Here is a 144,179-nt window from a genome sequence, read left to right on the forward strand (position 1 = left end):
GCAGAGCATCATTCAGTTTTTGCTGGGGAACATGATTTCCTCTGCAAAACTCCCACCATTCATAAGCCAGGGCTGGGGAATTCACAATTATTTTTTGTCAAAAGCAATTTTTAAAAATTGTCAGAATCATTCTGTCTTCATCTGGCAGATTTCCACAGAGGGCTATCCACTGTTGTGGTTAAAGACACAGGTCTTTCATACTTTGCAAAGACCTCTGTATGGTCTGTCTTTCACGAGCACACACACACATATACCTCCACAGTCCCTTTTTCCTCATTGTTACAGGTAGTACAGATGATGCAAGTGGCAGTTTCCTAAAAGCTTTCTGGCTAGCAGACAGGGGCACACCACTACATTGATCTATTCGAGTTCTTTAAGGGTCTCACCAGAACCATACCTGAACCACTTGCCGACTTTAACTGGTTCTGTTTTACAATGCCCCTGTGTTATAGGGAAATGCCATCCCTACCTTACAGACAGGGAACTGAAGCACAGCAAATATCAGATGTTGAAAATCACAGCTGCAGCAGAGTTACGAGCAAAAGCAAAGTACATCCTAGGTGAGTGTCCTATTCATTCAACTAGCCTATTAACAGTTATATATTTGGAGAGGAAAATGAGGGTAAAATAATGAGGGAAGGAGACATTAATCGAAAGAAAGGAGCCATGGGAAAGAAAGATTTATCATGAACTGATTTTACAGGGTAATTGGGCAATTGCTCTCCATTTTGACTGCCTGAGAATGTCCCCTGTTGCATAACTAAAACGGCATTTGGGGCAAAATTTCATATTTCATTAACTGCTGCTGCGAGTGTGGGATGTATGGGAACAAGAAGGGACACTGGATGAGAGAGCAATATCTGCTTTGACCCAGGACCCCAGGGGAAAGCAGAAAAGAGAAAAGCAGGACAGTGAGAAGAAAATGTCTGGTTAGTGGTTTGAGAACACATCCTCTAAATAGGTTAAATGCCAATCACTGGCCAGCTGCTTCTAAATACTGCAAGCATATGCAGCTCCGGGTACTGCTTACTCGAACTGAGGCACTTGGAGTCAGATCTTTGTTCTGAGGAAACGGCTCAGAGCTTCAGGCACTCGAGTTTCAGAAACTCAGGCCAAACCCAATTTGAACATAAAAAACAAAAAACAACCCAGCAAAATAAGAAAAGGAAAACCAGCCATTGTGCAAAGTGAGCTAGAGCCACTGTCCCCTGGGTATCTCACAAATAGGCTTATCAACAGATACGCCCCTTTGGGAAGCTGTTTGGAACTCAAATAAAGGCGGTATTTAAATAATTATATCAACTATACTTTTCTAGATTATTTCTGCTCCCATTTTAATCAAGTTTTCTTTTGCAATAAACCCAAAAATCTAGACATTTAACTACCATCTCCCAAGACAACACTATTATTATAAAAGAAAAGCAGATTTAGAGAGTTAATAATAAAGTATAGATTATGTTTTCTTGAGCAAAAAGAATCACTTCATAATATATTGCTTGCAATAAAGAGTAAGCCTCGGATTTCGTGCAGCAATATTAATTACTTAGGAGACAGAATGAAAGAAATCACATCAGATTAAGATTCTTCTGAATCACAGCAGTGAAGATAGAGTGCATCTTCTGAATAAACAGATTATGTTACAGGGAGTAAAATTAGCAGGCAATCTTCAGCAATGCCTGCCTCTAACAGTTCTCCATATGACTTCTTGTGGGCAGGCCCAGGGGAGAACAACTGATGGCAGAATGATTATTTCAGCTTTCCGTGTTATTATTCTGCAGCCTTTCTCAGAGCGAGGGGATATTAACTATTCCACCTCTTCTCTGTGCTGCGGGGAAATTAGACTTCACATCAGCGTGTAATGTACATGTAACAAATAATTGCTTATCTCAAAAGCTTTTTGATCTGAAACTATGAGAAATGGCATGCAGAAGAGAAAGGACTTCGTGTATTACTGCTGGAGGAATGATACATTTCAAATAATTGATATAAAATAAGATTGCCATCAAGAAAGCAATGTAATAACCACAGGTTCTCATACATGAAAAACCAAGGTACATGCTTTAGATGTTGCAGTGAGAGTATTTCCACTGATTTTGGGGGACTCAGCCATTCTCCCGTGCAGACCAGGACAGAGCCCTTGATAGCGCAGCCCCTCCAGGGCAACACAAGCCAGTGTTACCGGGGCTGGGCTCTTCTCCTGCTTTTCAGCTAACACTGCCTTTTAGGAGCTGGTTCTTTAATTAACATATACACATTTCATCCCTGATGGAAACAAGGTTTGTGAAGGCCCTGGGCTCTGGAGGAATTTGTTGCAGGCTGCCTCTGAAGAAAGCTCCATTTTCTTCTGAGGTGGCAAGAAAACTATTTAATAATGTCCATGGTGTGGGAGCCTGCCAGACTGCACATGTCTTCCCAAGCGCCTCCTGAAGTCACCAGCAACCCAGTAGTTGCTCCAGCTTCATGCCTTTGAATGCCTCAACCTTGATGTAATAGTCTTCTCCAGCCTGCTGAGGAGAGCAAGGTACAGCTCAGAAATCCTCAGAGGAGTACATGTCGCTTCAGACACATCCTGCGTAGGCTGGAGCACCTGAAGGACTGCTGGTGTTGGGGCAATAGTCCAGTGCCGGGGCGGTGGGAGGCAGGAGAGATGAAGGACCCCTCTGCAGGCTGCTCTCGGAAGATGGGGTGCTGCATGGGGAGCAGGGGCACCAGCAGAAGCATGAGCAGGCAGGCAGCCCCAGTTGTAATGCCAGTTCTATGTCAGGGAGCAGAAAGGTTGGCCCCAGAGCTATCATGTATCAGAGTCGGGGAGATGAGTACCACACCCCCAGCCTACCCTGGATGCCAAAAACTCTTGCCCAGGTGTACCTAGTCAAGGAAAGCTGTCATTAGCAGGTCATTTGTAGGAATTCTCTCCTATCCTAGAAACCCTGTGGGGAATCTATATGAAAAAAAAAAAAGAAAAAATAAGATTCTTAAATACTTTCTCCTTAAAATGCAGGGAGGTTACACCACCTCATGCCTATGTGGCATTCATGGAAACGTCTCTTCTTTTCGTCAGCTGAAAAATTCCTTCCTTTGCCAAGCTCTGCAGAGATCCTGAAATGCACCGTTGTTATTTGGTGACAAGAATGGGGTCAAGCATCAGAGAAACTCTTTATCCTCTAACCTTTACAGGTGTTTTTTTAAAGTCATGGAGTTAACTGTCCTTCCTAGAAAGATGACTAAAATAAATGTACTAGGGTTTTATTCAGAGCTGGTGGGTAGACAATGCCGTACACTGTCTGCAAAAGGCACCCATTCATTGCCCTTACAGTGGGCAAGGCTTGCCCATGGTCATTCATGACACACTGTTTCTGTTAAGAACTCCTACTCAGCCTAGGTGTATCTCTGAAGTTTCATACAACAGCGAAACAGCAGCTGCCAGGAGATAATGACATAACATCTTGTCCTTGGGGAAATACCACCTAATAAGAATTTACCCACCCTTTGAAAAATGGGTAAGATATTTAAAATATGGGTAACAAGGTTTTTTTTTTTTAAATGTGTAAAATATTTTTCTTTTTGCTTAAAAAAATATTTATGTTTAAATTCTCATTAAGGAAGCAACTGGCGTATATTGTACTTGTAGTGGTGCCCTACCTTGTATTCGCGGGCAAGTTCTCATCTGGCACATACAACCCAAAGCCACTAGAGACTGATCTGGCTCTGGAAGAAGAGATAACTATGTGAATTTGAACTCCAAACAAGGCAAGCACCTCTCTGGAGGAACAGAGGGATTCTGCCTACTCCACTACTCACCTTGTCCCCCAGCACCACTGTTCCTCAACAAACTCCTCTCACAGCACTCTCTGGGAATGGGGAGCTTACAGAAAAATCCCCACAATAAATTGCTATTAGTGATAACAAATAAGGTCCTTTATTTCTGAAATTCTGTGATCATTCCTAGTTATTTATTCACTGTTTTCACTAGAAGAATCAAACAACCTTTAAGGCAATGAGACGGCTTTTGTGGTAGCTTGGGGTTTTTTAGGTTTGTGTCTGCAAGGTCCCCAAAAGGGGAAAGGGCTCTGCCTTGGAGAGTAACATAGGAGGGATGTACAGAGTTTCCTTGCCTTTCTGAGAAGCATTTACAACTAAATGGTTGACAGTACATGTGAAGCAGTACAACTTTCCTTTGTTGTAACTATGGTATAAGGTACTTAATTCCCATACAGTTACTCCCACCTAGGAAGAAGAGTGCGATGTAGCCAAATGAGGCATCCTCATGCCAACAGAAACTCTAACTATATGTTGGGAAGTGGAGAAAACAGGAAAAAAAATCCCAGTTACTAAAATAAAATAGGAATGTTTCAGCTCAAGGTAAGCATGGAGTCAGAAAGAAGATATTTGATGGCATGGAGAACTGAATGCTGGGTGATGGGTAGCCCCCAAATCATAGACCAGTGGTCCCTGCTCTGTTGGAGAGGAGAGCTCTTTGCCAGAGCAAATGTGTTGGCTGTCATTTCTTCTGGGGATTGCCATGATTTAGGCTTGGGCACTCATGAGCCGACTGCCCAGTAAGAACAAATGAGCACAAGTTTTACTGTATAATATTTCCAACAGCAAGGGGTTTTTTCGGTACTTGTGCTTGCTTTGATGTGACACAATGAAGGACCGTATCTGTGGATGATCCAGTCATCTTGTGTGGGGATTTCACCTGCCAGTGCATTCACCATCCTCTCTCAAAAAGAGAAACAAAGGCCTCAAAGCCGCTCACCCTACTGAGAGGAAGAATTAAACTCATACCAGAAGAGTTGGGGCCAAGGACTTTTACTCATGTACTCATCCTTTTGCTCAACAGGCAGCTTTTCAGAGGAAAGGGAGAGGGAACTGATGTGTGAAAATCAACTACAGACGTAAAAAGATAATTTGCCAAACTACCTGCTGTCTTCAGTCTCATTAAACTCACATTTCCGGCAATGTTTCCTGAAGAAGCTGGCATATCCCAGCTGGATAGGAGATGCCAGCCACCAGGGATGGAGGCAGTCCAAGGAGAGGGGCTGGTGGGGCCACCCAGCCTGTCCCATGGCTGTGCGACGGCAGTGAAGACCAGCTCCACTATCTCCTCCTGCCCCACTACATGGGGTCCCCACCAAACGCAGATGCCAACGGCACCATCACAGAGCGTGAGGCACTGTGGTGCTGTGCCTTGTTGCAACAGGGCAGCCATCAGGATCCATCCCGTTTGGTGCATCAAAATTGAACTTAACAGCTTCGGTTCAGGTTTAAATGGGAAGGGATCTCTTCCTTTCTTCAGCTCAGCTGAGATTTTTAAAAGACTGTATCTTCGCTATGTGAAAGATGGGTATTTGCCTATTTTTTGAAGCTGTGAGCTAGCTAATTATCTTACTGAATAACTGGGGGGTGGTGGGGGGTGGTGGAGTGACTCCTGTTGTTTGCAGAGTGTGGTTGAGGAAAATTGCTGTCAATATTAAAACAAACAACCCCAACTTTTATTTCCACTTGATTTTGCAATAGGATAACTAGGACTCGTTATTAGCTTATCCTGTGGTAAAACATCTTTTCTTTCTTCCTTCTTTTCAGCAACCTTTATTTAAGTCTGGAGATTTCCTGGACAGAAATATGAGTGCATGCACAATAAATCTGATTTTTCTGGAAAGCTCTGCAAATATGCAGTAAATCTTTTTCAAAGATAAAATTAATTTACCACAAGGAGCAGGCAATCATCATCATTTTTGCTGAAGACCTCTCTGCCTCTCCTCAGACCCATCAGGCCTGCGGGGTGTGTAGGCAGCCATGTGACAGGTGGCAGCCTTCCTGCCTGTGACTCTTGCGTGGTAGCCTCAATGGGTCTGCTGTGTATTCCCAGCAAAACCCCAGAAAGTCCTCAAAATCTGCCAAGAAAAACCCTCTGGGTGGATAAGGAAGACAGAAAAAACCCATGAAAACTTGGAGGCGAGGTCATCTTGGCCCAAGCAGGTTACAAACCCAGAGCAGGTGGAAAGCTTTCCTCTATTTCACTGATGTCATTGTTTTTGTCTCCAGGCCTTGAAAGTTTATTCAGCATTCAACAATGATGGAAAACAAAGTGGGGGAATAACACTCCCCAAAACCACAGGCCATCTGCTCATTAATTTAGTAAACAAACCAAATTAAACTGTCCTATCCAACTGGTATTCACCCTTCATTTATCAAAAGACAACCTTCTCGTAGGCTCTCTGTTGTATAACCTACAACATCAGGCACAAAGTTTAAAAAAGGGATGCCTCCACCCCACTTAGATGGTTTTAAACTCCTTCTGGTCTTGATGACACCCCTGCAGTGTGTACGAAGGTAATGATGCTTTCTTCCACAATGGGGCTTAGGGCAGGTTTGGTGGCCTGCAGTCATCACAAGAACTGATGTCAGTGGCATGGTCTCAGCAAAAGGTTTAGATAGTTAAGTCTCTGTAACACACTCCAGCCCAGGAAAAATTAAATTTCAAGATCAATGACAGAGTCAATGGTGAGCCTTAGCCAAGATCAGAAATATCACACAGGTAAACAGGTAACATGCTAATTGCCAGTGAAGCCCAATACACCACAGGAGCTTCATCTTCCATGTGAATGGATGCCCAAACCAAAAGGTTTCTTTAAAAGGCATTATCTCTCATACCATACTCTGTTCTCATGCTGCCTTTGGTGGGCTAGCAAACCTCACTCAACTCAATACACCCAACTCAAATTTACCAGTCACAACATGAGTAACAGCAGCAGCAAAGACACGGGGGCAAGGGGCTTACAGCAGGTGTCTTGGAGTGCGGTGCAGTCTCTCCAGAGCCTCTGTGTATCTGCCCAGTGCAGGTCCAACTGTCATGTTCTCTCTGCTGCCCTCCCAGGTGTACAATGTGTGAAAATCACACTTCCACATTGACACACAGACCTATCCTGAAGTCTTGTTGGCACATTTCAATGAACGATGCTAGCAAGACACTTTAACTGTCGACCTGGTATTCAATATTTCTGTGGGCAAAACCAAATATTCTGTCATGCCCGATTACATTTCTAAGTTCAAGTCTTCACTCAGACCCTAACTAGACGTTGAGTAATTTTATTCCTGAATTACATAGACTAGCAAATCATACCTAACGGAAACCATTAAAAACCCCCACTATTTTGTGATTGTGTTGTCTCTAATAAATAGAGACTGTGAAAAGGTATTATGTTCAGTATCAATTATTTATATTTCCAACAAGTAACTGACACATCCTCAAGTTACAACTTCCATCCACACTGGCTATAAAATACCATTTTCACTATGACTGGAATGGCTGTTACTGGCTGTCAATTAAAATATATATCATTTACCAGGCAATAGAAGCTGACAACACCAGGAAGAAATAACACTTGACAGCCACTTGGGAAATATATAGGCAAGAAAAGACTGAAAATTGCTGAAGATCTTTATCCACAGCTTCTTACTTTTAAACACTGACCTCCAAGATATGAAGAACAGAAAGATTTATGTGCACTTGAAAATTTCCCTTACCTCCTGTTGTTCTGTTTCCTTTTCATAACCAGGATAAATGAAAAATTTCTAATTAACAGATTGCATTATGCATATTTTAAAGAAGCAGCTCCAAAGTCACTTCCACTGCCCAGCATGAGAAATTCCCCTTAGCAGAAATCCTTGGCTGTCATTTTCCAGCCCTTGTACCCAGGGTGGACTGGAGCTAATTATCTAAAGTGAGGAAGTCTTCAGGTGAAGCCCAGGGAAGATTTATCACTTTGTTTGTTTAGCCCTTAGATCCGCTGGAATTGGCCTTTCATAGCAATATATCATTCATACAGGAAGGAAGATTTTTTTTTTTCAGAAGCTGGGAAGTCAAACAAAATATTCTCAACTCTGGGGTAGGCACCCAGATATGGACAGCTTACACAAAGTGACTATACTGTCTCAAAAATTATGGTCTAGAGATCGCAGAGTTGGCCAGATAACAGTTCCCAAGGCTGGATGCAGATGCTCAGAGCCGTGTCCATTCCCTCTGTCTGCACTGTCACCAGGCTCTGCAGGAGGGCAAGGGTAGGCAGAGCTACTGCCAGAGGTCAGCCTCTACTCCGCTTTCTTGTTCCTGAGGCATGGAAGAAGTGAATGGCAGAGACTTAATTGCCCTTTTCAATTGCAAAGGTTGAAAATACCAGCTCATCAATCGATATAAAATGAGTAAGTGTATTTCTGGATGTAGATCCCACTTTGCTTAATCCAACTTCATCATGCATGAGAGTCTTATGTGAGGATCATGGTGAACAGGGCACCGGGAAACCAGACACTTTGGTCTGCCTAGACCAGAATTATTCTTCTGTCGCAGACAGAACCAATCACTGTTGTTGTACTTCATTTATGAAAACTCTCAGGTACCTTGACTATCATGATCAGAGTAAGTCTACTATCCATGGATGGAGAAGTGCTTTAAAACTTCAGTGAATCTTGAGCTCCAACTAGTGGGATGCTCTGTTTTCCCTCACTTCTCATAACCCAAGATCTAAGATCTGCATCATTCCCTTTTGTTATCCTTATTCATGTCAGAAGGATCACTGTCCAAGCTTACCACTGAGCAGATTAGGCTTTAAAAGGAACTTCTCTGCACTCAGCAGCTAGAGAAAGAACATATGTTGGGCTCTTGATCTTTTTTAAAATTAATATGACAGGTGTGGAAGGGATAGGAAGGAACATCAGGATGCTACTCTTCTGGCTTTGAAGAGAAGCATCAATAAACCTACATGTTTACATTGTGGCTTTTCCCAGGCTTCTTGATTATCAGGTCAACCTTACCTTTCCAGAGAACTCCAATCCTTAAGATATAGAGCATCCCCTCTCTACACCACATCATTAGTCACAACTTGTCCTCAAATTCACTAACAGAAGCTGACCAGAAATTATCATCAGCAACAAACACAGCAACCAAAAGGAAATGTGGATTTTAGTGATAGATTTTCCAATGAAAGCAAGTATTGGCTCTTGCCCAGCTGACTTACTGCCATCTCCCCCATTGGTTTTGCCACCCTGCAGCACCAGGGAGCAGCCGCTGGTACAGTGGGGTGTGAGGACTCATGGCTGGGTAGAAGGAGCCCTCCCCATTAGGGAAGGCTCACTAAATTGCCCTAGTCTGATCGTAGTGAGAGTTCGTGGAAATGTCACATCTAAGCGACTCTACCAGTTGCTCAGATGTGTCAGGGACCATTTATACCTCACTATAGTCTCTTGCAGATTATGAAGATGGGCATAGCTGTGGCAGACCTCTTAAATACAGGTTCACAGTTTGTCGCTAAGGAGCCCCAATCTATCACCTAACTGGGATAGTTTGTCTCCAAGTTTATCACTATGTGCTCACATTCCCAATCCTGTATCAGATGGCTGATTCCACACCTTCCACCTCAGAGAAAGAGCACCACCACATGAGGAACATCAATGCAGCACGTATGCATTTATTTTCTTTCCTAATCTCAAGAATTTGCTGATGAGGTCTCAGCTGAGGCACAGTAGTGGAGACTGTGCTACCACAGCACTTCTTTGATGAATGCCCACAAGAACTCTGCCTTGTTTTTTAAACACAGAAATAATGATGATGATGATAATAGACAAATGCAGCCTCAGATGATTTCATAAATTCTTGTTATGTGAGGTAGCAGGTTCAGAAACAACCTTGTCTCTTAGCTACCCTGGTATCCCTTTTTGCCTTGGCAAGTAATCAACTACCCCAAGCCCATTCCCATAACAAAGCGGCTCACTGCTATGATACTCAGCCTCTAACAAGGGCCAGTCGCCAGTATACAGATTTATTCCACGTGTATGTTCCGCATATCCCACCATACAATCTATATAATCTGTAGCTGTTGAGTTATTGTTCAAGTTTCAGGGTATAATGAAAGAGTTTTGAGTCCCACTACATGGGTTCACTGGATTCCCAGCCATAGACTAACATTTTGTTAATTAAGCACAGTCTAGTCACCAACAAGTTACTGTCTGTATAAGACCAAGGGACACACCTAAAAATTAAGCCAGGAAGTGTATCATACTTCAACAAAAAGGGTAAAAACAATTTCCCAGTTCAGCAATTGTTCATAAAGGTCCAGATGCAAAGCAGGGGGCTATAGGTACTGAAATCACAAAGCAGCCCCAGGGAATATTTGGGCTTTACAGTTGCACAGATGCTCGTAACACACCCTCCCCTCCTGTTAAAGATGCTCTATGGCAAAGGAGAACAGAAACATTCAGAAAAGAGGAGACATGCTATCAACTTGATAGCTGGCAATACACAGGGAGCAAGACAACCCTCAGAGCTGAGCTAAACCAGAAAGCAGATGTGGGCATGACTTCTTTTTCCATTTCCCTTTCCTCTTTCTAAACATACTGATCACATTTGGATTTTTGGAAACAGCGACAGAGAGTGGTGTTTCATCACAAGCAAAGCTTGGGCTGAGGGTGATCTCAGGATAGCTGCCGAACAGCTGGCCTTCCTCCCCTGCAGAGAAGGCGATGTTTAAAACCAGGGTACAGATGACTCTTGCAGAGCCCAACCTCCCCAGGCAGCTCCTAGCCACGGTGATGCAGGGGGCAGGGGAAGGGGTCTGCTTGGAAATGTTTCCCTGTGATCAGCGCTCTTTGGAAAAGCTCTTTGGCAAGCAGCAGTAAAATAAGGACACAGACCTGAGCGATCTTGAGGGAGCATATACAATAAGAGCAATGAGATGAGTCACTGGTAAATATGCTAGAATATAAAAAAGACAGGGCAATTTGGATAAACTGGCGAAAGGTGGTACTGGTCTCTAGATTAGTTCCTGTAATGGAGGACTTCCCATCAATACAACATGGGATCTATTGAGAGAAATCTGGGGATTGCTTACTGGCCATGAAAAAATGGTTTCGCTCGTGTTCCTGAAAATGAACATATCCTAGATGTGTTGCAATGGGCTAAGATGGCCAGCTTGGCATTAAAGTAGAAAAGGAGGATTGCCTTGAAGTCTCCCCCCAGCAGGTTTCCTGCAAGTGAGCAGAGGGGTCAGGCGAAGTCTCAGGCCTGGGGAAAACCAGCCCCTCTCCTGCAGGCTTCAGCTGTTTAAAATCAGCTGCCTTTGCTGGCAGCAGGCCAGCTCGCCTCCATGAAGGAACCAGCTCCATATGCTAGGCTGACAAAAAAAATCTACTTTCTTCAGAAACACCTAAGTCTTTGGCTTTCCTTTTGTTTCTGTTAGTTTTAGTCCATTCTTAGTCATCATTGTGATAGCAATGGCATCCAAAGCCTGCCCTTTCCTACTCTCCACGAAGGATGTAAAATACTAATGGTGCATAGCATAACAAAAATAATGAACATTTTCCATTTCCAGTGCTGTGTAAATATTCACCATCTAATCTTCACAGCAAACTGGACAGACAAATGTTTCTGCTCTAGTTATTGCCTCCAGCACCTTGAGTTACATGATCCCTGAGTCGGAGCCCCTGGATCCTTCTCTGGGCTGTTCTCCTGACTGCGTGGCAGCTCTTCAGCACGCTCCGTGCTCATTGCTTTTGCTCTTCCTATAGTGACAGTCACCAGCAACAGCACCAGAAAAGTCTTGATCCTCTTTCCCTTTTGTAAAGTGTGGGACCACCACCTCTCCTTTCTTTAGTCCTCTGCTTGTTCATCTCTTTCGGCGGCACACCAAAATCAAGACAGAACTGGAGGGGTGTTTTTACTGGGGGTGCACTACAATCCCAGCTTGGATCCGGGCTCTGCTTTTTGGACCTCAGACATGGCTGCAATATAAAAACCACCACTAGACTGGGTGTACCCATTAGAAAGTATTAATAGGGACCACTTGATAAAAGGTCCTGGTCATTATTTTCTCAAGGTGTTTTGTCCAAGCACCGACTTTTTAGTGAAACTGAAGAAATAGATTCAATTTCCCTTAATTCTTTTGTGCAATTTCTGCCTTGGTGTTCCATACTATTATTTTGTGCTGTTAAATACCTGTTGTGTTTTATTACAAAGTAACTAAAATAATTATTTTTCTAGTTACTAAAGCATCTGGAGAGCTTCCAGGATGAAAGTGAATACAGAAATGCTAAACATTTACTATTCTAACAGATAGCCATCAGTGAACATTTATGAACTATCCCATTACATCCAAAAAATATCATTGTGATTTCACAAAGGGTCTTGAGAACATTTGCTTTAAATTGAAAGACTCTATTTATACTATACCAAGAACACTGTTAATATCGATCCAGGTGCTCTATGGAGCAATCTCATTTTTTCATTGTGGCACTACTGAAAATCTGGTTCATACACTGGCAAAACTGCGTCTTTCAAAGTTACCAACATTAAAGAAGCAAATCGTTACATTTTTCATTAATTAAAAAAGGCTTATAATACCATTAATGATCCTTTCATCAGAGTGAGTCATTTAGGTAATGGCAGCCTAGCACATTAACTTCCTTTGGCTTTGCCTTGGCCTTTTAACTCCTCCAACTGATTATTACCTAATTTGTAAAGTCTCCCAAATGGGTCATTAGCTCTTAAATAGATTTCTCCTGCTGTTTGGTATATACCCTAGAAACAGTGGGCTGTCAGAGAGATAACTGGTTTCGAAGTAGCTCTTTCTGGGGAAAAAAAAAGTTAAGGAAATGCCAGATTAAATTAAGTTTGTGAAATGAATCATGGCTTGAAATATCCCTGATACATGATTAACTAAGACATCACACAGAATTATTTTCTTTCCACAAAAGAGGACTGGCATCAGAGCGTATGCAAGCATATGTGTCCTTGTAAGCACCTGCAACTCCTGCTGCTTCCAATCCGTAACGGCAATCGTGCAACCAGGCAGTCATCTAATGTGCTAAACTAGGAAACCAAGGAAAAAGGCTCATGGGACCAGGTCCTGTACTCCTGACATGGTGACCTTCCCTCTCTGCCTCCCCAATTGACTCTAGAAATCATGAACCAAGGGCAGAGCTACCTGAGAGCACAACAAAATCAGTAGCATTTGGTCCAAGTATATGAACTGCCCAGGGCAACGCTACATTCACCGACCAAATTAGTGATAATGTCCACTGCCAAGTGAGAAAAGCAAAAGATCATTTAGTCTTTCTCAGACATAGACTGCATTTTCCTATTTTGTTTCTTTACAAAATAATGTACGGCGTGAGACTGAAATAAGTCAGTGTGACTAAGTAAAAACTCTTTGTACTAACCCACTCATCTGCAAGCTATTCTTGTGAAATAGAATAAATGACTACTGGTCAGCAATATGTGCACTGCAGGAACTTTGAATATGGAGGTGTTGAACAAATTACATGTTTCCACACAAAGAAAGTAATACTTAAGATATAAGAACATTTCAACTTTTTCAACTAAACTCAACTAATATAACTTTAGGATTAGCAAATGCTTCCATTTGTTTATGCAGCAACTTCTTTGTTCTATTCTACTTTTATAAATCTCTCAGACTCCTCCATCCTCTCTGGCTCTCTCTGTTTTAGTATTTTCAATGCAATCATCACCTCTTTCTGAAATAGGCTACTCTGTACTAGTTTTCTGTGGTTTGCTAAAAGGGCAACAGCTTTATGTTTTATGCCCTTAGCAAGGACAAGACATGTGGTGTCCTTTGAGAATAAAATCATTGTCTGATATGGCCCAATATACGTGGATCTGCAGAACATTAATTAATATACTAAAATCACCATCTTCACTAGTGTCTTCATAGCAAACAAATAGCTCCCTATCACTATGAAATTTTCAATTTCCCATTTCCATAATTTTTCCCTGGAATAAGTCATGTATACATTGTAGGTACTTTGGTTACTATGACCTTCATGCAGTATTATCAGAGGCAACATACAATCACAAAGCTGAAAAGCAGAGTACTCTGTGATCAAAGGCTTTTTGTTATTTTCCAGAAATGCCTTTTTATTTCAGAAATCTGCTTTATATCTTGTTCTGACAAATGTCACTGCTGGAGAAATTCTTCCTCTAAGGGAAGATTTATGATCTATAGGATAGTTTTCTTTCTCTGTATTTTTCAGGAGACTGGATTCATCAAATACAAACTGCTCTTTGATTTGTGTGTCTGCATGTTCAGCACAAAGAAATGAAATACAAGAACGGGAAAAATGACAATACTCTTTATCTATAGGTAACTTTTTGGCACACAAATATCATCCAGTGTGATCAGCTGGAAAGTGCTGAGGTATTAGCATAGAATGATGTGGTAGGAACAGGACTTCCCGCAGAGAAAACTATGCTTATTCTGTTCTTCACACTGGCCACCATGTTGGCAGGCACATCAATACCCCAGCAGATGGTTTTGAGAAGGGACTGCCAAAACACCACGTGCAGAAGGTTGCCCTTCATGGGAGGGTTTCAACTGAGGAACATCCACCTCTTGAGAGGTCAGGGTATCAGCTGAAATGTCGCAGGGCAGAAGTAATTGTAAGGATAACCTAGTTCAGGACTTGTCACCTCTGAGCAGCAAAACAGAACTGAGAATGTAACTCTCCTTCCTTGGAGAAGACTACAAGGAAACAGCAGCAACCAAAACCTGTGACGCAGCTCGGTTTTCCTCTGAGTGGGTTACAAATGCCTAGGCAGCTAATGGGCCTGTGACTCAAGACTCAGTTTGGCCAAGGGCCACAACACAGATCTTCTGAACTTACACTGGTGAGGACTGAGGCCATCTGTGCTTTCAAGTGGAGTTTCAAGAGAAGTTTAGCCAGCCTGGAAAGGACAAATACAACTACAAAATCTCAGCAAGAACAGTCAATAAGGTCTTGTTTACAAGAAAGCCTCTGAATAACTTTTGTGCTCGAAGTCAAAAGATTGCTTGAGTTCTTCCCTCAATCAAGACTGAATGCCAAAAGTATCAGACTTAGGGGGTGGTAAGAATTTGTCAGTTGACTTCATTGAGATATGGTATCACCTTTTGCAAACTGGTTTTTTATACATTAATACATTGATACACCTGAAAAGAAGATGAGGGTTACACTGGAAAATGTTTAAATGTGTTCTGATCTCTGGGAATTAGCGGTAATGTGCAGCCTCTCCCTCTGAAATGGGCCCAATGCCACAGCTCTTCCTGAACTCCAGGTGCTGTATTTTTGTCACCTTCCACTATTTTGGCTGTAGCATTCTCAAATAGCCCAGCCACCCCACTTAAACTAAGGGCATTCAGCACTTTTAAATCCCTGGACGAGAATCACTGTCTTTGTGGTTCGCATATAAAACTGAGAAAAACACGAGTCTTACCACTGAAAGATGATGCTTTAGGTAATGGGATACTCTGTTCTGAAGTCAAATAGCTGCTGCTGAATTACAGTTAGCCCCATAAGTATACGTAACATTTTAAATCATAAAGGTCTGTACTTTATAGAGTAGAGATTAAGTAATTCTAAACAATATGTGTGACAAATCCAGTAAGTATTACTTGGTGACTTACAGTTTTAAAATGTCCAAGACAACATTCAAAAGTAACCTGGTGCTCACAGTCTTTATGCTCATCTCTTTGGTTAGGCTGAATATCACTATTACTGGTAAAGAATACGATTTTTATTTTAAAAAATAGTCTTTACGCAATTCAATTGAAGACAAATCTATGATGTTTTAATATTTGGTTTGTATTTCCTCTCCCACTTGTGAGTTTTCCTGATTCAGTATTTTTTAAAAAAAATCAAAGTATCATTTGCTGATAAAAAAGGCATTGTAGCATATTTCCAATGTATACTGTATTTAAGTCCAGGTAAAAGTAAATCAGCTATAAATTACTGTATTTCACATATAAAAATGCTCTTTATGTCTACATTTTAGGCCACAAACTATATTCACAAACTGTTCAAAAGCAGGCACTTAAAACAACCTGCACTTGGCCAAAAATAATATCCATCATTTTTTGGTTACTGAGTAACTCCCAACAGCACTTCTCTCTGCAATACGCATATCAGACCAACATGCACAGCTGGTATGGAGCATTATCAGCCTGAAGTAGAAATGGAAAATAGCTTCAGTCTTCCTTGTTCTTCCTTATTCCCCTTGTTTCAAGAAAAGGTGTAACACATACTTCAAGATAACAGTTGGATTCTTCCCCCAGAATAAGCCCCAGCAGCTGACTCTTGTGCTTTGGAAACAGCTTGTTGAACCATTTGCACCACTTGCATGTTCTTACATGGGAAGACCCCTACTCCCACGTGCTGTAATGGGCTGCAGCTGAAGCTAGGCACTGATGCTACTCATCAGGCACTAAGTTACAGGAACCGTTTCTTTGGTCACACATTGTTTAATCGTGAAACATGATGGTCCAGAGTCGACAGTATTTTTCTTCATCCTGGGCCGTGACAACCTTCCCAGGTTATTTCAACACCTGGCCATATGTGTTGATACAGACCCCATCCTACTTGTCCCTGAGCTGGTAATATTTGTCCCAACGGTGCTGGCTGTTTCAACAGGCAGTTAATATCCATGTGAAGCCATGTAATTATTTCCCTGAATATCCAGGGTATGGAGGGGGTGGGGGATACTGTATTGAAGTCTGTGGAGTTGGAGTATAAGGTGGAGGTAGGTCAGCTGGGTACTCCATTTCGTATTCATAACTGTATGGTGGTGGAGCCACTGCAATGGGAGAAAACAGAAGACATAGTAAAAAATCTTTTTTTCAGATGCAGGCCCCCAAGTATTTTCTAGTTGACAATCAGACTTCCATACAACAGACGTAAATGGCAATGCGCTCACTTTTTTTTCAGGCTGTCATTATACAGTCACTTTATGTCAGTGCACATCCTTGCTTATTGCCCTTTCCTCCACTGCTTAGCTGTGTGCCCACCGACATGTTGTGCTGGTAACAGTGTTTGAGTGGCCATATGATAGCAGATGATACCACGGTGATGTGGCAGAGCTGAACTTTTTCAGGGGAGGAAGGTTGGGTTATCAGATCCATTCCCTTCCACCCCCTTCAGCAGCAACATGGATTTATGTTGTCTCAAAATGATGGGGTAGCCAGGGCTTTCACTGATCTCCACAGACCTCTCAAACACCCTCTGGATCACCAGAAGATGTGTGACACACCATGCCACACACGGCAGCATCACACCTCCCAGGGCGAACGTCAGCCATCTTCCCAGGGCTGAGGTTGAGGAAGAACAAAGCTTTCACCTTGTTCACCCCAACAGAGACATCTGAGGAGAGCCCATCATTTGTAAACTGGGTCAGGCATTTAGGAAACAATAAAAATATTCACAAACAGCTGAAAACATTTTCTCAACTACTTCTACTAACCTTAGAGAAGAAAGATTAATTCAGTGATCAAAAAGACAGTAAATGCTGCAGTAAATGCTGCAGAATGATAGCATGGTAGGAACTGAAGGCTCCATATCAAGACCTTATAAGAGTAGTCTCTACAAATTTTAAGGTCAAGAGCTGTTCATGTCACCATGTCACTGTCAAGGTCTAGTCTGCTCATGTCTCTGTTTATGTCACCATGGATGCTTTCCTATCCCCTCCCTAGATGTCTCAAGCAGACTGGCAGTGAAATAGCACTTGAATAGAAAGGAAACAGAAACCTAGGATGTTTGTGATGGGGGGAAGAGACTCAAATCCCAGTATGCCATGAAAGGCGCTCCCTGCTCTCCGAAAACCTGGCTGTTGCTGTGGCTGAGGCCAAAGGAGGGGCATCCTCTTGCTTGCGGCTCCTGTCCAAAACAGGTAATGGCAGGGAGGAGGGTTGGTCACAAACCCCACAGCCAAAGTCAGGTCAGTCATTACTCCAGAAGTGTTCATGACAGTGGGAAACACAGAAATCATTTGAGAGCTTCCCCCTCCTCCAAAAACTGCTGCTGCTGAGAGGCAGAACTGCTCAAACTAATGTTTGCACCAGGAACCAGGAGCGTGCAGAGTCAGACTGCCTGGAGGTGGAGTGACAGGGGTGAGTCATTCCAGGAGCAGACTTGGGGAGGAAAAGGCTACAGCCCCGGAGTCTTCATTTTGCTCTTGTTTTTACAGCTTGCAGCGTCTGACTATTAGATTCTGAAGTAGCTCCTCAGCAATTCATGGTTGAGAATATTGCAGTTTTCTTTCATTACTCATCTCTCTATGCAAAACAATGTTGCAGTGATAAGGATGATTACAGATGGTTTTAGTTTAACTGGAAAGTAAGAGCATGAGGGAGAAAACAGACACCGAGAGCAGTGAATGTGTAAAGGAACACATAATAAATATTGCATAGCTTGCCTGCAAGTATACATAATGCACCTAGGGTTTGCTGCAACCTTTGCAGCAGGAGGGAATATAAAGGCAGAGGATCTCTTAAGAGTGGGATGAAAGGAGTTCATCCATGAAACACCACTGCCTTTTATTATAGTGCACTCCCAAGTCATCCCAAGGCAATCACTCCTGGATTTGCAATTAACAGTGCAACTGAAGGAAAGACATAGCTGCATTGCATAAACACCGTTATGCTGCTTCCAGGGTCAGCTCTGCTTTTCAACAGTGTGGCCACTTTCACGTGGCGTGGAGTCCAGACAAATGAGCCTTGCAGACTAGCTGGCTCGGTGCAGATCCACCTCTGGTGCTCCTGTACCCCAATCCTAGACTGGCGTGAATTGATGAGTGCGGTGCAGTGAGTGTCTCTGCACAGAGCTACCTTGGATATAGCCTCATGTACCAGTTCCCAATCACTGTGGGCACAACTGCAACTGAAGCAGTTGTCCCTACTGTACCCTGGGGTGCCCCAGAACCTGTGCCAGATCCGACTCAGGCTCTGTGCCTCCCCTGGTGCTGCCCTGCACCTAGAAAAACCATTACACCAAAACAATGTTAACCCACAGAGAAGCCTGCACTGAGCACGTTCAACACACAGCTAACTTTGACCAAGGCACAACGGGCATCTCTGCACCGTGCTCCAAGTTCTTATCAATTCAGGCATGGTGCCAGGTGGATGCAGAGAGCTAGCTCAGATCCAGCACCGCCTGGCAGCCAGCAGTCCTGCCTGGGACACAGAGCAGAGAACACCCTGCAAAGACGCCCATGTGCCTCTGTAGAAGTCATCTGGGATTCTGCAGCACCCAGCAGGGCTTGTGAGCTCTGGCTGAGTACCAGCCAGCTCGGGCTGCATTAGACTCCACATGGCACCACTCGAAGCCTTTGCGCTATGATCCACAGACTTTATTGTCCAGGTTTTCCCCTCTCTGCGGTATGCCGGGCCCCCATTATACTGGACAATGAAAGAGAGCTGACTGCATGTGAACAAGAGCAAATAGAAGAACCTGAACACAAAAGAAGCACAACTGATCTTGTCGCCAGACAGCCTCTGGCACAGGGAGAAGGTCTATCCTGCACAATGCAGCACCGCCCTGAGCGAGGTCTCAACATGCTACTGCAGGCACCGCAAGCCATACAGCTGCGTGAATGTGGCACCTGGCCAGATCTCATTAGCCCACTGAGTAGCTGAATAAATAAGCCCAGGCAGAGGCAGAGTGCTGCACTGACGAACACTGCGCACACTGAGCTGCCTTGCGTTTCTCAGCAGGGAGTTGTGCTGTTCCCCTCCGGACTGAGAAGAGCCTCCTGCTGTATTCACATTCCCCATTTACTGCGGAGCCGTAACTATCCAAAGATACACTCCTACCATGAACACAGGCACTCTTGCAGGGGTGTCATTTCGCTTCCTTACCTGGGTACGTGCTGATAGTGTTGATGTGCGTAGTTCGGATGACCCCTACTCGAGTCCCACGGTTGTTCTTCATGCACATGCAGATACAGATGGCAATCCCAGCAATCACTCCCATTATAAAAACTATACCAAAAACAATTCCAGCTATCGCCGTGCCTCTGTGAGGGGAATGGAAACATGCAGTCAGTCTCAGCCAAATAATGTTTAGAAAACAAAAATTATTTTCTCAGGAGTGGCCCCCATTTGAGAAGAAAAGTGCATATTGATTACTGAAAATGCTGCAACTTTTGATCCATCAGGGCATCTGAATGGAAGAAATGAAAGATCTCCGAGACCAAAATAAGAAACTCTCTCAAAGTCGTCTTTACAATCATGCCAGATCACTCTGCTGATTTACCATATATTAAGTCCTCCCATTCCAGGGCCATCTGAATTTAACAACTTCTAAATATTACCAAGAATAATTTCTTCCCTTTCTCATCACACAAGACTTTTTTTTTTTTTTTTTCCTAAAGGCATTGGTATTATTTTCTTTTGAAAAGAAAGAGTAAGTTATCCCCAGTAATATATTCCAGAAGCGTCCCGAAATGCCTGCATGCTCTACTTCCACAGGAATGGTTTTGTCATTGTTTTATCTTAGGTCAAAAAGTCCTTCTGCTGTGCTTCTGAGCCCACAGATTAAGGAGAACCTCCTCTTCTTGAGGATGAGCAGCAATAAGCAAAGCGAAAGCCCACTCTTTCACACATCTGCTGCTGCAGCCAGCACAAGTATTTGAGGCTTAAACGATTTCTTTTAAAACGGTCCAGAGGAAAAAATTCAGCTCAGCCCCTGAAGTAATGAATCAGACTTTCCCTGAAACTATATAGAAAAAGGAAAGGAAGCCTTATTGCACTGACACATGGGACAAAAACCTCACCAAGAGGCACTGAAGAGCTCCCAATAATATTGAGGGCAAAATCAGCCTTTCTGATGAACCCTAGCTCACTGAGGTTTGTTGTCAGGCACAGGCAGTGAAACATATGTTATATGAAAGATGGTATTTATAGCCTATCCTTTCATGAAAAAAGCCCAGTGACTTGCAGAAATATTCTTACTCTGTGCATCTCTTCATCTTCCAGCAAAGATTTCAAAGAGCAACCTTGCTGGCAACTTTTTTACTGCACATTTTAATCAATCCAGACTGACAGTTTGTCAACGTGAATAAACTCCACTAGGAATTATTGCAATGTAGAGAATAAAACAGGCACTGCAATACTACAAAGACAAGTATCAAAAGGAGTCTAAATCATAGTTTAGCTTCCCCATACAAGTGTGGGAACACATAGCAGGCCTGATTTTCAAAATGCTGATAGCCTACTGGCTTCCAAAGAGTCAGCAAGAGTCAGGATGAACTCAATATTTGTAAAATCAGACCTTCTATTTAGGAACCTAAATATGAGTTTAAGAGCTTGTTTTTAGGCCCCAACTATTCAGAAACTTGGCCAAGATCTGCAGCACAATTATGGAACCATATAGCATAAGTAAATACAGACAATTTGCTGTCTTACTAAAATACACTGCCAGAGAGCTGAATTGCTCTCTGCTGTTATGTAGCAATGAATGAAGAGTGTGCAGGGAGAGTAAACCTGTTAATATTTTGCAGAATATACAAAGGCCTAATTTACAAAACCCTAACTCATGGCAGCAAGCACCTGGCAGTAAAACCAGTAGCTCAAAACACTGATGTGATCAAGTGCTTTGGTATTAGCCACGATGACTAACTGAGAAACACCTCCCCACCCCCTCCACATTCTCTATAGTTTGCATCTAACAAAAAGAAAGTCCAATGCTCTTGGAAGATGTGACTAAGAGACCTCTAGTTTTCCTGTCCTGCTCTCTCTGGGAACTTTACCACTACCTTGAGAGAAACTGCTGTATGAGAACACAGCTTGATTCAGGAGACACTTTTAACACAATACTCTCTTCATTCCAGAAAGTTTTCTTATAATATCACAATTAAAAAATCAGGCATAATGCATGGTACCCCTATTACAAACAACACTGAATTGCTACTGCTTTAGTTACATCCTCTTAGTGGATGAACTGCTGTGCCCTTTGCTGGGAGCACTGCACCACAGAGTTGCAGGGAACTCAGTTATGCTGAAATAATCCCTCTCCCAGCTGGATGAAACAGAACCAGCCACTGCTGACCACTGGCCTCAGGTCCTACGCATTGCATTTCTGCTTTGTACACGGTCCACTGCTGCCCAGCTCCTGCATCCCAGGTAGGCTCTGCCTGTCTAATTGGCTCAAATCCCAGAAACCACAACAGTTTCTTGCACTCCTAACCAGCTGCACCCTGAGGAAAAGCCAACCTCCACCCTAAAGGCTGACAGAAGTGGGTAACACACAGCACACATTACCTTCCCACTACCAAATTAAAAGTTCTATATTAATAAAGCCCATTTGAAACACAGTTTAAATAGTTTGTCTCAGCTGTCTCCAAAGGCAAAGGTGTCCCATTTGTTCCAGAAGTGGTCAGCCAGATGCCATTCGGTCATCTGCCATGAGTGATGGGTTGCATTCTTCAGTAACCAGTGCCTACCGGACACCCCAGCCTCACACCCAAAGCCCACTCTCCTCTTCTGCATGAACAGCAACTGCTCCAAAGCAGTATCACTCCACTAATTTAAATGATGCTTCTATGATACTTTACGTAAGAAGTATTCATAAGGAAAGAAAAAAAGATGACAAAAGGTCTGATAACATCTTCAAAAGGAGCTTCCACCTTTCCTGAGATATTAAGGAATACACCTGCCAGCTTGCTTCGGGTGACCCGAGGACCCACTTGCAGTCCTATAGCTTTTCCTAGTGACCCTTTGGTGGTGTTGGCTGCCTGGGACTATCTTGACACTGCAAAGAAACAGCAGCAGGGCAAGACATAGCTGTAGAAAGCCCCTCTGTATCTCCCTCCATCTGAAATTCAAAAAGGGCTGAAGTCCACCAGCAAAACTTCCAAGTCGGAAAAGATGGAATGCAAAAACCACTTCTGCCAGCCTAGCAAACCCAGGTCAGTAAGCAAAATACAGAATATCCACTAAAGCATTCTTCTGCTGGTCCCCACTGTAGCTCCTGCTGGTATAGCCATGAAGCAGAAACAAAAACGGTCACCAAAGAAAATATTCACCAGTTTAGCTTTGCTGACAAAACTACTACATCCAAGTCTTTGCGGTTTAAATAGCTAGACCCACCACTGCTTGTGGATTCAGGTTTTCACACTGCAGTGGTAAATTTAGACCACCTATGGATGGTTACCCAAAGAGAGCCTGAGATATGGAGCAAAAGATCTAGGTCACTTTTTACATCTGGTTACAGCCTGAGTACCAGCAGAAAGGTGATTGCTGGCCTTGGTGGGCTTCAGATCAGACTCAGTGCCACGCACATGAAACTGTTCCAGGAATCAAGTGTTTGAGTTGAAAAGGATCTGTACTCTCCCAAATATATATAAGAGAATATATATAACGCTGTATCCCTCACTGATGGTGAATCAAAGTGTAAACCCATCCTGATTCAGACACATGCAGTCCCTGCCACTCAAAATGGCCCCCAGTAAAACTAGGAGCACTCTGTCTCTAAACATCAGGCTGCACCTTCTGAACACCAAATCCTGGCAGGACGACAGTTGTGCAGTAGCTGTTCTGGGCACACAGCACAAAAATAAATGCTTGTTCTTTTTGTGGAAAGCTTATGGTATGACTAGAACGTATGAAGAAAAATAAGCATCTATTTTTTATTAAATGGTGAAGTTTCTCCTTGTGCTTTTAGGGAATTTCTGAACATAAATATTCTATAATAAATAACCCTCATTTTATATTTAAAATGCCTGCTTTGTCTCTCTTTCTCTCACTGATATGTTAGACTTCTGTATAGAGACACAGAGGGATACAGTGATTTTTCATGCTATCACCACTGTAAAGCTGTTCAAGGGAAAGTGCCTAAGAGAAAAAGGACACTGTAAAGCAAAAGAAGATCTAGAAGTCACACAGCAGAGTCACATAGCAACTAGGAAGTTTGAAATAAAGGGAAAACTTTGAAATGGAACAATTTGAAGGAAAACATGCAAAGTCCTTTACACACTGCCACAGAAAAATAATACACAGAAAAGTAAAGATGGAAAGGGGCATAAGTAATTTTAAAGCTGTAGCAATGTCAAGCGACATTGTCAGGGTAAAAATCAGTTATTCAAAGAAGCAGCTTTCCACCTTCTTTTAACAGCATTGTGCTGAAAAGAATACAAATCTCATTCACAGGGGATCAGGCCTTCTGCTGGGTTGCACCAAGGCCATGGCAATGCCGGAGCCAGGCAGGGCTCTCACCACGCTTGCAGTTGGTGCAGCTGAGGTGCCCGGCGTCAGAGAACCTGTCCCTCGGGGAACCGGTAAGTTGGGTGTTTTACACCAGCGGCAAGAGGCATCACCAGTGGTTGCTCCAGCCTGCGACAGCTAGGGTGGAGATGACTGGAGAAAAGGAGAGACACTGAAGAGCAGCCCTGCTCCTTCAGTCTTAAAGAGTGGGAATGGAGTTCATTTAGTGCCCCTTAACGCTCCAGAAGGCTACTACTTCGGGAATTAGGCAAGCAAAGTGGATGTAAACTTGCTCAGGATGAATACCCCCTCCGTGGTCATATCCACTTTGGGGACATTGGATCTTGGGAGGCCGAAAAATCTTATGGCTCAATAGGCCAGTGTTTCCTGAATGAAAAATGATTACTGAATAGGCATCAATTTTTAAATGCATTGCCAAAGTTTGGGAGCCAGGTATACATGGCCTGCACTGCTGTACAGCAGGGACTTTGTAGTCTGTTGGCCTCTGCTCTTCCTTCTTGGGTTCTGCCCTAATTTCACAGGCGGTATGGTGTGGAGCATTAAACTTTGCTGGGGAGGGGGCCTGGTGTTTATTAGTACAAAACTGCAAAGAGAAAACCTTTCAGTCAGCTCTTCCAGAAAGCCCACAGACTGTAATGCAAAATGTTTTAATCCCACTGCCACCAAGACAGTCCCTCATGAGCCTGCCCACCAAGGGATCCCCAGCAAAGTGCATGTCCCAAAAACTCCCCACATCACTGCAGCTGAGGGATGCTGCACAGCATGTCCCCCTGGCCTCCTCCTGACTCTGAGGTGTCCTCAGCACAAGGGCACGCACAGGTCTGGCGCCAGTTATGGATCAGGGCAAAGCAGGCGAGGCACAGGGGGACAGATGTCTGCCAGCCTGGCCTCACCACACCAGAGACGTCCAGCTATGTCCTTGCATCTCAGCGTTGTTTCAGCCTCTCCCCCAAAAGCCTCCTGCTGAGGATTGGGTTGCCCTTCCTCCCCTTATGTTTGTACTCATGCCTCCACACCTGCACATCCTCAGTGTGCCAGGACAGCCCCAGCTGCTGGCACCATTCTCCTCCAAGGATGCCGTGGGTACAGTTTTCATTTGTATGTCCTCCCGCGCCCCCACCCGGCAGCGCCCCTTTCCCCCTGGGTGCCTTGGGGGGAGCGGGTGCTGCCCAACACTCTGCTGGCTGACCCCGTGCCCCCAACTCTTCAGCTTTAGGTTGTGCGACCCTCACACCCCTGCCCTTTTTGCATTTGTTGCCCTTCACGAGCAGATGATTCCTCTGGATTCCTGTTCTCCTTCAGTCCTTCCCCTCCCTGGAACACCTTTAAAGGCTTTCTTAAACTGGAGAAGCCACTAGGGGCAAGTAGCCAAAAAGATACCTTGGGGAGGTCATAAGGAAAGGGAGAAAACTTTCTCTCCTGTCCTTCTTCAATGATTTGCAGCTCAGCAACTTTCTGACCCAGACAGGTTGGTTTGTTTTTTAACTGTATCGCTCAGTGGATTTCTCCCCTGAAAACCTGCCCAGCCTCATCTTGAGCTTCTGTAAATTTTAGCATCCACAGTCTCATGTGGAAATTAGCTCCCCAGCTTAATTATGTATCTGAAGAACTGTCTCCTCTGGTCTATTCAGAACTGAATGCCCAGTAATTTTACCCATGGCTCCCAGCTCTCAGCTCGTCAGCTGCCAGCTACCCTTCCTGCACTGCCCATGATTTTACAGACCGTTAGCATCACGCTGGGCAGCCAACTCTTCCCCACCCCGCAGGAGCCCCATCCTACTTGGCTGTTCTGCATACAGGGACTGCTTCATGTCTCTGATCACCCCAGTCACCCCTCCTTGCACTTTTTCTCATTTTCTTCCGTTGTTTTCTGAGAGCTGCAACAGAAGCCTGTACAACACAGAGGCACAATAACATCCGCTGGTTTCTTCTCTATTTTCTTCTTAAATCATCCACAGTGTTAGATCTGTTTTTTCTTGACTGTCAAATAGTCGGGAACTAAGGTTTTATGGCACTATTTACCGTAACACCAAGTGTCATTTCTGAGAGGTAATGTCAGCCCAGAGCCCATCAATTCATGTGGGAGTTTCAGTTGTTTTTCCCTGTATGCATCACGTAGTGTTTGTAGGCCCTGGATTCCCTGCCATGGTGCCTGGACTCATGTCCTCTACTGGAGGACACAGGCTAAAGCTAGCACAGATGAACTTAAACCACCAGTTTTTCCAAAGCCCAGCTCACTCTGTAATACTGTATCAATTTAGAAACTATCATTGCAGAAGCAACAGAGCTCCACACCAGAAATGCATTTATATTGGCATAAAGGTCTTTTCATCCTGTAATAGCTCATGTTAGCAATTTTGCAGCAATTTGACTGAGTATGGCAAGAAGTTGTTAGAAGCATGTGAAGATCAGTATTCCCACTCTGCCTTTGCTGTATTTCATTACCATATTAGTGCAAGAAAGACGTGCCATTCTCAATCTTCACTTTGCTCAGCTGATCTCTTCCATCTCATCATCTTTCCTAATTTCCAGTACTTTTTTAGTTCTCCAATTAATTTATTGCTAACTCTCTGTATCTATGATTTGCTGGCACTGCATCTCCAGAATAATATTAATAATAATGCATGCAATACATTTTAGAATACTACTGATAATACTAATAAATAGCCTTTATATTTTTCCCCTTTCAGGCATTCAAAAAGAAGCTGATAAGGGATTTTTAAAAACTCATTCTCTGAGATAAAATAAATAAAAAAAAAAAATCAATGATCTTTGATCTTCTGATCCAGCCACGGATGTTTTGAAAAAAGTACTCTCTGGACTCTTCATCAGACTTCATGGTACTTGAGGGGAGGAGGTGTTGGGTTATTTATTTAACTTGGTTGGCAAACCCTGGTTTACTCAAACCGACAGCAAAAGTGCAGTGGGGTTGCGCGCTGCTTTCTCCTGCCTCTGCTGGAGCAGGCAAACCTCTTCTACGGGGTTTGCCCTTTTATCTTCTTAAGGACAAAACCACTTAGTGAGTGATCCTCTGCAAGACTAGCTTTGCTGTACAGGGCATTTTGGCTTTACGGACGGGGTACCCTGAGAACCCCATGGCAAAGCTGATGGAGGAGCAACTGAATTAGCCAGCGTACCCCGTGGCTGACCCAGTAGGCTTCTCACCACAGAATTTTACAGCCCTGGAACACAGACACCAGGGTAGAATGGACTGAAAAGCCATCCAGCTTGGGAATCAATTAAACAGTCAGCTAGCTGCTGCCTCCTCTTTTAAATTAAATAGTTTACAGAGTAGCAACTAAAATGGAACAGGCTTGCCTTTGAGGCTTTACTTTCCAAGTTGTACTTAAGACAAAATTCTGACTAGTACTTCCTTTAAATACATGTTTTACCACAGGGAGGAAGGAGATGATTGTCTGCTTCCGTAAACAAATCCCGCCTGCCTGTTAAAACTGGGTACAGACTGTACTTGGACAGTACTTCCTTTCTTCTGCTCCTACTCGGTTGCATTTAAGGTGTGTTGTTAATGATTGATTCCTTCTAAATAGTTTACTCAGTGCCATTCCCTCTCTACCTTGTTATATTTTCAAGGTTATTAACTCAAGCACCAAAATATCCTGAGTAGCAGCTGCATCATTAAGCTACATAATCTTGCAAAGGGTTAAAGGATAGCACATTCTGTCTTTTAGTATTGCCAGTGCCTGAGCAATAGGGTACCTTCTGCAGCTTGTTAAAAGGCTGCTGAGCCACTGAAGTGTAACTGTGGCACACTTGCAAAACCAGAGAGAAAATCATATAAACTGCAAATGAAAAGGATATGTAATTACAGCTTGTTCTGGTTTGGGCTATCATCGAACAGACTTTTCAGACAATTTGCTTTTTGAGAAATATGTAGACATTTTATGCTTACTTTCTTTATGTGCTTTTCTCCCCACCACATCGCCAGAGGTACTGCTTGGCCAGTAGTGCTGTAAAGTGCTTCAAATAAGAGATCCTGGAAAGGCCAACATAGCTGCTACAGTAAAAGGAGAGTAGAAAAAGCAAGCTCTTCCTCTAGCTGGCTCCCAAACTGCTTCCCCTGTCTGTGTACGACAGGCCTGAGACCCTCCTGCTGCCCTAGACATTGGGGGCGGAGGGAGGGATGGCATCCCTTCCACTCTGCTTAAGACTCAGTGCAGGGCTGGCTCAGAAATAATTTTATGGACAGAGGGAATGATGCATGAAGTATAGCTGGGAGGTGCACGCCACAATATAGCAAGCACAATACTTAATATACCGTTGTGTTATTAACTGATCATGGCTAAGCAAATGCATTTTGAACAGTCCCAGCCTGTCCAGCATTTTCATCAGACTAATACGTGCGTGCATACATGCAGATGCTGGTTTTGAAACACTGTCTGGCAGTTCAAAAATTCCACAACGTTGCCAGAATGTGAAAAAAAACCCCAACAACGCATATTTAAATTACAAAAAGAGATTAAAAAAAGTCAGAAATACAGAAGTAATTGGTGGAGGAGGGAAACTTTTTTTTGACCTTTTACATGAAAGAATTCTGATTAAGATATTATAAGGTTTCCAGTTACCACTTTTCACCCTCATGCTCTCCTGCTGCTTCTCTGTCCTTGTTTTGCAGCAGCTTTTCTCGCCCCACCTTTCCCTCTCAGACATCCTGTGCTGCTCCCTGCAGTCATGACCTTCCCTCACTCTGTAATGTGCTTCACATGCTTGCCTGGAAAGGAAACAGAAGCCATAATGCAATTTCCACTTTCCAAAATGTTCCTCAATATGCTCATGAACCCAAGGCCCAACCTGATGTTGACTTAAATAGAAAATTATGGCATAACTGTACCTAATGTAGCCTTTGCTTTAATTTGGGGATTTTTATTCTTTTTATGCCTGCAGTTTGCATTGATGGCTGAGCCTGCCATTTAAAACAATTTCTAAATCAACAGCAACGGGAGAGGCTGAAATTGTTGCCCAACTTCCAGCCCTTTGAGCATCAAAGCGCAAGAGGTCAGGATGATACGGTGAGCTTCCAAGAAGACCACAAAGTTAGTAACCCCCACTAATAGCTCACTTTTGGCAGCTGGGTTACTGGGTATAAACACTTAGAGGAGAATGACTGGAATATTATCTTTCTGGTAATTCTTAACATATTCTTTCTGACAGTGATTTTATTTATACAAGCTTCTGCAAACGCTTGACTTTGCACACTGCATGAGCTCAGCACAGGAGAATCCTGCAGCTCCGCCCCGGGAAGCTCTTGCCGTAGGAGCCTGATTTACCATTGTGACTTCTGGACCTATTGCCTGTCAGATCCTGAAATCTCTGAGCTACAGTCAAACCTGTCTAGTTTTACTGAGGCATGCATCTAGAGTGCATTTTTACCCAGCCTGAAGCCAAGCTGTCAAGTCATGGTTGCCATGATAGTTCGGCACCTTTTAGCATGCCTGCTGCCTGTTTTGTGCCTGTAACAAACCCTGAAGCCAGCCACGTGTGATGTAATTTTGATGTGCCGGGAACATCCTGCACAGGGCTGGTTTTTGGCCAGTGAAACAAGTGAGCAGACACTAAGGAAAAGGGCCAAAAGACCGGGCTCTTAACTCCTGCTCTGTGAGGCAGAGGAGCACCAAGGTAGGATGAAAGTGACCCACAGATTAATTAATTTTAAAAGAGAAAGAACCGTAATGGCTGTAATTAAAAAGAGCAGTTCCTCATGATTTCCAAGGCCATGGGCCAAACAGAGAAGTAAATGCTAGATATGGAAACCAAAGGAGAGCTCTGCCATGCTCCAGGACATCTTCTGTGTCCTCCCTTCATTTTCTTGCTGTTGGCCTTGAGGTCTGTCTTCACAGTTTCACACCACCCTGCCCATTCTGATCAAATTCACTTGCACAACAAGTTTTACACAGTGAAGGCTGGTCCTTACTGTATTTAATTTTCTCCACATAAGACTGTCTCCTTTTCAACAGCCTTTTGTGTGACATCTAGCCACGAGCCCAAGCACTGCAGCACGAGCTGTAGTTGCTGGCAGAGCTGTGAGCTAACCATCCTCAGCTGCCACATTTCCTTTAGCTGGAACAAGGAAACCAATGAAAGTGGATGAACTGGTTCTTGGCAGAAAACTCCCTACTTCTTAACATGAGAACCACACCTTTTTACTGCCGTTTCTGAAAAATAACAACAAAAACAACAACAAAAATAGTAGTAGCACTCTCCTCTCTGTGTTTCATTTGGGTGGCAGGGTGAAAGAGGACAGGATGAGGGTGACTTTCCTCAGCTGTTAAGAGCTGGGACGTGATTCCTGGACAAGGCATCCTCCAGGCATTTCACAGAAATGCTCGCACTGGCACAGCAGAGACCAGGGCCAGGTGGCTCAGGAGGTCAGTGCTGGAAAAGACTTCCTCAGCTTGTTCCTGGTGGCAGCACAAACTCATACCAATCTCAGCTGGCCAGGTATCTCTGCCTGAAACTCCGTGAGTGAGTGAATCAAGGTAAAACCACGTTATTTTCCTTCCAGTTAAATCCTTTCCATGACAGAGTTGTCTTTGAGAAGTAAAACGCCACTGAATATAAGTCTAAAACAATATTAATATTTGGTTTACTAATGAAAAACCTATTTGTATTATGTAAACGTGGCTCTTTTAGACTGCAACCCTGGACTTTCTAGGTTCCCCTCAGGAGCTCCCAAAGAAGGCCATGGTGCAAGCCTTCAGTCTCAAAATACTCTAATGGATGCAAAAGCCCAAACTTGGTATCTTGCATTCAGTCCACGCTTCATAGAAAATTGCATGCTGCTGACTTAAGATCTCCTTCCCAATTATGGAAAAGTTGAGACCAACAGAAACATTTTTTTCCTTCTTGGTGGTCAGCTCTGAAGACAAAAGATGCCAGTCTAATAGCTTATGTAAATTACTAAGTAAGACATATTTTTAATATTGAAAGATTTCTGCCTAGATGCAATGTAGCCCCTAAATAAACACTTGGTGAATCATTGCAAAGAAGTGCACTATCAGCTCCTGTCAGAGGCAGCAGAAGCCAATACGAGCTTTCAGAGGAATGAAGACCACAGAGTGCAGAGGGAGAAGCCACCAAGCAAGTGCCACAAACCAGATACTACAAAACCGACTGCAGCTCTTCCTTGTGCGAGCTGAACTGGAAGAGCCTCATAGAGACCCTCATCCCTGAAATGCTCCCTGCTCATTCTGCCCATTTTTCAGGAGTCCATCCTAGGATATATCCTCATCACCTATTTAAAAATTGCATGGGACCTCAGATTATCCAGAGTAACTTCTTTTCAGGAACACACTGTTTCTTCATAAATTGCCTCTCTCTGAAATAAGTACTGTCTTGGGAGAGCTCAGCAGACACCTGAACGCAGCAACACCAGGAGTGCAAACTGTATTTATCCACATCATCACTGGAAAAGCATCTGAAGAGTAAAGAAACAGTTGGGAGGCTTTGGCTCCCTCCTGCACCTTCTGGAAAGATCAGCAATGCTCCTGCTCCCTTTAATGGAATGACTTTTAATGTGGACACCAGCACCATGAGGGAGGGAGCACAGTGTCAGGGCTGGTGCCAGTTACCTAGTTACTACATCTGCAACTAGAAAACAGCTTTGATGGCGAAAAGCCAAGCTCCTTCCAGTTCCTGCAAAGCTCAGTGCACGTGACATGCAATTCATGGTATTTTCCTAGCTAATAGCATTGTTTCAGTTGTACTCTTTCACTGACATTAGTGAGCTATAAATTACTCCTGGAGCGGAAGCTTATTAACTCTTCTTTTTTTTTTTTTTTTTTAATTCTTGGAGATTGAGGGAGGAGGAAGGAGAGATTTTTGCCATTTTATGCAACAAAGAGGAGGAAGATTGTAACCAAAAATCCTTTTTGACAACAACAACAAAGTGAAAATAACATAGAATAAGACAAAGCAACAAAATATCTGAAAATGAACAGATGCCTGCAAACAACACTACTTTATGGACCTGAAAAAAAGGGTTTTGACCTTTTCAGAAATCTGATTCTCAGAACATAAACTGTGGCCCCAAAATGCATTTCTGATTTATTAAATTCCAACTCAAATTGGAAGATTTCACTGCATTTAGAATTCTATCTGTTTGACAGACAAATTAAAAAGATGTAGGATTTTTTTCAATATTGAATAATCTGAAGTGGTTCCTGGAAGATCTGGGAGAAAAACCCTGGATTAAAAGACTAAAAACCCAGCATCATAAATTATTTGATTCCATTTTAAAAAGAAAACCATAAATTATGTGCACTGCCTGAGTAACAGTGCAATAGCTTTTTAAAAAGGCAGTGCTAGCTAGTACTGTACTTTTTGAGTCTAAATAAATCTATCTGGGCTTTGAATTATCCAGCATAGGGATTTTTCCCTCATATCTTCCAACAAAAATAAGACACTGAGAGTTTAATTTTAGAAATTCTGGAGCAGAGTGAAAGAAAAAAAGAATGTTTTTCATCTTCTCTTTCCATCTCCTTTTTCTAATGTACTTTAATATTCAACTCTTACCCCTGTGAAAGCAATAAAAGAGCCTCTTCTGTATTCTTTTCTGCATCAGATTTATAGCATCAATTCCATTTTTCTTTCTCATTCTCTCTTCCCAGGTGCTGTGTCAGAACTTATGAGGACCACAAAGACCCACTGAGTCTAAGCCAGTGGACATTCTGGCTCTAAGTTACCATTTTCAAAAACCTACAATGAACTTGAAAGTATTTACAGAAGTCTTTGCAGGACTCAAACCTTATTATGTAGCATAAGCAAATTATGGTTTTAGTGGTTTGGAATACCCTCATTAAGCATGCATGAAGTGCCATTTACAAATGTAAAAGGAGTTAAGTGCTTGGGTATATGAATCATTTTATGTTTCTGGAGAAAAGGACTATGAGTCAGAAAACTAAAAAAACCTGAAAATTAAACTGTAGTTACAAAAACATTCTGTGGCTCTTACAGATTCCATAAAATGATGAAAGTCGCTTTATCTGAAGGCAGCTATGCTGAGGATGCAGAAGTCACCGCACGATAAAAATGTGTGCACACGCTACATTAAGTAATGTTGAGCTAGATTTGACCGCTTCCACCTCAGGAGCTGTTTGGGGGCTGGAGAAGAGCCAGTTACTGATGAATCAGCAATAACTTCCCTTGCAAGTGCACAAAATCCTTGCTCATCTGCCTGCGTGGCCCGGACAAAGGACAGGGAAGCCCCACTGAGCAATGAGGGAGAGCAGACTGAGGACCTACTCCCTTCCTCGCCTTTCCCAGGAGATGGGATGTCGCTTATTCCTGTAGAGCTGTGCAGAAGAGACACCCCTTCGCCCTGGTCCCTTCCTCATAGTTTCAGTGTCACTTTACCTTGCTTTTTACACTAATGAGATGTAGCAAATAAAGTGCCCTGATTTCTTTAGGCACAGAGCCCAATGCCTTTTCCCCTCTCATGCAGGGAAGGTGAGAAGCGCTTTCCCCAAGGGCCTCACTTGGAAACCTCAGGAATGAACTTAAACATATGCTTAGGTTTAAATATCACACTCCCAATGAAGTCAACAGACTTCATGTGCTTTGCTGAATAAAAGCCTAAATCCACTGTCTGTCAGACAATTAAAATGTTATCCTTCCATTTTAGTTTTGCCTAAGGTAACAGCTTTGACACTCGCTTGACTATTTGAAAAGAAACGCTCAGCTCCCTCCTCTCGGAAACGCGAGGAAGCCTGGCAGAAGGCTCTCCCATGCTGTGATTATCACATTTGACAGTAGTTAAACACAACCGGGAACACCAAAGCGCAGCCAACCTTCAGGTGTCCTTTGCCATACTGCACGCTCTAGTAAGTTCATGCTCTTTCACAGGGCTGAGTGTTCATCATGGCTCTGTGAAACAACGGCATCCACAAGCCAGAAGGGCTCATATCCATGCAAATATCCTTGGCAGCAAAAATAGAGATATAGTGACAATCTGAGTTATTTTGACAGAACAATCTGTAAACATAATGTTTTGCAAAGTTTTCCTTGAGGCTTTAAGTACTGCTGTTATGTCATGACCTGTTACTAATCTAAACTTTACACCGTTTTGCAACAGTGTGAAGAAAGTGACTGAATGCGGTTATATGGCTTGCAAAATATTCAACATCAAAAGCATCCACGACCACTAAACCACATATTAATAACTGTTTACATTAAGATATATGCTCATGGAGTCTTTTTTTTTCCCAAGTGTCACAGTCCATTACAGTCATTTCAGACATACATGCAACTGTTAGAAAGAGCAGGTCAGTCAACAGCACCATGACACAGAAAAATGTTTCCCGAGGAAATGGACTGAATTCTGTCCCTTGGAGTAAGTGAACCATGTACTCCACTGATTAAACAAGAATTACTCTCTTGAATGAAGAAATGTACTTTAGCCTACACAGTTAACTAATATACTGAACAGGAACACTGTGATATGTGCAAGGACATATACTCTGCCACAGAGCAGCTTCCCGAAACAGCTCCAGTCTGGAAACACCATCACTTAAGAAGGGATCAGAAAAGCTATTTGACAGTTCTATATCAAAATGGCATATGCAGGGTCACTGTAGAGATACATTACTAGAATTAACACACTTGTAGGGGAAGCTTGCAAAAGATAAGATTTTCAATGATCAGGAGAGTATGATCTGGAACAGCCTTCCAGTAGATGCAGCAGGGGTTAGCTACTTGAGAGGTGTGAATATTGAGTTTGGCGCATTTAGGAAAGCAATCATGTTGGTGGGTTGCCTGTGATAGCGGGGAGCCTGGTCACAGTGACCCGGGAGTGCCACGCAAGCAAAAGTTCTGAATTCAGAGCTAAGCTGCAGTAGGTATGAAAAAAAAATACGCAAAGACATCAAAAGGACTCACGTCTCTCTGAGTCCGTGCTAAGTCACCAAAGCTCTGGGCAAGCTCTGGGCTCAGAGATTGAGAGAGGGATCTAATTAGCAGCCTCCATTCCAAACTTCTCTAAATTATCAATTCTTTTCTTTCTGAAGCAGCTGCATGCATCAACTGTTCCCATACAAAACACAGGAACACTCTTGTATTAACCAAACAGTTACTCCAGCACAGATATTTTTATCCCGTCAGGACAAACGGAGGTGAGATAGGACCCCCGGACAGGTCTCGTGGTATGGGAGTGGCATTCTTGGTCCCCTGCCTGATGGTACCAGAAGCATGTCACAGACCAGCCAATCTGAACTGCCCACTCAATTAAACTAATTGTAATGTAAAGCGAATTTTCTGGGTACAAAGTAGAATTATGCTTCCCCAACTCTGGGGAAGACAAGTGGTAACTGAAAGAAGAACAGAGTGATATGAAGCAAAAAGGCAGATGGTACAATACAGCAAAGAAAGTAAAAAATGGGAATCTAAGAGCAACTACATCGAAGGACCAAAGAGACTAATAAAAGAAAGAATTAATTGGTTCTCTCTGTGCCACTGAGCATCTCTCCTTGTGCCTTTCAAACTTCAAAGGCTACTTGCACTCAAACAGGCTGAGCTGAATGCAAAGGTCCTGACTCAACAAAACACTTCATCACTTAGAGTAGAACATATGTTTAAATGCTTTGCGGCACTGGGACTTCAGTGCTTAAGGGGAACGAGGAAAGCAGGAACAGGAAAATAAGTGGCAGTATGTTGGACTTGGCAGAAGCAGCAGAACGCACTGCGTCTAATACGTGACATGAGCTGAAAAGGAAGGAGGCTGGGAACAGAGTTAAGAATTAACAGGGTTTTAAGTACCAACAGCCCAGTTGACATAATGGCTGAGGTGGTCTAATCCTGAAGTTAAATGAAGCTAATGAGGCACACTGATTTCTCTAAAATGGATTGGAGTTTTATGAGCGGCGGTGCTCTACCTTTGGATTGCCCCTCGCTTTTCAGACAGTGGCCTTGCTGCTTCTCACCCTTTATGTCAATAGCGAACATTTCAACCAGACTGAAAGTTTGGGACAGGCACACTTTAGGAACAGGACAGCAATGGCACATGCGTTGTGGGAGTGGGTGAGGGTGAGGGCGAAGAGAGTGTCCAAATTCCAGTTGCCTGACACAAGGGCATCCAGAACTATGAGAAATGCAGCAGAAACCCACAGCTGTATCACCTGGAACACACATACTCCCATCACAGAATGAGATCCTGTTGTGGGAAGCCACTACGTTCTGGCCACACGATGAAGATTCATCCAAGCACAAACTGCAAAAAGGGCAATGGAGAACAAGAACAGCAGTTGTGTAAGGTGTCAGCTGCATTAATTATCAAACCAGCCACTCTTGTATTTGAGGAAATTTAATCACTGCACAAAAGCAAAGCACCACCAGAAGCACTAAAGAAAAATTTTAAGCCTTCAAAAAAAGGACAAAAGCAAAACATGACTGTATAATGAAGAAACTAGAGAAAACAGGGAAAAATACAAAGGTCTTTTATCATACAGTTTGCATTTTCAGGCTTTTGCAATAGACAGCTTACACTTTTTTTCAATTTCACTATTTCATACTTTAGCTATGTATGTCTGCCTGAACAAAAAACATGACTTAACAATCAGGTAAATGCATTTTTATCTGCCTGTCTTTAACGCTACCCTCTTGTCTACAGCACTGAATAGAAGGTAAAGTCGATACGAAAGCCATAAAGCAAGAGAATACAATGACCAGTGTATATGACTTAATGGTGTAATTTAAAGGATGTATTTCCTGCCATAAAAATGCACTTGTGCCTTCCTTATGACCTGCCAGCTTGTAAGTAATGAAGTGTGTGATCTTCTAGCTATTTGATTATTGTAATGTTTCTGTAGTTTGGTTTTGCTTAGGGATTATTTAATAATCCTTTTTTCCACATTGTGTTTCTACCCTGCTTTATCACATAGATAGTTAGAAAGAGAGATTTACAGCTTTTTTGTGATCAGAGAACTCATGTGGATGAAGTAACATACATGCTCACATGTTTTATAAGACCTTAATTTCAAACATTGGGATATTTCAGCCTTTATCTCCTGTACTCACCAAAGATGACAAAGCTTCTAACAGGACTGTGTCAATGGCAAACCATCATTACTTTTAAGAAGCAATTTGCATTTTTAAAAAGTGACTATAAGAAAGTAAAAAGTAGTCTCTCTATTTCTAACTTCTAAGATATTTATTTCAGAACTACTGTACAGTACGTGCCTAATAGTACAGTCACCACAGTAAGATATAAATATTGAAGCTGCCAAAGAAGTAGCATGAAGTATCCAAGGAATCATTTCATCCCACTGTGCTTTTGCTTTCCTTTATCAGCAACTTATCTCAAAAAGTGTTTAATCTATTTCAAAATGTTTTTACAACCCCCTCATTTCTTTAATGGGCTCGGGGATTATGAACAGACCCTCCCACCACAAGGGAATCGGATAATGCTCAGATAAGCATCTGTTTAGAGACTGAAGGATGTGCTAGACCCATTACCAGATTACCGGTGGTCCGGAGACCCTGTTGTAAACACTAACTTTTGGGAAACAGAGAAAGAGATAAATTAAATCCTTCCATTTCAAAACAGCAATTTGACAAAGTGCTCTTTCCTATTTTTTCCCCCTTCAAAAACAGGGTTCAGGAGATTTCAGAGAAAAAGGTTTTCACTACTAATGAGAGGCTTAGCTGAAAGCTCATACTATTTAAACCATGGTGTTCCTTTCTTCTTATTTAATTGTCAAAAGGAACAGCTATGTTTTAATTTTGCCTTTTCCTCATTTACTAATTGCACATTTGTTTCATTTAGCTTATTTAGTTCCTTACAGAATTAAACTCTACAAAACCAAAATTTAAATCATGCTCAATCATTGACAGTTTAGACTATTGGCAGTTAGGTCTGATTTGAAGTGAGAGAGAGTTTAAATGCATATCCAATACAGAAGTCATGATCAAATACTCTGCTTTTCCTAGCCTTACAACTGTGCTGGATTTTCAGAGATGCACACCAAGACAGGGGTTTTGACTGCCTTTGCGCTTCTGGTCCCACTACTGAACCTTCAGCCTCACGTTAACAAGACACCTCAGGGTGAGGGAAAGCAGGAGGCAGGGAGAGAGAAAATGTCTTTCCCAGCTTCCTAAAGAGCCTCAACTCTTTTTAATTAATCAACACCATGCATGTGTGACAATATTCACAATATGGAAAATATCTTCTCCTTTCTTTCCAGAAGACAAAAAAGTTGTTTCAGATCCCCAGCTGGCTTGAGAGAATGTAGGTCTATGAAAGTTGACAAATACCTTCACCAGTCAAGGACTTAGCTCAGACGGTTTCAGAAAATTTCTCCTCAGTAGCATTCAGATGACCCTTACTGTACTTCCTCTGTGTAAAACTATGGTCAACAAGAGAAGAAACGGTTTCTCCAATTCCTACAGCACTGTACTGAGCAGGTACCCACACTGCAGCCCATTATAAGGAGTGCACGCTGGAGAAGGGGAAAAGTGTGAGGAGGGAGGAGCAGCAGAGACGAGCTGTTATGGACACACCACACCTCCCATTCTCCATCCCTGCTGTGCTGCTCAGGGTGGGGAGGCAGAGTAGTTGGGGATGAAGGAGTGGAGTTGAGCCTGGGATAAAGCCCGGGAGAGGAGAGGAGGTAAGGAGAAGGTGTTTCAGTTTTTGTCCTGGTTTGTCACCATACAACTCAATATTGAATTGGCAATAAACTGAATTAGTTTTCCCCTGGTCAAGTCTGTTTTGCCCATGATGGTAACTGGGAAGTGATCTCCCTGTCCTCATCTCAACCCACAGGGTTTGCTATCTTATTTTCTTTCCCTGTCATGTTCAGGAGGAGGAGTGAGAGAGTGGCTGGGTAGGCATCTGGCAGCCATCTAAGGTCAAACCACCACAAGCAGATAAATAATCTAGATCCCTAAATCTAATATTCTTCAATGATTCAGGCTCTCAGAGAGAGATGTTCCAAGATATCCAAGTACACAGCACCTATGCCAGGAGGAATCAGATTTTTAGACGATTAGAAAGAAGGATCTATCTTAGAAAGCCCCAGGACTGGCAGTTAGCTGCCCACTCCACCTCCTCTCCTGACATTCCCATCCACACTGCATGGACTGTTCAGGGTGTCTGCTAATTACTTATTCAACTGCCACAAATTACAGCCTGATGTAGTAAGAAAACACAAAACTGAAGCAAGTTTACCTTCATGAAGCTTGACTGCCATTTTAGGGCGAGGGGGGGGTTGTTTTTCGTTGAATATCTGGGCTTTTTTCTGTTTTGGTCATATTAATGTGACCTCCGAATCAAGGCAGTAGAAGGTTCTGTCTCTTCCAAAATTTTCTGCTTGGTGAGAGCCCATACAAAGCAATTCACTATAGAGATATCAGAACTGGCACAGACCAGCAAAGAATACATTATATTTAAAAATGTAACACACAGGTGCTCAGAGGTTAAACTCACCTATTCTGGTCTCAAGCTGACATGACATAAAATCAGAGGTAGAATAGCTTTTGTGCACCAAGCTGAGGGAACAGGCCATTCATTAAAATGTCATACTGAAACACTGGAGATAAGTGACAACAGTTTAACTAGAAAGCAAAAATAGAATAAGGGAGAAAAACTCCCTCTATTTAAGCAGTCCAGTAACATTCAAGAAGACTTGATAGTAGCTGGTTAAGCATCATTTCAGGAAAAAACAAAGATCTCCATGACTTGATGTGGAAAGAGAAAAATAATAACAACCCCAACACTACAAAAGAAAGGGAAGCTCTGTCTTTAAGGCTAAACTCAGCAAACACCTGTCTATCATCTAAATTTATGAAGATAAAGGTTTATCTTTATTTTTACTCTCACAAATACCAGTGCTCACCCTACTTCCACAGGGAAACCTTGGGTGCTTTTTTTAGTATGTGTGCAGCATCCTATTATGTGGAGCTGTAAAGAAATTAGTCAGTGCTAGAAGGGCAAAGCTGGAAATGCAGCCAAGAAAATCACAGCCTAGAAGTTACAGTGGTGGGAGAAAGAAAATTTGTTGCTGTCCTGGATCTAATAGGGAGAAGTGGGTGATATTTAGTCCTTTCCTGCCCTACCAGTCTCCACTCCTGGGGACAGGATTTGAGTAAGTTTGACTGAAGCAATCAAATAAAATGGAGATGTCATGCTGGAAGGGATAGCATAGCTGAACAAACTAGAGGTCACAGGCTGGATTTTGCCTCCAGTGCCTGTCTTCTCTTCGCTATCTGAAAAGACAAATGGATTTTTTATACATACACTCCTATGTAGTTGGTTTGCTTTGCCAAGATAAACACTACAAATCACATTTTTTAAGTTAGAGAAGTTGATGCTGGTGTCCCTAACTGGGTTTTACAAATCTTGTTTAGGACAGCAAATTAGCTTTATAAAAGCGCTCCTGTAAGGTAAGTAAACAACTACCCTGTTTCACGAAAGAAGAGGAGGCACAGGAGGTTGAACTGCAGCAGTTCCTGAAAAAGAACCCAGGATTTCCAATCCTCATATATATTAGCTATTTCCCACAGGCATCCATCTCCCTGTTGCAAAATAAAGCTTTATAATTTCCAAGTGTTTTTACTGGATTCATGTGGAGATACTGAAAAGCAGTGCTAGAGGCTTCCTCAACAGTCAGAGCACAAAGACCTGTACAGAAATGCAGAGTTTGATGCAAGCTATAGGATCCTATCCTTTCCCTTAGCATATGCATTCAAAGGGTCTAACACATGCTCCAGAAATTGATGCTGAGCTGAAGAGCCCTCCAGTGATTCAGTCTGACTCCAGGCTTGAATTTCCTTCACCATTTGCCAGAAGTTCTCACCCGAAGAGGCTGGCAGTCATAAATAGATGTACAGCAGTTTGTGGCTACCAGCAAATTTCCACGATCCGTTAGTTTGGATCTGGGCTAAATATTAACAGAAACTGAAGAAGTTATGGGCCAGGGCACTGATACATGAGCAAGGCTGGCAATAAATGTGAAAGTGCAGTAGTTTCAATCTGATCCAGGCATCTCTATTCAAAACTAGACTTTGGGTTTATCGGGTGCTTCTCCTCCTCAGGCACCGTGGCAAACAGGATGCTCACTGAAACACTAACTCTTGATGTGCTCAGTATATAAGCATTGAGGGCTGCAGATAAGCTGAGCGTAGCTGCTAGTAGTAGTAAACTTCAGGCATTTCCCCTCTTCTGTACAGTTAACCCTTAGAATTTTTCTTCCCCTTTGACTGGAGAATGAATGGAACAAGTGAATCCAAGGCAAAGAGTTATTCTGACGGTTTGCTTGTTGTGTAGAAGGGGGCAAAAGACCTCCAGCTTTCCTGAGGTCCACGTAATTACAGAATACTTCTTTTACTTGGCACTAAGTCATGGGCAAGAAGCTGGCTGGAATGAAGTCACTCCCCAGGAGAAAAGACATAGGTCTTCTCAACTATCTGTTAATAAACAGAAAAACCTAGTAGCACATGCCATTCTCCATAGGGTTTTGCACTTTAACATGGCCATTTACGTTCATGCGAAATGACAGTAAAAAGTTTGTAAATTAGAAGGGTAGGAGTTTACACTCACTTTGCTCCTGTATAAATGTGCAAGATAAAAAGCAGTGGAGGGGGGGAAAAAAAAGTAAATCCGGCATTCATGGTAGAAGTGGTAGGGAAAAGGAGATTGTAATGCTTCCAGGAAATCCTCATGGCAGACTGTACAAGAGCCTTTTAAGCACAACACTGAGACCTTGCTATGCTGGGACCCTGTCATCCCTTGTGGGCTATGCATGGCCCTAAACCCCTGTCAGTCTCTGTGATGCTCCTTCTTTCACATAACTGGTGTTGTAGCAGAGGTTGAGTGATTTGACAAGCAATACGCACTTCTGAGATCATTGATTACATGCTCAGACCTTAAAAACCAGTAGTGAAATGGTGGCAGAAATGTAATACAAGAAGACAGTACCCGCTCCTCTGGGAATCTAATGGCACTGCTGTGCGCTTTTGAACTGGGCAGAAAAGGCAAGAAGGTATGTAATAAAATATAAGTGAGCTTTTGTAGAACAAGTCTGATCAAAATCCCCGCCAATGTGTTTCCCCACTGCAGCGTTTCAGTGCTTTTAATCTTTGTGTCAACTTCCCCATGTTTCAAATAAACCAGGAACTATTAATGCATTTTCTTTCATTTCAGGAATCAGGCAGGTTCTTGGCTCAGGACTTGGTGATTGGAAACAGCTATTTTGCCTCAGCATTGAGTCTGCAAGAACATAAAAAGCTTTGGAAGCCACGATGGCATTGGCAACAATAATTCTTTCAATGTTATCTATGTGGTGTAAATCCAACCCTTTTTGAAATTCACTGCCTGCCAGGCAAAACTATTCATGCATAATACATATCTTGGAATTGGACACAAGATTACGTTGTATTACTCCCTATTTCCTTTGTCGTGGAAGCTCTGCATTCCTGGCAAACAGAAAAAAAAAAAATATCTTGCATCTCTCGTAAAGAAAGACCTCTCGACTATGTTTTTATTTACCATTTCTGAGCACTGACTCAAAGTTTGGCATCAGTATAAGAGTTACTCCTGTTCTTCCTTTTCATAAAGTTTTGAATTTGTTTGCATTGTTCATAAACTATCTTCAAAATGACATTAAGAGAGAGCATGCTTTACAACAAGCACAACCACAGTACAAGTAACAGCATGTGTTATAAAGAAGGTATGTATCAGTCATTCTTGGGTAATTCTAGCTCTAACAAAATAAAAAATGAAGCAACTCTGAGGTAAGCCTGTAATTTTCCTCTGAAAGCCTAAGTCTACATTCTGTTAATATTCTTCACACTTTCGTAAGGCAAGACAGTGTCACATTTGAGCTTTGCTTTGTCATCTTTTTGAACCTAAGCTTCTCATTAACCACCTTGAAAACAAATATTTGTTCCCACAAAGAAATATGGGCATACATAGTGTTTTGCATGCATGTGGTAAGGACAGTGCATCCTGGACACAACAGTGCTGCAGATATTCAGGAAAAACAATTTCAAACCATGCCAGGCTGTCTCTGTGCCTGCTCATGAGGTTTGCAGACTATGGAGATTTTGGCCTTACTGCGTACAGTTCTTCCGTCTGGGCGCAGATGATCCCCTGGGGTGTTTGCAGTGGAAATCCTCGTGGTTATGGGAAGTCCTAGGACACTGCATCACGTCTGCACGTCTGCCTGTCCCTACCCCTCAACTCCATGAGCATGACGGAAGAATGGCTAAAGATGGCTTTGACAGATCACAGAACCAGAGAATGGTTTGGGTTGGAAGGGATCTTTAAAGGTCATCTAGTCCAACCCCCCTGCCATGGGCAGGGACATCTTCAACAAGATCAGGTTGCTCAGAGCCCCCAGTCCAGCCTGATCTTGAATGTTTCCAGGGATGGGGCATCTACCACCTCTCTGCGCAACCTGTTCCCATGTTTCACCACCTTCATCATGAAAAATGTATTCCTTATACCCAGTCTGAATCTACCCTCTTTTAGTTTAAAATTATTCAGGTAATTTCTAGGGGCTAGCAGTAGAAGAAACTCAGCCTTTGAGATAAAGACAACCAGTAACCATGTTCTTCTAAGCTGTCCCACTGGCCACTTGGGAGTGTGACTATTCACCTGATCAAAGTTATTTTTAAGGTGCTTCCAAAAAGGTGTTTTTGAGGAAGTCAATATGATTTAAACTCTTGGCTTTGTACTAGATAATAGTACAGTGAGCATGATATATGCAGAACTAAATTGTGGAGCAGAAATCAAGCTGGCAACGGCTACTGGCATGGCCCTACCAAGCATTCAAGCCTCTGACCCAGGTATATCAGATTCTCCCCCCACTGTTAATCACATCCAAGTCAATATTTCTTTCAAGGATTATATGGAGTACAATGATAGTACAAGGAGTACAATGACAACATTTGTACTAGCAAATTATGCAAAATATCATGTGACAATTTCTTGGCAGTTTCAAAATAAGGAAATAGAGCTAAGAGGTCTTTAGAGTAGCTTTCCATTAGTGATAATATGTCCACTGATGGAGGGAAGTATTTGGTTTTCCCATCTCACCACTGTGATTTTTTTAAACAGAGTACCTGTCCAAGTCCAGTCTGCTTTAACTTCAGAATCTCAAATGACAGGGCTCAAAGATTCCCTTGTTGCTTTAAGTTCTCCTTTCTTTCACTACACCTCCTTTCTCCTGGGTTATATCCCTGTGCGTAGGTGTTTGCTCAGTTAAAGCCTATGACAGAAAGATGATATGGCTATTTCATGGGAGCTACTCAGTGAGGGCAATCTTGGGTCTGCATATCACAGCTGTGGAGGGTTGTATCTGCACCAGAGCAGCAGCATGTAAGGCGAGTTTGCAGGCTGCAACAGTGCTGCACGCTCTGGAAGCTCCTGTGCTCAGTTTTGTGAGGATCCTGGGGTAATGGGGTTAAACAGGACAGGAAGGCAGTCAGCATCTGAAAGCATCTGTTCCCTTATAGGGATGGGCTGCAATAACAGCCACTGCTGACTGAGGCACCTGCCACCTCTGCAAACACCTCTGAAAACGCAGTTTCAAGCAAGAGAGCCTCTGGAGCTGTTCCAGAAAGCTACTCAGTTTTTCAAAGTGCAAAAGCAGCAAAGCGAGCACTGCCACTGCTGAGCCAGTACCCCCCAGTTATGTTACCTGAGCTGTGGCTGTGCCCTCGGCTGCGGGGAGAAAACTTTTCAAAGGAAAACAGTCAAGTGCAATGGATTTGTGGAGAAAGCCAGCCATACAACCCCGAGCAACAGCTTGCATCGGTGCAGAGTGAGCACACAGTTGTAGCTATCCGGCATAGTTATGTTTTCTTCTCTCTTTGTCAGGACCTAAACAACCTGCCTTCAGGAGCAAGCATGAAGGAAAACAGTGGAGAAGATGGAGACCAGAGCAGTTTGCAGGAAGACACAAACATGATTGCCAGAAGAGGAGAAAAGAACTTTCTTTACGTGCAGAAATTATTTTCCATTCTATTCACAAGTAAATTTGGTCTTGTATCAGAAATCGCTTTAAAGACGTGACAGTCTCCCCTACTGTTTTGGCAGAAGTGACTTTTCTTTCTGAGCTGCCGTTCAGGATTATTTGTTATGCTGGTTTCTGCATTTGGCCAGGCTGATCTCCTGCCAAGGGCTGCTGCTGAGCTCCCCACCGCTCTGATCCTCACAGGACCTCTACCACTCTTTCCTCTCATCTCAGGACCAGGAGCAAGAGGGGTGGCCTGGACCATCAGCCCTGGGAGAAGCCGACCTCTAAATGCACCAGCCAAAGGGAGCCATGCCACGGCCAAGAAGGGTCAGCAAACAAATCACACTCCATTGCCTCTCACGTGTAACCATTTAAAGACTCCAGAGAAAGAAAAAAACCTCTCCTTCCTACTATGTCCAGTAAGACGTTTCTTACTGACAACCCAGGCTGAAATAAAAACCCAGGACCTATGCCAGCGCATGCAGAAGTAGAAGCAGATGTAAACCATGCACTGTTCTTCCAAGAATAAAGTGACACAAACCCCAGAAATTCAAGACCAGAATTTTCCATGTAAAAATTATGCCAGGATTTGTAAACCTGATACAACCTCAGGATTTTTACCGTTCTGATTCATAAATCAGTGATTTCCATCCCAAGGGTAAAGAAAGGATTTATATTTGAAAGCGTATTTAGGATTTATTGGCAGGATTTGTACTGTAAAGGCATGGAAGGATTTGTAAATCTAATTTCTCACTTCTAAAAGCTTTTGAGGATTTTTCTGTGGTAAATCCAATTAATGTAATTTTAATGTCATGATTAAAAATCAGGCAACCCTGCCTCCCAAATTTCGAACCACGTCACATCCTCATCAGTGAGAGCCCCTGGAATAGTAAGGGTGCCTTGCCATTGAGCAAGGTTGTCTGGAAAAGCCTCAGCTGCCTACCACGGAGGCAGGGGAGACAAGGAGCACAGCTTCCAACCAGGTGGGTGCTGGAACAGAAGAAACATTGATGACACAAAGGTCTTCAATTTTTTTTCTCAGTACCTTCTTTGCTTGCTCATCACCACCTCTCCTGAGCCACAGCAGGGAAATAGTCAGAGATCTTAGCCCTAGAGAGGCTGATGGGAGACCACCTCCTTCTTTGGATCCAGCTGTGTCCCCCCTCCCTGCTACCAGGGCAGCAGGTATAAGGGAAGGAAACGATCTGGTGGGTGATCAATGCACAGTTTGGGACACCTGCCTCCAGACCACGGCAGTCTCCAGGCTGATGAACCCAAGGCTGATGACACCTCCTGACGCTTTGACTATGGTGGACTTCTGTGTCTATCCCTGTCTGGGTCAGGGCACCCCCAAACCCACCCACAGAGTGGCAGCTCAGTTCACAGTGTTCATAGCACTGCTTCCCACCAGCACATCTTCACACTAGAGATGCCTGTCCTTCAGTAAGGAGGCTACCATCAAGTTTATTGCTATCTGAGAGACCAAGATCTGGACACTGCTAATCCTTGAAACCCAGCCTTCCCAAGCTGGAGAAGGTATGCTGCATTATCCCTGCAGGGTTTATTCTGAGGACCTAAACTAATTTAGATTCTAAATAGATTTAGGTTTTGAGACTCTATTGGACTCAGGTGCCCCGAGGCTGGCCGGGGGCTGCAGTTGGGCAGCTGTGAGGGGAGGCCGGGGCTGCCCTGTGCCGGACACAGCCGGTTCCAGCCGGCTCCAACCGACCCACCGTAGGGCACGGCTGAGCCCCGCAGACACGATGGTGGCACCTCAGGGAAAGCCTGGGTAAGGAAGGGCAAAACGCTGCCCGGCAGCCAGGGGTGAGAGGAGAAGTGTGAGAAACAGCCCTGAGAGCCCCGAGGGGAGAGGGGAGGAGGTGATCCAGGTGCCCCAGCAGGGATCCCCTGCAGCCCCTGGAGAGACCACAGTGGAGCAGGTATCCACACTGCAGCCATGGAGGACCCCATGCTGAAGCAAAATATGCCCTGAAGCAAGCTCTAGTCCATGCAAGGGACCCATGCTGGAGCAGGTTCGTCCTGAAGGACCACATCCAAGAGTCCACACTGCAGCAGGAAAAAGTGTGCGGAGAATAAGCGTCAGAGAGGAGCTGTTATGGTCCAACTGCGACTCCTCATTCCCCCAAATCCTCCTGCGGCTACTTGGAGGAGGGGGGAGGCAGAGGAGTTGGGGATGAAGAAGTGAAGTGGAGTCTGGGAAAAAGGGGGGTGGTGGGGGTAAGGTGTTTTAGCTTTTGTCCTTGTTTGTCACCATCAACTCTATTCTAAATGGCAAGAAATTAATTTTTCCCAGGTCAAGTCTGTTTTGCCCATGATGGTACTTGGTAAGTGATCTCCCTGTCCTCATGTCAACCCACAAGCTTTTTCATCTTTTCTTCTACCTGTTCACCTGTTGAAGAGAGGGAGCGAGAGCGCGGCTGGGTGGGCATTTGGCAGCCAGACAAGGTCACTCCACCACAGAACACAGGAGATGTTGGCACAACTCAGGCTGCTGAGGTAGCAGCACCTGTGCTGTCCTTTTTCCATGACTAAAGTTTCACATTTCGTAATTCTTCCTTGCCACTCTGTCTGTATTTTTACTTGTTAACCTAATTATGAGCTTTTAGTGAAAAAACATTTTAGAGAAAAACAACCACCCTGTTCCTGATGTTTGAAACAGCTAATGCAAAACAAAAGAATTCCAAGTACTTAATTATCCACCAGAAATGAGCTGATTACAGTAACCTTAAAAACAACTGGTATCACACATGCATTTGGTTTTTAACCAGTCTGTTTTCTGCATTCAAATTTGCCAATCAGTTTTGAAGTCTCTCATGTCAGCAGCTAGAATGGACTATTTCTTTCCAAACAATGAAAATCACTTTTAAAGAAACAAATTCCAACGTTAGGGCCAACTTTCTGCAGGGTAAGATCAGGGACCAAGTCCATTTGCTATGCCAGATCCTGCCAATCTGTATCTGGTAAAGACTTGCACAGAGCAAGGGACCAGATATCAGGAGAAATGGGTTGCGAGTGGTAATATAATTCCATCCTTTGCTCATTTAAAATGTGTAGACAACTCACTTCATCTCATGGTGCCTCACTGCAAACCCAGGGAGGGGGGAGAAATGATTTTCTGCTACTTCCAAAAGGAACTGTAAAGCAGTATCTGGTTCCTAGCAGCTTTGGGATTGCAGGCAATATAAAATGTGGAGGTAATTCTGATTTAATTTCACTCTTAAATTCTGTCAAAGTGCATCCAGTAAACAAGGAATATTCTTTATTATGACTAACAGTACCACAGGGTTTCAACCAAGACTATGAACCTACTCATCCAGGAAAAAACAGATAATAAAAAAGACTATACAGACACATGCTCACAGATTTGGGAACACTTGACTCCTTCAATGCATTTACAGGCCGAGCTGATGACAGGTAGCCCAAAGCTGCCCGGGATGTCAGTGCCAGAGCCAAGAATTAACCTGTGACTTTCACTAACCCAGCACTTCAACCTGAATTCCCTCCTTGATACTTTCACAAAATGAACCAAGAGGGAGGAAATCCCAGTATTAGCTGAGATAGTTCTGATGAATCACAAAAACTATAGTCTGGCTGGAACACGTGTTTCTCTCCCACGCATCAGAAACAGGGACGATGCAGACAATCCCCAACAAACCACTGGCTTGGTAAAACAATTAATTACTGACCTTATAAAGGTTTAACAGGATAAAAAATCCCCCTAACCAAACAGCACAATGTACAATTAAGTTTTATCTTTCGACGAAGAAATCTCATTTGTACTAAAATACTGGGTGATTTATATTTCTGTTTCAACAGATCGTTTAAGATTTAACAGATTGCTGAATAAATTGTTTAAATATGTAAATCATCTGGGCATTTTGTAATATTTCTCCAAGGGCTTTGTCCCAGTAGTTCTCACTAGATCATGCAAATTACTAGTGATTCAGAAAAGGAAGCATATAATATTTTAATTGACAGAGTGTTTATTTCGGCTCCAGTTCTTTTACATCTTCCCTCTCAGATAACTAGAAACACATGACCTCCAGGAATCCCCATATTCTGTGGGGCTCATGACAAAATCGAGTATTAGGAGAGATGGAGCACAGGAAATTAAGTGTTTTATGTAGATAAAATGAGCTGACTTGGGGAATACAAATAGTACTAAATTACAGTATATAGTCTGCCCTGTACACCTAATTTCTGTGATAAATGACGAGCTGTAGTGGGCATTCATGCATTCCTTGCACGGCATCCCCCTTCATTTCTCCTCTCCCCCGGTCCTGCGGAGAGGCCGGCAGCCGTCGCTTCCCAGGGGTCCGGGGCAGCTCTGTGAAGGGAGCGCTGGCCATCGGGCTCGCCACCACCTTGTTGCTTGGGGTGGGGGCAGCTCACCTGCCCGCGGTTTCCACCGCCACACACTGCTGCAGCCAAACCCCATTTCCATGAAGCACTCCCAACCCGATGCTCAGGGAATCTACCTTTCCACCCCAAAGCCACAAACAGGAAAGGAGGTTTTCTCCTTCTTTCCCATAATGGTCTCCTGAGACTAACTCTTTAATTACCCTACTTAACCACCAGCAGTCCAAAATCTGAACCTCTGGGCCAGAAAACGTAAAAATAAGAAAAAAGAAGGGGAAAGAAAGGCAGCTTTTTTCTTAATGCGCCATGCACTGATTTCACTTACCCACTACCTGGTGAAAAGGGCAATTCATTTGTTAATTGCTCTACAGAATAACATTACACACAACATTACTTTTTTTTCCTGTTTTCTTAAAGCTCAACCTCTGTACCAACCTAGAGACCGCACTCAGTCCCTGCTAGCCAAATGGCTTCCCTCATACGCTTCTGCTGAGAAGCAAACCCTGCAGTGGCAGATTTGGGTACGCTGGCTTCAGCACACGTGCAGTTCCCCAGTGATCCACTTCAATCAGAATCCAAAAAGAGCGATTCCAGCCCTGCAGCGTGGTGTGAGCTTTGCTACCTCATGCATTATTTCAGCATGAAATATTTATAAATTGGAGAACAGGGGCAGACTCCTTCTTTAAAAAGTGTAATGAATTTTTTTTAAATGTATGAGAGCAACTTGTAAGAATCTTCAAGTTGTTTGACATCCTGGATTTAATAGCCCAGTCCCTACTCCTCATCCATACAAAAGGATTTCACCTTGTAACTGATTTCTCTTTAAAAATTGAACTTGGACTAATCAGGTATTTTTATATCTTAGGGCTAATTCTGCTTTTCTTTACATTAGCTCAACACCACACCTGTACATCTTTTTGTTGAAAAGAAAAAATAACAGAATTTGTATCATAATTATCTTTCCCCTGGCAACAGTTTATATTCCGAAACTAAAATGGTGGTCACAGTCTACAGTGACACACTGTCACAAAACTGATGCTTGGAAAGCCATAAGGGACCGGTGGTGGCAAATCTGACAATTTAAGGGCCAAACCAGTACTCCCATAATACAAAGCAGTCAGTGGAATAAGCCACTGACAGGTAGATTCTCAGTCTACCAGATTACACCTGTAAAATGTAACTCCTGTTTTAGTTTGAAACCAGAAGTGGGACTTCAAAAAAGTTGCAGGTAAATTGGTCTCCTGTGGGCACCAGGGTCCTCAGTGAGTGTAGCAGTCTTACAGCTTGGAGGACTTGGGGTTGAAGAGCACAAAGCTCTGCAATTTAACCTTCCGCTTTGACGTTTTACCCTGCTAATGAATTCTGCAGCAGCAGTTACACAATTGACCTGTTCTCTATAATACTGATGAAGCTTTACTCTTTTTTTATGTACAGATTTAGAAATATTTACCAGCAGATAACTAATTGACTCTCAGGAGAACAAACCCAATTTTACTTCCTTTGAAACATCAGGAAAATAATTCCAGATGCCTAGCACCTCACAAGCAGGAATACAGCAGTTGTTACTACCTAGCATTTCTGCACTAATGTGATTACAGAATAATGAATTACTTTTATTTTTCATGAAACATGGAGTGATTTCATATATATTTTTTGTATTTCCTATTTGGCAAAACAAAGGTTAACTGACCTGCCTTCCACTCAGCCCTAAAATATGCCCTATCTTTGTCACCTGATAGTGTACGCCTTAATTTATATTTCCTTCAAGCCTGCACTATAAATAGACTTCTACGGAAGTACTGCATTTGCAGAGATGCTTGTAAATGCCAGGACCACTGTGAATCCAGCCCAGGGAGCCAAGAGACGTGCATGGAGCTGAGCAACCGAGCACGCCACGCAGCCTCTGCCAGCTAAGGGGAGTACAGCTTTCAGAGGGAATGGGAAATTCCTAAGTGTCCTGGTTTAAACAGATCACAAAAAAAGCTTAAGCCCAGTGATAGAACACTAAAAATTGGTAATAACTTGGATTATCTGTGGAATTTTGAATTCCTAGTTTGGAAACTGCACTGTTTAAACATCAGGACAGATGTACCACAGTTAAGTCAGCAGATGCAAATCCTCTGAAACAAGGCATTTGCATCCCTTTACTAAAGTGATAATAGGACAGTACTAAAGTGAGTTGCTAAAAGGATTATGCTTTAACTTTATTAAGGGTAGCTGGTCTGGTTTTAACCACTTATCTCAGTACAAAGAATCTTCCAGGAAATCAACCATTTGCTCAAGTTGATAACTCTTCTCCCACCTGGAGTCATCACTCTCCATTGTTCATTCATTCCTACAGAGCATCATCTGCTTCACTGGCAGATACTGCAGTGAAAGGTACTATGTGGGGAACAAAACTCTATACTTAATCTATTTCTGTCTTGCTGGACATATCCTTTCCACCACCAACAAAAAAGGTTCCATTTCACTCAGTGCAGCACAGGCTGTGCTAAACCTACGCCATCTGGTGCAGACGCACACAGTAAGTACCTATTTAAATTTAGAGAGCAGTTACAGCGTGACCTGCAGACCACAGCAGTAGATATTCATGTCTGAGCAACATTATGTGCTTCCATTATCACCCTGCCTTTTAAACTGAGCCGTAAAGCCAACAGCACATTAGCTATTTTTGCAGGCGTCTCTGTTACACACGGCCTTCTTCGTGGCAATGTAACTAACTCACTGGAAACTGTCAGATGTGGACTATGCATTGCAGTATCCACTGTCCTGCTTCCTGGCATTAAGTGAATAGATTCAAAATGTATCAGCTTTACATCAAAGCACCTCTCTTGGAGCCAAACTCTGTAGCCTTGTGTTTAGTATATGACTTTGCTTCAGGTTCTAAATGGAGATTACACTGATTTTTAAATGTGCTGCTTGTGAGCTTGAGACATCCAGGGGAGCCGTAATAAAATACACTTCCATGTGATCAGTTCAGAAATACTGCTGTAAGATCAGCAGCAAAATGATTTGATAGCTTCAGTCCACTTTTTGAACTGAAAGGGATCCAGCTCCCAATAACCATAACTGGCTATTAAGCCACCATAACCGATGCCAGTTGTGATGCTGACTGGTCGAGTCAGCAGTAGGACTGAAAAGCAAATGCCATTTCTGCTCAGATGGAGGAGGAGAGGATAGTATTACCACTAGGAAGGTGACAGTCCTCCAATCTCCTCCATCATAGCCCATGAAATAGTGTGAAACTTTCTGCTGATTCCCTGGGAGCTGAACTGGGACCCAGGTTACAAACCACGCAGATTTTAAAAGATGTTCATAACAAATGAAACAAACGAGAAGAAACCATCTACATGGGTTACGGCAAATCCATACACTCTCAGCACAATCACTTCTACTTACAAAATAAACAGTATTTTAAACAACACTTTGGCCCTTGTAAAATGATTCAAGAAATGTCACACACGCCTTAGCATAAAAATACTCTGGTTCCCACTAAACACGAAGGCTTTCAGAAACTTGTAAATGTTACTTAGGTTCAGGCATCACTGTATTTTGCAGTAGGTGCTCTTTCTTATGCCCTGTTCCTTGCGAGCACCCACCCAATGGGCTACCTGAAAGCACATCCCCTCCTGCCTTGCTGACCCCATTAGAGTAAAATGACGCCTTCTCCTCCCCTTCTTCCTCACTGCCCTGGTAAGGTGGGGTGGGAGACCTTGGGGATGTGTGGTCACCTCCAGGTGGGCATGGATGAGCTGAGCAAGCGGAGGAGCGAGCTGCCTTTCCACATGCCGCGCATGCAGTCAGAGTGCCAACAACCTGGCAGAAAGAGGAGGTGATTCATGAAATGGATTTGGCCAGTTTCTCACATCCTGAAAACAGGCCAGGCTTCCAGAAGGAGAGGGATTAGGTGGATGATGTTCCTCCACAACCCCTTTCAGCTCCCACACTCTGCAGGTCACTCTGCCAGACAGAAGAAACATCCCTGGGAACTGGTGCTTATATCTAGAGAATGACAACCTCTGCTACCCCTTTCCAGGCTCTCCTTGAGCATGAAGCACCCCTGGAGGCAGCAGACACACTCCACCGTCACCCCTCATTTCTCCTACCTGCCTGCTGATCCCTGCCACCACCTCTGTGAGCTCCTCCAGACAGACAGCTTACCAGGAACTAATACAGTTATGTAAAGTAAATCAAACTGATTACTCGACAGAGCTATTAAATGGCAAGATGCGGGCAACAACTGACCTGCCAGGAAATTATCAAACACTTTGAGAACTTAGAAAGAAGCAAACCAGTAAATTGACCCTGTCTTTGGGTGGGAGAGGCTTTAAATCAAGCCAATGTCTTCTTAAAGTTGCTAGATCTGTGCAGTAAACCATGGTGAAGGTAGTCCCCCTTCAGCAGACAGTCTCTGGACAAATTTCTAGAGCCCACTCACTGTACAAAGTTGGATGGTATGGCATCCTGGTTCACAAAGAGATGGAAGAATGCCACGAAGACTCTACAATGATAATGCACTGCTATGACAACTGGGCTCCAACCATCATTTCCACCTCTTTTATTTCAGAGATTAAAATGGCACACGTGAACCATGCATCAACCATCGCTGTGCACATGGACCAGAGGCATTTATTACCAGTCCAGTTCTACAGCCTCAACAAGATTCCTGTTGACTTCAAGATAAATCAACTTGGCATCTTCATGACCACTAGAAATCTGTTTTCAGACTGTAGAAATTAAGCCTGAGACAGACATATAAAGGCAGATTTTTACGTTTTTTTTTTAAAGACGGTCTCGAAAATATCTTGCTAAAAATACAACTAAAAAAATCCCATTTCATAGATTAAGTATAACACCGCTATGAAAAATATGCTAAGTAGCTTAAGAGAATGAATATATTGTTACTGAAATCTATTTAAAACAGGATAGAGCTTATTTTCACTCTATTCTTGACCCTTATTTGAGAAGATGCCCTGAAACTCTAGGTATTTTCTATAACATCTGACGGTACTAATTCAAAGGAGTTTTCAACCTATATTCAACTATCAGAAACCACAGTGCAATCCAAACCCCTCCTCCTTCCCCCATTTAATTCACCATCTTGGACAGCTTTCAAAAATAGGAATGCAGTCACATTTGCTTAAGAGTTTATTTGCTGTATTTCATGGTTTAGCAGAAATAATGTAGAGATGTTAGTGAAAGTATAGATGGATCAAAAATCAGAGTAATTGAGCAAGAAGAGAATGCAAGGGCTTTTTGAGGTGTGCATGTGTGTTCTCTTTTTTTTTCAAAAAAGGAACAGGAAAGAGCCATGGTGTCGAGACTAAAAAGTCAGGAAGTCAGTGCACTGAAGCCAGCATACACAAAGACATGCAGTTTTCCAATACAGGGGGTAAAATCTTGGTCATGGAAAGCAAGTGTTCCAAAAGCCAGGGATGACTCCACAGGAAACTACCTGCAGAAAGTCTTGAGTCTTCTGAAGCCTCCCAGAACCTTTCCTCTGGAAGTAAACCTCTGGCTGGATACATGAAAATGGGATCTGGGATCCCTAAACACTTTTGATCATAGGGGCTGGAAAGCACTTTATTATGTTTTTAATTAGGTTGCATAGATCATTTCTCATTGTATGGTCACTGAACTCCTGAAACAACACTTAATTAGTAAGCTGAAATTTTTATTGTCTTTTTTAATGTGCTAACATCACAGGAGAACACATCTTGTTTGTGTTCAGATAAGTTATGCCACAGAAAACAAGAAAAAAAGCATCCCTGCACTACCTTGCTAGTTGTTTGTCCTGGCCAGGAGGTACTGCCTCTGCAAGGAGAGAGCACACACAATTCTCTGGCCCTTGTGCCTCTGGTTTGAGCTATCCAACTAGTATTTTGCCTGGCACCAGCTGTGATGAATTTTGGTTGTAATCAGTAACAGCTGGAATGAGACCAGCAACATATTTCATGTGAGCTGCTAAAGATTTTTGGTCATCAAAGGCCCGAGCCACTTACAGGTCTGAAATATCAAGACCAGAGAGGGGCTTTTACACTACTACACGCAAGATGCATTAAGGGGCCAAGTTGCAATCTGTACAGAGATGAACATGCCCTTACACATTGAAAACATTTCCATGGAAGACATATATAAATGTTATAAACCTACTGCTCCATGAAAACCATATAATTGAAAGCTGCACCATGAAGTATTCAAAAGAGGAATAAATTAAGCTCACAGAAACCCCCTTAAATCTGTCATCTGAGAACTTCCAAAGTGCATTCATTTAAAATGTATCTTTCTCACACACACACATTTAGGACCAGGGATTTTGCATTTAAATCCTAGATCCTGATTGGCATTGGAAAATTTTTCAGTGCTAGTACTAATCCCTGAAGAACCTCACTGCAAACAACCCTCATTACACGATAATTCTTCGCTGCCTCCACTTTTTGACATGTCAGCCACTTCTTAATCCTTTTAACTTCTTAATGAAGGAGTAGTTACACAATGGCATCATCCCGTGGAAGGTCACCAATCTGTCCCTTGAGAGCGCTTCCCTGGCATGTGGCAGAGAGAAAAGGGCTGGGATCCTGCTCACAGGGACAGACAGCTCTGGGGCAAACATCTTCTGGGAGGATGGGGCTCCCAGCCTGGGAGAAGCAGCAGCAGGCATTTAGGGCTGAGGAGTAACACCACTGCAGTGCATAATCTCCTCTGAAGAGATGTCCTACTTGCAGCTCAGCTCTCTGGGCAGCAACAGCTCCCACCTGGAGGCTACAGCCCAACTTGCCCCAGGATGGCTGATCCATGCCTCCACGCATCCCTACAGCATGAGAAGCACAGCACCACCCACCCCGGGGAACAGCAGCAATGATGCTGAGCCTATGCAAAGAACAGAAAGGAGAGTTTTTTCCTCTGAACCACTACGGTCCTGTAGTTGACAAGCTGCACTTTCTAGCCCAAACTGGTTTTATTTTGGCTCCTGGGCCTGTTTGGAGCTGCCACAGCAGAAGAGCAAATGCCTGGTGAGGGTAGCTCTTCCAAGTGACGTGCTCACAGCTGAGGCTTTTGTGTTGCTGCAGTCAACATGAGGGCTTTCCAAGTTCACCGGTAGGCCAGGCAGGTGGGACAGAGACATAAGTAAAATCAGCTACTTTCTGGGGAAGCAGTAGCTAAAAACACAAGACTAGAACAGGACTGGAAACACTTGGCTACGAAACAGGGGCCAGTTCAAAGTTCAGCCTCAAGCAACTTCTTAAACAGGTCAGAACACAAAATCCAGAGCTGAAGATCTAAATTCACAGGGGCAGAAACCTCCAATCCCTGTTTTATGGCACAGGCACCTGGACAGAAAGGTTTGTGTTGCTCTTGCAAAGCCAATATGAGGATTTTGTTGACAAAACCAAGGGAGAAGGTACTTCTCACACCTGAGTGTGGCCAGTGGCGCACACGGTACCCTTACAGCGGCAGAGCTGCTGCAACACTCGTCTGAATGGACCAGAGACAGACCAAAAGATTTTGCTTGCCAGTTTTGGAGGAAAATCTCATAGCTCTTCTCATGATGGACCATATTTTCAGCCAGTGTATGTCAGTATAAATCAAGTGACTTGAGGGATTTTCAGTCTCACCTCTGTTCCCAGCAAGATCATGAAGCAGATCCTCCTGGAAACTATGCTAGGGTGCATGGAAAATAAGGAGCTGATTGGTGACAGCCAACATGGCTTCACTAAGGGCAAATCATGCCTGACAATTTGGTGGCCTTCTACGTCAGGGTTACAGCATTGGTGGATAAGGGTAAAGCAACTGATGTCATCTACCTAGACTTGTGCCAATCATATGACACTGTCCCACACAACATCCTTGTCCCAGAACTGGAGAGACACGGATTTGATGGATGGACCACTTGGTGGATAAAAAATTGGCTCAATGGTTGCACTCAAAGAGTTGTGGTCAATGGCTTGATGTCCAAGTGGAGAGCAGTAACGAGTGGTGTTCCTTGGGACCAGCGGTGTTTAACACCTTTGTTGGCGACATGGACAGTGGGACTGAGTACACCCTCAGCAAGTTTGCCAACGACACCAAGCTGAGTGATGTGGTTGACACACTGGAGGGAAAGGATGCCATCCAGAGGGACCTGGACAGCCTTGAGAGGTGTGACCCTGCAAACCTCATGAAGTTCAACAAAGCCAAGTGCATGGTCCTGTACACGGGTTGGGGCAATCCCAAGCACAAATACAGACTGACCGAAGAGTGGATTAAGATCAGACCTGCAGTGAAGGACTTGGGGGTTTTAGTGGATGGAAAACTGACTATGAGCCAGCAATGTGCACTCACAGCCCAGAAAGCCAACCATATCTTGGGCTGCAACAAGAGAAGTGTGGCCAGCAGGTCGAGGGAGGGGATTCTCCCCCTCTACTCTGCTTTCATGAGACCCCCACCTGCAGTGCTGTGCCCAGCTCTGGGGCCCCCAACATAAGAAAGACATGGTCCTGTTCGAGTGGGTCCAGAGGAGGCCACAAGGATGACGGGGGGCTGGAGCACCTCCCTTATGAGGACAGGCTGAGAGAGTTGGGGTTGTTCAGCCTGGAGAAAAGAAAGCTCTGGAAAGACCTTATAGCAGCCTTCCAGTACTTAAAGAGGGCCTACAGGAAAGATGGGGAGGGACTCTTTTAACAGGGAGTTTAGAGATAGGACGAGGGGTAACGGTTTTAAACTGAGAGAGGGTAGATTTAGATTAGATATAAGGAAGAAAATCTTTACTGTGAGGGTGGTGGGACACTGGAACAGGTTGCCCAGAGAAGCTGTGGATGTCCCCTCCCTGGAAGTGTTCAAGACCAGGTGGGACGGGGCTTTGAGCAACGTGGTCTAGTGGAAGGTGTCCCTGCCCATGGCAGGGGGGTTGGAACTAGGTGATCTTTAAGGTCCCTTCCAACCCAAACCATTTTATAATTCTATGATTTTGCCCAGTTAATTGACAGTTTGTATCTCCTGACACAAGTTGAGGAAAAAATGAGAGTGATAAAAATATAGCAACAGCTGTAGCAATACTACTGGTGGCTATGAAGGAGCTGTTAGTTCCAGCGCTTATTAAAACCATTCAACGCAAGTGACAGGTAACAGTAATAAATCAGCTGACTTGCTTCACATATCCACACATCCAGTGCTTTTTGTGAGCACAGCAAGTATTCAGCCTGGAAAAACAACAGCATCTCATTACAAAGCTCTATCAGCAACTGCAACATACATTAAATTATTGACACATAACGAAGCCAAAGTGCAAGCCCTGACTTGAGTTGTAGCTCCATCAGATTTAAACAACGGCTGCTAACTGGTAACTTGCTTTCCAGTTACCAGTCTCACAAAGAAGTAATTGCTTTCATATTAGCTAAAAGAGGTACTGCGTTTTCCCTCAATGCAAGGGTTGTAACCTGATGGGGTGGCCTTGGGACCCCACTGGGAAGGTGCAAGAGGGCACCTGTGCAGCAGGAGCACATTCTCACCACCCACAAGGCCTCCACGCCCTCCCCATCGGGGTCCCAGCCTCTCCTCGGGGGTCCCTCTGGCCACCCCCTACTTGCCAGGCAAAGGCTGAGCACCAGGCTGAACCAATGCACCTGCAACTGTGCCCTCCCCGCAGCACGGCACCATGGACAGACCATGGGCAGGACAGGGAGGACAAAATGCAGGTATCCACCTGGGACAGGCAGGGGGGTCAAGCCTCCACCAAGCACACACACTCGGGGGAAGACCTAGCTACCAAGGTACAGTCTGACCTTTTCCTTCAATTATGGAGCACAAATGCCATCAAAAATTCTTTAAACCCCAGTATACAACAAGGCATAGCAAGAGAGTACCAAGCAGCAGTTTTCCATCTTTGACACAGCTCTGCTCTTCCCCATGCAGGCCGGGCAGCTAGAAGCTGCTCAGAAAGAGTCCCCATGATTTTCTGGGTGAGCCAGCAAGCCTCCTCCCTGGTGAGCAACCTCCCCACACTTTAAGCAACAAGAACTTCCAAGTAATGCAACTTCTTCACGGAAGAGATGAGTCAACCTTTAATGAGAATCTAACCTAGTTGTTGCAAGTTCCCAGGGTTATTGGGGATTGTAAGTACCTCTGTGATGACAACAAATCTCTGGAAGGAAAATAAGCCAGAAGTATACAGAAACTTAACTGATGCTGTCTCAAAGGTACCTGACTGTACCTGTACCTGACAGATTTCAAATGACATAGACATAAGCTATAGGCGTTATTCTTCTGGACTCCTAAAAATATCTGATGGTCTAGTGGGCACTCAGAAGAGAGCCCAGGGAGAAGTCCTGGGCTGGCAATCACAACAGCCTCCCTGCAGCCACTCACCGCCCACCTGCCCAAGTGGGATGCCCCAGCAATGCTTCCCAGCCCTTCAGAGGGGATCGCAGGGCTCTTCAGATGGCTACTGGGGCATCCTTCTGGGTAGCTACTCATAGATACACAGAATAAAACCTCCCTTGTAGGAGGTAAAAAAAGACCTTCCCTCCTTTAAACAAGGATCCACGGCCCAAAAACCAAAACAAAGTTGCTTTGTAACTTGCTAAATTGGAGTGACGTAAACCAGAGCTATTTCCCTAGCAGTGCACGGGCCAGTTCACATGCAGAGGTGACTGTCCCCGCTGGATAAACAATACTGATCACCGTCTGCTGTGCAAACGCCAGCCTGGAGGTCAGCTTGTAACCAGCTGCTCTCAGCCTGTGACTGCAGAGGAATACAGGAGAGAGACCCTGTACCTATCAGCTTGCCGACAGCTTCAAAATGTCTGATCAGCCCAGGCCCAAAACAGAACAAATTCTTACTTCTGTGGCTAATGTGAAAAGACTTTCCTTCATCAAATCCATTCCCTGCTAGCACAGGCACCCACGCCATAGAGGCCATTTCATTCTCACCTACTTCAGAAGAAAGGATGCCTGGGAAGGGGTGTGAGGAGCAAGCAGGAAAAATTTCCTCTCTTGATATGGAATTTTAATGCAAAAGAAATTATGCTAGCAGACAACGGTAACGTAAGCTTACCAAATACAGACGTTAAATACCATAGCTTCCCTCCTCAGCACGTTACCTTAATGTAGCATATTATTCGAAACATACAGCAGACATGTCACTATGTTTACAGCACCTCTGTCATGTAAGTCTTTTGAAAATATTACTGTCAAGCTGGTATTTTGTTACATTTCTGGAAATATGCTAATTCAATCATTAAGTTTCGTTCAACAATCGTGAAGGCTCAGGAACAAAGATGCATTGTGCTTTACTTCAATTTTAAATGTTGTTGAAAATGGAGAATGAGGGCCATAACTTTTCATCCATCCCCCATCCCCTTGAAGCTCTATTCTTTCCCTCTCCACTGGAATTTAGTATCAAATTATCCCTGCAAGGAGCCACTGGAGGAAAGCAATGCGAGGTAAGCAGATTGGCGATCCTGTCATCCATTTTCATAATTTCAGTTTATGTAAATAGGCCATCTATTTCCAAGCCAAACACAGGGTTACCGCCGTGGACTGAACAAACAATATTAGCTTTCAGCCATGTAAATATATTAGCTATCATCGGACACAGCCGCACCAAGGTCTTTGGGGACTAGGACCACGCAGCATAGCAAGTGGTTGGCACGCTGCAGTGTGGGAGAAGCTATGCCCCAGAGCAGAGATGTCAGCAAACAGAAAGTCAGACAAAAATAACTCCTCTTAAAAGAATGCAACGTTTGCACATGGCAAAATAAGTTTGTGGGAATATTACTAAGATTAATTAACACTGAGGCTTGTCACTCACAGCTGAGCACTTTCGTGCTAGACATGGCACACAAGGACTCCTCACATGCAAGGCCATTCTCCATCCCAGGAGGTTTTCATCTGAATATGCTTATCCATGGCATATTCAATGTCTATATTCAGACATCAAACCTTGGCTCCAAGTAATTAAAATTCTGTCCATAACCCACATAATTAATCTTTATTTGTGGTAGTTTATACCGCTTTTAGAACTGAGGAACTCACCACCAGCAGGAGCACACTCTACACGGATGCCAGACAGGCAATGCCCAGACACTGTTGCCTTGCCTGACAGGATATTGTGAGCATGACTGAAACAACTGACAATCATAAGTATTTTGAAACCCTCAGAAGATAATAGCCTACACAAGTGGAAAGCAAAGATGTTTACAAAGAAGCTGTATTCTTTATACAAAATATTGAGCTAACAAAATTCTTGTTACTATTCCAGGAAAATCTCAAAGATTCCAAGAGATATACTTCAACAAGGTCTTATACAAAATACTCTTAAGAGTTGCTTTAGTCCCGACAATGAAAAATGAAGTGTTAAATTTATGCTGGCTGCTTATTTTCTCTCCTCTTGGTTTACATTTCCAAAGCAGCAGATGAGGAGAGGTCCAAAAGCTCAGGGACTTGAAGGATTTGATCCAAACAAAAGAATGAAGAGCCGCTGTCATGTACTGTTTAAACACCATCATATTACAAGTGCTACTTATACCTAAGTAATTAATTTGGGGTCTCTCCACTGCTTGTCTTCCATTTCTGAATTCTCCTCAGTCTACTATCAGAATATGCTTCTCTTTTTCTTCGCAGATCTACTGCAGAGGCACCGCGACAGAGGAACAAATGCTCTGCAGCACTTCTCCCTCCTCCCTGTTCACCTCCGCAGCTGAAGTCTCAGAGGCCGGCCAACCTGGCGCGCTTCTGGCATGGGGGTCTCACAGGCTCACAGCGCCTTGAACTCCAAAGGCCAAGTGCTGCTGACAGGCACCGCCGGTGTGGTGCTTCAACAACACAGATACCAAAGAGGATTGTAACACCAGACGCTCTCTAGATGGTTTTAGTGGTGTAGGAAAATGGCAAAGTAGAATTCCAGGAGAAAATACATTATAAGATAAAAATTGTGTGTATACATGCACACACGTATATATACACGTGTACATACATACATGCATCATGTAGGGAAGGTAATAGGCAGCAGCTGCAATCCTGTTCTCTCCAGTTTAAGTTACCTTCCCAGAGGGTTGCAAACTGCTCCTGGGGGGCTCTGACCTCTGAAGTGCAAGGCATCTGCTCGTGAAGCTGGTGCCTCCCCTTCCATGGAGACATGCCACTCTCCAAGGCTAACTGCTTCCCTCCTGTCCCAAATGATGATTTCTATCCTGTTCCTTTTACTAGGGATGAGGAGGGAGCACCAGTGGTGAGGGGAGAGAAGGGAAGGAAAGGAAGGGGCACTGCTTACATCCAGGCCCTCTCTTACCCTGATGTTGGAAGGAAAAAAATCAAATGCACAGGCACAACAGGAATAATCAGTACATAGTATCAGAGACCAAAACTGCAGTTAATGTGATAGGATAAACACACATATTTGGGACTGCATTTTACATGTTATTCCTAGTTCACTAACACTGGTGCCTTATGGGCTGCTCAGCAGCTGGAAATAGCTACAGGGCAGCAGTACCCTAATTATACCTTTATTAGGTCATCTTGACCACAGACTGTATGAAGGACTGGAGTAGAGACAGTCTGCACAGTCCCTTTACCCTTCAATTGCAGCACAGCAAGTCCACAAGGCACCTAAAAATAAGGTTTGCTGCGTGTTGGCTGATGAACAGATGTTTCGACAATAGCTGTAGGTCCTTAGTACCTCTTGTGCTTGTGCCAAACTGTACCATGGGCCTCAATAAAGAGAGAGAAGCTGGAACATTCAGCAGTAAACCAAGCCTCCCTTGTGAGCAAAAGGAATAACTCCATTTAATGACAGCAGTAAAAATCTCTTATCTGTGTGGATGAGCCAACAGAGGGAGACACAATGATGAAACATGCCTGCCCGGTTTGTGGTATTAGCGCCTCTCCATCCCATACTAAATACTTATGTATGGAGTAAGTCCCAGGAGAAATCTTGTACTTTACAAAAATAATTCATTACAGGAAAAAAAATGGTTTTTATGATAGCGGAAGTGATTCTGAAAGTAAACGTCACAACTTTTTTTCTTTTTTAAACAGGGAAAAATCATTGAGAAAACTTCACTGAATTTCTAAAGTTTATATTAACTGTGGAATTTCTATCTAGTTGTGGTTATAAATTTCGAAGGAACTTGTGGCTGCCCTGTGAATTAATAGTTCATTTCCTTTAATTTTTAATAGCTCACTCATATACATCAAACTTTGTTTCTGTCCCTTAAAGAGGCGCATTAAGATTAGAATGAGAGTTTACCTTTCCAGGACAATATTATTCAAATATTGAATTAGTGCTAAGGTTTTATTTGGATTGGCTGCAATTACACTGTGTGCAGCATCAAATGGCCCTCTTGCACAGCTTCTGACCTAGAAGTATCTTCATTAATAACCCTGCTCTGAGTTGGTGTGATATTACTTACTACAGAGCAAGCAGTTACAAAATGCAACAGACTAATCCTCTGAGAATCCCACGAGCTCAGTGAAATCTCAGAATTAGCCAATAAAACAGACATTCTCCAGCTGGGGGTAGGGGAGGCACATATGCATTGGATGTGCAGGGAGTGGATGAGTCAGATGAGGTGGGATTTGTCCTGTGTATCTCCTGACACTCCAGGAGCAATACACCTTATTAAGCAGCGCTTGAACTGGGAGCAAAGGAGAATGAAGTGGCAGTGAATGTGGAAGGTACCATGGTGATTAAAAAAAAAAAGAAGAAAAAAATGGTTTTTTCTAACACTTGGATTCAACAAGGTACTTCAGCTTACAACTTGTCCCATTAGAGCCAAGTGCATGAAACCCCCACTGAAGCAATTAGCTTATTGATTTCAACAAGACAAGGACTCTATCCATTGCATCTACTCACTGTCTTGAAGTTACAAATGCATTTAACTACTTTGCTGAACTGGTGCCTAGCAGACTACCTGAATTATCTCAAAAGCTTTGGATGTATAGATGACTGAACAAAGTTACAGGTTCTTATCAAATTCAGAGGTGGACCTCTCCCCCACTTGAAAAGGGGAAAAGTGCATGAGGGGGTATAACAGACAGAAGGTAAAATTCTTATGAAGAAAGGACAGTCCTCTTGTGATCAACATAATCCCCAGGCTCAGCCTTTACATCAGTCTTACTAAGTGTTAAGAAAACATTTATCTTTCACATGACCGAACCTTATGGGAAAATCATACAGGCTTCCAAAACAGACCACTGCAAGTGATAAACACAAAATAATCTCTCCTTTTCACTGAAAAATCTTTTCAAAATAAACAGTGCAGTATAAGCAAGCTAATTCCACTGAATTCCTTATGAATGTTTATTTCTCTCCCCCCTTAGAGCTTTCTGTAAGCCACAGAGAGCATTTCAGTGATTTATACCTTAATGCTTCCATTTTCAGGCCAAATTCTAACAATCTTCCAAATGATGAAAAACAGATGATCCACAGGGATGTCAACAACTCAAGTTTTAGCACAAAACTGTGCTAGCCTTTTTTCTTATGAACAATTGAACATGTTTACAAAGACCCAGTTTTCACTAAAGTGGCTACCTACTATAATAAAACCCCTAAACTTCCAAAAACGATCAAACAAACGAATCTGATCCCATTAGTCCCAAACATTTCAAAACTGTTAGTCAAACACCCAAAAAAACAAGAGGTGGGAGACTTGAAGCAGGAGCTACCTTGTGAGAGCCACTGTTTGGCAAGTAAAACAGTTTTTTCCCCACTTTGAGCTGCTTGTCACAACACAGGGTGAGAAATGAAAACACAAAGGGCTAAAGAAGAGGCGCCCCGTGTTTTAATTCTGGTGCTGACAAGGGTTTCCTCTGCAGCCGTCGTCAAGAGCAGATACTGCTCTGGTCATAAATCTGATCACACATTCTCTGCTAAAGGATATGAACTGGGACAATAGGCATGGAACAAAAAACAACTGGAAGTTCAAACACTTTGCAAAGGTCACATTTCGAGTACCAGTTCTCTCTCCAGTAGATGTTACAATGAAAACATGGTCCTAGATCTTTCTCTAAACTGCAGTTAATCAACCCCCTGCACAGAGAGAGTTGGATGCCTCTCTTGCAGAGGTTTTCCCAGGCTGAAGCACAAATAGCATGCTTCCACAGGTACTCCAGATGTTGAAGACCAAGGATTAAAGGCTGAACTGCTATTCACCTCTTAGACAGAATGAAAGGGAAATGGTTTTAGTCTAATTATCAGTCTTGCCCTTACCGATGTCAGGTTTATAGCCAGCCCCCAGCACTCAGCACAAGCATCCTCAGGCTCTGCTCCACATGCTCATTCAGAAAGACTCTCCTGATTAGAAGCCACAGTTCAAGCCAAATGTAAAAAATAATTATTGAACCAGCCTTTTGGCACATGTCTGGCATCGTATCAGAAGTCACAGACCCAGAAGCATGAAATGGCAACTACCAGGTAAATTGCAGTTTTACATATTGTCCCAAAGTGCTTCAATCATGGGAAATTTTGAACATTATGTTGGTGAAGAGGAACACAATTTTATTTTAAGCAGAGTACCGTACAAGTGTAGCAGACATAGAACCATCCCCAACCCATATGCTGCTTCACATATTTACTGTGGGATGCCTGAAAGCATCTAATTTTAATTATTTGGAACGTACAGCGAATGCCAAGCTTCCTGTTTTTCTTTTTTTTTTTTAATTCACTATGAACTCCAGAGGCTACGTCTCTATATTCCTAACTCTTAAAATGTTAATCCTGTCCTTTGGTGCACTCCTCCTCCATACCCACCCTCCATCTCATATTCTTATATCAAGTCAATCAGCTTAAGGGACATTCTTCCTTTCACGAACAAAAATGGCATTCTCTGAGGTCAGCTGCTTTTCTCAAAAGTACTACTGGATATGAAGTATTTCACGTCAAATGCCACAGTTAAGATACACTACACATGGCTTTTTCTTCAGTTTTGCAGGCTGAGGCACGCACAGGATTTTTATGCTAAATGTATTCTCTGCCTCTTTTCCTCCCATTCTCTCTGCCTGCCTTCCTTCCTTCCTGGCCACATTGTGCAACCTCTAGACTTAAAACAAAACAAAACAAAAAACACTCAAAAAACTCACCCCCTCCAACATACATTAAGTTCATGTAAATAACTCCTGATACTTCAGCAGTCACTGAACAGGCTGTGTTGCTTCCTCATTATCTCTGGTATTTCTGCCTACTCTCTTGCAAATCACCATCCACTACCTGTAATGAGATCACCGTTCTCTAAAGTTTTTATTTACTTTTTTCTCCAGTTACTTTTGAAGTCCTTGGAATCACATGTTGTTTTGTCTTTCTAAATAAAAGTTACCTTAGAGTAAGTCATTCTGAAGACATTTACCAAGAAACTTCGTACACTTTGCAATGTAATGTAGCATCACTGCATCTTAGCTTTCTTCTGCTGCTTAAGTCAGTATTGCAGCTTCCTACCCTTAAAGACTTACCCAGGAAAATGTGGACCAATCACCAGGGCTGAATATTTTATCAATGAGTTTTCTTAAATACTGTGGGCCAAATCTGTGTGTCAGTTCCTTCATTTCCACTGAACCCCACTGGCCCAACAGTATTCATTTGAAAGAACAGCTGGACTATTTGTCCTCTTTGCTTCATTATTTACCTAGAATCTGGGATTATTTCACATCAACTCACAGCTGCTGGCCATGAAGCGACATGAATGAGCAAAGGCAGCATCCAGAACCATCCCTGACAGCACACAACTACAGATATCTCTGCCCAGAGAGCTCCCCGCAGCTCAGAAGTCACCTGTGTGTGATGCTAAACACAAGGCACAACATGGTGGAAAAGACTAAACTGGAAATTAGCCCACAGAAATTCCAACAGCCACCAGGATAAGCACGAGAGCCAGACAATCTGGGGCCCCTCAGAAGCAAATACAAAGAGTACTGTCAGAAACACACAGTCAAATTTGGATTCTGCAGAAGAAACACCTTCCGTACCTCCCACCTCTGAGGAGCTCTGAGGCTTGAGGCTGGAGCTGAAGGTAATAACCAGATGTCTCCAACTCCTCTCAGTGACAGGAGGCAAAATGCTGCCTGTTGGTTAGTTAGGGAGATACGTTTGTGGGCAACCCTGGAGCATCTGTCACGGAGACAACACGCTGCGGTCCTCGCAGTCCCTAGCCTGGTAGCAAGCTGCAGAAGCAGACGCAGCACGGGGAAACTGATAAAAGGTCAGTCACAAATGATTCGATAGCTTAGAAACTAGCTTTTGAGGAAGAAGGCAGTTTGAGTTTCTTGAGTCAAAGGGCTAGGATGATGCTGAAGACTGGGAAGGGTGCCTCCAAGCTTTCTTGTGGTGGGGAGTGAAAAGGTGGGCAGGAAGAAGAGTCTGAGCACTCAAGCATCCCTGCACCTTCTCCTTCATCCCACAGATACAGCTCTTACGTTGCACAAGTCCAAACATAAATCTGTAATTTGTCCAAGAAAAAAAAATTTTTAGAAGGGCTAATTATTAAGCACTAGATGCTGAGCAAATAAACAGGAGGAAATGCATATGCATCAGAGGAAATAACGACAGGCTGTAGCTATTGAAAACTAGTAGGAAGGGAAATATATGGAACATTAATGCTGTAACAACTGGCTCTGAAAGGCTATCGTGGGGGGGTGGGGATGGAAGGATGTGTTATTTTACATTAGAGTTGCTCATGGGATTACAGATCACTCAGTCACAGACCTTGAATGGTTACAGATTATACCTGTAGTCCAACTAAAGATGGAGTTACTGGAATATCTCTTACAGTTCCTGAAATCCTGATACTAGAGTGAGCCGGTAACTCTGCATCTGTTCTTCATGTGGGCAAAGAAAAACAGGCTAATCACAGATGCACACAGCCTGGAGGATGTTTGCTGAAAACCTCATCTGACTAAAGAAAAAAAATTCCCTGGTGTCCTAAAAAGATGACAATTTCTTAAAACAGAAAATTCTAAAACCCTACATGGAATATCTCAATGTTGAATCTCATTTTAATGAGTGAAGAGAGTTAATTAATCACCTAAAAGCTACAAGCAACTTAAGTATCAGTGATCATGGTCTAGTCACACTGTTTTAAAATCAGTATATACATTATTGCCTGGTGTTTATAGTCTGTTTGCACAATTGCTGGCATACCGGTCTAGAAAGATAAGAGTGAGAGGGTGAAACCAAACAGAGAATTGTTTAAAAAGAACCTATTGCACGCCAAAAAGGCTTTTCCAAAACTGAAAGAGAGAGTAATGATTGTGAAAATACCCATCCCAGAGAAGATAAATAACAGAAACTTCAGAAAAACATGCAGATTTATAAATAATGGAGAGAGCAGAGAAATTAGTGGTAAACAAATGAAGAAGCATAGGCAACCTCTAAAGACGCAGAGGAGACAATACAACACTGAGGACTACTAACGATGTTTAAGAGAGTAAAAAAGGCACTTCTGAAAGCACCCTCGCAGATCCAGTCCATTGTCTGGTGCAGACAGTAAGATCAAAAATGGTGACATGGAAAAAGAAGGATATTTAAGGAACAGCATTATGTGGACACATAGTTTGTTGGATTAAAAATGGTTCTTTCAAAGGTTTCAATACACAGTTGTTAACAGACATAAGCAGGTAAATTGCTAGTGGCCACTTCCCAATTTCAGGGATTGTGTCTTCTAATGCAATTTCATCGGTTTGTCATTTGGGGGTGAGGCAAAATTAAACTTCTCTGGGAAAAGCTTGTACATAAAAAACAGACCAATATAGTGCCAAATAATGAAAAGAGGTTATTCTTGTGGACCATAGTTAAAGTCACAGTAACATCTTTTGCAATGCAACTAAATACAAGATAGTAACCCTAGCAAAGAACAGTTTGCAGGCTTAAAGCAGTAGACATGCTTTGAAGACCATGACTTAAGGACTTAAGAGAGGGAACAAATTGCTAAATCCATTTATGTCTTCTGTGATCATCACAGATAGCTGCTTCAAAATAGGTACTCAAAAGAAAGATACAGGAAAAAATAATCCTAGCAAGGCTTCTGTCAAAACCGTGTGCTCAGCCCTGCTAGCTACACTTCAAGAAGGAAGTGAAAATACTAGAGGGAGCTCAAAGGAAGGCCAAAGAATTGACCCCTGAGCAGGGCAAAGCAAAACAAAGCAAATCTTACATGTGAGGCTGACAGAGTTCACCCAGCAAGGAATAAGGTTGAGAGTTGTCATGATGACTATTTAGGGCCACATTTCAAACTTGCAGATAAGTTAAGAGCTGACAGTAGGATGTTCAACCTTCCCTTCCCAGCAAAATTTCCTAGCAATGTTAGTAAATGAACTATAGAACAGTTTACCAAGACAGATGGTCAACTCATTACTGCCTGAAGTTTTCAAAATGAGATTACACATGTTTAAAGAAGACACACTTTAAACAGCTTTTAGGGGAAAAAAAAAAAAGTATCTATGACTCAATTATGCAAAATGTCAGGTCAGAGGAGTATAATGACCGGTCTTCGAGTCTGTGAATTGGAGTGCTTAACCATAAAAAATTAGAAGAATCTAACGTCTCCTTCGAGACATGTTGTGGCAAATGGCACTTGTAAAACCCCTCCAGTATTCAAAACCATCCAGATACACCCAAACTCTTCCAATGTGTCTGAGCCACTCGCACTCAGCTCTAATTCAGTAGCTGTTTACATTTGTTAAATAAACATACAAAAGACTAGATGTCAACCTGACGCTGAATGCATGGTTTGAACATTTCAGCAGTCACTCTAATGAATCCCCTGGTCCATCCCTCCCAAAGCACAGCTCTGACATTAGGCTAGACAAATGCCAATGATGTTCACGTAGAAGTGGGAGATGAAATCCACTTGCTTTATGGGAAGCCTCCTTCTTATAATGTGATAACCTATGCTATTGTGTCCATCGTTCCTAACCACATGTTAGCTGGAATAAGGTATTCAGAAAACTGCACTTCCTTCCATGCATGTAAATGGAAAAACAATTTTGGAATAAGAAAAAAAAAAAAAATCAAAGCAGACATTCCCTAGGTGAATGGGAAAAAAAAAAATCGCTTGTCATTCTCCAACAGTAATCAATCTTAAGTACATGCTTTTTTTTTTTTTTTTCTTCCAGAGGAATGAAGGATTCTGGTGTTCTATCATCATTTTATTTACTTTAGCCCAGGAAGCGTCTGATCTGCTTTAAAAACTGTGGATCAATTCTGTATTAAAATACCATCACTCTGCCTACTCCTTCAAAGTGCTATAAAATATGCTGAAGAGAACACTGGCATGTTCCCCAGGTACCATGGCTCAAACAAAACCTGCAACAGAGGAGTCTTTTTAGAAAAACCAACTACCACCTTCCCACTCACTCCTCCCCAAGCACTGAGCAGTCCATATGACATACCTTTTTCCTTTTCTGGTTTTAGTCAAGAATATAAACCAAAAATACGTCATAGACTGCATGCTAAAGGTTAAGTAAATTACTGGTGGTGTTGACAAAACAGAAGGTAAGATGCCCTATCTTGAAGAACAACATTTTATGTCTTATTTAGGTTTGTCCTCCCATGTGAATGTAATACTTGAGGGCTGTCACTTAAATTAAGCCCAGAGCCTACTCAGGTCCACTAGCACGCAAGCTTCTCCCTCACTGATGCAGAGCATCTGTTTAAGATGCATTGGAGCCTATGTTTTTAATCAAGTTTACTCTTATATTTTTCTCTAGATAGGAAATATTCATAACCACCCCATTTCACCTGCTGTGTGGTTTTTTTAAGAACTGTGAAACGTGCTATTCATATCACAGTATTAAGGAGTCAGATTACCCTCACCTAGAATCTATCCAATAAATTCCACCAAAAGCCAAAACACCATTTAACAAAAACGAACAAGTCAATAAAAAGAAAAGGAGAAAAAAAAAAGTACTCAAAGCAAAAAGAATCTCAAATCCAAGTCATTTGAGTGGTTTTACTCAGGTATTATAACAAATAATTTCAACAAAAACTACAAGATTTCTATTCAGTCCTTTTCATCTGAAGAGCTTGAAACAAAGTTCTCACTACCTCTAAAGCTTAGTTCCACAAATTATATTATCGTACACAAGCTAAGGACATAACCCTCAATTTTAGCAAGCTTTCTGGTATGCTTCAAAAATATACGCAACATGAGACTTTAGAGGAATACCAATGTTTGTTACCAGCAAGGAAAAAACCAAACCAAACCAAACCCAGAAAACCCCAAACCCTGCCACTGTTTATTGCCAAAACACAGTTTCCCACAACCCAAGTTTACATCAAGTCCATGAACACACCACATCAGTTTTTTTTCTAAAGCGCAAATATACTTACGAAAGGACATTCCCAATGTAGGCATAATATGAACAGCAGTAGGGTGTAGTCCCATCACAGCAGTAAGCTTTGCAGTCATTATCACACTGAGCCAGACAATCTTCTGCTGAATAAAAATAACATTCATGCGGTCAAACAGCAGCAACAACAAAATGCTGTACAGCACAGCTTTAAACAAAATGCAATCTAACAGCTTTATACAATCACAAGACTTCACTCGAGGCGTGACCTGACCCTGTAATCCTAATGGCAGCCCATTCCCACTCACTTTGCATTTCTGTAGAAAGTTCAGAGTTAGGTGCTTTGTGTATGGGTATTTTGTACCTGGCCATATCAGTTCCTTCTTGTATTTAATCATTTAAAATAAAAAAGAGCATTCTGAAACATCAAGACACCACGGATCACCTTTTTCCATTCCAGCAAGGAGTCCAGAGGGAAACCTGAGGCCGGGCTGCCTGTCTTGCTGAGCTGCAGGAGAGAAGAAAGCTGTCTGGGAACTGGCTACCTGCCCCAGTCCCTGCCTAGCCCCAGCCCTGGGTGTAAATTAGAGCTGCCTGGGGCTCCCTCATCCCCTGCCAGCTGGCAGCAGGTCCCCTTGCTTTGCTTCAGCTCCAGGGCCGCGGCCAGCGTGGCATGGCGGTGCCCAGCACGGGACCAGTGGTGCCCTCTTCCCCGCTGCCAAAGACGGCCCTGCCCAGCTGGGGCCACAAACGTTTCCAGCACCAATGGTCTGCTGGACTGAGGAACAACGCAAATAGTGAAACAACAGTAAGAGAGCTATTCACAGTTAAGAAGCACGGAAGAATACCTATCCTTTTATTGCTGTGAGAAGCTATTTTAAAGGTATTGACCTCTTGTGCTGTCGTGACTCAGTGTTTTCAAAGCCCTAAGTCAGGTCCCCCCAAGTAAATAACAGTGTACAGTTTCCGGGTACTGCCACTGCACCGTAAAAACATCCTTGGGGATCCCATGCTTCCTGAATCTCATCCCGGCTCTCCTTTCCCATTGCCAGGACATCAGCTGCAGCCTGGATGAATCCAAATGGACTCCCTACCCCACACAGCATTGCCCTTGGTGACCTCTTTGGTCACACACATGCTGCCACAGCGGAGACCTGAAAACAAAGATAGCAAACTATGCTTCTGCATTCCCAATACTCTGCAGCTCCTGTTCCCCAGGCAGCAGATCATGCTAAGGGGTTCCCACTCTCCTGTTCCTGTTACTGCCCAACTTCTGGCGTGCCAGGATCCGGGTGACCCTACCCTCATCTCAGCTGCTGCTGGGTTCCCATTCCCACCGCACCTCTGGCTGCAAGTTCCCACCTCACACCTAGGCTCCTTCACACATTGACTGTGTAGTGAGAGGATCATGCTGCTTCCATCCTAAAACCTTAATCTTGCTCATTAGATTTTAGGTCAGCTCTCTGAACCTGCCCGTGCTTGGTCTCTGCTTGAACACAAGCACCAAGCGAGGGTGAGGGCCGGAGAGGGCTGTGCAGGGCAGCACATGGGTCAGCTCATGCCACTGAGTCCTAAACCTGTGCAATAACCCCTGTATTAATGAAACACACGCACAAAAAAGCAGAACACCTGACCCACCAGTCTACAGACAAGCCTCCCCAATGGCGATCTCCAGACAGAGAGGGGACGCCAGTGACTGGCATGGGCCCGGCTGTGAAGGTGCAGCAACGGGGGGCGACGACCGTGCCCACGTCTGGGACTCCCCATGCCAAGGCTTTTGCCCTGTCACCCTTGCAGGACTCCCCACGCCAGCAGCTTCGGGCTTTTGCACCGTTACCCGTTTTTGGCAGGAGCGCTCGTGTCTCCCCTTCTGCCCCCAACGGGCCCGGCAAGCACAGCTACCTGCTCCACTGGCACCGAGCGTGGCTCCCACTCCCACTTACCCACCAAACCCGCCGGTACCGAGCGGGGCCCTCGCCCTGCCCCGGGCCTCGGGGCCAGGGCACCTCCGGGGGTCCCTCCCGAGGGGCGCGGGTGAAACCTCCTGCAGCCCGCGAGTGACCTTCACGCCGCACACCCTGCCCGAGGGAGGTCAGCCGGGACATCCCGGAGACCCTCTTCCAGCTCCGGCTGCCCGCTCACCCACCGACAACACGGAGAAGCCCCTCCGTCTGCCTTAAACCGCCGGGCCCCGCCGCCCGCGGGGGGCAGCGCGGGGGCCGCCGCCGGTCCCGGCCCTCGCCGTCCTCCCGGCCCCGCTCGCACCCGCTGCCTGCGGCTTCGCGCCTCCCCCCTGCCCCACGCACCCGCTCGGCCCCGCTGACCTGCCAGGAGGAGGAGGAGGAGGAGGAGGAAAGGGGGGAGCAGCACCCCCCAGGCGGGGCGCCCCGCTGCCTCCATGCCGGCGGCGGGCGCGGAGCCGCCGACCGCCCCGTCGCAGCGCGGAGGCGGGCCGGGGAGGCGGCGGGCCGGGCCGGGCCGGGCCGGGCCGGGGTGGGGTGGGAAGGGTGGCGGTGGCGGGCGGCGCCGTCGGGGCCGGGCCGGGCCCGCTGCCCCCCGCCGCGCCGGGGCCGCCCCCGGGCCGGCCCGGCGGCGCCGTGGGTGGTGGCGGCGGGGCCGCCCCGTCGCGGCGCGGCCCCTCACGCTTCCCCGCCTCCCGCCGCCTTTGTCCGCCTCGGCCCCGCTCGGCCGGGCTCCGGCCCGCGGGGGGAGCCCCGAAGGGGCGGGAAAGGCAGCGCTCGTCCTCCTCCTCCTCCTCCTTCTCCCGCTGCCTCGGTCAGAGGCTGTATTCGAGGGGCTTTTCCGCTGGGATTACAATCGTGATTTTGTAAACCGGGATTAAAATCGTGATTTTTTTGTAATTAAAATCGTGATTTGCTTGCAAGCGCACGAACAGAATCAGTGCGAGGGACGGGGCGCGCTCTGACAAAGGTGGGGTGCCAGCCCTCATGGCAGCTGCCATGAGAGCCAGTGCGGGCTGCTGCGGCGCCGCTGCCCTGGGCCCGCCGCGCTCTGCCCGCGCTGGCTCCACAGGCCGCTGCTGTGGGCAGCCGCGGCCTGACCGCGCTGCTGGCTAGAAACCCCAAATGTGCTTGTCCGTGCTGTTCAGTATTAAAGATTTTCCATGAACAGGCCAGAACCATCCTCTCTCTGAAGTATTTTTCAAGAGTTATTTTTGATAACTGTTTAAACGGTGCCATAATTAACTCTGTGCGAGAATTCCCACAGACAGGGCCCAGAGGCCAAAATATTCACCCTGTGGTCTCACAAAACAAAAGGGTTAGCTCTGACTTTGCATGAAGAGCTGCAAGTCGAGGAATGCCCTTTGAAAGGTTGAAGTATGCACACAAAAATGAGAAACATCCACAGGTGTTTCTGCTCATAAAGGGCTTCCTGCTGCTGGCAGCTTAGAGGGGAAGGCTGACACAGAAACATATAATGAAATTTTTTTAAAGGGTTTAGCTATTCTACAGTAACGACAACAAAACCCCAAACCACCAAGCCAAATCACTTGAAAGCCGGTTGTTTTGTTTATCAGTGCACAGCTGAGTGGTTTTTTTAAATGTATGCCAGAACCTGACCGTCAACAAAGAAAACAACTTTTCATGTGTTTAACTACCCTGCCGTGTGTATCCCTTAGTTTATGCAGCAGCCTGAATTAAATGTATAAAAGGAAATTTCAGTTATATGTAAGCTGCTGAGAGTAAAACTCAGACCAGGTGGGTAACTTACTTTCAAAGGAAATTACATCTGCTCCCTGTGTCTTCATCTGGTCACAGGCCACAGTTTGTCCCTGAACAAAAGCTTGAAAAAGTAATATGCTTTTGCCAATAAATAGCATTGGTAGTAAAGGAAAAGAATTTATCAGATAGAGGAGACTCAGATCTGGTAGATAACTCCCAGAAACTCTGACACCTCCAGGTTTTTTATTTTAATTAATCATCTTCAATCACCATGCCAGCCTGTCTTAGAAAAGCCTTTTGTTGGCATTTATTTTCTGTTCTTCCATTTTTGTTGTTGATTCCTTCCCTTGCAGTCCCCTCCCCTTCATAGCTCTCAGCAAGTCACACTTCAGTATTTCCCAAAAATATTGGGTAAAATTGCCAAGTAGTTATAAGCCAGCGTAGCATGCTTGACTTGAGTACTGATTTGCACATAACAACCTTATGGACCTTCTGTAGCTGTTACTTTTTTCTGTCAGCAGGGGACAGGTCCTTTGAACCTCTCTAACACTCCCCAGCACTACTTATTACTTCCCAAGTACTGTCCTTTGGACAAATGATTGAAAGGTCCATCTGACAAAGGGGAATATATCTTCAAATTAATGTTGAAAATAATCCATGAGAAACTTTCAATCCCAGGTTTTACCTGTTTCCTCCAGTGGATTTTTCTTTTTCTTGGAAGAGAGGAGGTGTCGTGGAGGCTTACAAAATCAATTTAGGTGGGTGACAAAAGAAAATTACTTTAAGCAAAATTTATTAACAGCTGATAAACTAGAAATGAAGTCCGTTCCAATCAAAATCACCCAACATTCTGATTTAGCATCCTAAGCTTGGAATGATGACTCAAAGCACGCAATCGCTCACCTATAAGATGAGGGCTCTCAACCTCAAGGGGTTTCCTTAGGCAACGTCCCAACACAAGCGCAGAGTCCCCAACTGCTGCCCCACTGCTCCGAGGAGGACGAACACAAAATGGCTCTCCTGCAGGGCTCCATTTGTATGTGGTTGAAGCTGATCTGTGGTCATATATGGTTAACAGTCTAAAAGTTCCTTTCGACTGAAGTATTTCACTGGCGGAGCGCCCATCTCCTGACCACAGTCACCATGCAACTTCGCCCCGCTGACTGGGCAGCCTGATCCCCAAATCCCAACTGCTAGTTTTCCAACAGTTGAGAAGTTTCTAGCGTTGTCGGGGGGGGGGGGGTGGGTGGGTGTGTGCACCTGCCAGAGAAGGGGGTGTGGGGAAAATCACAAAATTCATCCTCTGGCATTGTGTTATCAGCCCCTAACCCACCCTCATGAGTAAACTGGTGTAAGACAGCCTGGGGCAGTGTGATGTGGCTCCTGTTATGGGCTGTCACGGGTCAGAAGGGTACCCAGAAGAGGGAGCGTAGCCCTGGGCCTGCTCATCATTCCAGCTCTACTGTCTGCTCTGAAAATGAAGAAATCTGCTGGAAGAAGGCGTGCTCAACTTGTCTCCTACTCTACCCTTTTTCCACTGCTCCCAGCATCACAGGAGGACATTTGTAGAAGGCTGAGAAGAGGGAGAACAACGTCAGGGTGGTATCGTCTGGTTGTGCTGGGGTGAGGTGAGGGCCTTCTGGGACCAAAAACTCTTTTGTTTTCTCAGAAAGAGATTTTAAAGGAAGACTTATTCATAGCAAAAAAACAGCAAAAGATTACAGCTAAGATCCCAGCCCCAACAGTACTCCTTATAAAACTCCATATCAGTACCACATGATGGCAAAATCATCTCTTATCAGAAATATTTTTTGAAAGATGGTTTTGAAAAGTGTGCAGGATTGATAACATTATGTTAAGTGTACAAGCCCTGAAGTGCTAATCTTCAGGCACAGTTCAAGGAGAAAATCCTGCTCCCAGAGCACTAGTGTTTTGAAACTCACTATAATCAGGCATCTCTGTCTCCAGAAGCTTAATTAGCAGTTTAGAAACAGTAATTATCACATGTAGAGCACTAGAGGAAACTTAATAGGGGGAAAGGCACATGCTTAGGACAAGCATTTAAACTTCTTTACCTCTAGACTACCTCTAGAGAAATCACTTCAAAATAATTAGCAGGATACCTTATATACATACTAAAGATGTCTGTTGTTGAACTCAGCAGCTAACTGGCTCAACATGAGGAATGACAAGTCTTCTACATGTTTTCCAGCATGTAAGAAGCTGACTAACTTCAGAGGACCTCCAAAAGAGCCTGGACACACTTTGCAGCAGCAGGGGAACTGCTGAGTTGGGCAAACCACTAATTCTGGAAAGAGGGGCGGCCGGGAGGATGCCTGTTCTGCTCTGCCCCATGTTATCCTGTAATGGCATGGAGGGATAGTCTCATCTTCTGAGCGTTAGCCACCTCCGAGCACCACCTTCTCCTCTCGGCTCTGCAAGATTCAGGTGTGTGGTTCTCAGTCAGGAGTGGTGCCTGTATCTGCTCTGGTACCTGGGAGAAGTGTAAATATCACCCTTGTTTTCCTGTAGGTTCCTTGTGTCAGCATCCAGAGGCAGGGAGTACAACGGATACACTGTACTTCCGATGACAAATGTAATTTCATTGTGCATTTCATTTAATATTTTCTCTTTTCCTGTACCATGAAAGAACAACCAGGATTAGCTGACGGAGGGCATACTCCAACCTCTGTTGAGGTTAATGAAAGGCTTCCCAATGACTCCACTTTTAGCTGGATCAGGCTTTTAATTTCTGATTCCCCTCTGTCTCACTTCACTTATCTCGCCACTAGTCAAAAAGACTTAATCTTTTCTTCTCCTTTAAAGGGAGATCTTTTTGGACTTCTAATCAGTTTCATTGCCACTTTGGGATGGTCTTTCTGCTAAATTTTTTTCTGAGGATGGCCTGAATACTAAATGCAATATTTAAAATGGATTTTCAATATCAAACTCTGTCTTCCTTTGACAGAGTGCCATGTCTATTCCTGACCACTCCATTAGCATGCATCAGGTCTATTGTAGTATTGGCATATAGTTACACATACACTATTAATGACTATAACACAAAAAAATACATGCTTGCTTTCTTTTTCAAAAATGTTGTCTGTGATTACATTGCTACTTATCTACACAGAAGCCACTTTATTATCTCCTTCAGGGTTTCTGATTTCTGCCACTATCTTTGACGCCAGAGAATTTATCACGGAGCTCCTAGAAGGCTACGAGACAGCCTCGTTCTTCTCTGCGCAGACTGCTGGTCTCTGTCACATGAGGAATGTACTCAACACTCCTGCCTGTTGCTGTGTAAAGCTCATAAAAAGCATAATGCAGGAATGCTATTATTCCTAGGCAGCAACCAACATATCTTATGGCCCCTTCATCATATCTTATGGTCCCTTCAGTTGTATCTACCATGATAAGGTAGATGCAATCTCTGCAGTATAGTGGTTATGTTCTACAGAATATAATAATTCTATAGATAGAAATACGTTATTTTTGTAAACTTGTGTGAAAGCTAGTGAAATCTTTACCTACGTTTTGCCTACGGAAAAGCTCAAGGCAACGGAGAAGAAGATAGGTAGATGTTTTTTAATTATTTGCAAGTCAGAAATTTCCCTATTCATACTATCTTCAGGCATTTGCCTACAGGAAGGGAATAGTGGAACACCTTTCCCAATATTTCTATTAAGAGCAAGGAGTGTCTCAAAACCACCATGTCCTTTCTGATAGAGCACCAGTGATTTACAAACGTATGCCGACAGTAGGCATCTGCTGAAAGGCTGAATTTCATTCAGACTTGATAAACACTATTTAAAAATACAGGCATTTGTGTGTGCTTTATTGGTTTCCTTAATGAAACATTTCTTTAATAAACTAATCAGTAGTGCTTGGTGAAGCTTAGCAAACAGTAACGACATCTGGGAAAAAGTCACTAACCACAGAAGTCTTGGGTTTAGATGTTAGCATTGATGGTTTTTCTCCTCCAAACCCCCTCCCTCCCAATCAATCAATTTTTTTCATAATTCAATATGAGAATTCAGAATCTCGAGTAATGAAATAGTCTTTCTTAAATATCTATATCGCTTCTGAGAATGTATGATTTTACTGGATCAAAATCAGAAATATAAGAACTTAATCCAAAGTAGATTTTTATTTCCTTTTGAAACTAAGCATTAGGTATTAAACAGTCATGACATAAAATCCGTGATTGAAATGAGTTAACTATCAAAGTAAAAGGTACTAAGAGAGCTAGTTTATCATCTAATAATCCTCTTTTTTTTTTTTTTTCTTTAAATTTCAGGGATTTTGGTTGGAAAATTTTATCCTGCACATAGTTTTAGGGGACGATGGTAAGTTTTTGTGAACAGCATCCCTTTTTAGAATGACAGTCAGTGAGGAAGGTATGTAAAGGGATGAGCAACAAGCTGGAGATTACCAAGCTAAAATGTGGTATCAATGTCCTGGTCACTGTTATTTTTCACATTCCTTCTATAGAGCCTTTTAAATGATCAGCCAAACCTTCAATTACGTAGGGAAGCATTGGAATAGTATGGAGAGCTCTGTACCAAATTATCTCAGTGCCAGGAAAAGTGATGTACCCTAGAAAGCAATAAATCCCTATAGTTTGTCAGGGGTTATCACCAGCAGCCAAGATTTAGCATCATTCTAATACTTAGTTTTCTGCCTTAGGAAAAATCCAGCAGCACAGGATTCAGGGAACCATGAATATGAGTTAAAGCTCTCTCTCACATTGATTCAGGGATGCTACACCTAAGAATTTGGCCTGGAATTTTAAAATTATATAAAATACTTGTAGAAAACATTTAGAAATTACTAAATATTATCTTCTCTTTAATAAAGATGCTTGTTTACTAGTATATATTACTATGTCGTAAACTTCATAGGAAGTGTTGGCCTCTGTCACATTCAATGCAAACAAAGCAAGACCTCTGTAAACGTGACAGAGGCTAACATTAAAGAACTATTTACGAGAAGGAGATGAATGACCCTCTTAAGAAACAATGATCTTAGTGAACTTCAAGTTTCTGCTCCAAACAGAATCACTCAGAGCACGGTCACAACGCCTCCACCATTCAGTGCTGAGTGGAATTTTAAAAGTTTATGTTGGGGTTAGGTAGATGAAGGTTTCACTGGATCAGCAGTTGGTGGTGAAGGATGCGTTAGAGTCCAAAGAACAGCTCTGTCTGGTATGGTACATTTTCTCTTACAAAGTCTGCTCTATCTTCTGTTTTCCCAAGACATCATGTATTATCTCAGTTTGTTAGTTAGCACCTATGATAAGAGCAGAATGAAGGAGTGGTAGGAAGGTCTTTGGGGTTTGGGATTTTTCCCCCCTCATATAATGAACCTACTGAAATGATTTTTCCTAAGAAATGTACAGTGCAAACAGCCGAATGTCACCTTTTCCTGCAGCATCCAGCAGATAGGGTGAGTGGCCTCAAGTTCCCGTATCAGTGTCCGTTGTAATTACTGATGCTTGACTGGTATTTGTGACCTTCAGAGAACTTTGTCATTGTGAAAAATACTGCTAAATTTACTTTTCTTCTTTGCTACACAGATCTGTACAGGGAAACATTTTATAGAAACAACCAGATTATAGATTATTCATTTCAGTCTCCTGGTGAAATGGATTACAAATTAATACACTTATTTTCTTGAATAAATATGAAATAGCAAGTAGCAGAAGCCAGCTAAGACTGGTGGCAAATGGAGCCAGTGGGTAGGAATTGTGGCTTGTTGTATTTAGGAGGGAGGAAATAGTTATTCTATATTTAGGAGGGAGGAAATAGTTATTCTGCCAATCCTTTAGTCCCTGGCCTACAGTTATAAGGGTTGAAACAGGTAGTCTTCTGTAGTGCTATGTTCTTGCATATTTGCCTGGGCAAAGATAGCTATTTGCTATTTTCAAAAGGCCATCTTTTGTAGAACATCCTTCTAATCCTTATGGTTACAACAAAATATACGTGGCTCCCAGTGCTTGTGAACATTGCATGACTTGACAGGAACCATTACATTGGAGAAAGCTTAAATTTTACTCTTGAGGCCTAAGGGAATATAGGCATAGGTGGTCTGAAAGGACGGCAGTCCAACATGCTGGTCATGGAAATGATGGTGGAACATCGCTACCCTGTGCGAATGGGCCTGGTCATTCCATTCAGTATCCTATTTCCTTGGATTGAAACAGGAGAGTGGTATTTGGTAACATTACTTTATTAAACTCTCATACAGGAAAGAACCCTGTCCCTGTTAGCTGGACTCAGTGCCTTGCCTTTCAAAATTCTTTTGGCCTGTATGTCTACACCTCAAGTTCTTATATATAAATTGATATAGAGGGACAGCAGTGGTAGATGAGGAGTTGGTGAGAGAGGTGGGAAAGAGAAAGAAACCCAGCTACCATAATCACAGTTCTGCAACTATGAAAGGGCTCAAAGCCACATGTCTGAAAGTGGCTACTTTTATTAGCTTCAGTGTTTGAATTACTCTAGTCAAAATGCAGTTGCTCTTCCTTGAACAACTTCAGGATGTGAAAGCAACTCTTTGGCTATTACTCTGTCTTACATAAGGATGCTTTCAGAAGTGGCAGTGTGCTTTCATTGAAAAACAAAACACAATGTTCTAAACTTTTCAATTAAAGAAGATGACAAATGTTTTGGAGCTGGGTAGAACTCATTCAAGTTGGAGGGAGAGAGAAGGGTCAAGACAGCACCATCTATATTCAGCAATGTTCCTAATCATCATGGCCAGTGGCACTGGAATTACTATTCAGACTGTACGCTCATTAGCACCTTGGCAGCTTGCTAGTTCACTAGAACTGGCAATAGAAACAAGTGATTTGTATTAATAAACGGCAGGGGAAAAACACGTCCTCACAATTATTAGATGTTTTTCAGCTTCCCAAAAAAGCTCGGCTGAACAACTTGTGTCTCCTGTTTTCAATGCTCTGTGCAAGCATCTTTGTATTGATCTCCATGAAGTAGAGGACATTAGAATAAAAATATTGTCAGTATTCTTACAGTGGTGTTCTCCTCCGTGGTCTGTAAGGAAGAGAGGCTACCTGGCTATTCTAATCCACTATGAGAAGTCAGTGACAGAAGCAAGATTTGAATCTAAATGATCCTAAGCTGCTCCTTCAAGTGAAGTCATGAGTGAAATCCCAAACACAGCAGTAGAAATTTTAGATGGACCGGTTTCATCAACAGGTTCTGATGAGAAGATTGAGGCAAAACTGCCCATATCTTGCTATCACACTCTGGCCACACACATAAATGAAAAAAGCTGCTTCAAGAACTATGGCTCTGCTCTGGTTCAAAATGCAGAGATTGTGTAAACCCATATAAAAGCTATGAACATGTTGCTTTTTTTCCTAGTAATACACTAAATGCACACATACGTGCATATATATACTTGTGTGCGTATATATAAATATTTTTACATTCATACATACACACACACATATATATAGCTGTATATGTATATATATAAATAGGAAACGAGCCTGTGTTCTGATAAACAAGCACACAGAAAAACCTAGTGATTTGGAAGTTTAGTGAAGCTGGAGGAAGGAAGCTGAGCTGCAGTGCAGAATTCATACATATCACCCATATTATAACTGAAGGGTGGTTGGATGTTGCAGAAAGAGGACAAGGGACATAGTCTAATGCTAGCTACTGTCATTCTGTTGAGTGGATGGTGGGTAATCCCAAGCCTTAACCCTCACTTCCAAGCCTTACAAGACATTAACAGCAGGATTTCAGAAGAGTGGGTAGTGGTAAGTCTCCTCGGCAGCAGACAGCATGGAAAACCAGAGCTGTTTGGTCTGGTTCTTGGCTGTCTGGCTTTTGAGTACAAGAGCAGCACAAGATACTCATCATGGAGAACCAGTGCTTCTGGCTAAGGCTAGGAGGCAATGTCTATAGGAGGCACTGGATTCAGAGGAAGAAACTGCAGTTGTCAAAGACTCTCCCCATCCTCTTCCATGGTGGCACTGTGTTCTAGCCCTTATGTGAGGCGGCCACAGGCTTCCTCCTCAAACCCTGAGATCTGACAGTCTTCAAGTCCCGAGGCTAGAGACAGAGAAAAAGCAAAGCAATTCAGAAGTAAGTGCCAAGGGCTAATAAATGGAAGATTAAAGCTCACCCTTCTGAAAAATGTCCCACAGACATCTCACAATGACTTCTTTCCATAAGAAGGATTTACTGGAATCAAGGAGCTGTTAACACAAATAAAAAATACCATTAGCAACATGGCTAAGAACTGACAAATGTACCTTCCTTATTCTTCCCAGACACTCGGGTCTTTGGAGGTCCTGCTCTTCCCTACAGAGATCAAGGCTCAGAGGCTTTTGTTTAAGGAATAATTTTTGAAGAAGAAAACATTTCTAGAGATTTCATGGCCAGCTACCATAACAGTTCAGGTGATCCATTTTCAAGCAGTTGCCCACTTTTCATGGTATGCCTTTACTTTTGGGGTGGAAGGTTTTCAATCTCTTAGCATTTTTTTAAGGTTTTTCTTTTGAATTTGGAGGCAACTGGCATGCAAGGTCACCCTTGCCAGCAGCACAACAGCTGTTAATTGTATTCTGCAGAGTTCGTCATGTGGTGACACAAGATGTGGAACTGAAAAGCAAAGGGCTGGAACAGCACAGGCGTATAATCATAAGGGGGGGCTCTTATAATCAAGCTATATACATTCCGTTTTGGAACTGAAAAAATGATCTTTTCAGAATGATGAAAGACTTGGTAAAATGGATTGTAGGAATTAAGCCAAGAGATTACTAACTTAATCAGAAGACAAGGCATCTCCATGTATATTTAGATTTAATTGCATCTATCCAGAATTATCCTGTTGTAATGGATCACACAATGGATTACCCAATATACAATTAGTAACTATTTTTTATAAGGGGTAGGGAAAAGGCAAGTTCTTCTCTCTTGTCTTAATCTACATACATAGGATGCAGTAGTGGCAATGTTTTATCAAGTACTTCAGCTCCTCCTCTTCGGGACATTTTTTCTGAAGCTATTCAGACACCAGAAAGGGTCAGCTTGTGAAAACTGTTCTAGCACAACTTTGTCCTCACCATGTCATGAAAACAACATGCTGTGCAGACTTATTTATGGTCCCAGGAAGGTGGATGATGGAGGAGGAAGGGACATAGAGAAACTCTATATCCATGTATTGATGCTGGGTGGCTAAAAATTTATTCTGTTGGAAAATTGTGTCTCTACAGCTCTTCAGCACCTACCTTGTCCATGTGCCAAATTTGATAGGTATGAGATTTTACTAAGAACACAGCAATGCAATCATGTAATTCACTTAGAGGAGAGCTGTCTAGACTCTCCTACCAACTCGGGGCAATTCCTGTGAAAACCACTGACATTATGTCAATATAGACAGCTGTAACTGAGCTCAGTCCTGCAAACACCTTGCACCACAACTTCCTCCAAAAGAAGGCACCTTGTTATGCACCCATGCTCCCACTTGGCTCCTGGTATCCCCTTCTCTTGTTCTGGCTTGGGAATCAGCAGGATTGACTGCTGAGGAGGACTGGGAAACTGCTCTGAGTTAACCATTGCTTCCTTTTTTTTAAACTTTTCTGGTTGGGTGATTTTCTGAGAGCAAAATTGGGCCAGATGTCTATGCAAGGCACAACAGATATAATGAGCATATCCTTTCCATTTTCTTTGTTCCACTTTGTTCTATATGGAGTCCCTGTCTGTCTAAGATACCAGCCTTCTACACTGTATTCATTATTTCTCTTCCTGTCAGACATTCCTGTGACAGAACACAAGTTTAAAATTCACCTGTTCACAGTGATCAGAGGTAATTAGTGTAACTGGTTGATGACCAATGAGGGTCACTTCAGGGAAATCAGCTGGAAAACTGAAGCTATGAAACGTTGTTTTTAATCAATTCCTCTCCTGAAAATCTTCGAAGGTCTCTTACTTTTGGTTGTATACTCAGCAAGTAATACAACACTGGTTAAAAAAAAGTAGCAATGAATACAAGTAATCTCAAAGATGTTTCACAGCCTGTGCCTAAGTTTACATGTTATTAGTTACAATAAAGTGGTTGTCAATGAAAATTATGATTTGCAGACAGTTATCACACAATGACTGATATTGTCTCTATTCAGAACAGAAAATATTTCTACCTAGAAAAAAAGCTGATGTCTTTATTATATTATATATATTACACCAGCTGCCCACATGCAGTTTTACTGAAACATTAAAAAAGCAGTCGACATGTATAATACATATGTGTTCATAACCACAACTCTCAAAAGGAGTACTGTTTTGGCTTCCTCAAGGCAATATTATTGGTCATTAATATCTGTGTCCATATGACAAGCAGTCAAGGAGTGACCCCTTCAGGAAACAGTGATATTCTAACTCCTGTTTGACAGAGCTATCCTTACAGGACATGATGGCACCTGGGATTATAAAAAACAAATGGAAAATACCCATAAAAAAACAGTGTTCTTGAGGATTAGGTAAATCCTGCTTTAGCATTCAGATGATAAACCCCACTAAATTCATGAAAGATATTTGAAACATGCCATTTATGTTTGGAATTCGTGACTAGAGCATCTGCTGTTGTAAAATGCCATAGAGCCGCTAAAATCTGAACAGTTACACCAGTCTACAGCAAATAAGGATCTGGCTCATGATGTTTATGCACAAAGCTTGTAGAAGGTGCAAACTTCAGGAAAGCATAAATGCAAACTCATAAACTGGGAAGATATTGAACCACAGGATCAAATCCCAATTACTTTTTGGAAGCCACAATGAGAAATAGAAAGAATAACAGGAACAGAGGGCTGAAAGCAAAAAATGAGAGCTATTCTCAGAAGCGGTACGGAATTCCTTTGTGAGCTCCCTAACCTTTGTATTCCTTGTTTATCAAACCATAAATTAAATTGGACAATAGCAGCTACCCACAGAGTGCTTACTTCACTGTTGTTTTGTGAGATACGCTGAGAAATGTCAACAGAATCTGTAATAGAAGGTAAGTTATGTCTTGTGGTTCAAATTCTACAGGTATAATAAATCAGTAAGTAATAAATCTAAATGTATAACACTTTTTGCATTGTCAACAGGACAGTAAAAGAAAGATGGATTTTTTTGATAATACAGAGATTGCTGATGAACTTGTGCTATAGTAAGAAACATCATAACCAAAATTGAGAGGAGAAATATCTTGGTTGCTTGCCAACAGAGAATGTAAAAATGAAGCTTTTAAAACTTTTCTTTTTATTGTTTGTTCCATTATTATACCGGGATAAAAGAAGTCTTTACTAATATATTGTGCAAGTGAATGCATAGATCATGGTAGCATCCACGTCTGAAGGCTGGAATGTAGCTGAATATATCCCAGGCCATTTGTTTTTTGGAGGAAAAAAGAGAATCAGCATCATCCACATTTTCCAGAACAGAGGTTATGTTACAGATTTTAATAGGCTTGGATTTTAAAGTTCTGTTTCCTACAAGAGCTGCTTTTTTATTGCCATTCTCTCTGTTGAGTAAAGAAAAAAGAAGCATTACTTTGAGCCCAGGAATTCCTGCTCAGTCCCTTCCTCAAATTCTACAACGAATTCTACACCACTACCATCGTCGTAGTTTCAAAAATGATCTTGTCTAAATTCTGTGTTCCACAAAAACCTTTAAAAAATCCCTATAAAAATGCAGTTGGTTATGCTGAGAGAAGGCAATATTAAAAATCTAAAATGGTATTTTCCTTGTTTCTCAAAAATAACTGCTTTTCTTTCTTCTGACAGTAAACAACTTGTCTAATTGTTGTAAGTCATTTACAGGTATCTAGGATATGATGAATCTGGGCATTCATCAATTTGGGCATACTCTTCTTCTGTACAAAACTGAAAAGATGAAAGAGCCTAATTTTTTATATTTCTAGGGATGGTCTCATTACTTCCACTAGTATGGGACTACCTGTTTGGTAAACTTCAGCTTGTACTTAAAAGCATTGCTGGATCAACACCTAAAAGTTGTAACTTTTACCAGATTGTTTACTTTGCAGATCTCTGCTCATTGACCAATCAATTTATAATGATGGTCCTGCATATTTTATAGAAAATTACAGTATTTAAGTGGCATTTTAAGGCATTTTAAATTGCATACAGAACACATAAAAGTCTAATAAAAACATTTTAGAAGTCTCTAGAAATTATTTAAAAGAAATCACTCTTCAGTGTTGATGTTTTCAAAATTGATATAAACTGAGAACCTGCTTAAACAGGCTGCTCAAACCCATCCTTAATGTTGGTTCACTTTAAATGAAAAAAACATGTATGTAAGTATTTGCTAAGTAAGGATGAGTTTAATTCATAAAAGCTTCCATGAAATGGTCCTGAAACCAAGCAGAAAAACTCAGTGGAAAAGCTGGGATGTTCTTTTTCCTATAGTGTAAGACTTTCACATCGAGCTGCTACTAGCTGTATTGCATGTTTAGCCTGTCATTAGTCAGGACAGGAATACCATATAAAAATATTTCATTCTCATGCTAAGGAAAATTAATTTTGTGGCAGATTTTTATAACTCTGAAAATGCTGATATATGCTTCATGGTAGGGATTTGGGAAGCTTGGTAAAGACCCAAGAGAGGCAGCAACAGACAGAGAGTATGGGATGCACCCTAGGTGCAACTTTTTATATGACTAAGACTTTCATGACATGTTGGATAACATATATTTCTTCATGCACACCTCACTAACAGTTCAAACTGTATGTTCAATTCAGTTGAATAAATGAAGCATTGTTACATAAAAAGATGAAGAAGAGTACTGTCTGTAGAAAATTTAATGGACTTGAATGACTTTCTTAAATGATAAATAAATATTTGAATAAAAGGTATAATTGCCTATTTACCAGATAGACTAGAGTAACTTCTTTATTGTCATTCTGGTCTGCTGAGTACATAATATGCTTTAAAAAAGCTTAATTACATAATTAGCTGATAGATTAATAGCTCTGGTGGGAGTAATTTTGCTCTATTAAGTATGAATAAATATGTATTTACCCAAGGTGGAGCCTTCCTAGTCTCCTGAATGAATGGTAAAAATTGTTGGTTTCTACCCAGACATGAAGAATAATAATTAAAAAAACCCAAAACCAGAAAAAGGGCAAAATAAGGTATTTTTACCTACTAAAATAACGACATAAAAATAAATACATGAAAAAGATTTCACAGACAATAAAGCATTAAAGTAACACTTTTTCAGTCTCTCTGCAGATATTGTTCCAACTATAAATAGCCACAGAGGAGAAGGAAGCTCCCCTTACATCTTTAAAATGTCACCAGCCATATAGTAGTTTCCCTCCTTGAAGGACAAATTCTGCTACAGAGAATACATGGGCGTGCCAGCTGGGAGGTATTTATGTTCTGTGAGGTGTGGTAGACATCAAGAGAGACCTTGAGGAGACAGTTCTTCCAGATGCTCTGAGCAGCTGCATAAGCTGCTTCATGTGTTCAACACATGAACAGGGGCACCCAATTCTCTTTGAATAGACTAGAGGCATGCCCAGCATCCCTCTGCATCCCAGGACAGCTAGGTACTGTACGTCTCACTCAACACCCTGCTCCAAGCAGGGATAACTTCAAAGTCAGATTAGGTTTGTCAGTCTTTACACAGTCACATTTTGAATATTTTGGAGGATGGAGGTTCTGACAATTCATTGGGCAACCTGAGCCAGTGTGTAAACACTATAATTGTGATCTTTTTACCTTATGGTTGGAATTTCCCTCGATGTGACTTGTGAATGTTGCCTCCTTGTCCCTTTGATGTGTACCTCCAACCACTCTGAACCTGTCTCTCCTATAAGCCCCAGAAGATAGCTGAAGAAGGCAATTGGTCCCCTGGACACCCTCAAGCCATCTCTTCTCCAGTCTGATAAAAACGAGTTCCCTCAGCCTCTCCTTGCACATCATGTGAACCAGCACCTTAAGTGTTCTAGCGATCTGTCCCCAGACTTGCTCCAGTGTGTTGGTGTTTCTCTTGCCAGTCCTCCAGATGGGGTCTTAAAGAGCTACATATAGAAGAAGCATCACTTCCTTCAATCTGCTGGTTACACTCTTTCTAATTTGGCCCAGCATGTGATGGGCCTGCATTGCTGCAAGGGTGCACTGCTGCTTACGTTTCACCTGGCAGCCACCAGCACCCCCAGATCCTTCTCTACAAAGCTGCCTCCTGACGGGTCAGTTCTCAGCCTGTGCTGCTTCACAGGATTGTTCAATCTCAGCTGAAAGACTGCATTTGTCTTTGTTGAACTTCAGGAGGACTTTTTCAGCCTGTTTCTCCAGCTGTTGAGGTCTCTCTGCATGCAGCTCTCCCCCCTACCTTGTCAACTGCTTACCCTTGGATTGGTCTTATCAACAAAGTTGAATTGTGTCACATCTCCCAGGTCACAGATGGAGATGTTGAACAGTTGGGCTCAGTACTCAACCCTGAAGAACACTAGCAGTAATCAGCTGCTAGCTAGATTTTGAACTGCTGAGTACTATTATTTGAGCCCAATGCTCTTGTCACCTTTTCACCCATTTTACAGTTCACCCACCCAGTCCATACTCTTGAAATTGGCTATGAGGATGAGAAATAAATGTCTTTTGCACCTTATCACTCTGAGTCCATACCATGACTTCATACAGATGCTGAATGGAAAGACAGAGGAAGAAATGATCCTTGTAGCATAATTGCAGAATGCAGCTTGCCACCCTCCCTACCTGTTCGGTACATGTCTCTATTTAAGTGCATGCCCTTGGACAGATGTCATTTTTCTGATGAAACACTACACTACTGCATGACCAAGAGCGTGAGCTCCTGCACAGAAGCTCAGATGAAAATGGCCCTCCATCATCATCAGGAAGGCATATGTTAAGATTTTTTAATTTGTCTTCTAGTCCAACCTAGATTGTGCCAAGTCTTAGTCCAATCTAGATTGTGACAAATCTAAGATACATTTAGGTAATACAAGGATTATACTTGCAGCAGGCTTTTGATTATTTTTTCCCAAGAGTTTACTATGGAATGGCATGCATAACACTGGCAGTAGCTGGTTAGAGGCAATGAATGGAGGATTGACTTCTCCACTTGCAAATGACTTGTTCAGAATATGAAGCTGAAAGGAGTTCCTCCCTTGTTTTGATCAAGAATTGCACCAAGAGCTCAGGAATATCCTTCAGTGGTCAGAAAAGAATAAGCTAGATTTGTAGCTCAAGGATCAAGACTCTTTAGGGAAGGCTAATATCCTTCAGGAGCAAGCATATACAAAACTGAGACAGAGATTGCCTGACTGTCTGTATGGGAAGCGCAGATCTATGCTACAGAGGAAAACTTGCTTCATGTGTGTATTATCCCACTTCTAATGTCGTGGAATAATGGTTTAACATGAGAATGCCTGGTCTGGGCCAAGGTGGCAATGTGCTTTGTTCAGTACTATGTCTCTGATGGTGACTAAGAAGGGATGCATAGGATGGAGCATAAGGAAGAGACAAAACCACACTGCAACGCTTCTTCAGTCTGAGACTCAGACTTGTTTTGTTTGATAATCCTTGAAGGATCTTTTTTGTATGAATGTGTCTGAATTTCTTTTTGAACCCCTGAGAAAACTTACGGCACTCAGAGCCTCCAGCAATAAGGGATTCCACACCTGAGCTATGGATTGTATAAGGTGACTCCTTTTGTTTGCTTTGAGCCTGTTGCTTTTGTGATTCATTTGATGCCCCTTTGTCCTTATACTAAGAAGCAATGAATAATCATCCTTTATTTACCTCTGAATTATCATAACTTTATAGATATCATAAAGGTCATTTATATTCCAGGCTGAAGGGTTCTAGTCTGCTTAATATCTTCTTGTATGGAAGCCCCACACCTTAACCATCTGTGTTACCTTCTGCTGCACCTTTTCTACTAGTACTGTATTCTCTTGAGAGGGGGGAGATGAAGGTTATGCATCCTACTGAGGATGCAGCTACCATCTAGATCTATACAGAAGCTTAGTGATGTTTGTTCTTTCGTTCTCTGTTCTGTTTGCTTTTTTGACCGCTGCCAAGCTTTGAGCTGACATTTTCACAGAACTATTTATTAGAATTCCAAGATCTCTTTTCTGAATGGTAATTGCTAGTTCAGAGCCCATCATTCTATATGCAAAGCAAGGGTTGTTTTTCCTCTTGTGAATCACCTCACAAACACTGAAATTCATATGCAGTTTTATTCACCCATCATTCTTCTAAGAACCTTCTGCAGCCTGACACAATTGACTTTTTTCTTTTCTTTTGACCATTGCCCTAAAAAATTCAGTATCATCTGCAAACTGACACTGCACTCTCAGCTCATTTTAAGATCATTTAGGGATATGTTAGACAGCATAGGTCCAGGCACCAATTTCTGCAATGTCTCCCCTTTTGCAAAAATGTAATCTGTTCCTACCTTTTGTTTCCTGCCTTTTTGTAAAGTACTAATCCATGAGAGGACTTCCTCCTTTTAGTCTGTAGCAACTGAGTCTCTTGAAGAGCTTTCTGCTTGGGGAGGAGGAGGAAATCTTGCTGAAAGCCTTCTGGAGATGAAGTAGACCATAAGCCTGTGATGCCTGTCTTTGCTCAGTCCACTCAATCTTCAAATGACTCATCTGGATTTGTGAGGCATGACTTGTCTCTACAAAAAAATAATGTGATCTTCCCCAAAGTCATATTTGTCTGTGCATTTGTGTATTTGGTTGTTTAGTGCAGCTTCTCTCAGTTTGTCCTACACTGATACCAGGCCTACAGGTCTTCATTTGCCTGTATGAAAAGAAGAAACAACAAAAATGATGCTGCTAAAAGCTGTTGGGGAAAGGAAGTGGCCATGTTTTGTTTTCTGCTCTGACTCACATCTGGTAAGTTATCTTTCCCAGTGGATAAACTCCCTGCTATAGTGTATGATAGGGTCCTACAGCAGCTATTCTCTCCTTACAATGATAATCTGAGATGCAGTTAATGAGAAGAATGGGGAAGCTCCTCATGCAAGGACATGGCTGACCTTGGAGTCATCATGCAGATCCTAAACAGCACTGTCATGAATAAAAGTTTTGCACATGCAAAGACTGATTAAAAAAATCCCACCAGTAAAGACCTCAGATTTGTTCTGGTTATTTATGGACACAGCTATGTATTGATGTTTACTGAAGCACACTTTAATATGCCTTTTCCCCTGTCCTTCAGTATTTTAAAAAGGTAAACAGTAGTTTCATAGGATACTTGGAGCTTTGTGCTTGCCATATGACAATAAGGTTGCCATGGAGACTTCTCATCCTTGAATACTGGTGTAATTAATGTAGAAGAATTCAGCTCCTTTTATCTGCATGAGAGTTACAAGACAGTCTCTTCTTTTTTGTCGACTTTTTTTTTTTCTAGTGAATATGCATGCTTTGTGAAACAGAGCAAGGCATGTAAATCTGCAGTTGCCTGACCTCTGAAACAATGCAGAAAATATAGAAATACAATGTTCGCTGCTGCAAGCAAAGACTGAGATTACAGACTGTGTGAAAAATGCATCAGTAACAACACAATAGCAGCTACTTGCAGTAGGATGCATACAAAGCAGGATGAAAGCTGGAAACATGATGAATCACAAAATGGCAGCTCCCCTTCAACACTTCTCTTCCTTGTAATATCAGTAATAACTTGTCGTATATGATATGGAAATGTCTGTTCAATTAATTCATTGATGGCTTAGTAGTCACCCAACATACAAAAATCTGACCTGGAAAATTTCCTTTATCTGACACGACAGAAGTAAATGTGGTGGTGTTTGGAGATTATCACCAAAAGCAACAAGTTGCATTGAGAATGTAATGCTTTGGAAAAAAACAAAAAAAACCCAAACTGCTGCATATTTAAGAGATATTGGATGAAAAAAAGGGTGTTGGGTTTAAGTCAGAGGAAAGATTCTCTTGCTTTACGTCAGAGGAAAGAATTCTGTATCATTCTTTATTTATATTTGGGATGCTCTCTAAGGCTGGACCAAAGTTAGGGTGCCTTATATCTTAAGGCTACTTAGTTTTTTCCTTCCATCCTGTCTATCATAAAGGATTCAGATCCTGCCTGTACTGGATGATTCACTGCAGAACTAATGAAACCATGACTGCACAAGAGACAAGAAAATGAGCTATTACAATGAAATAGGGTTTCAATACAATTGTTTAAAAGTAATTTTTGTTTTGCTTTTGTTAACACCTACTTAATTTCAGCACCTCATGGTCTGTATAAATCAGCAAAGTTCTGTTAAAATGTCTACACTCTTAGTGTTTCACTTAAGAATTTGAAATAAATAACCATTAGACTGTCTCCCAACCAAAAAACCCATGTTATTTCTGGTTTTATATATTCCAGGATATGCTGTCAGTAGAAAGTAATATATGTTCTCAATTTATGTTAACTCAGATGCTGAAAGGTAATCTCTAGTGCTGAACTTACTTAATGGTCTTTTTTTCCTCATGGAGACATAAACTAAGGTACAAATCAGACAATTTAAGGACAACTGTAAAAAACATAGAAAACATCACCTTTCAAACTCTTTGATTTTCCATCTGATATTCAGTAGAGCTTCCAGCAGTCACAAGATTTCTTTTTCACCTGTATACTTCCATCCTCTCTGCTAGTTTTGAAGTGGAAATATGGGAGAAATAGCTACTGATAAAAGCCATGCAACTCCGTCTCTGTAACTTTATTTTTGTGAGACTAATTGAGGTAACCAAACCTCAGCCTTCCCTTCAACACATGGTCCAGTTTTACATCTACAATGAAGCTGTCAAGGAGACTTAAAAGAAAACAGACTTCAGGAACAGCATCACTTCTAGCATACAGGTAAGAGAGGGCAGACCAAGCCGCAGCACTGCAGTGGGCAGGGCACAATCAACAGGCTATTGGTAAAAACGTACTTTCAGAGGACATACCGCTTCTGCTCCCTGTAACAGTTGGCCCTTAACCAGAAGCCATTTGAGTAGGGCCTGGACTGGAAAACACATGTGGTCTTAATTTCTGGCTCCCTCACAAGCTTCATGTACTCAAAGGGTTTTCAAGGACCTGACATCCAGTGAACAGAAGTGCCCAAAGACCTTGAGGATGCTGGGCTGGAGTTCCCTGTCCATCAGTGAGTCTGTTCTCATCCTCCTCCTTTCAACTTCTTGTTCATCCTGTCTGTTAAGACGGAAGGAGTTATCCTTTGTTCCATACCTTATAGAGCACCTTACTTAACTGAAAACCTGCTTTGATGTTATGAGTATAGTAGTGCCCACAGATGATGTGGCTGGCACACTGCTTCTTGTCTTCATAGCAGTTCTTGTGAGCCAGATGGCCCCAGAGGGGTGCCTCATGCCACCTGAGTGGGACCCTATGTCAGCTGCATCAGTGGAAAGGGAAGAGCCCAGAAAGGCTGGCAACAGACCTTTCTAGGAGATGGGAGCTGTCAGACCTCTCCACACAGGGCTGCATTAAGTGTGTCTGACCCTGATCTTATAGCTACATTCTCCGTGGAAACATTTGGTCGTAAGCAAGAGAAAGACAGAGAGAGAGGGAGAGGAGGCGTGTGTCTGCATCCTTGACTGTGTCTGTGACTGGAATGTTGTTGAGGTAAACATAATTTGACACCAGACATACAGCTTGTCTCTGCTCTTGATGCTCTTCTGGTGTAGCCATTAAGAAACATAAAACTTCAGATTCAAATTTCTGGAACCTGTCCACACCTTCTTGCAAACCAGCTATCATAGAAAATGTACATATCTTGTATTTTCATTTCACCTTTGGGTTAATTTATAAGGGTCCATCTGTCTTAATTTGCAGAATTCTCTTAAAAGTGATTACAAAATGATCCAGTAAACAACCAGAGCCAGGCACAGAGTGCCTGGTACCTCTAGTGAGATGAGTTACAATGACCCATATGGAATAAGAGATAGGACAGACTTTCCTATCTGAGGGTATTTTACTGACAACAGTTTTAAGATTTCATTTTCACTTACAGAAAAATGTTGTCAATAGAAGCAGATCTTCTTGTCATATGTTTAGACAGAAAGGTTATTAACAGCATTTGTTGTCCAAATATTGCAGGTGGTGAGCTCAATTTGGGGCACAGGGATTATTATGTGATATAATTCATTCTGTGTTATTTCTGGCTCACAGAAGTTGAATGGAAAGGAGAAACAAGAGTTTGTGCCTACCATTGCTGCATAGAAGTCATATTACTGTGCCAGTGCCCCAACTAGCCTGTTGGCAATTACACCACAAATGCCTAGGTAACACTACTGCACTTTAAAAGGAAGTCCATGTCAGCAGCCAAATTTTATTTAGTGAGCAGTGACCAAGAAACCAGAACTGCCATACAGGCTGCTGTGAGAAGTCAGTATCAGATGGGACTGCAGGAAGACCATGGCTTGCCTGAAGCACAGTTTTGTTCCTTATGAGATTCATGTTATGCGTGACACCTAACTCCACTCTGCTATCAGTCTGATCCTGAGCAAGGTTCTCCTGCAAAATTCCCTATTGTTGGCACATAGGGAAAGAAAGTCGGGAATGTTGCTAGGCATTACAAATGCCCCACAGTGGAAAATATCCACCTTTGTGTGCAGTCAACATTTGTCAGTTCTGTCCTTGGGGACACTGGTGTCCCAGCTGGGCTGGGATTGTCCCAGTGGAGCCTCTAAGACAGGACCTGTCTGGAGAAGGAGGGCACCGCACTGCCCTGGCAGCCCTGCATCCCCCTTCCCCATGCAGGAATTGACTGAGGGTATTTAAGTTACCCATTGCTTTTTCTTTTTTAAAGCTAAAAAATACCCAAGGTATTTGGCTCTCTGATTGTAAAGCCTGGCTTTTTTATTTCTAATCAGGAAGAAGCACCTCAGATTGCAGATATAAGTGATACCAAAACTGGGCATTAAAGCAAATCTCCAAAAATCAGGTGTATCTCCTACTCCTCTCTACCCCCAATGATACAGTCAAAGACTGCATTGGCTACATAGGGCGTGTGATTGCACGTTCAGCTGCCCATCTGCCACCATGGCCTCCTACTGGAGTGTGACCGCCAGTCCCCACGCCCAGATGTGTGGCTGCACTATGCCATATTGAGAGGAAGGTGGTTTTCTAGCTTGCTTCCTGCTTACCTGGATGACTCTGAATCAGCGACTTCATCCTTTCCACTGTTGGCTTCTGTCCTAACACTCGTGTTCACTGCAAACTTTTGTCAGCAAGGATTTTACAGACCCTCACAGGTCACACTTCAAATGTTAGCACAAAACCAAGACCAGCTATAGAGAGGTCTTCAGAAAGAGCCAGCAACCCCATGACTTGTCCTTTTTTACAATTATATTTTGAGATAATGTCCCTTAAGTCAGTTTAGATCCTTTAGTGAATACCAGGTTGATTTTGAATCATCTGATTTTTTGACCAAAATACAGAATAGTGTCCACTCAGGCAAACTGCACAAGCCTAAATACATTATTTCCATATGTTCCGTTTATTAACAATATTTATGATGTCCTAAAAAGTTTTTTTAAGAAATGGGTATGTGTAGGCTGGTGTGCTATGTCACAACTGCAAAGAGACACAATAGATATACCAGATTTTTCTGATATGGGTTAAAGACGGTGTTCCTACTGAAGAATTTGTATGCGTATTTTGTCCAGTATCACTTTCTGGTATATACCTGTAACAAGCTCCCAAGCATGGGGTAGTTATCTGAAATATCTGGCATATTTTGGTTTTTCTTTTCAAAAAGTATAATCCCAATTCTTCTACCTTCAGTCACACTCAGATGTTATTCCTCAAGCATTTATTTGAATTCATGGGGACTTCACAGATTAAGAGCACACTCAGTGCAAGAAAAAGTGTCAGGATCCAGTTCTAAATAGTAGAAGTATATGAATGCATATGGAAAGTATATGACAGTAATAATCCATTACCTGTCCAACAACAAGTAGAAATGACCAGTATTACCACAGGTATAACATTTTTTCCTTCTTGATAGGTCAACTCTCAAGAAACCATCAAGCTTCCTTCTAATTTTTTCTGTCCCTGCCCCCGCCCTGAATTTAAATAACTGAGGAACACTTCCGAAATGATCTGCTGAAGCTTATACACCATGCGCTTTAAAATCAGTAAGAGTGCTTATTTCCTAATGCTGCTTGATTTCTTTTACAGCATCGAAATATTTTCAAAAGACAGGAGTAAAGCACTCAACGTGGCAGAAACATTTAGGAGAAAAAAATATAATGATGAAATCAGTTTCTAATAGCTAACCATGCTGATAGGCAGACACAAATGCAATATGGATCTTATGTTTTCCCAAAGCTATGCACCGTGTTTTATGGTTTTAAAATGAAGACCTTCCACAATGAAAAATTAGATTAGTTTGCTCCTGATGTTTGCTTTTCTCACCATGAATTTCCCTGTTAACTGCTTCTTTCTGTGGCAATCAGATCTTTTTATTTTCTAGGAAGTAAGTTGTCATTTTAATAGAACAAAATGGACTGTTCACAGAGTAAATGACTTAGAAGTATGTTGAGAAAGGTGTCTGCCCCAACAGGGTTCTTCAGCTCCCTGCTCTGGTAAATACTCTCACTGAAATAAACAGGATTGTTTTCATTACAGGGGTTTTCAGAAATATGTGTAACTGATCCCATTGCTTGATCCAGTTGTGCAGTCTGTGATGCTGAGGATGAAGGAGAGTGCTGGATCCGACAAATAGCAGAGTCAAGTCCCTGTGGCATGGGAAGATCTTATTCCAAGAGTCAAGGAAGAATTTTTTTTTGTGCAGCCACTGGGTTGTGCAAAGCACTGACAATGACAAAGCAATAACAGAATAATGTTGCTAATTGAGTTTCAGTATCGTTTATTTGATTGGCTTAACCAGTGAAAACACACACTGCTAAGTACACTTTTGGCTGTTCCAAGCCATCCACAGAGCCCAAAAGGATTAGAGTTGGATTTCTAATGTTCCCAGAGAAGTCTTTTTTAAGCTCTCTTCTCCCCTTATTTCTATTAATCACAAAGATTGTACAATGCTTATTTCAAAATTACTTTTAACAGCCAGTTCAATTCTGACAGCATGCTGTTATCCTTTTCTAGCGCATTATCTTTTTGTATTTTATGGGTCACAGACTAGGATATATGAAAGCTTTCCCTCATGCTGACAGCACAGGACAGCCAGACACAAATCCCTGTATCTATCTAAATTAGGCTACCTGACCACAAAGTTTCTGTTTTGTTTTATTACAGCTGCTCAGTGCCCTGGCATAATTCAGAAGCCATCCTAATCATTTACCTCACTTGATTCTCCCATAATAGTGAAAAAGGGGGTTGGGAAGAAGAAACCACAGTTCTTACTGTAACAACATGCTGTTCTCTTGCCTCTGGGTGCTTGAAACACTAGTCTTGCATGCAGATTTGGATCTCCTATCTGGTTTTCCCCAGTTCCGGAGGCTTTGGAGACCTTACTGAACCTTCCTGTACCTTGGTTTCCCACCTGTGCAAGTAAGATACAAATATTGCCTCTCTCTTGTTGGTAGAGTGATAAGCAGAGAGAACTCCGGTTGTAGTACCAACAGCCAAATTAAGGAAATGCATCAAAGATATCTTATTTGTAACATCTGGCTCCAAATAGGTCTGAAAACATTTCAGCACCTTTCTTTAATACTAAGATGGACAGGCAGCGTATTCATAAAAGGCCATAAGTAAGTACCAGCAGACTTGAACAGGACATTAGTGTGTTCCTACAGGGGAAGAGAGCTGATGGATTTTTTTTCCCCACTTTTTCTAAAACTTGAGAATTGAGTTTTCAGTTTGAGTTAATTGCCATTCAGAGGAGCTATGACAATTTCCTCCAGCTGAGAGGTCTGCCCACTACGTCTTTAGTGTGGTGCCTGAGCTGTGTGATACATGCTGAAGAAATGCAATTTTAGGGCTAATATTAAGTTCTTTTATCACAAAGCTGTTGTCATATCAAATACAGTATCAGCATGTGTCAAAGGAGAATCGTGAGAATAACAACACTGAAAAAGCCCCGTAATTCTATTTTTAGTGAGAGTATCTCTTCGAAACGATTCCAAAGGACATGAAATGCAGAAAACTGAGTCATACTGCAATGATTAGAAAGAGACTGCTCCTTCTGATGAAAGCTTAGAAGCAACTGGGATTGCCGTGATCATGTCTGTTCATTTAAAATAGGTTGGTTACAAGAGTCTTTTGGACTAGTTTACCTAATGATTCAAAATCTTGACTGCTGCAGGCAGAAGCCATTAGCCATCCCACTCACAATTCTGCCATTTAAAACCACTCCAACTCAAATCCAGAAGAGGTATTGGATAAGCCATGTTGGTGGTCACCAAGTTTATGTGTGGGCCCTGACAGCACTAATGGTCTTGACTGTCCCTGCCTGGCCCCCCTGTGGCTCCACCACTTGCCCAGGGCCCAGGACCCCATCTCAGCCCTCCAAGTGCGGTCAGTCCCTGCCCCAGTGATGTGGCAGCAGAGCTGGTCTCCAGCTCCCCACAGCCCTGCTCTGCCCTACCATGGGTCTCCCAAGACAGGCCCACCCACAGGTCCACGCCTTGGCCCAGCCTCATCCCATCGCCAGGGAGAGGTGCCCAATGCCCAGGGCTGGGACTGCTCCACAACCCCTGTCTGCCCTGCTCCTGGCCGGGGTGGTGGGATGGGTCCTGCCATCCCAGGGGAGCCTCTGCCATTCCCAGTATGTTGGTCCCCAGGCAGAGTCAGAATCACAGAACCACAGAATCGTCTAGGTTGGAAAAGACCTTGAAGATCATCCAGTCCAACCATTAGCCTAACACTGACAGTTCCCAACTACACCATATCCCTAAGCACTATGCCAACCCGACTCTTAAATACCTCCAGGGATGGGGACTCCACCACCTCCCTGGGTAGCCTATTCCAACGCTCGCCCAGGGTCAACTTTCTGAATAAAACTTCTGTATTAAAAGCAAGTTTTGGTCAGAGTCTCAGATTTCAAAGTTAAGGAAGATTTGCAAAAATTTTTCATTGCCACTAAACTCTTAAAATCACAAATATGGAAAAAGAAGTAATCTCTCTAAGTCTTCAAATTGTCTAAGGAAACTCCAACAAGGCTGCTTTTCAGTGTCTATCCAGAATAAGCGTGGATAGATCATGCAAACATGACATATGTTAGGAGAAATCTAATGTTTCAGCTATGAAACATGTAAACATATGTTTGTGCTTCATCATTGAGATGTGTGTGCTCATGCACATGTATGGTGACAGCGGAGTGGAGCCTGGAATTGCTGCTGCAGAGCAATGAGAGAGGGATCCCATTTTCCCCAACCAAAACCAACAATGAAAAGTATTTCTCAATAAAATTATTTGACATTAAGGCAGAGACACATAAAGAAAGGAAAATCTCCTGCAGAACAGTTGTGATTATATAGACAGCAGCCTCTTATTAGAATATTAATCTTCATGAGGTCTAACCCCTTTTTGGAATAATTTCTTTCCCCACAAATTTATAGTTCCTTGGAGAGAAGGAAAAGGTTTTCATAGGGCACATTTCAATAGCTCAGCAATTTCTTACTTCATGTATTAATCTTTCCATGAATCAAGTAAGTGTATAACGGTTTAAAGGAAAGACTTTGTGTGGGCAGAGTATTGTCAGGAAGCTGATACTACAGTGGGTTTGTTAATGAAGTGACAAGCATCCATGTAGTAGAAGACCTAATAGCAAACTTGCGGTCAATGATGCATAGCTTCAGCTGGATGAAAAACACAGTGGAGCATACAAACACAGTCTGAGTGAGAAAAGCAACCACAAATGTTATAATCAAGAATATCATTAAGCAAAGTCTAAACATGTAAATGGAAGGAGAACATTTGCTACACTGAGTGCATTTCTCTATACAGGTTTGTCCTACAACCTAAAGAAATTAACTTGTGGGAACATTGCATGATTTTAGTGCGGAATCACACTCACGCTTTGTTTGTTTACTCATTGTGTGCTTGGCATGGAACATGCTGCTTCAGAGAGGGAAACGCCTAACAGAGCTTCCACATTACAAACACATATGCTGCCCTATTATTTTGAGAGCTCAGCATGGTGCTCTTTTCCCCATGGTCGATTCCTTCTGTTAGAGAAGAAACACCCACATACTGCCAGTCTTCATCACCCCCCCATCTTTTGGGGTGGTTCCAGGGAGGAAATAGATAGCAACTTTTCCACTCCACATTGGTAAGTTTCTTATTCTCTTCCTAACACACTGTGTTTCAGGAAACAAGGAATCGATTCCTCACTGATTAAAGAAAAAATTATGAAGCCATTAAATAAATTCCCATAGTTATAATAAGGAATCAGACTATTATGCCTACAAAAGGCTGTTAGGAAGAACATCAACAAGGATGACCAAGGATGGAAGAAGATCTGAAGGAAAAGAGAGAAGAAACACAAGCATGCAGGGCTATTCAGGTACAAAAGGGAAGCTGATGTTAAATTGCCAATGGGAAGAAGTTATGTTTGAACAAGGGGGATGGAGGCACAAGTTGACTTTGGGGCAGTTGGCGTAAGGACAGTCAGTCTGCCTTGTGAGCAAAAGAGAAAACCAAAAGAAATCTCACAACAATCTTATCAGAAACTTTGTGGACAAATGTGTAAACCTGTTTGTTCGTTTATTCTGTATATAGCTATGGTCTTTATTTAGACAGAATTTTCAATTTGCAAGCTAGTGCATGGTACCAGGAGCCACTGATGTATTGCAAATGACCAACATGCAGAACATGTTTTATCCTAAGCACCACCATAATATTGAATTGCAATATTAAATTATGATTTTTTTGAATAATTTTAAAATATTTTGGGGTTTTTTTTCCAGTCTTAAGTTAGGTTTTATTCTGGGTATTGAAAGTGAACATCAGAAGTCACTGTGTTAACTTGTCTTTTATATGGCTCTTGTCACTTTACATTAGACTTCATAGGTAGTGAGGTAGCAGGCACACAATAATTCTGAAAGAGTTTTTCACAGGAAACATAAACAAGAAGAAAATATTGAAATGCACATGCGAGAAGCTGCCAGATGGGCTGCGCTGGTGGAAACCAAATACTAGTCTAGTATTTTGAATCCAAATAACTCCTCCCTAGGAGGCCAGAGAGGCTTGTTTGCCTTTGAACCTGAGCACATGGACAGTAGTGTATGGACCACAGGTAGAAAATAGTATAGATGCTTTTACTCCTTTTTCTCGTTCATTACTCAGAGACTGAAACAGCAACTACACAATGGTTAATACATCCCTACAGATTCAAAAGAATTATTATGTTCCTCCACCATAACAACAGATTTTTAGACCACAAGCAGGAGTAGGCCAATGGGCCTTAACAATAGCTACAAGTTTTTCAGCACCTTCTAGGCAGGGATCTCAAAAGTACTCTAACCTGAGTTATGCATTATACTACCTGAGTTATGCATTAATATCTCAAGTAAGTATATGGAAGCACCAAGTATTACATGACTGAGATAATAAGTAAAATCAATAACAGATCTAGAAACAGAACCCAGGGTTTGTAACTTCCAACCTTGTTTTCTCAACGTGCTCTCTAAAATGGAATTGTTTGCTCAGCACTCTTTCAAACTTTGGTGCGAAAAGCAATCTAAGTGAACATCACCCCACATTAAGTCCTGATAGGTGTTTTGTACAAAAATCACCTGTTCTGGCTTTCTGTTCATAATTAGACTCAGTGCCTCACAAACATACTCCACAACACTGGGGCTAAAAAAATTTCAATAGGAAAGAAGGGAAGCTTATGTTCTCTCCTGCTCTATTATTTTTCCATGTGTTGAGTTGAAAGTTCAGAATACGTTTCAAATTTTTTCCATACCTAGAATGGCAGATTTCACAGAATTAGAACCATGCAAGCCTCAGTCCTACCAAAACACCCATACGTATGCTGTCATGGGGAAATCTGCTGATGTTCACTGACTGCTGTGAATAGAGCGCTTGTTGCTGCTGCAGGTTAAGAGATTCTCAATAGTTTTGATTAATGCTCCTTGACTAGTTGAAAACAAGAAAAAAATGACTATACATTTTGATGATCAAGTTCTCTCATGGACTATAAATCAAAACATAATAAATTTTTTGTCATAAGAAGGGAGATGAAGAGTCCAAAAGATTACTTTTATACTTATTGTCACAAATCCCTTGATGTCTAGCAAATTGCAAAAGATTTCAAGCTTTCACCAAAATGCAAGTCAGATTACAATGTGAAACCTTACAGTTTAATGGATAGAAAAGTTCATAATCCATTTTTAATAGTTTGAGATTAGTTTCAGTTATATATTTCCTATTAATCTGCTGAAGTATAGAGCTGTAATCTGGAGAGAAAATAACGGTATTTTGAATTCATTATATTAAATTGTCTTGTCTGGACTCACTGCTCTTGGTTTCAGTTCTGAAGCTCCAGGAATTATATGTAAAACATATAATTCTAGATTAATTATTTTTAGCACTTTTTTTCCCTGTAATTCTTCATTTAAAACCAACCTATTAAAAAATACAGTTTCTTACCCCACAACTTCTAAAATTCAATTGAGAAGCAAAACCCCCACCAAACAACCAAAACTCTATTCCAACTTGTATAACAAAGAATCCTATTAACTACTTTATTAACACATCCTATATCTTGTATTAAGATGGAAACCTTTTCTTGATTTTATAGATTAGGACTAAATTCTGAAAGATATAAAGAAACATAGACTTACTGTATCTGATTTTGAGATACAGAAGTCTAGCAAGGAGTTCAGATGTCAAAGGAAGTATCGATACATCAAGTTGCAGCGCAATGTTGAGATGCACTAGCTATTTTTAAACCAGAAACAATCAAACTGAAACTCATGGACCTCTATGCTACCATGATTGACTGCTGCCAGAACCTGACCTACCTTACTGGAAACTACCTGTAATATTACTGTATTAATGCTGTAAATGTAGGATACTCTTCCATTGAAAAATGCAGGGGGAGTCACACCACTTGCATTCAAAACTGTATTTCCTTGCAAATGGTAAAATAAATGATCAAGTGTTAAGTTCATACATGTTAAATGTAATGATGTTCAAAATTCAGAAGAATCCATTCAGACATGGTCTACAATAACACAGCAGGGAAAAGATGAACCAGTCTGGCCTACAAAATAAAGTAGAATTTGGGAATTTAGAAGAATTTAATATGTATATTAAAAAACCCCAAATAAAATATAACCTACTTATACCCAGTCAGTGATGCACATACAAAGGAAAAGAACTAACTACTACTAAATACCGTTTCTTTCCTTCTCAGCCAAGAATTCAAATGCTCTGCTTGAATGCATAGGAGATTCTCGGGAAGGACAACAGCCCTCTCCTTTTCAATGTATTCCTCAGAGGTCCTCAAGAGAACAGGAGAAAAATCATTAGAGCTATGAGGAGCCTCCTCTCTGTCGTACTCCCAGGGCATGGCCAGTATTATATTCCTTTAGCGATAATCCCCAGGGGCAGTGGAGGATAGTGTACAGCTCCTGTAATCCAGCCAGTCCCTCTACCTTTAGTATCACTACTGCAGCAAGGTCATCATTTATACTGGCTTAGTAGCCACGTATATATGAGGCACAGCAGCGAATATATCCAAAGCGCTGATCTTAGCTTCTCACCTTAAAAAAAAAAATATCTCAGGGTGGTAATACCGGATCTTTCTGATCTAAACCCTAGGAAACAGTTTATAACATCCGTATGAAACAGTTTATAACACTTAAACCTCTAGGAAAGATTATTAGTGATAATGGACCTTGTTCCAGTGAAAACTCTGTGTCCTTGATTCTAGCTTGCAATGCTCAAGTACTCAGCTCAGTCAACTGTATCACAGTAACGTTGATGTCATCATGTTTTACTATTTGAAGATACTGTCTGCCACTAAACATCAGCAAGACATTCAGCCTGTCGCACATGAACAGTCAATGGCTGATGACCTGTAATTCTCAAATTATAATAAATCTAAAGGAAAGAATTGTTCTGCTAAATGTTAGCTGAGTCACTCACTGCTCATTACTATAGAAGGGGTAAATGCGAGGCTGAATTTTTTTGAAGGGTCAAACACAAACCTTGATAGATCCATTACGCTTACAGTCCAATCTCTTTTGAAATCTGAATAAAGAAAACTAGAAGGCAAGAATATCCCTCATAGTCTTTGGGAGTGTTCAAATACTCAAAAAATATTGCATATTAAAACAATTTTAATCTAACCTCTTCAAAAAGCTTGGAATAAGATGATATTCCCTGCACTACATTGAGACTACTTGATCTTTGGTCATAGTGAGACTGGGCTTCTCTTAGCTGGAAAGAAACATGACTCATATACCCTCCTGCAGAGATTAAGTATTCTGGACTCAATTAATGTTCTTTCCTAATGCCTTGAACTTCAAAAATAGATCAAAACCCAAAATAAAAAAATTACTCTTTTGAGAAATAGGGTATTATTGTTCATCCAGAATATGTGCCAACCTACTGGGTCTTTTTCATCTTAGCATCTTGATTGTGCCTGAACCCTGGAGTCCTACAGACCAGCATTTTTTCCACAGTGACAATTGTGTGGGAAGGGTGGTGACTACCTTCTTGGAGCTAATCTTAAACTTCTTTTCTTGCTTTCTCACTTGCTTGGGAAAAGGTAATTTGCTTTGGCCCTGTACCAGGAGAAAGCTGTAACCACCTCCTATTGGTTCAGCCACACTAGCTTCTTCAGTGGAAGAGTGAAAAACAGGCCTCTACATCTTCTCCACACTTTCCCCTGCCAAACCGTCAAGACTGATACAGATCTTGGCTTGGGTTTATCATTACAAAAGATGTTATCAGGCTTCTTCTGGTACAGAAAGGCTGCCTCCTCCACTCTCCTCTAAAAATCTGCTTTGGGTTTTACTGTGGTTAGTTATGAGACTGAGATTCGAAGTGTTATAAGCTTGGATGAAAAGCCAGAATGTATTATAGTGCCAGTTCCAACTCCCATTTGTTAATAAAAAGCTTCCTCTGCCAGGATTTACCTTACCTCACTTCAGATACTTACACATTTGATGTCTAACTGTACCCACTGCCTAAATTCCTGCTGTGGTCAGTTGATAGAGACAGGCAGCAATCAAGGATGATTTACTCCATGTGACTGAGATGCTGGCTGCAGAGACGTAACATACTGCTAGAGGATGCCTGTCTCCCTTTTTCTCTTTTGACTAACTGAGATTCAATGCCTAACTCCTAGACAGTTGAACAGATGGATCCCACCCCAGGGAACACCAAGGGATTGGATCAGCTTCCTAAGCATTAATACTTCTTATCTGCAGAAAGACTCTGAAGTTTGTAATTAAGTAAAGAACTTGAATTCAGTGGTCCAGCTGTTGGAGGTACATAGATTTTTAAGTATAAGGTAATATTGCATCACAGTATTGGCATATTTAAACCTCCTGGGCTGAAACATGCTGTGCTGTCTACCTGTCCCCTACACCTCATCATTTAGAATCACTTAGTTATTTCTAAGGAGATAAGAACAAAGATGTTGCCTCGTTTATACTAAAAATTTCCTATAGAATGCTACATCTGACAGTTCCATTATTTTTAGAGCTACAAGCTCAAATGTGGCGAGAAGGATTCATACACTGTGGGTTGTCCCCTGCAAAGTCTTACCCAAATTTGGCGAAATTATGTGGATTTGGAAACTTCAGTTCATATTGCTCATCAGAGCATCTGGCAGTTGAAATCTTTGTTCATTCCACCTGCCCTAGTGTATTATGCCCTAGTGTAGTTCCTTCAAGAGCTGCACAGAACTCCCCGCTGCAACTTGAAGGCTACACAAATGTTTGTCCTGTGCTCTCAGTGATCCCCACCCTCGTCCCAGCAACACTTGCCTGCCTAATGACCCACAAAGAGGTAGGTTAGAACTGAGGGAGGGGAAGGACAGGCACCGAAGGAGCCTGGGACTAAAACTGAGGCAGGGCTGAGGAGAAGAGGAGAAAGGAAGAACTTGTTGATGAGGCCAGAAGTGGAGGATGTAATATTCACTAGCACAGGCTCAGTGTCTGGATGGGGCACTAGGATTCATATGGATCAATGTTAGCCACTTCTCAGGAGGTCAGTAACCCGGAAATGAAGGCTAGCACCTTTCTTAGTGGCAGCCAGGAGAGGATGGCTCATGCCTGGAGAGTCCACGTAGTTCAAGCTGGCTTTTAATTACTACCCTATATAGGACTGACAGAGAAAAAGCCTTCCAGAGAATCCTGCTCCCTACACAATTCCCCTGCATACATTTCTTTTTGAAATAACACATCGTACCACACATGTCAGGTCACAATTCAGTCCTGCAATCTTTTGTCATATAGATTATACCTGGAAAGTAGAGAGTACCTGGAAAGTCAGGCTAGAGGCAAGAGACTGGAATTCAGAATCATTGGTGTTTTCTTGCTTTTGCCAACCCAATTATTCAGGCATCATAAACATACCTTCACAAGTATGTAAGAGTTTAAAAATAAAGTAAATATAACATTATTTTCATTCACCTTCTCGTTTTCTGTTTCCACTGTCCAGACATCAAATATCACTCTGAAAAAAAGCTCTCATTTATAAAATTAAGAAAAAAAAATCTGTACATTTCACAAAGTCACACAAATTAAGGAACAGAATGGCCTTGGTGAAAAGAGAAGACTAGCTAATACTGAGCATGGACATGGGAAGGTTTAGTGGGTTTGTGTGACAAGGTTTTAGTAGCAGGGGTCTACAGGGGTGGCTTCTGTGAGAAGCTGCTAGAAGCTTCCCCTATGTCTGACAGAGCCAATGCCAGCCGGCTCCAAGATGGACCCACTGCTGGCCAAGGCCGAGCCCATCAGCAATGGTGGTAGTGCCTCTGGGATAACATATTTAAGAAGGGGGAAAAGAAAACTGCACTACTTCAGCCAGAAAGAGAAGTGAGAATATGTGAGAGAAACAGCTCCACAGACACCAAGGTCAGTGAGGAAGGAGGGGAGGAGGTGCTCCAGGTGCCAGAGCAGAGATTCCCCTGCAGCCCATGGTGCAGCCCATGGTGAGGCAGCTGTGCCCTGCACCCGTGGAGGTCCACGGTGGAGCAGATACCCACCTGCAGCCTGTGGGGGACCCCACGTCAGAGCAGATGGATGTGTCCGAAAGAGGCTGTGACCCCGTGGGAAGCCCACGCTGGAGCAGGCTCCTGGCAGGACCTGTGGCTCCGTGGAAAGAGAGGAGCCCACACTGGAGCAGGTTTTCTGACAGGACTTGTGACCATGTCGGTGACCCACACTGGAGCAGTCTGTTCCTGACGGACTGCACCCCGTGGCAGGGACCCACCTGGAGCAGTTCGTGAAGAGCTGCAGCCTGTGGGAAGGACTCACATTGGAGAAGTTCATGGAGGACTGTCTCCAGTGGGAGGCACCCCACACTGGAGCAGGGTAAGAGTGTGAGGAGTCCTCCCCTGAGGAGGAAGGAGCAGCAACATGTGATGAACTGACAGCAACCCCCATTCCCCGTCCCCCTGTGCTGCTGGCGGGGAGGAGGTAGAGAAATCGAGAGTGAAGTTGAGCCTGAGAAGAAGGGAGGGGTGGGGGGAAGGGTTTATAAGATTCAGCTTTTATTTCTCATTACCCTGCTCTGATTTGATTTTTAATAAATTAAGCTGATTTCCCCATGTCGAGTCTGTTTTGCCTATGACAGTAACTGCTGATTGATCTCTCCCTGTCCTTATCTGGACCCACGAGCCTTTTGTTATATTTTCTCTCCCCTATGCAGCTGAGGAGGGGAGTGATAGAGCAGCTTTGGTGGGCACCTGGTGTCCAGCCAGGGTCAGCTGAACAGAGAAGGAATGGCAGTACAGCACAGGCCTTCTCATTGCTTGTCACAGCAGCATTTATTCCTGTCATATGAATTATAATAGAAATTGTGTGCAGTACATTCTGCTTGAAAACCAGGGAGCAAATATAACAAAGCATAAAAAGTACATACTTTCAGTGCTAACTCTCTTATATCTAGTTCCAAGAGCAATAAAAAAAAAGTTATTAATCTCCTTTCTCTGCCTCCTCCTATCTTCTTCCTTGTTCTTCACTGAAAGAAGAAGAAGGGGAAGGAAGGTTAAAAGGTGGAATTGTTTTGTGCCTCATCTTAGAAATGAACTAATCCTCCCAGTCCCCTTCTCATAACTCCAGCTGCCAGGTGAGTCTTCTTTTCAGCTGCTACTTCCAATACAGGATTTTCTGAGGTAACATGTTGCTCTGTGGCACTTTCCAGATTCTTATTGTTCGAATTTACTATAAGAAAATAAAATACATCTTTTGATAGGCCCTGCTTGCCTTGAACCCTGCAGTAAAGAATAAAAAAGCCATAAAATGAAAGAAATCTAAAGCTTCCCGCCATTCCCCACCTTCTTTTTAACCCAAACACATTGCCTACTACTGTGCCTGAGCTTTTTTTCTCCCTTCTCCTTTGTTTGTGACTGCAAATACAAATCTGCCAAGCTGAACAGTTTATATTTTATGGAGTGAAAGAAACAAACTGTCCAACAGAAATGCCATTCTCCTGCTGAAACTGTTGACACATCGTTTGTTGTTCACAGCTGAGAACTCTGTACATTACTTGTGGTTACAAGGTCAGCGAGTGACACAAAAACATGGGAAATACTGAGTTAAAAATGTCGACCTGGGTGTAAAAAGGCCCTGTCACCCTCCTATATATGAGCTGATAAAGTGCTTATAAAATTCCACTAAATGTTAATGGTGCAAGTCCATCAAAGTTAAAACTATACTTAGTATTAAAAACCCATGTTAATAAGATACACTCAAAGAGGCCCGTTATAACATTATGCACTGCTACCCTTAAGACATGAAGAGAAGGGCATACATTAGTCATTTGATGTGTCTTTTAGGTGCCCAATGAACCTTTAGCTGAAGCAAAATGTTTAAAGCCCTGATCCATCACTGGGACTACTGGGATAAGTAAAGAATGTAGAACCCAGCCATCAGAGAAGAGTGCCAGAGCCCTGCTGGTTTGTCCCTGTAAAACGTGCCTCTGGGTGCATTCAAAGGGAAGTGATCTTCAACTAGTGCCTTGGGAGAATGAATCTGAGCTCCTGGGTCTGCCTATCCTAGGATCAAACTTGGGCTTGTTCATAACATAGCCATCTAGGACCGACTACTTAAAAAATAAAAATACTAAGGTGTCCGCCTCATTCATTTTGCTTTGCTGTGTTCAGCCTGCTTGCATCATATTTTTAACACCCCTGTCAGCATAACTTTTGAGAATTACTTTTTTCCAGTGTGGTCATGCCCCATTAACTCTCCTTTAGGAGTTGAAAGGAAATAGGTGGCATCAAAAAGACAAGGAAATGCCACTCTGCTGTAGTCAGGGAGCAATGCTGCTTGCCCAGGAGGGGCCACCTACACCTCCTACACCACCACATTTTTCCTGGGCCTCAAGGCAGAGGCTGCAGATCTCAGGCTGATGCAGAAGGAGCCACTTGCTCCTTCTGTGGGTGCTCCAAGTGGGACAGTGGACATATTGATCTAGGCGTCATCTTTGAGGACAGTTGCTGACACTGAACAGACATCACTTGCAGGCATCAGTTCATCTGAAATTATTGTGATCTTTGGGTTATATTTTAAGACTCTGTGACTGGGATTGGGAAGGTTTTGTAACAGCCATGTCAGAAAGAGTGTCCTTCATGGTCTCTTCTACATTAGGACCGTATAAAGCTCTACCAGGCCTACAAGCTTTACTTATAAACTGTTAAATCAACTAGTTTAACCAAATAAGGACAGACAGGAATAAAGTATTCTCACATTTCTTTATTGCAATGCACCCTATGGGAATCGTTCTACTGCTTCCATTGCAGAGACTTCTTCAGTTTAACTTCTTCCTCCACCTAATGAACATAATGGCATATGCCACCTAATGAACCTAAAAATCATCATAATCTATCTTTCCTAAGAAATCGCTTCACTGTACACACCCCACACAGTCCCTACTGAGTGGCTGTCATAACTGGGCAAACAGCAGGGCACTGGGGACATTACAGTCTTGTTGCTTGCATGTTTATGCTCCGTGACTAAAATAACATAATATAAACATTTAAAAATGTTTGCTTCCTTTACTTTGAAAGGCTACTTCATCATCATTTCCAGGCTATTTCTTCTCATAGGCAAATAGTGTCTTTTAAAACTCAGCTACTTTTAAGAACAGTTAGCAGCTCATATAAGCTATAAAGATATTACAGATGTACCAGCATGGTGTGAAAGAGTGATAATTAAGGCACAATGTGGCACCTTAACTGAGCCAAGCTGCAAATAAAAATGTCTGCTTAGACTTGAACTGGGTCATATTTAGTAACTTCAGGCATCATGGCCTCTTGCTCCCCTGGATGCCCAGCTCCATGGGCAGAGCCAGATCAGGTGCACTGAGAAATATGAAATACAGAAATACGAAATATAAAATATAGTGCCACTGTCAAGGTTCTGAATAGAAATTAAACTAATCCTTTCCTTACTGTACATTGAATCAGACACTAGTGTGTATACAGGATTTGATTTTCAGTATCTCAAAACGAACAACAACATGGGGATAGAGCACAGGCCAGAAGTGTTAGTGGACTCTAGCCATTTTTTGTAGGCCGTTTCACAGTTTTCATCCTAGGATCACAGGGAGATTTTCAAAGAAGCCAGAATCATCATTTTGTTAAAGTTAACTATATTCAAAAAGTTTGATTTCTTTGTTCAACTGCAATGTTCCTGCAGAATCAGAATCAGAAGTGAGGACCTTTCTTTAGCCGTATCAGTCATCCCAGGTCAGGTGAGACTCTAGGACTGGAGTACATTTGGCGGGAGAGACAGGGCCAGCTATATTTAGCAGATGGCCTTTTTTCTCTTCCTTCAGGCTGGGAATGTATCCCTAGTGTATGGAACTCTTGAGTAGGACTGGAAAACATGGCTCAGGTGTGATCATATCAGAATGCCAGAAACACTTCCAAATTGGTAGTTCAGAGTGGGTCATATACTTGTTATACATTTCTATGATATCCTGTTTTCTTAATCAGTTTGCATGCATGGCTATGCCTAACCGAAAAAAAAACCAACCCTGACACATCTTAATTGTTGAAGGAAGCAATAAAATGGCAAATGATTAAATGCAGCATTAATTTGTTGCATTTTTGCAACTGGACAGCCAGATAATACACTTTCACAGAGTTATGACACCAGAAGCCTGCAGCATTTTTGGGCATCATATTGGTATGAAATAACATGCATATTTCTTCTAGTGTAGACAAGGCTATGAATCATGCATATGTTATAAAGTTTCAGGTTCTAGTATTTCAGATTTAACAGCTTGGTAATCATACTGTTAAATGCATTTACTTATGGTAAGTTCAAAATTACTTACAACTTTCAATCTGTGAGGCTAATTACATGAAGGGCAAACGAACACATTTATTTTTAAGAGCACAGATTAAACTCTAAGTAATAAAAGCCAAATGCGGAGGATCTTACTGAGACTCGTACTGCAATCAACGACAATTTTGCTGGAGTTACAATAGGGAAGACAATAGAGAAGTTTACAAGAACATGATAAAGGAAAGAGCCCTCATATTGTTTTAGAAATACTGATGTCTGATGTGAAATAATAAAAGCTATTCATAATGTACTGTAAAAATAACATGGAGTAATTTAACTAATTAACATCTGTGGCCAGCTCCTTCTGTCTTTTTTTTTTTTTTTCAGAGCCAATGGAAAGCAACATTGGCCACAAGGGTACCTTACCTTCCAGGCAATGGTTCATTTTCTTAAGAGCAGCATGCTATTTGCTTGAATCTCTTCATTATTCAGCTTTCCCTCAGACAGTTTATAAGCAGTCTCTTGTGACTCTCTTACAATCAAAATTCAATCCGTTGTGCTGGATCTCATTACTGAAATCGCTTGGGTGAACACTTGTGGCCACAGAGACTTGAGTGCAGGATCAAGGCATACACTTCTTGGTCCAGACTGGCTGCATATCCTCAGGGACTCTTTGCTCTTTATGTGTTTGATACATGTAATTCTTTCACTTTTTAATGATATTTATGAATTCAAACATCATTTTCATGGATATCTTCTATAACTGCGTATAATTGTAATGTTGCAGTGACTGTTCCCACTTGCAAGCCCATTTGCTAGAATATTCATGTCTGCAAACATCTGAATGCAGGTAAAGCCATTCCATTTTTAAAAGGCATTTTCTCAGGTCTTCCATTCAGTAATTTGTCAATGAATAAGCACTAAAATGTTTGGCATCCCACAGACAAGAAAACTGAAGTGATCCATCAGTAACTGGCTTTGCGCTGTTAATCTACAGGAGTTTTGCATCCCTCATTTGATTTTGAATTTCCCAGCAGAGGGTGGTGAGTGAATGCCTCCTGGCCCTTCTTTTCCTTACATCCTTCTGCTGGGCAAGACTCCAGGCCTGCACCACGCTCAGATGGATATACTGCTGTTATGCAAGGAAGGGCCTCAGCTGTTAGGGAAAAGCCGATTCCTATGGATGTGGGTGATGTGAGGTAAGGAAGGGAGACAGGGGCCATATCTCCAAAGATGCTACCTCATTAAAAATATCTAAAAGCTATATTAACCAATTCAGAAGCTATGAACTCCATTCTTACTTCCATTTGCAATATCTTTTCTCTCACTTCAGAAACAGCCAACTAGACTGCTAAAATAGTAGATCTTCAGAATTATCTCTTTCTCCTGTTTGATTAATGTAAATTCCTTACTCTTGCTAGGAATCCTCATTGTCTTTTGAAGGAACAGAGCAGAATACTCTATATGAAGATTTTTACTTTTCCACATAAATAGATTATATCGCTGGTATTATTTCTTTGTGTTTCACAGTTGAATTGGCAAGAAGCAGCAACTTACAGGTTTTATAGTGTAAGGTGCCATGTACGTTTCCAGACATATAAAAGCATAATAGTAATAACAATAAATTGTAATGGTGGATGTAGAAACATCACGTAGGCAGGACTGGATAAAGCACACTCCTCTAACTAGGGACAAGTTATTATCTCTAAACATTCAGATCAGTCACACCTGACTTCATCTTTTCTCCCACAGGCTCACTTTACTGAAATTAATCTGAATATCAGTCAGGCAGTCACTGCTAGGATGACTTTTGTTTTCAAACCTATTCTCACACCCCTTGCCCCAAAATTAAAGAACTGAATCTATCCTAAGGTGTTTTGGACTGAGGAAAGTTGTAAAGTGGACTAAATTTCTTCTCTTTTTAATCATCTTTCTTTGCCAACTTTGTAGGTGAATTCCAGTTTGTCATGAACTTTATCACAGACCTTGTAACACAACAGTGTTGAGCATTGATACCTTTTCCAAAATATTTACAATGTAAATTTACAAATATATTTTTCTTTCGTTTACGTCACTGGCCTCCGTGACATTACTGATGAATCTGATAAAATCATTAAGGGCCATATCTACTTTTTAAGAATTGTGTCATGCATCTCTCACAATATTTTATTTTAATCCTACCATTTATCCTAGAAGGGCCCAGACCATTGCCATCAGCTAATCTCTTCCTATCACTGGAAAGCAGCCCTCTCTACAAAGTAAACTCTGCCAGCCACTGCACTGTGCAGCATTAGGAGAGGTGGGAGAACAGTCAGCATTCTGTACCCAAATATTAAAGTTGATGACCTCGTTTTCTCATTAACTCTGTTACAGGAACTTTAATAACTATCTAGGAAACACAAGAAAATACCTTAAAAGATCCTACTTAATAGCTTGGAACAGAACATCTCTAACCTTAGAGCAAAGCAGACACAAGCTGGTCCTGCAGCAGTGTGAAAGCATGGCTTCAAGGAGATCTTCCCTTGGGCAAGGTGGGAGGAGTGTCACTTTTTGCCCATACCTATTCTTGATGATTAACACATCTGTATTATCACCATGTCATCTCTTCTATCCCTACCCCTTAACTTTTGTTCACTTGCTGTGTCTCATCTTTATGATGGTCAAATTTCTTTGGTTCTGTGCGACCTCTTGCGTAAGTTACTTTAAAGTTAGTTTGATTATTTGGAAAAAAAGCCAATCTGAAACAGTCAACATCTCTGATGCACTCACAGCTGAGGAGGGAGGGCAAGAAGCTCTGCAGAAGCTAACAGCCCTGTCCAAGGGGGGCATTTGTGTGGGAGGGCAGATGCCTTAGCATAAAGGTGTCTGTCTGATCTCCTGTGGCAAGAAGGTCATTCAGGTACAAGGGGCTGATTATAAGAAAAGGGAACCAAAAGGTAGTGTTAATTAAGCACACTTTCATCTGCTTCTTCTGTGATCCCTGCCTGACAGGAGTCCCGGCCATTCCCGGCCAAAGGTGAGGCTGCCTCATGGCAATCTCATCCAGGAGCTTTGGCGTGTGTCCCAGCTGTGCTGAGCACAGCCAGCACAAAGTGGTCCCAAAATACCCCTGTTGTGTGAGAGACCTGACCAGAGCATCTCCAGGAAATTGTCCATGGCCAGCCACCAGGTCAATGGCGTTACAAATGTCAGAAAGTGTCATTGTGGGTACATGTGGGGGTCCTGGTTCTTTGCCACATAGTGGTGCAGAACCAGCCACAATAGGAATCCTGTTCTGTCAGCTGGGGCATCAGGCACAACTAGAAGTAATTTTAATAATTTGATTTTTTTTTTTCTTTCTTAGCTATTGGCTCGATGAGGCCTTTGTGCTGCTTTATGTGTCTGAGACAATCATAGGCTGAGTGCAGAAAGATACAGACAGACACTTTCCCTGTGTGGACTTCCCTTTGTGAGAAGTGACTGTTTTTCTCCTCTGACTGACTTTTAGCCTGTGGAGTTGGAGAATGAAGAAATTATTCTTTTGGTCATGCCTGCCTTCCACACATATTTACCAATTTCTGAATACAAATTTTAAAGAACATGCTGTGGCAAAATCTGTTTTTAACTGTTTTTTCCTTTGGTGGTTGTGAAAATTCTCAAGCTAGCTCTTTTTGACCATGGATGATGCCAAGAACTTTATTACTACCAAGTATCTGTTCCATGCTACATAAGCAAAGCACCTCACACAGCCCCCTACACAATCATGCTAACCATACCTTGAAAGTTTACAGCCATATCAGACAGAAGTAAAAAGGGGGAAGACAGCCTAGAAAAGGAAAGGTGCATGAGAGAATGTAAGGAACTGAAGAAAGTAATGCCTCAAACATTCATCGACACAGAAAACCTCAAGGACAATTTGTGGCCTTTGTGATTAGTCTAAGGAATGAATTATCTGCCTAGAGAAGCACAGGGTGTATCAAAGGGTATGTGGCTCTGCTCCCTTGCAGTTGTATAACCAAATTCCTTAGATAAGCCTTGAAGGGAGACATAGACTGAGTAAAACCATATGTTCGGTTTAAGGCCTACACTTTAATTTATGACTATAGCCTCGAAGAAGAGCTAAAAGAGTGGTAAGAAAGATAAACAACCAACACCAGATGAAGCTAATGACTGGGTAATTGCACAAGAAACAAAAACTGAGGAAAAGGTAAAGATGGTAGGGGGAGATTGCGACCACCGACCCAATTGGACAAAAGAGTTAATGTACGCCATTGCCCCCCCCAACGCATGTGCAGAACCCATGCTCCACCTTTTGCCCGTCTCTTATGGAAATGAGTTCACCGAATACCTGCCTCTCTTTGTCTAGTATGCTAATCAGCTGATAAGATGAACTTAAAAGGCGACAGAAAACTTTGCTGTGTGTGCACCCACCACCCAAGATTATCACATCTGAGACAATGCTGGATCCAGGGGTGGTGATCCGGATTTCTTTGACTCTTTCTTTCTTTTCCTTTCCTTTCTTTTCTTTTCTTTTCTTTTCTTTTCTTTTCTTTTCTTTTCTTTTCTTTTCTTTTCTTTTCTTTTCTTTTCTTTTCTTTTCTTTTCTTTTCTTTTCTTTTCTTTTCTTTTCTTTTCTTTTCTTTTCTTTTCTTTTCTTTTCTTTTCTTTTCTTTTCTTTTCTTTTCTTTTCTTTTCTTTTCTTTTCTTTTCTTTTCTTTTCTTTTCTTTTCTTTTCCTCTCCTCTCCTCTCCTCTCCTCTCCTCTCCTCTCCTCTCCTCTCCTCTCCTCTCCTCTCCTCTCCTCTCCTCTCCTCTCCTCTCCTCTCCTCTCCTCTCCTCTCCTCTCCTCTCCTCTCCTCTCCTCTCCTCTCCTCTCCTCTCCTCTCCTCTCCTCTCCTCTCCTCTCCTCTCCTCTCCTCTCCTCTCCTCTCCTCCCCTGCCCTTGCCCTTGCCCTTGCCCTTGCCCCTCTTATAGATTTATAAGAGACCACATTGCTTATTATCCTTTTCCAAGTTTACATTGTTTTCTAGTGCAAGTAAAACATTTTAACCGGTCGTTTGGTGTCGTTTCACCTTAATTTAACCTAAGGGGATCACAGAACCATTGTGACTCTCCGGGTTTCCAGTCCAGGTTGTGACAGAGAAGATGCAAAAATGATATATTATTATGGTGATTTCCTGTAAAATGAAGCCTGCTTTAAAAGCCTACTTCTACTCCTGTGTTCATAGGAAAGTTCCAGCAGCATATTAGAAATTTCCAAAGTCTCTTGTAGCTGATATGGGGCTGAACTCATCTCACACACTGTTAACAGCCTATCACTTTTACTCTTAAAGAAGTGAATGAAGTCCGACGAGAAGTGGAGAACAGATAGTTCTACACACTGGAAGTTTTTCAGTGCAAGGACTAACTTGCTAGTGTTCTTCACCTGTATTCGTGTTGTGCCCAGCACGGTAGGTCTTACTACCAATTGGAGCCCATGGGTGGCTGCTGTAAGAGAAAGGGAGAACAACAGAAAACAGTAATAGCACAGGGGTAAGGAAGGGCAGTAGGGGAAAGAAAGAAAAGTGAAAGAAATTACTTCCGAAGAAGACGTTAGAGGAACAGCAGGAGGGTGCTTAGCACTGCTTTTCCGCTGTGTCATTTTTGGTGAAGGGAATGAAATAATCATGCCTATTTATCAGTTTCTCTTTCTTGATAAGCAGACTAAATCTCTAAACAGCCAAATTATTTCTTTAGCAAAGAGTTAAAGATTTGCACAGACTTGGCATTAAGCAACTAATCTTTATTTCTCATTATGACCATATGCAAAATTTTGTCTACCCTACAGTTTGGCCTTGCATAGGCTAGATAGCTGTATGAGTATCTGCTGGTGCTATAACTTCTGGCACAGTGATTCTGAAAGAAAAAGGAAAAAAGAAGAAACACTATAATGCTGCAGCCTCAGATCTGAGTCTTTTCTTCCCTGCTTATACTCATTACCCTTCTGTTGTATTCACATAAGTCATAAAAGAACACAGTGCCTGGTACTCACTTATGCCACTGTCAGGCAGACAACTAAGCCTTAAAGCACGTTCATTTTTGAATGTGGCATGATACCGCAAATAATAATTATGGTACTAATTTCAGAAAAGATCACACAGCAAGCACTAGCCTACAGCAACATAGCATTTTATTTCCTAGTATTTTTTTCTGTACAAACAATACTAAATGACCTAAATTAAAACCTCTTGATGAAAGAAAAAGTAAAACAAGAATCCTAGACAATTCTAACAGAACACGTGAGCTGTTTAAAGGCTGGAAAAACAAAATCCAAAACAAATGGCACCATATTGAGCAATGTGAAACCAGGTTGTTTTACTTTAAATGGCACTAAACTGATCTTTCTGTTTGCTTGTTCTGGGTTTTCAAATTGCCTTAGCTGCACATGGTTTCACATTACGGTCATCAATCTCTCTTCATAAATTCCTTTTTTTATAATTTATGGCATCTGATGTGATTATTTTATCTCTTTTCTTTCTCTATTTATCGGACTGGCAGTGGGAGGAACAGAAGTTAGGCTCTATAACATCTCTTAATCATTTTTTACATGGGACAAAGACATTTCATCTTGCCCAGATGGACAGAACACAAAGATTTCTGAGTATGGGTGGAGATATAAAGAACAAAAAAACCCAACCTATGTATTTCTAATCAGATTTTATCAGCAACTCCCACAAGCCAATTGGCTTTCTTAGGAAACTGAATTGGAAGCTTCAAATCAGATTTCAGTTCTGCTTTTAAGTACTTGTTACCTGTACATTTAAAATCAATCTCTCTTTTCTCAAGCACTGATTAAGTCCACATAGTTAGGCTGTAAGGTAAAACATGATGGTTCTTCCTTGGAACTCTGCCACTTGAGAGTGCAGAATGGCAGAACTTGAAACAAAAATTTACATTTTCAACATGGCCTTGCTTTTAGGAATGGAACAATACCTAAGGAGCAAAAAAGCTGATTTTCACTGAAGTGTTATTGGACCAGCATGAAATATTCTACTTGAACAGAAGAAAAGTTTTGTCACATCAAGCCTCATCTATGAGCTAACAATGATTTATTAAGCTCTTATTAGAGATTTTTTGACCTATCTGTATCCGGTGCCTACTGACTTTCTGAAATTGTTTAAGGAGCATTTCAGGTGTATGTAAGATTTATCAGCAGATAGCATAAATTCACACAATTCTGTTTCACAAGTTTGATGATCCTATCACATGTGATCAGCAAAGCCCTTTCTGAGACAGAGAAAGGGAGAAACAGAATTATAGTGACAACCTGACCCAGCTGAGGAAAAAAGAATAATCAGATAAAAAAGTAATTTCTCTGACTGCCTTACTATTTCTGTCTGTGTTGTGGTGGCCTTGTATAGTCTTGCTTTGTGTAACTGTCCCAGTTTTGGGGCTATCTTAAAAATAATGTGAGCAAAAATTAGAAATAAAATAAGTGCTTGTTGTATAAGGAAACCAATGCAGTGAGGAGGGCACACAGCAAGCTCACTACCCTGAACTTCAGGAGAGCAAACTTTGGACTCTTCAGGGATCTGCTTGGCAGAGTAGCATGGGATAAAGCCCTGGAGGGAAGAGGGGCCCAAGAAAGCTGGCTGATATTCAAGGATCACCTCCAAGCTCAGGAGTGATGCATCCTGACAAAGAGGAAGTTGGGTAAAAACACCAGGAGGCCTGCATGGATGAACAAGGAGCTCCTGGACAAATTCAAAACACAAAAAGAAGTCTACAGAGGGTGGAAGCAAGGACAGGTATCCTGGAAGGAATACAGAGAAACTGTCTGGGTAGCCAGGCATCAGGTCAGGAAGGCCAAAGCCCTGATAGAATTAAGACTGGTCAGGGACATCAAGGGCAACAAAAAAAGATTTTACAAGTACATCTGTGATAAAAGGAAGACTAGGGAAAATGTGGGCCCTCTCTGGAAGGAAAAGGGAGACCTGGTTAGCCAGGATATGGAGAAGGTTGAGGTACTCAACGACTTTTTTGCCTCAGTCTTCACTGGCAAAACTCCAGCCACACCGCCCAAGTCACAGAAGGCAAAAGCAGGGACTGGGAGAATGAACTGCCCACTGCAGGAGAAGATCAGGTTCAAGACCATCTAAGGAACCTGAAGGTGCACAAGTCCATGGGGCCTGATGAGATGCATCTGTGGGTCCTGAGGGAACTGGCGGATGAAGTGGCTAAGCCACTATCCATCATATTTTAGAAGTCAAGGCAGTCTGGCAATGTTCCCACTAACTTGAAAAGGGGAAACATAACCTCCATTTTTAAAAAGAGAAATAAAGAAGACCCAGGGAACTACAGGCCAGAGTCTCACCTCTATGTCTGGCAAGATCATGAAGTGGATCCTCCTGGAAACTATGCTAGGGCACATGGAAAACAAAGAGTTGATTGGTGACAGCCAACACAGCTTCACTAAGGGCAAATAATGCCTCAGAAATTTGGTGGCCTTCTACAATGGGCTTACAGCACTGGTGGACAAGGAAGAGCAACTGTCATCATCTACCTGGGCTTGTACAAAGCTTTTGACACTGTCCTGCATGACATCCTTGTCTCTAAATTGGAGAGACACGGATTTGATGGATGGACCACTCAGTGGGTAAGGAACTGACTCGATGGTCACACTCAAAGAGTTGTGGTCAACGGCCTGATGTCCAAGTGGAGAACAGTGATGAGTGGCGTTCCTCAGGGGTTGGTGTTGGGACTGGTGCTGTTTAACATCTTTGTTGGAGACATGGACAGTAGGATCGAGTCAACCCTCAGCAAGTTTGCCAACAACACCAAGCTGAGTGATGTGGTTGACATGCTGGAGGGAAGGGATGCCATCCAGAGGGACCTGGACAGGCTTGAGAGGTGGGCCCATGTAAACCTGGTGAAGTTCAACAAGGCCAAGTGCAAGGTCCTGCGCATGGGTTGGGGCAATTCCATGCACAAACACAGGCTGGGTGAAGAGTGGACTGTGAGCAGCCCTGCAGAGAAGGACTTGGGAGTAGTAGTGGATGGAAAACTGGCTATTAGCCAGCAACATGTGCTCACAGCCCAGAAAGCCAACTGTGTGCTGGGCTGCATCAAGAGAAATGTGGCCAGCAGGTCGAGGGAGGGGATCATCCCCTTCTACTCTGCTCTTGTGAGACCCCACCTGGAGAACTGTGTCCAGCTCTGGGGCCCCCAAAATAAGAAGGACATGGACCTGCTTGAGTGGGTCGAGAGGAGGCCACAAAGATGATCAGGGGGCTGGAGCACCTCTCTCATAAGGACAGGATGAGAGAGTTAGGGTTGTTCAGCCTGGAGAAGAGAAGGTTCCAGGGACACGTTATAGCCACTTTCCAGTACTTAAAGGGAGCCTACAGGAAAGATAGGGAGGGACTCTTTATCAGGGAGTGCAGTGATAGGATGAGGGGTAACAGCTTTAATCTGAAAAAGGGTAGATTTGGATTAGATAAGGAAGAAATTCTTTCCTGTGAGGGTGGTGAGACACTGGAACAGGTTGCCCAGAGAAGCTGTGGATGTCCCCTCCCTGGAAGTGTTCAAGGCCAGGTGGGACGGGGCTTTGAGCAACCTGGTCTAGTGGAAGGTGTCCCTGCCCATGGCAGGGGGGTTGGAACTAGGTGATCTTTAAGGTCCCTTCCAACCCAAACCATTCTATGATTCTATGATTCCTTTTCCTTCCTGGCTCCTATCAAATAATTGTCTAGAAATGCTGTCTTTCTCTTTCCACAGCTTTTTAAAAGCTTTGGAAACTTTACATTTTCATTCATGTAAATTAGTAATAATTAAAAAATTAGTTAGGCACTCACAGGCACTCGTTTGCTGATCTGGCTTGCTGTCTTGGCAGGTTTGCTGCTGTTGGGGGCTCTGATCTGGGATGTTGTTGAGGCCTGTCCATTGCTATTACATGGTGCTCATCCACATGGACACCAATGATACTGCTGATGGAGATCAAAGGTTGCTACACAGCTCTGGGAGCTGATAAATGGGTCCATAGTTCCATTCAGAGCTTTTTATGATTTCCAGTGTGGCTCGGCACTAGAATTTGAGGAATGGGTAATAAGATGTGGACATCATTTGTTTGAAATTCCGCATCACCTCACCCATTCGAATCTTATTTTCTTTGTTTAATGGAAGTCAATCGCTCAGGGAGGAGGGCACTGGGACTGTAAGAACATAATGTCATACAAGCCTCATTCTTCCTTCTCTTCTGAACAGATCTATGAGTTTGATTGCAGTGGATTGTTAAAGAATGTTTGTCAAAACCCCCCAGACGGTGTTGAGAAAAACTCAGGAATGAAAAGTCAGCATCTGGAGTAAGTTCATATCACTACTCCATACTAGAGTAGACAGAACTGAGTGACAACTTTTAACAGTTTTGTAAATAAATCCTTTTAAATCTAATAGTTGTAAATATTTTGGGAAGGCAAATACTCCTGCAGAACAAATTACCAAGTTTTTTTGTACCAGTTACGCGTAGGTCCATTTTTATTTTTTTTTTCCTTTCTACCTCACTTTCTCTTCACTTCCATAGCAAAGTAAGAAAAAGAAAAGAGACATGGCAGAAGAAGAAGGAAGAAACGGCAGAGAAACAGCCTCTTCCTTCCCTCCAAATTTCAGAAAGTAACTGGTTGCTATCTGAAATGCAGGATGTCTGTACAGCCCTATTTAAAGAAATTGCCAAAGCCATGGTGTATGAGAACGTGAGTACCCCTTTGTTGTGCATCATTTCACAGGTGGAGTTCAGTGAAAACATAATACATCATGTTCCTGCTTTGCATTCACACAGATACTCTATTCCTTTCCTTTTCACCCTGATTATGCAAGTTGTCATAAAAAAGCAACAACAAAATTTCACTGAACTGACAAGAAGGGGGAGGTTGGATAATATCAGTTCTCTGTATTTGAAACCACATTGACTGCTGCTTGCAGAAACACTAGGGAAGATGGTTAATCCATCATTGCTTTATAATGCCAGAGAGAGTTCCCCGCAGGAAAACTATACCCTGGAAAAAGTGTACAATGCCATAAATGGCTATGTTAGAGTTAGACATCAAGAGATGATATACAGAGGCACTTCTGAAAAATCAACTAATACTTCTGATACTGTCCTACTGCAAGACTAGAGTCTGGTTTTTGCCACTAGCACTGTGCATATACTACTACAAATGTATGCTGCAAGGATTTTTTAATTGTCTATAAAACTGATTTTTTTTACATAAAAATTAAGAGACAGACCAGTGAATTCTGACATGGCTGTGACACTATTGACTTTCTCCAAAAGTTCTATTTATGCCCAGTTACAAAAAGTCTTTGGTAATCTGCACATATTTCTGCAGTTTATTATATTGCAGTGCTAGCACAATCACTTGAAAAAAATCCATATTACAGTGCTTGTAAAAAAGGATAGGATTTGAATATAGTTTGATGGACTATTTGTTATAGAGAAATCCACATACGGCTAAAAAATGAGATCATAACACCTAATTCAGTTCATTCAAGTATTTAGATTCAGTTTTGTATTCTGGAACTGTATTTCTAAGTATTTTTCTTTATGCTCTTCTGTCTGTATTTTTCTTTAATGACTGGTAAAAAAGTCATAGGAAGGAGCCTTCAAATAATAGAGTCAATTTACTTCAGACATTTTCAATACCTTAACCTAAGCCAATACAGGTAAGACCTCTCGAGAAAATACTGAAGAAGCCACAGTGAAATAGTAGTCTGGACAACTAGATATTAATCATTATTGTCTCTTTCCTTTGTTCAAGTGGTATTTTGAGGAGGTTTACGAGCATTCAATGCAATTACTTTCTGGACTGGTTATCAATCAATAGACACTGCAATGCCCTCTTTCTGTAGCCTCCTGAGGTACTTCTCTTTCCAGTCTCCTCAGATACATCTGTCACTAAAGGAAAAAAAATAATCCTATGTTTAATTCATCTTGGGCTGCCTGCATAAGACTGACATGCACTGTAAAAAATAACCAAAACAAAATCCCCTTCCATATTAGAGATTTGCACTGCCAAATATCTCACTTTCTTTTTGTCTCCTGAACAAGCAAATGAAGCCCAACACCCAGCTCTAAGAAACACCTTATTTCAGTCTTGCTAATTCTGAGTTATGAATGAGCACATTCCTATGGCCACATGTCCGTATTGCCTTCAAAAAAAAAAGGATTATTTTAGGTATATCAGTAACTTTCTGGTCTTTCTGTTTCCCTTTACACATTGAAATGTGTTCTTACTTTCCAGTTTCCTTCCAGACTCAGGAGGTTTGGAAATTTTCATTTTTATAAATGAGATTCTCATATCCACATGATCCAAGAGGTATGATAACAAAGCAAAAAGTGAAGCCATAAAACTCAGTAAAATTGGTGGAGTCAATCACTGTACTGTCAATCAAACAGCAGATACGCTTACAAAACTAAGTAGTGTGATTTCCCATATGCACTGAGGTGATCTAAAAAAGTGTGCTATAAATCTCTGGTGCTTTTAGGAATAATGTGTCTGGTCTGACTGCACTGTCAAGTGTTGCAGAACCCTCTGCCAAAATGAATAGTTAAATGAAGGGCGGCTGTACAGGATTTCCTAAGTGCACCCCTAGGGAAGGTAAAACAATGAACTCCTCAAGGAGCATTCCCTTACGTCTAACACCCCAGGTTTATAATCACAGAGAAGGCCTCGGTCTTGCCCTGTGACAGTCCTGATTTACCTGAGAGAAAGAAGATCTAAGTGATATGTTAAAAACTGGCTCTGCAGAAAAGAGGAGGTTGCAGGTATAATCCAGAAGGCTTGCAGAGGTTTTGCCAGGGGAGACAGTGGCAAGCGTGGAGGCAGAGGTGGGACAAGGCAAACCTGCCTCAGCTGTTGCTATGGAATTCGGTTTAGGAAAAAGCTTGGTCTTTCACTTTGTGCTGATTTTATTGTGCTTTGTTTTGAGGAAGCTGTCTACGCCACCTGGCCAATTGTCATAGATCCAAAGGGAGGACCTGCAGCTGAGACTGGACCAGTTGAACTCATCATGGCTTGAAGCTGCAGGTGGGGAGGCAGGAAGGTGCAGGTCCTTGGATCAGACAGTAGCAGGGGACGCTGTTCAAAGTCCACAGCCAGGGAAGATAAAGGGATGCAGTCTTGTGATGTGTGGGAGGGATGTGTTTAATGACACTCAAGCAGAAACATACAACAACCACTCCCCCTCTTACCAAATACTCAGAACTTTTGCAGATTACAATGTTTAACTTCCCTTCAAATATGAGGTTGCCAAACTAATTTTGTTGATGCTCAGGTAAAACAGAGGAAAGGGCCAGAAAAGTTGTTCTTCAATGTGGATTTAATAAAATGTTTCTTTACTCTTCAGGTATCCTAAACGGAGTCTCCTCCGCAAGGCACCCTGTAGCCAGCAGAGCCTAGCAAGCAAGCATAAATGTAGAGACTCTGTGAAGATCAACATAGACATAAGTGACCTCAAAAGAAATTGAATAGTGAAGTGGTAATATTCACTAATGATACAAAAATCAACTTCAAGGTAGTTAAGGAGCAGCAGAGGAATCTCATAACATGGTGATTTAAAAATATGGAAGATGAAATTAGATATAAATAAAGTGAAGTACATGTAAAATGAAATAACTCCAACACCACATATACAGTGATAGGTCCTCAAGAAAGAAAGAGTCATTTCATGCAGACATTATAGATGATACAGATGGTTGTCTAAGTATATCTCATTACTGCACGTTGACCAAAACATGAGCACGAAGTCAGAAAATTTTAGGAAAGAATGGAGAGCAAAACCAGAGGACATTGCTGTGCTACTGTTCACATTGTTGGAGAGAGGAAATGCAGCTTGGAGGAGAGATGGCTGGAGGGTGATACCATAAAAGTCTATAAACTCACAGGTAATACAGGCAAAGTGAACATGGAATTTAAAAAATCACAAGAAGAGCTAGGGAGCACCAGTGAAATTACAATGTAATTGCCATATAATTTCTAAAAATAACCAGTGAACTTGATGTGCAACCCAATATAGATACCCTTCTGCTCTGCAGCCTTTCTACACTTGAAGCTTACCAACCAACTATGGAAAAATAGATCACAAGGACAGGAAGCCACATCTCTCTCTGCAGGCATAGATGTGTGCCTGGCCTTAAAGTCAGCATTTTCACCAGAGGTTTGGCAGGTAACTCCAAGTAATGGGTATGGGCTCAGAATGACCATCTCCCTGGGCAATTTGCCCTGGTTCATGGGTCCTCAGACTCATGCACCTACCCTTCAGCACTCCTGGGAAGGAAGAACATGTAGAGAAAGAAAAGGACCCTGAAAAAACCTGCCAGAGATCCAGTAAACGAATAATAGTTGGGATATCTTTCTTCTAGCTGTTCTCTCCTAGCTAGAAAGGCTAGCTCTGTGCTGTCTGCCTTCTCAGGCGATGTAGCAGCAAACTGCACAAAAGTTCCTCAGGGTTTTTTTTGAGGTAGTTTCACCTTCCCAAGCAGGAGGGAGGGAAAAACTTGGCACAACGTTCCCAGTGTTTGCCAGGGCAAATTTTCAGATACTTTTAGTCTCAATGAATATCAGCATCAGATTTCTTTGTTAAGAAACAAGAACTTTCATTGTGCTTGTATAATCCATCTGATTTGTAAAAATCATTCCCTATAGGCTGAAAAACATTTTATTTTCCAACATTCAACAAAACACAAAGAAGTCTCTGACTTAAGATCCAAAGTAAGAACTTTTCAGCTGTAGTTTTGCTACAGTAGTTTTGCTACAGTTTAACTACTTCAAGAATTATATTTTCTTATTAATAACATCTACATTTAAGATGTCAGTTTTACCTGTATGTAGAAGTCATTTATCTGCTCCTTAGATTGTATAAAATCAGCAATACTGAGCAAGAAATAAAAAGTGTCTAATAATCACAATGCTAAATACAAACAAAAATCCTAAATCAGAGGTCAGAATAAAACTTGTCAGTGGGCAAATAAACCGAGGATCACAAAAATGTAGACTAATTTGGGTTGGAAGGGATCTCTGGAGAACATGTGGAGCAATACTCTGCTCAGGGCTACCTTCTTACCTGGCACTGGTTGCCAGGATTATGCTCTAGTGCCCTGACCATCTGGTTTAATATCACCAATCAATCAGGAGAACTGTACTGATATTAAGATTAATAGATTATTGAAAAAAAAAATTCAGCAGTGTAGATGACATTCAATATAAATAAAGTGAAGCAGATGGAAAATTAAATATCTCCACCAATACATACATAATGATGTGTGTATAAATATCTCAGTACAATGTCAGGTGCCAAAACCAAGTGGATCTAACTTGATTCTAGCTCATCCCCTCTCCAAAAACGAAACTTTAGAACGGTATGAGCTGTAAATGGTAGCACATGGGTCTTTTCTGACTAAGCTTTTCAAAAGCACTAAAGCCTGGACAAATTCCAATCTCTCTGAAATGTCCAGTAGCTTCCCAGTGGAGTACGATGCTGGGTAACACTGAGCATTCAGCAATATTTCAGTAGGGGGGAAGAGTGTCTTCACATTTTATGAAAGATCCATTTTGTAACTGTAAGAAGATTTTTGAATGAGTAATGTAATAAAAGTCTTTGCTATATACCAATAATTAGTATTAGCAAACTGCCATGTGCGCTTACTTTTAGGGTATAATTTACTATTAAATCTGTGTATGAGGTGACTACAAAGAAACACTCTTTTAAAGAAACAGCTGTAATGCATAGCTGCATCTTCAGAAATGATCAACAGAATGTTAAATGCTAACGTTTAATGCAGTCAATATCCAAATCCAAACATAAGTTAGTACTTGTTAATAATATCAGTCTAATGATTTCCAAATGAAATGACAATAATTTCAGGAAAGACCTTTTAAGAGAGAAACTGTAGCAATAGAAACCCTGAAAACAGAGCTCTGCCAGCTTGAATGCAGATCTCTCTTTGGCTCACAAGGCAGGAGAGAGAGAGATGGGATAAAGCTGTGTCATGCAGACTGCCTGTACAGAAATGCTAACATGGCCGAGGCAGGCAGGCATACTTTGCCACTGCTCACACAAGACCATTGGGCTATAGTCTCTGTAGTTAACCCACCCCAGAAGGAAAGGCAAACATTTACAAACATTGGAGCCTTCAAGTAATTTCCTACGTGGCTCAATGAACTGAAATGTGGGGCACCCCCACCACAACCACAGATTAGGCGTGGAAGGCAAGTGTGAAATCTGCCTGCAACATCCCTGACTCCGTTCTGAGCCATGCCCACGCTGGGCACACAGCCCAGGCACACGCTGCACACATATGCACTGCTGTACCCAGGCTCAGTGCTCAGCAAAGCTCTTCTCTCTACTCTGCTCATCTCTGATTTACCCATCATACTGTTTCCCCTGACCACTGACAGAGATCCCATAATTAAAACAGCCTCTCAGAGCAGTCATTTCATTTGAAGGCATTCAGTGGTCAATATTTACCATTTGAGGTTGCACTGGACTCATGGTATTTATTTGGCATTCACTGTAGTAAGAGGTGATATTTAATGCTCCATTGATCACTGCAGCAACAGGTCTCGTTCTGAGGAGAGGGATGGTATCCTGTTTCACCGCATTCAGCCGAGTTTGAATATTGTGGCCTTAATGCTCAAATACACGGATCCACTGGTGTGTGTAATACACTGAATATAGCAGATCAGCCTTGCTGCAGTGAAGCTGGAAAATGTATACTCTTCAGGAAGGAAAGCTGATGAAATTAAAGAGACTTCATGTTGTTTATCTCCACTGATATGGTACGAAATTTACCATATCTACCTACTAATGTGGGTTCATTTTTATTGCATTGAATGAATTTAGGGCCTCATCCAGGTATCAGTGGGAGGGTGTTCATTAGTCTCAGTGAGCACTAAATCCACAGTTCCCACTGTGCTTTTCTCTGTCAGAAGAAAGCAGTTGTAGGTATTAGACATTCTGCAAGAGAGGCCGCGGGGCTCGGCACAGCATCTCCTGTGATCAGCCGAATATGAGCGAGCAGTTCAGCTTATAAAAATAACCTTCCTGTAACACAAGGATAATTTTGTGTGTGTAAGCTTCAAGACAGCGAAGTCAATTTTCATCTGAAACCATGAGAAAGGAAGATTTTCAGAAATGAACAAGGGAGTTTTGTAGGATTTTCCATGAGAAACAGCTGTCTTTGAAAATTTACCCCCAGAAGTATATGCTGCTTTTTCCAATTTCTTTCTCTCCCTAAACTTTGCCTTTTGAACAAGTTAATCTGCCATTTTACTAACAAACAGCTGTGGAAAATATCCTTACATTCATTTTCAATATTAGTCAAATCTAATTAATTAGTTTTAACTTTCTCTCCTCCACAGCCCTATTAAATTATCTCTTAAAAGTATCTTTATCTTTAGCATCTGTCTCATGTTTAAAATTACCTGTTCTCATCCATCAGAACTTTATACTGGAAGTCTTATATGTCTACTTGTTTAAAAGTCAGTCATATAAGCAACCCTCTGAATTATTAAATGGGACTAGATGTGACCTGATCGTTTCAGGCTGCCAATTTCTTCCTTGGGCAAATGATTTTAGTTAAGCAATGAATTTACTTCTCACAATTTGGAGCAAAGCTGCCTCTTTGCACTTGCCAAGTTATAAAAACATTCGGAAGGACTTCTCTCAACTCTGCTGATGTAAACAACTGGAGTGCCAAGAAGAGGAAAGCAATTATTGTAAGAAAATTTAAAACATCTTACTGAACTGTAGAGTTGTTTCCCAAAAACAAAGAGGCAGGCACATTACCAGAGTCATCTCAGTATAGACTGGACCCAGCATTTGAGAGTATACAACAAGCACCAAACTTTCTTGATTGAATGATAAGGAAGTAGCTTCATACTTCCAAGTCTTCACTATCTGACTGTCAGTATAGTCCCATGAGAGTTATTACACAGTTTATTTCTGTAGGCACATATCCTATGTAGTAAGCTTGGAGATGGATATTTAGAAAATTATTAATATACTTAAATTCATTACACCATTTTCTTGTAACTGACAATCAACACTAGAGCTCTTGGCAGTGAAGAGAGGTAGACAGGGGAAAGGTGCCTCCCAATAGACCATTAACTCTTTCAGGTGTTTCATTGCCAACCTCCCTATTGCTAACTTTTTTTCTGAAGATTTCTGTAGCACTGCAGAAAGAATACATTAGTCCTCTGAACATTGCCGCTGCTGAGTATATACCAGGGACACCCAGCTCTGCCAACAAAGTTAGTATTGCAGCAAGGAGTTCACAGTTTCCCTTGTGTCAACACTGATAGCACCTTCATGGTGATGGTCCTGACAGCCCTTATGTAGATTGATGAATAGGAGTTTCATGGATTAGTTGTTTAGTCCGATGTTAAATTACTCCTGAATGTCTTTGTATGGAAGAAATCACCACTCCAGCAGGAGAGGAGGCTTCATCTATCACTCGGTCATATTTCCTAAAACTCCAGAGAAGTTGTAGGAACAACTTCAGACAAGAATGGATGCTGGGGAAGAAAGGTGGGGAATGACTGGTGGGCAGCCTTACCAGCCAGTGAGCAAGGGTGGGAAGGTGAAAATAAAACATTCTGATGTTAGTTTACCAAATATCGTTTCCAACTGAACAGTCAAAATATTTCGTTTTCAGTTTGTCAAAGGAAATTATAAATTATTACTTTCCACCTTTGTATTCTGAAATATTTGAAGTGTCCATGAAATACTTTTTGGGAGATGGGGACAAAAGAAATTTGGTACACAATGATATATATATATATATATATTTAAACTCAGCTCAGTTTGCTCCCGATAATAACAGAGAGTTCAAAAGCCAGCTCGTACGTTAGCTAGGGACAGACAGAGGATGAGATGACTGAAGAACAAAAAGCATTACTGCTGTTCTGCAGGCTTTTTAGAATAAAGAAGTGGTCTCAATACACAAAATTTCTTGTTTACTTCAGTTAAAAAAAATGCAGTGGCACTTAAGATGGCCAAGAACTATGTCTGGAAGCTAACCACCATGTCACAGATGTCTATCACCTGTTGGAAGGGTAATGTTGAACTGCTAACAAGTGCACAGAATGGCTATCAAACATCTGGTTACTTCTTTGGCCTATACACAATGAAGAATGCTCACACAAGGTAAGGGCTTAGCACAAATGGCTATCAAGTCTAAAAGAGCAGGAAAAGTATATTTTCAAAAGTGGTAGTTAAGAAAAAAAAGAAAAAATAGATCATAGAATCATAGAGTGGTTTGGGTTGGAAGGGACCTTTGAAGATCATCTAGTCCAAACCCTCTGCACGGGCAGGGACATCTTTCACTAGATCAGAAAATATAGATAAAATATTGGAATAGGAAAGAACAGAAGGGTTTAGGATTTAATTTTCCCATGGGAAAATCTTAAAGGAACTGTCTCTTTCTGTATGCTATTCCTGAATTGTGAGCTTGGGAAAGTGTATACAAACTGGCAGAAAGGCATAACTTTTCACATAACCATAACTACCGTAGACCATGCCCCCATGGATTATTTTGCAGTACGGATTGTGTTGGTCTTAGGTGGGATAATTTTCTTCATAATTTGTTTTGGATTTGTGCTGAGAACAGTATTGGTAGCACAGGGATGTTTTAGTTATTGCTGAGCAGCGCTTGCACAGAGCCAAGGCCTTTTCTGCTTCTCACCCCACCCCACCAGCGAGGATGCTGGGGGTGCACAAGAAGCTGGGAGGGGGCACAGCCGGGACAGCTGACCCCAACTGACCAAAGGGATATCCCATATCATATGGTGTTATGCTCAGAATGTAAAGCTGGGGGGAAGAAGAAGAAAGGCGGGGGTGGGGGGGGACGACATTCGGAGTTACAGTGTTTTGTCTTTGCAAGTACCCGTTACACGTGACGGAGCCCTGCTTTCCTGGAGATGGCTGAACACGTCTGCCGATGGGAGGTGGTGAATGAATTCCTTGTTTTGCTTTGCTTGTGCGTGCAACTTCTGCTTTACCTGTTAAACTGTCTTTATCTCAACTTATGACTTTTCTCACTTTTACGCTTCTGATTCAGTCCCCCATACCACTGGGAGGGAGTGAGCGAGCAGCTGTGTGGGGCTTAGTTATCAGCTGGGGTCAAACCATGACACAGATGCACAAAAAAAATAAATAATCCTATAATCTTCCCCAAGACTGAAAGGGAAAAAAGTTGTCTCAGCTTTGAAGGGCCTTTTCCCTAAACGCTTTCCTAAGCCTCCACATTACAGAGTGCAGTCACAGCACTTAAGATAGGAGCTTCTTCAAAGTTCACATGCACCTTCTGGATCTCCCAGAAGGCTGTAGCTAAATGTTTTATTTTTTTTTAAAAAACCTCTCTTTTCCCCGGCAGTAGTACGTTTAGTATTTCTAAGAGAAAATTACTGAAAAGAGTATAGAATAGCTAAGTTTTTACTATGCATGACCCTACAGAGTAAGTAAACTAAACCCCCAAAAGTCCATGCCTGCTGATCAGCTATTATACTTAATTAGCCAATTCACTCAGCTGGGCTAAAGAGGCTGATATGACCAGCTTCTCTAAGATGAAATGGACCATCTAATTATGCACTTTTATAGCTCATTATACCTCATTTTGAACTTGAATCACAAATTAATTTAGGGGAATTCAGTGGCCGTGTTAAACTGGAGGCCATGTTATTTAATCATGGAAGTCCTCATTGGTATTAAAAATGTGTATCTCTGAATCTATCTTAAATCAATATACCTCAACATTTAGCTTTATTATTCTATTTTAAACGTTTTCCTTGAACCAGTTCTTTGAAGCTGTAGCCTGGTGGGTCCCTGTTGATGCAAGTGCAGTGTTGAACGTGCCTGGCTGCTGCAGAGACAGGCAGCCTCTGTCCCAAAGGGCAACTATTTGTCACTTGGTGGCACTAGAGAAGGAAGGCCAAAGGGAAAGAGGGTGCTGGGAAGCAAACCAGGCATCTCTCCATGACTCTGCTGCTCCCAGATACCAGACACATCCCTCTTAGTTTAGTGCTTGCACAATGAGCTGGGCACGTGTCCCTGAGAAGCCAGCGGGGTGGTCAGCTGCCGCCTGGCCCTGTCACATGCCAGGTCGCTGACCTGTATCCCTGGTGGGGTAAAAAGTGAGCTTCCCACCCCTTTGGCCCTTATGCCCTGCTCAGGTGTGCTGTGGAGGGAAAGGGTTGGCCATCTGGGCAGGCAGTTGTGAGCGGCAGCCATCAACCCCAGGGCCAAGAGCAGGCTGAGGGATTGAGGGACTAATGGACATGGAAAAGGGTTGCTCTGTACAGCTTCTCCAAGCTGAAATCGGGACCCTGCAGAGATCAAGGGCAAATCTCTCCAGACCCAGGGATTTTGGGCCAGACCTTCCTGCGGGTAGCCATGGGCTTCCTCCTCTGCACACCCGGTGGGGCAGCGGCTGGGCTGCCTCTGCCAGGTGGCCCAAGATCTGCTTCTCTGACAGAAAAGGGCCTACATCTCCCAGGGGGATACAGAGCCCCGCAAAGTGGGCAGACCCACGACAGCCGCCCGGCTTGGGAGCGGGGCTGTACTGGGACGCCTGCTGCTGCACCGGCAGGTATGGCTGGCCGCACCCCCATCTCCCACCAGGCAGCGTGGACCTCCAGCGCCGGCCCCAGTTTCGCTCCAGCAATGTTGGGGGGTGCGTTCACATCAGGCAGCTACCAATAAAACTGATTTAACTCATTTCTATTTAGGCATGTAGTAATATAAAAATGGATTTTGTTATCATGCCCAAAGACGTAGCAATACCAGCCACTAAATCAGAGATTTTTGCATTGTGGGAAAAAATTTGCTGAAAAATATATGAATGGATTGCCTTCCCATCAAGTAAATTAAACGTTTCAAAAGCCCAAATTAATTTATTTACCCTTTGCAAACGTGCACTTAAATTTGCTCAGTGTATGGAATGTTTATCACTATTTTCTACATCAGCTGAACTGAAAATCTCTTGTAGCCCTTTATTCCGAAGGCTTTTGAAATGCAGATCGCGTCTGGCACGTTAAAGACGGTTTACACTTCACGCGGGAATTTTGATATGAAATGAGGATGGGGTCGTCCTCCCCACCCCCGGCTGCAGCAGGGCCAGGAGGCTGAGGGCCGGGGGTTGAGGGCCGGGGGCTGAGGGCCGGGAGGCTGAGGGCTGAGGGTTGAGGGCCGGGGGGCTGAGGGCCGGGGCTTGAGGGGGGGCTGAGGGCCGAGGGTTGAGGGTCGGGGGTTGAGGGCCGGGGGCTGAGGGCCGAGGGTTGAGGGCCGGGGGCTGAGGGCCGGGGGCTGAGGGCCGAGGGTTGAGGGCCGGGGGCTGAGGGCCGGGGGCTGAGGGCCGAGGGTTGAGGGTCGGGGGTTGAGGGCCGGGGGCTGAGGGCCGGGGGCTGAGGGCCGAGGGTTGAGGGTCGGGGGTTGAGGGCCGGGGGCTGAGGGCCGGCCGCGCGGCGGCCGCAGCAGGCGCGCGCTGCCTGCCACCCCGCGGCCGCCGGCCGCCGCGCGCCCTCCGCCGGTCCACCCGCGTGCTCGCCACCGCAGCGCTCCGCCGGCCCGGCAGGGGACGCTGGCCACCGCGTGGGCGCCGGCGGGGGGGCCCCGCCCGGGTCCCGCCCTCCTCCCTCCTCCCTCAGGCGCCTGCAGGGAGCCGGCACCTTCCCGGTCAGCGTTCCCGAAGTAACTTTCTAAATTTAACGAAACTACACAGATTTTAGCGAAGTCCTGGTGGCCAGGGACATCAGTGCCGTAACTCGGAACTAACGTTCTCCTACAGGAGCTCCTTTTTGGAACATTAAAACGCCGTATATGCACTCCTTCCTCGTTGGTAAAAAAAGTCAAATTCTTAAGTCGAAACTGTTACTTAAAAGTGTCTTCTGTGCATATAAATGTTGTATTTATTTCTTATGTTTAATTAAATCAGTTCTCTGAGTGGATTCAGTTTGCTGTAATGCCTAGCAGATTCTACAGATTGAAGAAGGCTAAAATGGCAAAGGTGTCACCACTGAGCTATGTGTGTGTGTGTGTGTCTTTCTACGATTTTTTTCCCCTATAGCTAAATGCATTGCAGCCATTTGCAACCACCCTTGACGAGACACCAGCTGGGCCCGTCTCGGCAAGCTCTGTGCATTGCATGTAGATGCCTCGGGCTAGAATTTATTACCTGCGTGCTGCCTATCTGTCCTGAGCACTCCCCTGGACTTTTCTACTCTTTGCCATGAGGAGATCGCCCTAATGTATTATATTGGTTACATGACAAAAATAACAGATTGCAGTTGTGAGTGGGTATTTCAAAATACACAACTAACCAGCAATTTGAGGGGCCTAGATGAAAATTAACCAGGAAAATCGAGATGCCCACCTTGCAAGTAAAGCATGTTTTTCACATTTGCTTTAAACGCCGTGCTGCTACCATTAACTTCCCATGCAAGTATCTCAAATAGAGGCTGAAGAGCAACCAGCTCAGCAATTAGATGCCGATGAGCAGAAGTGAATAGAACATCTGTCTTTCTTATCATATGCTTCATATTCATGGCCAGGGTTTGTGCTGTTTGTGCAGTCATTCAAGCAAATAATGAATCAAATTTCAATGCAGAGAAACCTTTTGCTTTATTTACAGTCTTACAAATCATGCAGGAGCTTTTATTTTGGTAAAATAAACATCGGGTGCTGATGTTTACCAAATATCCTGTATTCAGATTATTTTGCTAAAAATAGCACTGGTAGTGATTAGTCTGACAAACCCCGTACTTGACTGTAGCAGATGATGCTGTCTCAGCGCAGATGATCCTTTCAGAACCTGCAAACCTCTCCCCAGCGGAACTTACTAACTGCATCTGGGACCAAGGCACTACTGAATTAGGTGTTATACATGAACAGCTAATGATGGCCATGCTGCACCTTGACTGATTAGTTAAGGAGGGGTTTGCTGTCCCGGCGCTGCTGAGGGGAAACCAACCAACATTTTCAAATTTGTTCAACCTGCTTTTGAGTAATGAGCTCAAGCCACTAAATTCTACTGAAGTTCATTGTAAGTAATAAATCTACACTTGGTCTGAAAATTAACCCAAAAAATCACCCGAATCCCTGTGCCTTAATTTAATTTTTGAGCAGTTTGTTTACGCTTTTTCTGAGAAGTACTTTGAAGCTGGAAAGAAAAGTAAAGGCATTCATTCCCTGTCTCACCCCTGAACAAAGAGCCACCTATGACTTTAGGGACTTGCAAGCTGCTTATCTACAATTCACAGATGTTTCAGCAGACTGACCTGGTTGAACAACTCACACCCCAGTTTCCATTAGTTAGTGAATAAATTACTTTATGCCAGCTGGGTTTTTCTGTACCAGAGGTGTTGCTGCCTCCCTCACTGCTCACTGCCCAGTAAGGTATCCAACGAATGTCGCTGGGCAAAAGCACTGAGATGACAGGGACTGCCACCATGCCGTGGTACAGCCCTTGTTCTTTTTTTTCGCCTTCTCTCTCAAAAAAAGAACAGGGTTGACTTTGGTTTTCTTTGATGTATAAGTATCTATATCTACCAAATTAAGAACTCAGAGCATCCACTCAAACAGTTGATTTCTATCTATTCCCAGTAAAAATAACCCCAACAACCAAAACCCCACAAAACATTCAATGCTGTTTCAATGTCCTGTTCTGCTCTTTCAGAGCTCTTGATATTCACATTGAAAATAATATACACAATGTTGTTATTGGCTGCAGATGAATAGCTGTAAAGAGAAGTCTAATAAAACACTGGTCAGATTTCTACAGATGCATTTTTGCCTTTCAGATGAAACATATTTCTCAAGGCTCTAACTGTAAAAGTTAGAATCCTTTTAAGATGCACTTAAAACAACTCAAAAACCCCCAACCCAAAACTTGGGCAACCTAATTAAGGACTTGTACCTGACATTCCTTTAAGAGTTTCCACCTCTGTTGAACCCAGGTTTCTCAAACAACAGCAGAAGAAACCCCTGAATACAATCTCAGCAAACTGGCTGTTCTGGAAGAAGCCCGTTACTGCACGAGAAAGGAGAAGAAACAGCAAATGAGAAATACCCACACATGCACTCATTTTCAACAGATCCAGGGAGTCAGCACTTCAGCTTTTTTACTTTGTCATTTTTTCTTGTCTTCCACTTCTGTTTTTTGTCACAAACAGGCTCATAGTGGTCCTCCTTTTGAAAACTCTGCAGGTGGCCTCATCCAGCTTATAGCAAGTGAGACATTAGTCTGTCACAATTGAAACAAAAAAATGACAATGTGGGACATTCCTTTGAAATCCATGAAAGATATGACTCTGGGTGCTGTGCTGCTTCCATCACATTCATATACTAGTGCCTACTGCATGACATGGTTTGGCAGAAATGAGTCAACCTCTGGCTTTTCTCAGCTAATGCAGAATACATCTTCGCTCTCCATAGATTCCTCAACTTTGCATAACTAACATGCTTGTTTCTATCATCACATGAGTAATGTCTTCCACCTCACAGAGAATGGAAGTGGAAAATGTTGCATCTGTCATGGGATAAAGACTCTGATGATAATTCACAAAAGAAAGAAGAAAAAAAAAGTATGAGAAATTGGTAATACAGATCTGTTCCCCCTGTTGTATTCCTGCTTGAAGAATTTGCTACCCAAAGTAGAATGTTTTAACAGTGGGAAGTGGATGGTCCTGCCCTGACTTGTTAATGATGCAAAGAACAACTCTCACATTAACTTTCTGAAGCGTGCAGAAAACCATAAAATGCATATACATCCCAGAGGAGTGATTTTTCAAGAGCCATTTGCTTACTGAGGCTAAGAGATTATGGTAATAAACTGTAATCTATTTATTCCTTAAATCTTAAAAAAAAAAAATTTACACTTTTCTAAAATGCTGATGCAAACCATGTGATAAACATTTTCAAATCACATTACAGAAATAAAGGCATGCATAATATTACTTATATGCAGATACAGAACCATGATATCTATGATGGTAGGAAAGTCTTGTTGAGAGAGGCCATATCTTTCGCTAGAACAATAGAGAGCTGTAAAAAACCCACACAGGCTCTTCTTCAGGTTTGAAATGTGTAAAAACCTTTGCAGTCCTGACTAGAGTTGGCAAACTTCTACCAGCAAATAATTTATTTGTCGAGAAATGTAGTTTTTAGAGCAGACAAATCTCTTTTTGCCAAATCTGAAATATTCACCATGAATAACAGCCAAGAAGAGAAAGAGCTGGAATGTCAAAAGGATTTATCTTATTTCTTCTGAAATGGAAACAGTGACCGAGCTCATAAACAAAAGCCCTGACACAGACACATGCACACGGTTCACGTTCCATTCACAAAATAGGAGGCAATGCTCCACAGACTAAAGCAGGGCAGCTGGGAAGTTTGGGATCAAATGTCCTCACATTTGATTTTTCCATATTCTAGAGAACATCCTAACTGTCTTTTGACCATTCTGAGGTACAGCTTTCTTGCCTACACCAATAACCTGTGTTATATTTTAACCTCACTAGATCAATGGACTGAGCCAAAGTCATATTTTGTGTGATCATATTCAAGAGTGGGAGGAAATAAAAGGAAGAGGAAAAAAACCCAGATTCCTTGCATTTACATGCCACAGCTTTTAAAAAGATAATTTGGCTTTAAAAATAATTTTTAAAAAAAGTAAAAGACTTTTTAGTCTTCGACTCTTAACTTCCTTATGTTCAAAATATCTGTTTCGACATGATATTCTAATATATGTGCAACCAAACAGCCATAAGCATCAATATTTCTTGTTAGACTCAGCAATAAATATTTGTTTTTGAAAAACATCCCATTTTCAAGCCAGTTTATGATTTTGAGCATTTTCATATGATTGGAATCAAAAGGGAGCCAAGGTGAACTAAGAAACAGCATAAACAAAATAGATGCTTAGATGACATGATTTATTAAATGAGACTAAGTGATTTACTGCTTGCAATTTATAAAGGGAAACAATCACAACAACGTTACAAATCTTGATTTCTGGTGTATTTTTAATCTCAAGAGATAAATGCTGTACAAAATGAACTGAAATAAAAACATGCAGCTCATTCAGTAGTGAAATACAGCTACCTCTAGGATGGGAAGCAGCAAATGCTGATTGGGACACTAAGAACAAACCTTAGAGGACAACAGGGATGGGGAAACTGTAAGTGCTGTATGTGGTAACACCCACTTCCATGGTACAGAACTGAGGATGACTCCATTAAGCCCAACACTAAGCCAAAACGCTGGCAGTGTAGAGGCAGAGGCAAACTTCACTTCTCTTGAACTGCTGACTCTTCTTCCTGATCTAATACCTGTCCCAGCTCCAGTGCTGATGAGGTCTAGAAGGGAATACTCAGGAACACAGATACAAAACTGCCTCATGGCTTCACTGGGAAGACAGCAGGAGAAACCTCCAGGGATTATTCCCTACAGCTCAGAGGGTAAAACTGTGAGCATCTTCCCTGGCAATGAGATTGCCAACCCCCTAAGGACAGGGCTTATGACCTGAAAGGTGTTTGTAAGACACACACTAGCTGCGGCTGAGCCCCTATCTCCTTCCCACCATCCCAATCCCCAGATGGGCCTGCTTAACACACCATTTTTCAGGATTTGCAAGGGGTCAGGTCAAATCTGTCTCTCTGTGGCGTAAGAATTAGCATTACTGGGGAGAGGATCTTACCATGCTGCTGTGTGGTAGTATGAAAGGAAGAAAGGGGACCAGTGAAATGGCACACCAGGAAACGCTACCCACAACTGGTGGATCAGTCACACGCCCAGTGTCTTGCATGTCCCTCTCCCCTCCTGTGTGGTGGCAGGTGCCCCTTTGGATACATGAGTTTGTGACGCATGTTCTTTTCCTCCAGGTTAAGCACTCAGATGACAATGGGAGCACAGAAAAGTACCAGTTAGTAGAGTGGGCTGCTTGCCTGCCCCTGAGTTTTCTTCTTGGCCTCCAGACAGCTCATTATCAAAAGGGAGAGCAACGACTCAGCAGCTGTGCAGCAACATGTTGCTCTCAACACCTCCAGCATACATCACATGGGGAAATCAGCTTTCCCTAAGCAGAAATATTTCCTGACCCAGATTCAGGCATTTTATAAACTTTGAGCCTCTTTCCAGCTGTAGAGATAAAACACTGTGCTGAAGCATGAAACAGTGATAGCTGTCAGAAACAGACGTCTTCGCCCTCCCTCACTGTGTGTGGTACAACTCTTAAGGAAATTTATATGGAATTTCACAACAGACATGAATGTGTATTTCAGTTCTGAAAGCCTCTCTACTTGATTTGTTTCGTTGTTTCTGCTGAGCAGCGCAGCACTGACTGCAAAGCTGTGCTGCAATGCAAAATGTTACACAAGAAGTCATTTGCTGAGTGCTATGACAAAAAGACACTGAAGGAGAGAAACAGAATCCTTCCAGCTCACACGTCCTTCTGCGGGAACCGGCTGGTGCCTCCAGGCTTACCAAAAGGCTCCCACAGTATCTCAGCCTGTGCAGTGCCCGCTGTCACCCTGTGCAGCTGGGAGCTTGCAGGGAGCTAGTTAGGGACTTCACACCCGGTGGCATGAAGTGTTGCAGTAACATCCACTGTGGCTGCTCAGAGCACTAAGTTAGGAAAGACCAAGAAGTCTTTGAAAGACAAATTTAAGCATTTCATAAAAAAACCCCTGTTAAATAATCCCCATTTAAACCCAGGCAACAGCATTCTGCAGGTAGTGGAAATATGAATCGCACAAGACTATGTTATACTTTATTTTGAAGCTAGGGAATACATTTAATTCTACTGTGTTTGAAAATTTCTCTATGTCTTCTAAGAACAGATATCCACTTTTCTGAAGAAGGCAACATGGTTCACTATCATCCTCGTTCGCTACCTAACAAGATGTTCTTTATAAGTGGCTACAACACAAATGCTAATTGACACTTGAGAGTAGCATTGCTAGAGGGCGAAATTGTATGGAAGTGCTTCAGAAGATTTTTTTTTTAAATTAATAAAGTCTTTTATATTTATTCCTTTTAAACTGAAATGATTTTTTATGAAATCCTGATGACAGTTCTGATGACACTTTCTCCCAGATCATACACCTTGAGCAAGCAGGCATGGCATTTTACAGTCACGCTGTGGAGTCGCTGCTTGTGGGACATGTTTCATGGCATCTGTGACACAGTGTCCTTCACTCAGAAATGATGCAAAAGTGATCAAAGGGCAATACTAGTTGTCAACCTTAACTCCAAATTGCTTTTGCTAATTTAAAGGTTTAGATGGAGGGGTAGTAGCAATGTTATCAGGGCATCTGGTGTGCTGAAGTTTTCTCCTGTTGCTAAACTAAAATGTACTCCATTATCTAAACTAACACAAATGATAAAGCTTGGTTTTCCACTTCCACATCCTCCATCCTTTTCCTTTTTCCTGTTGCAATTCCCCCCACATCCGCCCTGTCAAGTCCTCCCGGCTGTTATCCCTACGCAGAGCACAGCCTGGGTTCGGGTGCTGCCAGAGTTGTGGATGCCAAATCCAGCAGTTCGGGGTTGTCCCTGCCTCTCTGCACCCCTGGCAGCAGCCCGGTGGGTTATGCAGCCGTGCACCACGAGGCACGAGCCTGGCTCTGCTAGACAGAGGTGGGGGATTTCTTGGGTGCTACCTCTCCCCTCCATCCCTGGGTGGCCTAGGCCTGCCCAGCTCGTTCTTCATCCTATGTGGGCTGAGCCGGACAGCCTTTGGCTGGCTGAGGTGAGCTGGCATTGTGTCCCGGTCCCTGCAGGGATGCCTCTGTCTTGGCCGCCTGCAGTTTCCAAAGGGAGCCCACCAGACTCCAGAGACACGAGGGTCGCTGGAGCAGAGCGTCAGCGTGGTGAAAACCCCTTTTTCACCACAGCAGGGCCACATTTTTTAATAAATTCAGTAAAAAAACCAAAAATGCGGCAGGGGTTGAAAATGACCCAGCTGAAATAGTATAATTGGATTTGGAGAGGGGAAGCCTGTTTCAAAAGAAAATTCCTAGGATGCTTGTTTTTAAAGTGGTAGCAGCAACCTCAAGAAAACAACAAAGCGTCTGCTAGAAAATGAAGGGTAGTGCAAGGTCTGACTTCAGGACTTACCCTAGTGTGGCTCTGTTGCCCTGCAAATATCTCACGTCCATGAGAGCAAAATCATCTTCATCACAACAAAATCAATGTAAATTGCTCAGACATTTCTCAGTGCAATCTGTCAGAGTACAACTCCCACTGAGGTAAAAAGGGCATATGTAAAACTGGACAGGAAGACAGCTTTCAGCCAACTAAGGCGGGCAGTATTTTTTGGGCAACTTTTTAATATGATTTTTGAGATACTAGTAACTTAACCGAGTTGCAATGCTGCTCGAAGCAGGTTGTTTGTAATTGTGCTGTGCAAATGAAGGAGCAGGACTCTGTTTATGCAGCAATGCTATATGCTGGCTTCAACTGAGCCTGGGGAACTACTGTGCTAAACACACTACAAACCAAAACCTAGAATAAATTATAAGTCTCAACAAACAAGATGGGCAAAAAAAGTGTTACTAATAATGCTTTGTCATCAAAGAAAGAGACTGTGACAGAGCCTGTCTTGCATCTAAATTGAAAAGCTTCCAGGAGACTGCATAGTTTTGTTCATAGAGAAATAGGGTGAGCCAAAATTAGAGACAAATTAAGAGATGGCAAAGTGCTGAATGTCTCTATTACCCAAGCAATTTCCTCAGAGGGCCAAATTATTTCTAACCAAATCCCCTTTACAGTATCAATATTCTGTATGACAGTTAAAAGGGATTCAATGAATGCTTCTGCAGATCAGTGACTTTTTTTGAAGTTGAAATAGTTGCTTTTGTATCAATTGATTTGCTCTCAAATCACACATGTTAACTGTAAAGCTTTTTTACTCTTAAGAATGTACATGAACCACACATAGAGGAAAAATTTTGTTGCTATTTGGCTGGATAAATGTAGAGAAAGACTGTGTTGTCCTCACGATATTTGTTCTTCTGAAGCCATCACATGCAAGTCAACTGTATCTGACACAAACTGTACGAATTCATAAAGGACATGCAAATGAAAGAACTGCTGCATAACAATTTTCAGTCTGGACATGAAGATACCCTGTGTTATATAGTATTTACCATTGCCAAGAGACAGCAATGAAAGAAAAAACAATAGATAGGTATATTGCAAATACAGACATAATAAAAAAGAAAAGGCTGATAAAATCTCTGGATGCCAGCAGTTCCAGTATATGGTTTATGTTCATTTTTTACTACACCCTCTTCCTGTTTGCCTGAGAGCTTATCTTTGATGAAAAACATAAACATTGTTTAAGGTCTGACTAATACCCACAAAAACAAGGACAGGCGGAGAAGGACATGAGAACTCCCATTTCTGTACATTCTCTGGTGTTGTATGAATTGGGTAACATTGCTGA

The 144,179-nt window shown here is 42.5% G+C and overlaps 1 protein-coding gene across 4 annotated transcripts; it reads right to left on the reverse strand.

Moving 5' to 3' along the window:
- Window positions 1-15,594: 15,594 nt before the first annotated feature.
- On the reverse strand, window positions 15,595-74,144 carry CYYR1 (cysteine and tyrosine rich 1). 4 transcript variants are annotated; one of them, XM_074813946.1, is made up of 5 exons: window positions 73,963-74,144; window positions 72,084-72,146; window positions 71,679-71,781; window positions 19,674-19,831; window positions 15,595-16,618 (listed from the first exon to the last, which is right to left on the reverse strand). In XM_074813946.1, exons 1-5 carry the CDS (start codon window positions 74,036-74,038, stop codon window positions 16,485-16,487), a joined length of 534 nt encoding a protein of 177 aa, XP_074670047.1. In that variant the 5' UTR covers window positions 74,039-74,144; the 3' UTR covers window positions 15,595-16,484. The 4 variants fall into 4 exon arrangements, with proteins under 4 accessions (XP_074670047.1, XP_074670039.1, XP_074670059.1 ...); XM_074813938.1 differs by having other exon boundaries at window positions 71,679-71,784; XM_074813958.1 differs by lacking the exon at window positions 72,084-72,146 and having other exon boundaries at window positions 73,963-74,139.
- Between the last annotated feature and the right edge of the window lie 70,035 nt (window positions 74,145-144,179).

This window comes from Strix aluco, chromosome 2 (assembly GCF_031877795.1).
Source record: "Strix aluco isolate bStrAlu1 chromosome 2, bStrAlu1.hap1, whole genome shotgun sequence".
Classification (NCBI taxonomy): Eukaryota; Metazoa; Chordata; class Aves; order Strigiformes; family Strigidae; genus Strix; species Strix aluco.

Excerpts from the sequence above, each read along its gene's own strand:
- CYYR1 (XM_074813938.1), bottom strand. The coding sequence starts at position 74,038 with ATGGAGGCAGCGGGGCGCCCCGCCTGGGGGGTGCTGCTCCCCCCTTTC. Across the intron at positions 71,785-72,083 it reads CCTTGCTGGAATGGAAAAAG|CAGAAGATTGTCTGGCTCAG; the intron begins GTGATCCGTGGT and ends ATTTTTATTCAG. Across the intron at positions 19,832-71,678 it reads TACATTGGGAATGTCCTTTC|AGGCACGGCGATAGCTGGAA; the intron begins GTAAGTATATTT and ends TTCCCCTCACAG.